Below are 144,179 nucleotides of genomic sequence, written 5' to 3'. Positions count from 1 at the left end.
TTTTGTTTTTCTTTTTGATGAAAAGAGAGATTGGCAAGTTGAGTACGCATACCAAGATGGAAGTGAGGTTACATTTTAGACTCAATAAACAAACAAATAAATTGCCCATACTTCTACACTTTCTTTTTAAAAAAGATTGCCCCATGTATACCTGTTTTCTTGTGAGGCGTGCAAACGTAATCTCATTTTGCTCTTTTGGATGTTGATGCCTCTATTTTATTCATATCTTATATCCCACTTTTCTTTTTTAAATATTAAATTATATAAACTTTATCAACATTTTGAGATATATTCTTTCACCATATTTATATGAGAAGAATTGCGATTTGTAGTACTTTTCATATAGTTTTTGGATGTCTAAATTTTAATTTTAAAATATCTAAAGGCTCGTTTGGTATGATGGATAAGCAAAAATAGTCCCGAGATAAAAATTTAGTGTCGCTTTATCCCACGTTTGGTTGGAATAAAAACTCGGGATAACTAATCCCGGGATTAGTTATCCTGGGATTATAGTGTTTTTTTATCCCACATTGAGGGTGGAACAACAATCCCGGGATAATTTATCCCGGAATTAGTTATCCCGGAATAACTTGTTTTCTAACCAAACGAGCTCTAATTGATTTAATTCATTTTGACTCCAAAAATTAGTCAACTTGACCCCCGAGAAGTGAAACAGGACAACTAATATGGGACAGAGGGAGTACAATAAGGTTCAGCTTGTCCCATACGAAGATAATTAGAATGAAATTTATCAGGGTAGTTGTACAATGGTTGCATACATATAATTGTATAATTTTAAAATAGAATGTGATTAGAGTAGAAATCGTTGAGACTGGTCGCTAGCCAAGATTCCACGACGCTTCCAAACAAATTTGATTACTTTCAATGTACTTTGAGAAATTGATCAGATTTACCCATATTGTTATAAAACTATATAATTGGAAATAAACAAGAGAAGCAAACTAATAACTTTGTAAAAAGGAGAGAGAGATTGTATTCACTTCTTGTTTATATCCCTTAACAAATTGAGAACTTAACCATCTATTTATAGAGATGGTAAATCTCTTGATGAAGTCATCAATGACAACACCAAGAGTTAAAATCAAACTTGTGTTGCTTCATTTTCTTCATTTCATACATGCCACCAAATGTACATGTACCTACTCTTATTTAGGACATGTGGAAAACCTAGACTATATGGACATATATATATATATATATATATATATATATATATATATATATATATATATATATATATATATATATATATATATATATATTATAACACTCCCCCTTGGATGTCCATTGATAGATAATATGCCTCGTTAAAACCTTACTAGAAAAAAACCCAGTGGGAAAAATTCTAGTGAAGGAAAAAGAGTACATATTTCTAATAATATACATTTTGGTTGCCTCATTAAAAACTTTACAAGAAAAACCCAGTGGGACGAAACCTTGTATGGAAAAAAGAGTACAACATGTATTAACTCCCCCTGATGAGAACTTCAGTCCAAATATTTGAGTCTTCGCATTCCAATCTTGTGCACCATCTTCTCGAAAGTTGCGGTTGGTAGAGACTTGGTGAACAAATCAGCCATATTATCACTTGAACGAATCTGTTGCACGTTGATATCACTATTCTTTTGGAGCTCGTGTGTGAAGAACAACTTTGGTGAAATGTGCTTTGTCCTATCTCCTTTTATGAATCCTCCTTTCAATTGGGCAATGCATGCTGCATTATCTTCATATAAGATTGTAGGTATTTTATCACATTTCAAACCACACTTTTCTCGAATGAGATGTATCATTGACCTCAGCCACACAACTTCATGGCTCGCTTCATGAATAGCTATTATCTCAGCATGATTTGATGAGGTAGCCACAATAGACTGCTTTGTAGATCGCCAAGATATGGCAGCGCCCCCACAAATAAATACATAGCCTGTTTGAGATCTAGCTTTGTGTGGGTCAGATAAATTCCCTGCATCTGCATAACCAACAAGATTGGGACTGCAATTGCTAGAATAAAATAAGCCCAAATCGATAGTCCCCTTTAGATACCTCAATATGTGTTTAATTCCGTTCCAGTGTCTCCTTGTAGGATCACAACTATGTCTCGCCAACACATTAACTGAAAATGCTATGTCAGGCCTTGTGGTATTGGCAAGATACATTAGTGAACCAATTGCACTAAGATATGGTACTTCTGGACCAAGAATTTCCTCATTCTTTTCTTGAGGTCGGAACGGATCTTTATTCGCATCAAGTGATCGAACAACCATCGGAGTACTTAATGGATGTGCTTCATCCATATAAAATCGTTTCAACACTTTCTCTGTATAGGCAGATTGATGGACAAAAATCCCATTTGTCAAATGTTCAATTGCAAACCAAGGCATAATTTTGTCTTTCCAAGATCTTTCATCTCAAATTCCTTCTTTAAATAATCAATTGCCTTTTTGAGCTCTGCAGGAGTTCCAATAAGGTTTATGTCGTCAACATATACAGCAAGTACAACAAACTCCGATATTACTTTCTTTATAAAAACACATGGGCAAATTGCATCATTTTTATAACCTTCCTTTAACAAATATTCACTAAGGCGGTTATACCACATGCGCCTGGATTGCTTTAAACCATTAATAGATGACGTGCCTCGTTAAAACCTTATTAGGAAAAAACCCCGTGGGAAAAAGTCCTAATGAAGGAAAAAGAGTACACATATCTAGTAATACGCTTTGAGAGCTGCCTCATTAAAAACCTTGCCAGGAAAACCCAAATGGGACAAAACCTTGGTCAAGGGAAAAAGAGTACAATGCGTATTTGCTCCCCCTGATTAAAGCATCACATAATTCTTGACGATGATGTAACAAATCTTGTATACCAACTTATCATATCTTGAGATTGGCAGAGCTTTTATCAGATCTGTCAAATGACCATTTGACGAACTGGTTGATGATCTGCACCTTCCTTTCTCAGATAGAGTTGCATCATCGCCGTATAATATTGTTGCAATCAGGACAAGTACATCATGACTTGCTTCATAATCTGTTGTTGTCTTTCTATGATTTGACTGTCATGACAATAATCCTTCATGGAAATAGATAACACATCTGGATTGAATTCTTATGTCGATCAGATGAATGCCCTGTATGTCCAAAACACTTGACAGTATTGGTTAGGACAAATATATTCATGTCAGGGCTTTCATTTGCAATATGTAGTTGATCTATTTCAATAACTCCATGTTGGAGTAAATTATATCATGCATGTAGTTATAGCAAGATATATAAATGCATCAACTGCACAAATATATGGTACTTCAGGACCATTTCAATTTTCTCATTTCAGCAGATATAATCAAGTGCTTTTGGATACTCTTCAAGAGCTCCAATAATATTCAAGTCATCAACTTGCATAATAATATGAAAGGTTTTGATTATCATATAGAGACAAGGGTAAACATGATCTTATTGGTACCCTTCGTCAATAAATATTCATTAAGGCGATTTCAGTACATTAGCCTTGATTCATTTAATCCATTTAAGGATTTATAAACAAGTTTCCCAAGAATTTGTATATGCTTCAGGCATTTTGAATCCTTCAGAAATTTTCATATAAATTTTGTCAAGTAATTCATAGAGGATGTGAAAACATCTATTCTATTTAAATGATATGACATCTTCTGGTGTCTGGACAGCAGGTCAAATAAGTTTTATGCTTACCAAGATGCGTCATTTCACTTGATAATAATTTCTAAGTCAGCATGCTTTAATAGACGTAGAATTTAGATCCTCACAATCTTTTACAATATTGCGCTATATTGTATCAAAATATTGTCGACAAGATATCATGTTGTATCGGTTCGCAATTCGACATAACTTACTGAGATCTCATCACTTCATTATTTTCAGGTACCTGAACCTCGCATAAGGTTTCATGAAGTGTTATGTCGTCGGCTCTTCAAGAGCACTTTGCCTCCTTATTATGATCATTTGCTCCTCCTTTTTTTCAAGGATTATTATATTTGGAACCGATTGATCTACCATGCTCCATGCATGTTGTAGACTCTGTCCTTCAGGGACATTAGGAGCATTTTGCAGATGAAATATGAAATAGTTGGGTCAGCAAATGCTTTATCTGAGGATCATACTGATGATAATTCACAACATATTTCTTAGCTGCTTATTCTCTCCCCCTTATTTTAGTGACATATGTTCCCATTTTCTTTGGGAAAATCCATCTGTGTGCATCATGGTATATCCATTAATCATATACCACACATCAAATGCTAAAAGATGGAAATATCTAGTTCCTGACCCTGAACCAAATATGAGGGGAGAATTTAACAAAATTTATTAATCTGAAGCATACAAGTGCTGTTGTATGCAATATATCATATCTCAGACTAACATCTGAAACTCTGTTCTCATAAGCAATGGTTTAGCTGTATTATGGAGGCATCTAATGCCAAACCAACTTAGATATAAGCCAGCATTATCAAGATGATTGTCTTGATTACATATTCTGAAAATTGTGCTTCCAACTCAATCATTTTGAGCAAGCAACTTCGTAAATGTCAAACTGCCAGTTGACAATAAACATACATGTGACCGTCTCATAGATGCATCTATTTAAGACATCACATTATAGGTGAAGGGGCCCATATTCACCTTTTATATTTTTCAAAATTTTGGGGATTCAGTCCCAACATTAGCTGGTGTAATCAACTTATCATGAGAACAAGCAACACAAAAAAATTCTTAAAGAATCTTCTAGTTCTTCAATATGTTTTAATACTCAATTAGCACATCAGATTTAAATCAGGTTGATCAAAATGGTCTTGTCAACTGATAAAATTATCTGTACCCGTAAACTTCAAGTTTACTATGACGAGTGTTATTTCTTTTAATAAACTTCTGGTTTAGTATTGCATGAAATTGTATATCAATAAACTTCTGGTTTATCGTGGTATGTGATCTCATCATGCTCGGGTAACATTGCACTTGTGTATTTCTTACCCATAGTAACTTGAAGATATTTAATATTCCGATCATTTGTAGTCTCAATATGATAATCATTTTTATTGTTAGTAAACTTCAGGTCTACTACAGTGTTCCGATCGTACCAATTACGATCTAGGATGAATGGTATTATCATCTATAACATCTTCAAGAGACTTCAATTTATTTATCATAATCAGATATTATTTGGACATTGCTAGTGCCATGATACTTGTAAATAAATAATTATCTCTTCTGGAGATGGATCATGATATTTTCACAATCAAATGCACGTTTATATTTATAGGCTTTGCTACATATTATCACATTCACTTCAGGGAATGGATATGTATTTGTAACATTTATCAAAAGTTCTCATTCTTCAGGAATAGAACAAAATCATCTCTGCGTGTTCTGAGCATATCAAATTATGATAGCTTAATACCTCTTTTAAGATGTTGCTACTTCAGGAGCAAATCAAGGTATCCACATAACGTAGAGTATTTTTCTCTAACATATCTTCAATTGTAATCACAATATGCTTATGATAATATTATCACTTCATGTGACATAGGCATAAATTAAAAATTATCATAAAAAACATGATTAAGATAATTTAAATATTACATATCTGGATCATTACAAACTAAACTTCCGTGTTGTCCAGTAGTTAAAATTCCATGATTAACAAGAATAGATACAGATAGTAGCTATATTCAAAAAGCATTTGTGCAACTTATTGTAATAAGAAAATATTGAAGTCATTGACATATATAATAACATAATCAATAAATCTACCAGACTTATTTGAGGTATATGTAGCCATAAATTTACGTGACAGAAAAATACTTACATCTCAATTACTTTCCTTTGAGGTTGAGTAATAAAGCTACGAATTCAAAGTGCAAATCTTCCTCATCAAAAGGTTTTCGTAGACAGAGTGTTCGGATCAGTATCATACCCCAATCAAAAGAGCAACTCGTCAATCTATTGGAATCCAATTAATAGTGGTAGAGTCTCGTGCTGATAACAGGTTATAAAACTATATAATTGGAAATAAACAAGAGAAACAAACTAATAACTTTGTAGAAAGGAGAGAGAGATTGTATTCACTTCTTGTTTGTATCCCTTAACAAATTGAGAACTTAACCATCTATTTATAGAGATGGTAAATCTCTTGATGAAGTCATCAATGACAACACCAGGAGTTAAAATCAAACTTGTGTTGCTTCATTTTCTTCATTTCATACATGCCACCAAATGTACATGTACCTACTCTTATTTAGGACATGTGGAAAACCTAGACTATATGGACATTCATATATATATATATTTTATAACACATATCATACTTTAACCGCGTTTTTTATCATATTATAAAGGCATAAATTCTATGTTCCTACTACGATATGTCTATTTTATCTTTGCACTTCATATATGCTTATGATAGATATACTAGTGAGGGTATGCCCGGGCTTAACACCTAGGTGAGCAAACCGTGTCTAGATGTATATCTTGGTTTAATTCTCTTGCGTACATAGTGCTTTTGCCTTCATTTTTGTGTGAAACCATGACCTGAAGGTTTTCAATGGACTCTTTTTCATAAATAAAAAGCATGTACAAAATAAGCACTATTGGGAAAGATTTCATGTGCGGATGAGGAACTGTTGGTGATAATATAATGAAATTACAATTACAATTGAAAAATAAAATGAATAAATAAAAATATCTTCGGCTGAGGCGCGGATATCTCGCTCTCTTTAAGGAGATTCAAGCCCACTGCAGCAAATCTACCGGTCCAGCAGTAACCTTTCTGACTTGTCCCCTCCAGGATACAACAGCCCGATCACGTCGTATAACTCAACAAACTCTAGACAAGATGTTGAGTCCAAAGCTCCAACAAAAAGAAGAACACCTTTCTTCAACTAATTCAACTCTCTTTTATTTTCCTCACTTTTTTAAGAACTCTCCAAAGTATTTTTCTCTACCCATAAGGTAAGGATGACACACTATTTATAGTTGAAAAATTCATCCTTGAATTAATTTGATATGAATAGGATAGTAAAGTAGGTAGATAAATGGAAGAATTATTATTTAGAGGTTACAAGAAGAATGCGCATGAATATTGAGTTAATGGAGAAAAGAGTTACAAGAATATTATTACCACATTCTTCCACTAAATAAATGAGTAATGAAGCAGTGGTTAATGGAAATATTATGGCATCTAAAAAATCGTAGGAAATAGAGGATCATTTCTGCCTCTTAACATGCAAAAGTTATTAGCACATAATAGGCACTTTATGACACATTTTTTAATATTAAAATGCTAATAAGTACCATCAATCCCCCACTCATTTTAATATTAATATAAGAGAGTTTACTAGTTGAAGAGAGAGTACTATGCATAATGAAGTGTGCTCTGCATTGAACCTCCACTTAGTAAAACAATAATCTTTACTCCAGAGCCGTAGTGATCTCAGACTTGAACTATGACTGCTTTAGGGAAATAAAGAATTACTACTTACACATAATAATCAAGGTGTTGACACGAGCTTTAACAGCCAGCACATTACGGCCTTGTGCTATCCCGGTTTCATGCGTGCTTTTGAGAATGAGCCCAATTCTCATAGGAAGTGGCCTACTTCCACACTCACATAGGTGAAATCTGTCAAGGATGCTTCTGTAACTTAACACCACACTCATACGAGCTACAGAATTTCATTAAGAGTTTATAAACTCAACCTCCACAAACTGTTACAGAATAATGCACTCACACCATAGGGAGGGAACAAATAAAATAGTGCATTTTCTCAATAAGTCATCACATGATTCGTTTTTCCCATTGAACCTGGTTATAGGATCTCTAGTCCCCAGGTTGGGTTTCCTCATATACGACTCATGAATTTATGGGCTTCAATCCCATCCCCCTCGATGAGCTCCAAACCCTTTCTCTTGCCAACGTCTTGGTTAGTGGATCTGCAAAATTATCACAAGATTTGACACAATCAACATTAATGGTACCACTTGTCAAATATGATCTCACAGTACTGTATTTTTTCCTTATAGGTCTGGATTTACCGTTGTAATAACGGTTTTGGACTCTACCAATTGCAGCGGTGCTATCACAATGAATTAAAATAGGAGGAATTGGTTTTTCAAAATAAGGAAATTGAAACAATAAATCTCTTAACCAATTCGCTTCTTCACTAGCTGAAGCTAAAGCAATTAGTTCAGCCTCTATGGTAGAGTTAGCAATAATAGTTTGGTTTTTTGATTTCCAACAAATAGCACCACCTGCCAATGTAAAAATGTAACCAGTGGTAGAACACGAATCACCAGATAAAGTGTTCCAATCTGCATCAAAAAAGCCTTCAAGTACAGCAGGATATTTTTTTATAAAACAAGCCATAAGATTTTGTACCAACTAAATATTTCGTAACTCTCGTTATGGCATGCCAATGTTCATTACCTGGCTTGCTTGTAAACCTGCTAAGTACTCCAACTGCATATGCAATATCAGGCCTAGTACAATCAGTCACACATCTCAAACTTCCAATTAAGCTAGCATATTCCTTTTGATTTATCACATCATTTTCACTTTGAACCGGAAACAAGTGAACACTTGAGTCAAAAGGAGTTACAACATGCTTGCAATCAAGAAAATTATATTTTTTCAAAATTTTCTCAACATAAGATGACTGGTCAAGGAAAATTCCATCACATGTTTTAGTAATTTTTATTCCAAGAATAAAATTTGCCTCACCAAGATCTTTCATGTCAACATGGCTTCTAAGAATATTTTTAGTTTCACCAATAACATTCATGTTAGAGCCAAAGATTAATAAATCATCAACATAGAGGCAAAAAATAACATGTGAATTATTCCAAGACTCATGATAAACGCACTTATCACACTTGTTTGTTTTAAAACTATTCTCAATCTTGCAGGAATCAAATTTTTCATGCCATTGCTTTGGTGCCTGTTTCAAGCCATATAAGGATTTAGTAAGTTTACACACTTTGCTTTCTTGACCTGCTTCAATAAAACCTTCGGGTTGTTTCATATAAATTTCCTTATTTAGGTCCCCATTTAAAAAAGCAGTTTTTACATTCATTTGGTGAATATGGAAATCAAAAATTGCAGCAATAGCAATTAAAAGCCTTATGGATGTAATTCTAGTTACTGGAGAAAAAGTATCAAAAAATTCTAGGCCTTCTAGTTGTTTAAAACCTTTAGCAACTAGTCTAGCCTTGTATTTATCAACAGAACCATCCGGTTTTAACTTTTTTCTAAGGACCCATTTACACCCAATTGTTTTACAACCCGGTAGTAAATCAACTAACCTCCAAGTTTTATTGGAAATAAGTGATTCTATTTCATCATTTACAGCCTCTTTCCAAAAAATAGCATCATGTGAAGATAAAACTTCTTGTAAATTGAGAGGATCATCCCCAACATTAAAAACATAAAAATCAGGACCAAAATCTTTTTCTACTCTAGCTCTTTTACTTCTTCTTAACTGAAAATCATCACTTTCTTTATTTTTCAAAACAGAAGTAGAAGAACTAGGTAGTGATAAAATATTTTTGTTAGTCCTATTACCCCCACTATTTTTAGAATCAAATGGAAATTTATTTTCATGAAAAATAGCATCACATGATTCTATTATTATATTATCTTTAAGACTAAAAATCTATAGGCTGTACTATTTGAAGGATAACCAAGAAAAGCACAAGTAGTAACTTTTTTACCCAACTTAGAAATTTTGGGATCCATTAGCCTTACATAAGCTAGACAATCCCAAACTCTTAGATATCCCAAATTTGGCTTGTGACCTTTTCACAATTCAAATGGTGTTAATTTCGTCTTTTTATGAGGCACACGATTCAACACATAACAAGCAGTTAAAATAGCTTCACCCCAAAAATTTAGAGATGCGCTAGACTCAATAAGCATGTCATTTGTTAACTCAACCAAAGTTTTATTTTTTTTTCTCCGCTACACCATTAGACGTAGAAGAATAAGGTGGAGTAGTTTCATGAATTATTCCCAATGATCTAACAAAAGAATTAAACTCATTAGACTCATATTCACGGCCTCTATCAGTTCTAATTCTTTTTATTTTTCTACCAAACTAGTTTTCAACTTCATGGAGATAAATTTTAAAATTTTCAAAAGCATCACTTTTATTTTTCATCAAGAAAACATATGTATACTTAGAAAAATCATCAATAAAAGTGATAAAATATATATTTCCTCCACGAGTTAAAATTTCTCCAAGTTCAGAAATATTAGTATGAATTAACTCTAACAGCTCAGTTTTTCTTTCAACTTGAAAATGAGGCCTTTTTGTGATTTTGGCTATACTACAAGCCTCACATTTTTCAAAATCTTTTTTAATCATTGGGATTAATCCTAAACTACTCATGATTGCCACATAACTATTATTAATATGACACAAACGAGCATGCCAACAATTAGTAGAAGAAAACATGTAAACAGAATTAGTAACTTTATTCATTTCAACATTCAACTTGAACATCCCATCACAAGCATACCCTTTCCCACAAAAATACCTTTTTTCACTATTACATATTGATCAGACTCAATAATTTGTTTGAAGCCTACTTTATTAAGAAGAAGACTAGACATCAAATTTTTTCTCATGGAAGGAGTAAAAAATACATCTTTTAAAGTTAACACCCTTCCTGAGGTAAAGCTCAACTCGACATCTCCCTTTCCAAGCACTTGAGTAGTGTGAGAATCACCAAGCATGATGGTTTTGGGCTCCTCAAATGGAGTATACACTTTGAACCAATCTTTGTCATAGTAGACATGATGGTTTGCACCAGAATTAGCCCACCATCCATCAACATTTTCAACCATATTTATGTCTGTTGTTACATATCTCATTTTTATGGTAGGAAAAACTTATGGCTTTCTAGTCAAGTATGCCTCGAAATGGAGATTTGCACCCGAGTATTGAGATGCTAAGTATTTTACCCCGTGTGTGGAGGTACTAGCAGGTATTCCAGGTATATTACAAGATTAGAAGTTGAACGGATTGAACCGACACAGGCTGAGCAGATTCAGGGAAATCTGCAGACACCAGACATTATCGACGGACCTCGACCATGTCGATGGGCCGTCAATATGAACCGTCGTTATATTCTGAGAATTTTAATCTGCAGAAACCGATCGACGAGACACGTCGACGGACCGTCGACATGTCGACGGGCCGTCGATCGTCATGTCAATATGGCTCTGCAGCTTCTGATCTGCAGAAGTAGGTCGACGGAGCAAGTCGGCAGACCGTCAACACGTCGACGTGACCGTCGACCTGCTTATCTGGAACATTCCAGTTTTAGCTATAAATAGACGAGTTAGACTCCAAATTTTCAGATTTGAGTCTCTCTCTAAGTCCTGAAAATTCTAGAAAAATTCTCTCATTATACCATCATATACCCAAGTGAAATCAAGGAGTAAACACCGAGAAATTGTGGAATCAAGTGTGAGAGTACTCTCTAGGGTTTGTGGAAACCAAGAATCTTTTGGTGTGGAAATAGGGTTTTCTCCAAGTGAAGTAATTCCATTCAAAGTCCAATCCTACATCATCAAAGGTAAGTTTTATGTTCAATTCATGTTATTAAGAGTATTGAGAGGTTAAAAGACTTGGATTATGGAAGGGGGAGCATATGGAGTGCAAATATGAAAATAGTAATATTATTGAATCATAGTTCTTGATATTTAATGAGTATAATCTTGCTAAATAGTATTAAAGATGTTGTAGAGGCATTGTATGAGGACGGATACGGTATGGTGCTATAGTTAGGGTTGTAAAGGAGTTTGATATGAAATGTTGAGCACTTAATAATGTCTAGCTTGATGAAGTTGTTGATTAAGATATTGTGGGTGTTGTTATTGATGTTGGGAGTTGTTTATTATGTGGGGGAAAGTCATCGAATAAAGGAGATGTTACCCAATTTTCGTTAGCTTTAGCTTAAGCTTAAGTATGTTTTCGATTATCTAATTTTAGTACGAACTCTCTTGAATGTAGAAACGTGAATATTGGAGGGAAGTGTTCAAGTGATAAAGTTAGCGAAACGTAAGGTATGTAAGGCTAGTCTTTTCTTTTCTAAGGCATGATTCCTATGACATGACTTCCTTTATTATTCCATGACCTTCTTACATTCCGAAAAATATTAGTCGATGTTTATAAAGAGCTTCCTATGAGATAAAGATAAGAGATATGTCATGAGCATGATACTGATAATGATGAGTCTAAGCCCAGAGATCCAAAAGCTTATGATATGACATTTCCACGAGGCTAATGTTCCTTGTACGATTCTTTGATGTTATTCATTGTTGCTAGACACACCTTATAATGCTAGTTCCTTCAAGGTGAGGCATGATGATTATGATTACTCCATAATGGAATCGGCGGTTTTCGACCTTATGTCACCCCGATAGAGTTATAGTTTGTCTTTAAGTACTTATGCATGCTTTACGAGATGTACATGATGATGAGATTCCACCGTGCCTAGATGGCCGGGCATGTCACCGCGAAGGCGGGTTGCATACGATTCCACCGTGCCTAGATGGCTGAGTATGCGAAGGTGGGCTGCATACGATTCCACCGTGCCTAGATGGCCGGGCATGTCACCGCTAATGCGGGCTGCTTATGATTACACCATGCCTAGAGGGCCGGACATGATACCACTAGTGGGCGGCGTGCGATGGTTACCCGGACGCGGGTTAACGATGATAGTATATGTGATATGTACGACATGTGTTTTCTTTTAAAGGTTAAGCAGGTTATATCCTCATCTCATGTTTTATAATCTCTTTATTATGTTAGTATTATTCATGCCTTACATACTCAATACATTTATCATACTGACGTCCTTTCTTTTATGGATGCTGCCCACAGGTAGACAGGGAGGTGACCCGGGTTCATAGGAGCTGATCAGCGGACTTACGGGAGCACTTCATTATTCCGGAGGTGCTATTTGTGGTATATTCATTTGTGTATATATATTTGGGCACGACGGGGTCCTGTCCCATCCTTATGCCTAGTACTCTAGTAGAGGCTCGTAGATACGTATGTGTGGGTAGTAGATGTCCCACGATGATCACAATGTGTATTTATATATTATTTTGATAGCTCGAGGGCCTTATGCATATGATTGTAGATATGTTTTGGAAGTGATAAAGGTTTCCTTATGGCTAGTTGTGTTAAGAATAATAAATGCATTTAAGATGAGCATGACGATTAGCATGAGGGGTGCTCGGTAGTCAGCTCCGGGTACCCGTCATGGCCCCGTAGGCGGGTCGTAACAAAAGTGGTATCAGATCAGTTCCGTCCTAGGGTGTGTCTATGAGCCGTGTCCAGCAGAGTCTCGTTTATGGGTGTGAAGCGCGCCACACTTATAAACAAGAGGCTGCCGGGCATTTAGGAAAAATGACCGTTCTTCTTCTTATTAGATCGTGCCATAGAGCCATGTTATAAGATTTTATCCTCCCTAATTGTGCGTTATGATTTCAGTGATACTGCCAAAGAGAAAAGCTACAGCCGCCTAAAGGGGCAAGGCTACGACAGAGAGGCAGATGGAAAGAGTGCCTCCAATAAATATAGAAGAAGGTGAATCTTATAATGAGGCACTATCCAATACTTCTCACACTCCGCCTATTTTAGAAGAGCAAGAGGGGGCTTCAGCTCCGGCTCCTATGCCTCCAGTTCCTCTACCGGGTGCTTCGGGTCAACAAATAACCAAAGCTATTCAGCTATTGACACAGCTAGTTGCCGCTCAGGCACAGCGGCAGAGTACGGGTCCAGGTGACAGGGCGACTAGTGTTAGAGCCCGTGATTTCATGAGTTTAAATCCTCCAGAATTTTTCGGGTCAAAGCCGGATGAAGAACCGCTAGGTTTTATTGATGAGATGCTGAGAACGTTGAGAATTATTCATGCCTCCGATACTGAATCTGTGGAGTTGGCATCTTACAGACTCTGGGATGTAGCGGTCCTTTGGTATAATAACTGGATATCTTCGAGAAAGGAAAACGCACCTCTCCCGGTTTGGCGGGAATTTGTGAATGCCTTTCTTCGTCATTATTTTCCACCCGAGGTTCGAAGGGCCCTTGCAGATAGGTTTCTGAATTTAAAGCAAGGGAATATGAGTGCTCGGGAGTATAGCCTTTACTTTAATTCATTAGCCCGGTATGCTCCCACTATGGTGGCCGATATGGGAGACAGAGTGCATAGATTTGTGAGTAGCTTAGGGCCACATTTGTTCAAAAATTGCTTGACAGCTTCATTGCAAGAGGGGATGGATACTTCCCGTATTCAGGCCCACGCCCAGAACTTAGAAGAGTAGCAACATCCGCAAAGGGGTGAGCACGATATTGATAGAGGACAGAGTAAGAGGGCCAGATCTGTTGGTGCTGGCAGCGATTATAGAAGGGGATCGAGGCAGTCATATTCTAGACATTTAGGCTAGTCGGCGACTAGTGCACTCCCTCGATTTGCAGGTAGAAGATTTGACCGCTCCATTCATTCAGGACAGGGTTAGAGCTCGAGAGCTTCGGGTTCTTAGTTGGGAGGTGATTATAGTCAGAGGAGACAACCGGTTCCACGATGTATTCAATGCGGAAATTTACATTCGGGTCCGTGTCGCCAGGGTTCAGATGCTTGTTTTGTTTGTGGACAGACTGGGTACTTGATGCGTGATTGTCTCTCGAGGTACGATAAAGGTGGGGTTGAACCCACAGGATCAACAACTGGTTCTTCCTCATCTGTGCACCCGATAGGGCAGACTCCCCAGATTCCATAAGGCCATGGCAGGGGCCGAGGGGGAGCGTCCAGTTCAGGTGGCACTCAGCCCCGTATTTATGCTCTAGCCGGACGTTAGGATCTTGAGTCCTTCCCGGATGTGGTTACAGGTATATTATCCATATTTTCTCATGACGTCTATGCATTGATAGATCCGGGTTTCATGTTGTCTTATATTACTCCTTATATTGTTGGCCGTATGGGGGTGAGACCCGAGCCAATTAAACCTTTTGAGGTATCTACTCCGGTTGGTGATCCCGTAATAGCTAGACAAGTATACAAGAATTGTGTGATTGTGATATGTAATCGTCAGACTAAAGTTGATTTAGTTGAGCTGGAAATGTTAAATTTTGATGTGATTATGGGTATGGATTGGTTGGCCTCTTGTTATGCTAATGTAGATTGCAGAATGAAAGTGGTTCGATTCTAATTTCCGGGAAAGCCCGTACTGGAGTGGAAGGGTAACATAGCGTCTCCAAGAGGCAGGTTTATTTCTTACCTTATGGCGAGGAAGATGATCGCCAAAGGCTATATATATCACCTAGTTCGAGTTCATGACACCGAAGCAAAGCCACCGACTTTTCAATCTGTCCCGGTAGTAAATGAATTTCCGGATGTATTTCCAGACGAACTTCTAGGCCTTCCTCCGAAAAGAGAGTTTGACTTTGCTATTGATGTGTTGCCGGACACCGAGCCTATATCTATTCCTCCTTACCGAATGGCTCCTGCAGAGTTGAAAGAACTGAAGGCGTAATTGAAAAATTTGCTGAAGAAGGGATTCATTAGACCCAGTTCATCACCGTGGAGAGCACCTGTCCTATTTGTGAGAAAGAAAGATGGTTCTCTACGAATGTGCATCGATTATAGGCAACTGAACAAGGTAACGTTAAAGAATAAATATCCGCTTCCAAGGATCGATGATTTGTTTGATCAATTACAGGGTGCCAAATGGTTTTACAAAATTGATCTAAGATCGGGGTATCATCAAGTGAGAGTTAGAGAAAAAGATATTCCTAAAACAACTTTCAGAACGAGATATGGCCACTATGAATTTCGGGTGATGTCATTTGGGTTGACTAATGCTCCGGCAGTATTTATGAATTTGATGAATAATGTATTCAGGCCTCTCTTAGATCTGTTCGTGATCGTGTTCATTAATGATATTCTAGTATACTCACGGACAGAAGCAAAACATGCAGACCATTTACGTATTGTCCATGAAATTCTTCGGACTCGAGAATTGAATGCAAAATTTTCAAAATGCGAGTTTTGACTGAATTCTGTAACTATTCCGGGCCATGTTATTTCAGCTGATGGCATTCGAGTTGATACCCAGAAAATTGAGGCGATGAAGACTTGGCCAAGGCCTACAACGCCTACAGAAGTCCGGAGTTTCCTGGGATTAGCAGGTTATTAAAGAATATTTGTGGAAGGATTTTCCTCTATTTCGGCACCATTGACGAAGCTAACTCAGAAATCAGTAAAGTTTTAATGGACTGATGCTTGTGAACGTAGTTTTCAGGAATTGAAGGATAGATTAACTTCAGCCCCAGTCTTGACACTCCCAGAAGGACCAGATGGTTATGTTGTGTATTGTGATGCCTCTAATGTTGGGTTAGGCTGTGTATTGATGCAGCACGGCAAAGTCATTGCCTATGCTTCCCGGCAGCTGCGAAAGCATGAAAAGAACTATCTGACCCATGATCTTGAATTGGCCGCGGTTATCCATGCACTAAAGATGTGGAGAACTATATGTATGGCGTACATGTTGATATTTATAAAGATCATAAGAGTCTCCAACATCTTTTCAAGCAGAAGGAGTTGAATCTTCGACAGAGGCGGTGGTTAGAACTACTGAAGAATTATGATGTGAGTATTTTATACCACCCCGGAAAGGCGAATGTAGTGGCCGATGCACTTAGCCGCAAATCAATGGGTAGTCTATGTGAGGTTCCTCCGGGGAAGAAAGAATTAATCCGTGAGCTCCACCAACTAGCCAGCTTGGGAGTTCGCCTAATTGACTCAGGAAATGCAGGGTTGGGTATCCACAACCCGACTGTTTCATCCTTAGATATGGAGGTGAGAGAACGCTAATATAAATACCTTCAGTTGAGTCACTATAGAGATACATTTCATGAGAAAGAGAAGTCGTCATTTGAAGTTTCTACGGATGGAGTTCTTATATACTGAGACAGGCTATGTGTTCCAAATGTTGCAGGACTACGTCGTCGGATTCTAGAAGTAGCTCATTACTCTCGGTATTCTATTCCCCCAGGAGCGACAAAGATGTATCATGTTCTCAAGCTAATGTATTGGTGGGATGGAATGAAAAAGGACATAGCAGAATTTGTAACTCAATGTCCAAATTGCCAACAAGTGAAAATTTAGCATCAAAAGCTAGGAGGACTGTTACAAGTCATGGAAATCCCAACTTGGAAATGGAAAGTGATCAACATGGATTTTATTGTAGGGTTGCCTCGTTCCCGAAGCAAGTATGATTCCATATGGGTGATCGTGGACAGACTCACGAAATCAGCCCATTTTCTTCTAGTTAGAACCACATATTCAGCAGAAGATTATGCAAGGTTGTATCTTAAAGAGATTGTGCGACTTCATGGCGTCTCGGTGTCCATTATTATGGACAGATGAGCACAACTTACAGCTAAATTCTAGAAGTCCTTTCAGGAAGGTTTGGGTACTCAGGTAAGGCTTAGCACAGCGTTTCATCCACAAACTGATGGGCAAGCCGAACGCACTATTCAAACCTTGGAAGATATATTACAGGCATGTGTGCTAGATTTCGGCGGCAGTTGGGATGACCACTTATCTCTTATTGAGTTCGCATACAACAACAGCTATCATTCCAGTATTCAAATGGCCCCGTATGAAGCTTTATATGGGAGAAAGTGTAGATCCCTAATTGGGTGGTTTGAAGTAAGAGAGGTATAACTTATAGGCCCTGAGTTTATTCAACAAGCGGTGGAAAAGGTCAAGGTTATCCGAGATCGACTATTGACAGCCCAAAGTCATCAGAAATCTTATGCAGACAACCGTCGACGAGACTTAGAATTCTAAGTTAATGATTGGGTATTCTTGAAGGTATCACCGATGAAAGGCGTGATGAGATTTGGTAAGAAGAGAAAGTTAAGTCCTCGATACATTGGACCTTATAAGATTGTCCGCAAGGTGGATCAGGTAGCTTATGAACTAGACTTACCTCCAGAACTTGAATCAGTCCATCCATTTTTTCATGTATCAATGCTCCGTAAGTGTGTAGGAGATCCATGCTCCGTAAGTGTGTAGGAGATCCTACTAGGATCGTGTCGGTAGATGATGTTCAAGTGTCAGAAAGGTTGACTTATGAGGAGATACCCATTGCCATACTAGATAGGCAAGTATGGAGAATTAGAAACAAAGAGGTAGCCTTAGTTAAGGTCATGTGGCGGAACAATAATCGAGAGAAAATGACTTGGGAAGCGAAAGAAAACATAAAGTCCAAGTACCCGCAATTGTTTCCACCACTGGAGGAGATTCAAGATGAGACGCCGTTATCATAAGGTATGTGATGCTTTCTTTTAATACTTTTGGTCGTGTGTGGTCATATTTTCTTACTATTGTGTTGTAGCCCTGTGAGGCAATGTTATTGTGGGCTGCTGGGACAGGATGATAGCGCCATATTATAGGGAAAACTCTGGCGAAATTTTTGTAGGATTCCCGAGAACTTAACATTCGAGGACGAATGTTATTTTTAAAAGGGGGGAAAAGTGTTAAACCTCTCGTTTTTATGGTAGGAAAAACTTATGGCTTTCTAGTCAAGTATGCCTCGCAATGGAGATTTGTACCCAAGTATTGAGATGCTACGTATTTTACCCCGTGTGTGGAGGAACTAGCAGGTATTCCAGGTATATTACAAGATTAGAAGTTGAACGGATTGAACCGACGCAGGCTGAGCAAATTCAAGGAAATCTGCATACACCAGACATTATCGACGGACCGTCGATCATGTCGATGGGCCGTCAATATGAACCGTTGTTATGTTCTGAGAATTTAATCTACAAAAACCGATCGACGAGACACGTCGATGGACGTCCATCGCCACGTCAATATGGCTCTGCAGCTTTTGATCTGCAGAAGCAGGTCGACGAAGCAAGTCGGATGACCGTCGACATGTCGACGTGACCGTCGAACCGCTTATCTGGAACATTCTAGTTCCAGTTATAAATAGACGAGTTAGACTCCAAATTTTCAGATTTGAGTCTCTCTCTAAGGCCTGAAAGTTCTACAAAAATTCTCTCATTATACCATCATATACCCAAGAGAAATCAAGGATTAAACACCGAGAAATTGTGGAATCAAGTGTGAGAGTACTCTCTAGGGTTTGTGGAAACCAAGAATCTTTTGGTGTGGAAATAGGGTTTTCTCCAAGTGAAGTAATTTCATTCAAAGTCCATTCCTACATCATCAAAGGTAAGTTTTATGTTCAATTCATGTTATTAAGAGTATTGAGAGGTTAATAGACTTGGATTATGGAAGGGGGAGAATATGGAGTGCAAATATGAAAATAGTAATATTCTTGAATCATAGTTCTTGATATGTAATGAGTATAATCTTGCTAAATAGTATTAAAGATGTTGTAGAGGCATTGTATGAGGACGGATACGGTATGGTGCTATATTTAGGGTTGTAAAGGAGTTTGATAGGGAATGTTGAACATTTAATAATGTCTAGCTTGATGAAGTTGTTGATTAAGATATTGTGGGTGTTGTTATTGATGTTGGGAGTTGTTTATTATGTGGGGGAAAGTCATCGAATAAAGGAGATGTTACCCAATTTTCATCAGCTTTAGCTTAAGCTTAAGTATGTTTTCGATTATCTAATTTTAGTACGAACTCTCTTGAATGTAGAAACGTGAATATTGGAGGGAAGTGTTCAAGTGATAAAGTTAGTGAAACGTAAGGTATGTAAGACTAGTCCTTTCTTTTTTAAGGCATGATTCCTATGACATGACTTCCTTTATTATTCCATGACCTTCTTACATTCCGAAAACTATGAGTCGATGTTTATAAAGAGCTTCCTATGAGATAAAGATAAGAGATATGTCATGAGCATGATACTGATAATGATGAGTCTAAGCCTAGAGATCCAAAAGCCTATGATATGACATTTCCACAAGGCTAATGTTCCTTGTACGATTCTTTGATGTTATTCATTGTTGCTAGACCCATCTTATAATGCTAGTTCCTTCAAGGTGAGGCATGATGATTATGACTCCATAATGGAATCGGCGGTTCTTGACCTTAAGTCACCCCGATAGAGTTATAGTTTGTCTTTAAGTTCTTATGCATGCTTTACGAGATGTACATGATGACGAGATTCCACCATGCCTAGATGACCGGGCATGTCACCGCGAAGGCGGGCTGCATACGATTCCACCGTGCCTAGATGGCCGGGCATGTCACCGCTAATGCGGCTGCTTATGATTACACCGTGCCTAGAGGGCCGGACATGATACTACTAGTGGGCGGCGTGCGATGGTTACCCGGACGCGGGTTAACGATGATAGTATATGTGATATGTACGACATGTGTTTTCTTTTAAAGGTTAAGCAGGTTATATCCTCATCTCATGTTTTATGATCTCTTTACTATGTTAGTATTATTCATGACTTACATACTCAATACATTTATCATACTGACGTCCTTTCTTTTATGGACGCTGCCCACAGGTAGACAGGGAGGTGACCCAAGTTCATAGGAGCTAATCAGCGGACTTACGGGAGCACTCCATTATTCTGGAGGTGCTATTTGTGGTATATTCATTTGTGTATATATATTTGGGCACGACGGGGTCCTGTCCCGTCCTTATGCCTAGTACTCTAGTAGAGGCTCGTAGATACGTATGTGTGGGTAGTATATGTCTCACGATGATCACAATGTGTATTTATATATTATTTTGATAGCCTGAGGGCCTTATGCATATGATTGTAGATATGTTCTGGAAGTGATAAAAGTTTCTTTATGGCTAGTTGTGTTGAGAATAATAAATGCATTTAAGATGAGCATGATGATTAGCATGAGAGATGCTCGATAGTCAGCTCCGAGTACCCGTCATGGCCCCGTAGGCGGGTCGTGACATTATCACCACTATAAGTGGCTCTTCGGTAACGTTCGCCTGAGGTGTAGGAGTACGTTTCTGAAACTTGCAAAATCGAGCAATATGCCCGTTCTTGCCACAGACAAAGCATGGTCCTCCATTTTGTGCTTGTTGATTTTGTGCTTGGTTATTACCACCATTATTTTTCTTAGGAGGTCTACCATTATTTTTCTTGAATATTTTCTTCTTAGGCTTCATAGAGGTATTTTTGTTAGCATTAGGAGCAGCTTTATTTGAAGTAATTAAATTTACCTTGTTTATGACGGGTTGTAAGTTGCTCTCTTCCGTTTGCAAAATTGCATCTTGACCCCTTGCCTCTTCTTCCATGCAGATTCGCATAATCAACGTCTCAAGAGAGGTTTCCTTTTGTTTGTGGCACATAGTTTTTGGAAATTCCTTTCATGAAGGTGGAAGTTTATCTATTATGCCATAAACAATAAGGTTATCTCCAATTTTTATCTCCTCAAACTTGAGCTCTCCAACGATCATTATAAAGTCTTGAGCTTGGTCTACCACTGATTTATTGTCCACCATTTGGAAACGAAAAAATCTACTAGCATCATATTTTTTCGCTCCAGCCTCCTCGATATCATATTTACTCTGCAATGTTTTCCAAATTTTCTTTGCAGTGGAGTAAGTTCTATCATAATAATCATAAAAATTATCTGATAGACAATTTAGAAGATAATACCGACACTTGTAAGAATCCTCATCATACTTTTCAATTTTTTCTTGAAGAGAAATAAGTTCTTCATCATTCATGGAAGAGTTATCTACTTTGTTTGGATTCTTCTCAGTTAACACATAAAAAACATTGAGAAGACATAAGTAGAATAGTACTTTACCGTTCCATCTCTTAAAATGAGTACCGTTGAACCGAAATGGCTTGTTAAGATCTCCTACTTTGACATCCGCGGATTTTTCAATTGTAGCCATTTGAATCTCCTTAAAATTGTTGGTGATAATACAATGAAATTACAATTACAATTGAAAAATAAAATCAAGAAATAAATATATCTTCGGCTGAGGCGCGGATATCTCGCTCTCTTTAAGGAGATTCAAGCCCATTGCAGCAAATCTACCGGTCCAGCAGTAACTTTTCTGACCTGTCCCCTCCAGGATACAACAACCTGATCACGTCGTATAACTCAACAAACTCTGGACAAGATGTTGAGTCCAAAGCTCCACCAAAAAGAAGAACACCTTTCTTCAACTAATTCAACTCTCTTTTATTTTCCTCACTTTTTTAATAACTCTCCAAAGTATTTTTCTCTACCCATAAGGTAAGGATGACAAACTATTTATAGTTGAAAAATTCATCCTTGAATTAATTTGATATGAATAGGGTAGTAAAGTAGGTAGATAAATGGAAGAATTATTATTTAGAGGTTACAAGAAGAATGTGCATGAATATTGAGTTAATGGAGAAAAGAGTTACAAAAATATTATTACCACATTCTTCCACTAAATAAATGAGTAATGAAGTAGTGGTTTAATGGAAATATTATGGCATCCAAAAAACTGTAGGAAATGGAGGATCATTTCTGACTCTTAACATGCAGAAGTTATTAGCACATAATAGGCATTTATGACACATTTTTTAATATTAAAATGCTAATAAGTACCATCAGGAACCCTAAAAGAAACATGGAGGTATATTAAAGAGATTTTTTTTTTTTTTTAGAATAATACTCGAAGTGTATATTCAAGCCTAATACATATAAGGCCATACAATACATTTCACATGACCAAAGCAAGGTCGTTATTTCTTCAAATAAGATACGATACAAGGTTTTCGATAATTAGCTTTTAGTGCTAGAGTTCTTTGCATTCGACATATTGGGTATGTTGGAGTGATATGCTTTGGAGGATCGTTTGGTGGATGATTCAACCTGGTGCTCCAAAGTTGACTGACTCAAATCTTTAGCATTATTGTCTCATGCTGCAAGTCTTTACTTCTCTTGAGACCTTTAAAGCTAATTGATTATAAGTGATAGGAAAAAACGTGGTTCGACACATCATCTCTTCTTGGTCATCGTTTAAGATAATACATTCCAACACCGCATCACCCTTTATATGGCAAATGATATCAAACTTAACCAATTCATTTTTTTACGTGCCAAACATGATATGTTACACCCCGGAAAAATTTCGCGTTACCAAAAACTGTAGACGGCTTAGTATGGGCCAAAGGGAGAGTAAAGTTACGTCAGGATTAAAGAGGTTAAGCTTCCGAGGCTTCGAAAGAAAGCTAGGCGAGGTTTGATACAAAATTTTGGTTTAAATGGAAGAAATGATATGTTCTAGTATATCAAGAGTTTTGAAGTAAAACAAAAGTTTAAAGTGAAGTTTGGGAAGTCTAGTTTCCAACGGAACAAGCGGCTCCTCAATCGGACATCGGGGTAAGGAGATATGGACATTACAAGTTGGATGGGCAAGCCAGAAAAATGGTCTACGCGAACGCGCCGAAGGCCAACGGGCCAATACAGCGCGAACGCGCTGAACAAAAATTTGAAAAATCAAGTTCGGAATGAAGGTTGTGTTATAAGAAGGTAATAATAGCATATATATGACATTTGGAGACCATATGGTGTAAATTAGTTCATATGTTAATTGACAAAAAGTCCTCGTTGCTGCAGGCTAAGTGGGGCCCACATGTCGGAGTTTTATAAATGACATATGAAGATGCATACGAGTAGTATATGGAAAGTTGAGTAAGTCCTAAGAAGGACCCATAAGCAAAAAAATGGGCATAAGCCCTCCAAAAGGACGATTTAAGGAAACGTTTTCGGATGATCTGACTTGAAAGGGCAAAAACGGAATTATAAGTTTGGAATTTGGGAAAACCCCCAGATATAAAAGTTGTAGATAATTGAAAGAGATTTCTAACCATAGGTCGTGGGCCCTCATACGATATCGGGATCAAGAGTTATGACCGTTTTACTGAACGAACATCCAGTCAGAAAATTTAACCCTGCGTGAACGCGCCCAAAGGGGCCGCGAACGCGCATAAGGAATTTAAATAACCCTACGCGATCACGCCAGAAGGCAGTGCGAACGCGCTGAGCATTTTTCCAGTCGTTTCTGGCAGCTTCTAAACATCATAAAAAGGGGGAAACCCCCCTCATTTTCAGTTGAAGGCCACGAAAAACACCCCCAAAAACTCTCCAAAAATTTGGAGAGTTCTCCCCAACTCCCCAAACCAAATTTTGCCCAAACCAGGTATAAAATTCCAAATTTCAGTCCGGGTAGCGTATAATTATTGGTGCAGAATCGTATAACAGTGTGTGGTGGCCTAAATTTAGCGTGAAAAAGTAGAGATTAAGCAATATTAAAGGGAGAAAGGCATGAATCTCTTTCTATTTGTGCTAATACCGGTTTATTTACGAAGAAAGCGTGATTAAATGATTGTATACTGAGTTAATTAGTTATGAAAATTGGAAAACAGCGTGTGGGCTGTTTTATGAGATATTTTGGAGTTGGAAACATTATATTTGATGTTGGTATTGTTGTTGTTGTTGGCTGCTGAATTAAAAATTTGGGCTAGGCATATAAACAGGGGAGATGCTGCCCGATTTTCGGCAGAATATAAAATAGTATAATTTGAATTATGGTACAAGTGTACGATGAAAAGGCTAACATTAGTGTGAATTATCTTAAATGTAGACTTACAAGCTCGGACACATAAGCGTAGCTAATAGGATGTGGAGCAGGTATGTTAAGGCTCGTCCCTTTCTTTCAAAGGCATGATTCCTAACGTTATGAATTTATAGATGTTCCATATTTTCCTTGTCTTTAAAGGTTAGAAGTCTATGGTCCCAAGGCAATGATTATTTTTCCGATAACCCGTCAATGTTTTCCAAAATGTCTGTATTTTTTTCAAAACAAAAGGTTTATGGTTTTGTAAGCTTTTATGACAATGACGATGGATATGTTTTATAATGACAATGATGAAGTCAAAAATAAGAAAATGTCTATGGCAGATATGTTGACGATATGTTCCTACCATGAATATGGCAATATGAAAATGTTAAGTTATTTCTTGATATCTCAACTCTATTGTGGATAATGACTACTTTAAAGGTTCCAAGTATATGAAACGATGCCTTATGATCCTGTTTTATGTTTTCTCATGATGACACTCTTCATTGGTAGTCTCGCCTTATAATACTAGTTCCTTCAAGGTGGGACACGACGTCCATGGCTATTCCATAATATAATCGGAGGTTACCGACCTTACGTCACTCCGATGGACACATGATTTTCTTTGGGCTCTCCTGCATGCTTATATGACATATGTATATGAGATATGTATATGTACATGGGGTGGGGGAAGGGATATATGGGGAAGGGGAAGGGATATATGTTGCATTGCCACCTGGTCAGCTGGCGTTATCATCCCGGACGCGGGATATATGGGCGAGCCGACGTATTTCGGCGCTATGTGGGCGAGCCGACGTTGTTCGGCGCTATGACATGACATGACATGACATGATATGACATGACATGATATGATATGACAATGATATGACATGATATGATACGACATGACATGATATGATACGACCAGACAAGCATGCATGGCATTCGCCCCCAGGGGCACTCATATGTACAGGTTACTCTTTTATCTTGTGACATGTTCTATGTTCCATACAGTTATTATTCATGTCTTACATACTCAGTACATTGCTCGTACTGACCCCCTCTTTCTTCGAGGGCTGCGTTTCATGCCGCGCAGGTACACCCAGATGAGTTGAAGCTAATATAGAAGATATTCCAGCAGAGTTGGCAAGCTCCACTTGTTCCTGGAGTGCTACCGAGTCAGAGTACATGTGCTACGATGTCTGATAAATATTAGAGACTTTGCAGACAGAGTCGTGGGTATAGGATGTCGGTATTGTGAACGGCTTCACTAGCCTATGTGTCATTTTATGTTATGTTATAAAGTCCATATGATCACAGATTATATTGATTGAGTACGATAAAAAAAAAATTGAAAGCTTTACTATGTTTTCCACTCCTTATTAATGCAAGAGTCTAAGGAAATTAAGTACGTAATAAGAGTCAGCGAGTTCACTCGGCTCCGAGTATGGGGTCGGGTGCCCATCACACCCTAGTAAAGTCGGGGTGTGACATGATAAATGCCTTGTCAACGGTTAGCTAGACTTCAAATTAGAGGTTATACCATAAAAATCGGAATAGTGAAGAGAAGAAGTCCATATGGATTCTGTAAAATGCATGTTCAAGCATGTCACTTATCACAAGACCAAATACAACAAAGTTTCACTCGAAAAAAATATAGAAGGAATTGCCTGTAAAACTGAGACATCAGAAATCATTCTATTTACTCTAATAATTTTTTTTTTGAAGCTCTAAATCAAATATCTTTATCCCATTGAAAAAGCATTCTTGCCATAACCCAGGATAAGCTATAACCAAACATCAGTGAAGGAAAATTATGAAACTAATTACTGCTGAGAATATGGATGCCGGAAGCTTCAGTAAATCAAATTTTTAGTAAATCATCAATCCATTATAAATCATATATAACACCCCTAGTTGTTCTCTCAGAGAGAACACACACCCTGCACCTTGCTCACTGTATATGCATTTATCCAAAGAATTTGACAAACCCATTGTCTTGTTCATACAAGAAAGATTTTTTGTGATTGAGCAAAATGATTCTTTTGCTCTTGGTCGTCCCACACTTGGTGTGATTTCACAGAGTTACTTTATCAACAATGTTGCATTTACACCATGAATTAGGATGCCCTTTTTTTCCCCAAATTTAAACACAATCAAATCCATTTGAGAGATTCGGAAAAAGATCCATCAAGATATTGTCACAACCCAACCCGCCATGACTGGCACCCACACTAACTCCTAGTGGGCGAACCAACACATAAGTCACCTATTCATTCAAGTCTGTTTTTATATTAACCAATTCAATCAGTTATTACTCATTCAAGCATAAGAAAATCAAAATAAGTCATGCCATCAAAATAAGGAAATAAATGCGGAAGTCCTAACTATTACAAATCCCTAAATCCGAAAGTCACGGTACAAAGACTCTAATCTAAAATATGTCTAAGGAATGAAATCTGTCTAAACGAAAAAAACCACAATTTCTAGAGTAGGAAATAGACATCGTAAAAGGAAGATCTTCGGGCAGCCTGACATAGATAGAAGCTCACCCTAAATCTGTCAGCAACGACCTCAACGCTAGATATGAGGACGAGTAGTAGTCCTTGGATCACAATCTGCACTCAAAAGAATGCAGCAAGGTAGTATCAGTATAACCACTATGTACCGATAAGCATCATAGGCCGACTGAGATTAGTATCATGCATACGTCATAAAAATCAATAAAATAAACAAGTCAGCCAACAACACGAAATCAATAATTCGACAATAAGCCAACCAAGGATAATCACCAATCAAGTCACCCAAAGATACCACGAATCAGATCAAATGGAAACAACCAACATGAAGGTCTACCAATAATAACCATAAACTCGTTGTACACACATGCTAACTGACGTCATTGCTCAGTAGTCATGACCTGCAGGGGACCCATGGTGTCCATGTACCACTCGTTTCGGATACTCATCGGACCCGAGCATAAACCTCTGCTCCGGAAAGAACCTCAGATGCGGTCCACATCAAGTACCACTCGTTTTCGGAACGAACCTCGGACCACGAGCCCATAATCTAGGTCACATACTCATTTCGGTCAATTGTGTCTTTTCATACATCTATACATAATAGTATTTCTTTCTCTCTTGTTATCAATGTTCAAATCATCATTTTGTATTACAACTACACATAGAAGATCATATTAACTTCTCATCATAACAACATCAACTGTAGAATCAACACAATGAATAGTGGCACAAAACCCACACGGTCACTCAGTCAATAGCATATAGAAGTTCAATCACACAGACACATCATGTATGAAGACTAGACATGCTTTCTCCTACCGAATTTACAACACATACAATCAACTAATCAAAGTCTAACTCAAGTAGACCATAACCTACCTCAAACGTAGAGCTGGAACAACGCGAATCACTCCGCTACAGCTTTTCCCTTCCTTAAAGCCTCGGAACGCTCAAAGTCTAGAAATTAGAATGCTCAATGAGTCACAAATACTCTAGTCACAAAAAAAAAATCAAGAATAGCCTTCTTTTTTCCCATTCCAATAGGTGAATGACTTCTAGATGTAAAACAACCTAATAACGGCCTTAGAATCCACTAATCGTCAAAGTATGACAATATTTCGTCAACATTCCAATTACAAGCAGTTTTCATGGTCAAGCTACTATTTTTATGGAACCCTAAGTCTCAATTCACTTAGTTAATGGCTCTAAAGGTTCAATTCATGATTAAGAGGAGTTAACCCAAACCATTAGATGATAAATACATGATAACAATCATAACTCATCAAGTATAGAAGGTTTATTAGGTTCTAGGGTCACTATTGCTAATTTCACCATTGAAGACCCATAAAAAGAATTATAATCATGAAAAAGATAACGTAATGATTGAAGGGAATGTTTGAGACTTACCTCTCAAGAATATGCTTACCCTAGCTTGGAATTTCGCCCTAGGTGCTTGTGGGGAACTGTGTTGGTGTTGTGTGAATAAAGAATTCAGAACTAAGTATTTAAAACGGGGTTACTGTTTTCCGTCGACCGCTACAGCGGTCATTTCGCCGTTGCGGCGGTCTCACTATAGTGGCCAAGTGCCCGCTATAGCGGACCAAGAGAAATCCGACCACCGCTATGGCGGGCCATATCCCGCTATAACGACATCGCCATAGAGTGTCATTGCCCGCCACAGCGGACAGACGAACAATGGTTGACCGCTTACGGCGAGGGGTTCACCGCTATAGCGGTGCCGCCGTAGCGGCACACACCCCACCGCAGCGGTACAAATTGGGCAGTAAGCTCGAAGTTTTGCCCAGTTTTTCACCTTATCACCCAACATTTCATTCGAGGCCTCACAAAAATAAACAAACATGTACATAGACATAAAAACACCCTACGAATCCACTCATGGCCTCGGAATTCCCAACGGAGTTCTAATCTCCTACGTCACCCCTTGATGGACTCAACACAACCGAACAACAATCACACACAAGTCAAGTTTTCAGTTCTTAGGCTTACACAAATTAGTTTTCTATTAACTCGTTCTACCCTTGAAAAGGTTCTATTTGGTGGGGTGATCCTACATTTCGCATAACGACCGGAAAGGTCGTTACAGATATGCTCATGAATTCTTTTGAATTATGATCTGAAAGTCCCTTTTATGAAAAGTCAAAATCAGCAATCATTGATGTCATGCTCTCGTCTAATTGTCCTAAACAAGAACAGATTTCCCAATTAGATCTATTTTAGTACCAAGAAATATAAAGAAGCAGCTACCACAAAGGAGCACATAAGAAATGGAAAATCCTCTTAACAGAATAAAGATTCTTGAGTAAGATCCTAAATCCAAGCAAGAGACATGCGCTGTATCACTAAAAATGGAAAGATTAAAAAAAAATAGAACTTCACATGAAAGTAAGATTACTACATGTTATTCCTCCACTCAAGTTTATGTTTGCCGTCAAGTTTCACATAGACCTAGAAGAAAAAGGGGCTTATAACCTGTTAATTGATATACCTTCAATCACCTTTAATAAACGAATATAACATTCTGAAAAGTAGACAAACAACAATATGACATGCTAAAAGTGTTTATTTTAACTACAACATGGAGAGGAATCTGAAGGTCAAAGAGGACATACAAGTTCTAACTTCAGTCAGAGCTAAGGATACCATTCTAAGCACTATCGAATGTTCCGTCCCCTCTGCTCCTTCCATATAAACCAAAGGAAAAAAAATGAATATCACATTCCAAAATCTTGTAGTTACTGTTGTTATTCTTCCTACATTTCCAGTTGAGAAAAAATTGTGTCAAGATTGTGGCATGACACACCGGATCTAAAAGCAGATCTCATTTGCTACAGTCATAAATACAAGGAATTGGGCATGTATAGACACACATAAAAACACACACACACACATACTTGTAAATATTAGAGGAAAAATAAGGTTTCAATGGATTTTTGTTGATAGAAACAGATAAGAATAAAACTAAATTCTTATGAAGAAAGAAAAATAATACTACTAAAAGTTGTTTACCTTTGAGAATAGAAAGAGCGAACATTGTTTAAAGAATAAAAGTATTGGTCTCTTCCTATCAATTTCCTTTTAGGAATTTGTTTTGATGACAATACCTTTTAGAACAGTTGCAACTATTTTATTGCAGGGGAGCTATCAAAATTAAAAACAATGAATGAAAAAGTGAAAATTAATATGTCATTTTCTTTGTAAGACGTATGATAAATAGAAGCTCAAAGGTGAATCAAAGTTGTTGAAAACAGTGGTGGAGCCAGGATATATATTAAGGGGTGTCAAAAAATATAAATATGTTGCTACCCAGGTTTAAATACACAATTTTAGGAAAGTTTTGCAACCCCTTAACCATTGCGCTAAACCATCAGCTTGTGACAAGGGGTGTCAACATAATATACATACCTATAATACAAGAGTAATAAGTGTGATAATTACCAGAATTAAGCGAGAAGTTCAACTCTCCAGTTTAGCAATTCTCTCAAGAATCAGCCATGTAATTTCCACTAGATATGTATAAGCCTCTTTATGTTTGAGCTTTTGCTTCAGAGCTTTGATTTCCCATACCTTATTTATTTTTTTTATTTTTTTAAAGTTTGGTGCAGTAAGCTCCCGCTATGCGTGGGGTTCGGAGAAAAGTCGGACTATAAGGGTCTATTGTACGCAGACTTACCTTGCATTTCTGCAAGAGGCTGTTTCCACGGCTCGAACCCGTAACCTCCTGGTCACATGGCTGCAACTTTATCAGTTACACCAAATTCATCGTTCTTTTTTCTTCTACTAAAGCAAACCCTAGATTCTGATAAAAAAGGCGATATCTTTTATGATCAGGAAATGAATACAGTTTAAGAAGCAATTTATGGAATCTTAATTTTATGAATTCACTAGAACATGATTGAATTCGAAGCAAAATGAGGAAGCAACCAGAGAAAAGGGACAAAGTCAAGAGAAGCTAAGGATTAGAATACAGAGAAAGCAGTTGGGTCCTTTTATGGGCATTTTCGTATCTAACAGTTACAACTCTTTCCTCTTCTCTCCGATTTCTGTATCGTTCACAATCAAACCCTTGGAGTTCCTTTTGGTTAACAGACTTTTTGTTTTTCATGAATAAACCCAACTGCTTTCTCTGAATTCTAATCCTTAGCTTCTCTTTCTAATCTGTTTTCTTGCCATAGCTGAAATTTATTAGGTCATTTACATTAAAGATTTTTTTTTTTTTTTTGAAATGGAAAGTATTAGTAAATTATGAAATAGAAATTTTTGATATCTCATGGAGAAAAAAGAAGAGAAAAATTTAAGCCACGGATATGGAGAGAAAAAAAAGCCGATAAGGGATGGCGAACATAGATCATACTTGGGTTTGTCGGGAAAATGAGATAAAGGGGACATTTGAGAGTGGTATGAAGGATAAGAGATTTCATTTTCTTTTATTTCACAAGGTTGATTAAGTTTAAATGGGGGTTAGATTAGAATTATTAAAAATTAAGGGTAAATAATTAAAAGTAAAAAAATTCAAAAAACTCATCCAACCACTTTCATCTTCTTTACAATCTTTTCTTATCTTTTCTCCTCGTCCTCTTCCTCCTCTTCTTCTATTCTTCTTCTTTTTTCTTCTTCAGATTTGAAATTTTTTATTGTTTTTGAATGACAGTATTTAGGGATTGTTAAAAAGAAGATTGCGTTTTAAGTGCATCTGATTTTCAAATTTGATTTTTGTGTTGTTTTGAAGTGGGTATTGTTTGAAATTGTTGAAAATTATATGTAGAGGTTGAATACAAAATTTTAGATTATTTGGATGTGATTGAGATCAAAATTGTTGTTATATTAAGACCTTGTAGCTATTTATAAAAAGAACACGAACTAACACATGTTCCATGTATAAACAACCACAATTTGTTTAAGAAAACCGTTGTTGTTTACACATAGAATATGTGTTCAAGTTCTATGTACAAACAGTCATGAGTTCTGAGAAATTCATGGTTGTTTATATTTTCGGAATAGTATATATGCATAGTTTTTAAAATTTATGGCTAGTAATACATTGAACTGATGGAAATTTTATATGTAAACCACATGTTTCTTAAAATTCTTGTGGTTGTTTACACATGAAATCTTTGTAAGATCAGGTCAATGTATAAACAATTAATCATGAATTGTTAAACTCATGCGGTTATTTACACATGAAACATTTGCAAGTTCATAACCGTGTAAAAACAACCTCAAATTATTTAATAGAGTATGCGGTTGTTTACAGGTGCAAGTTGCAACCTGTACAAATTCAAGCTCTGTATATAAACAACGATTGGTTGTTTAAAAAACTTGTCGTTGTTTATACATGTAACTTTTGCCAGTTCAGATTCGTGTATAAGCAACCTTAAATTGTTTAGAAAAGGCTTAAGTCATCAACGGACCCTCAAACTTGTCCGTGAAATCCATTTAGACCCTCCAACTGAGACTCTTACCACTTGAACCCTCCAAGACCACTTTTACCGTGCCACTTGGACACAATTTGTTGACGTGGCACAGTGCGTGAATTACACTTACTCTAAGTGCGTGAAACTATTTCAAAATATAATTTTCTTTTTTCTTTTTAGGTTGGAAATATGTGACTATAAATAAATAATCAAAAAAGAAAATAAATATTAAAAGGTAAGGTCATCTTCTCTGTTGTCCCACCCACCACCAATCTCCATTGCCGCCACCGTCGCCCCTCCCCCCAGCTTCTATTCCTTTATTTTTTTTTATTTTTGGGTTATATTTATTAAGCATATGATACAATAATTTTCATTAAAATGTAGAGGATCAAGATTCCAGCGAAAAATTATAGCGAGACCACCATTGCTACCACCATCTCCGCAACGAGAAGAGCACACCCACAACCAGATCTGGTCTCTCTTTTGCCTTAAAAATAGAATATAACAAGAAGAACAATGGATTAGAACTGAGAAATCAACGAAATGGACTTGTTAGAAGATCTAAAATGGACAACTTCAAACATGTGATTTTGTTTTTATTTAATGCTTTCACCGGCGCAACGCTGGAGAAGCATCAACACGGCAGAGCGTCTCTTCAGAAATTTCGAGAGTTTCAGTGTTAACGGAGAAAAGAGGGAGAGGGGTGAGAATCGTGATTGTTTAATGGTTGCTCCGGTGAAGCTGCTCGACGGGGAAAGTGAACTGTGAAACAGAAGAGGACGGGGGGGGGGGGGGGGTGTTTGCTGTAGAAAGAGACCAAATTTATTTATGTTTTGTAATTTTTATTTTTGTAAGTCAAAATACACATTTCTCCGTTTTATTGGTTGTTCTGGTGTGTAAATTGCACTCACTGTTTATGTTTGACTGCATATTAATTTTGTGTTCAAGTGGCACAGTAAAAGTGATTTTGGAGGGTTCAACTGGTAGGAGTCGCAGTGGGAGGGTCTAAATGAATTTTACGGACAAGCTTGAGGGTCCGTCGATGACTTAAGCCTTTAGAAAAATATGATTGTTTCCGTATGCAGCAGGTGCATATTCAGATTTTGTGTATGCAACAACCACGATTTGTTTAAAAAAACTATGTATATTTACACATGGACGCTTTGCAAGCTCAGGTTAATCAACCACAAGTTATTTAGTTAATTTGTGGTTGTTTACACATATAACCATAGCATGTTTAGGTTTTAATCCTAGGATACATTTACAAAGAGAGCAGTCTAATTCATGGCCATGTGCATCTACCTGTAGGTGTTTAGATATGAGAGTTGTGGTCATTTAGACTTGAAAATTGTGCTTGCACAATCACAAATTATTTTTAAAAAATGTGGTTGTTTACACAAATCGTATTTGTTTACAATAAACAACAAGAAATAGTCAAGCAATCACTGGTTGTTTGCATAAGAATCACATCATTGTAAATTATAAGTAGGAAATAATTATTAATTATTTAAATAAATACCAATTGTTAACGATAAACAACAAGAAGTTTTTCAGACAATCGCTTGTTGTTTACATAAGAGCCCACTTTTTGTAAATTATAGTAAACATCAGTAGTTTTTAAACATACACTGATTGTTTACGATAAACAACAAGAAGTTGTTCAAGCAACCATGTGTTGTTTACGTTCACTAACCTTTAATTCTTCATTAAGTCACTCCATTGATGTTCAATTATATTAAACCAACATTCAATTAAGTAAATTTATGTATAATTTACTATTAACTTATGACTTAATAACAATTTAACATCGAAATAGTCATTCGACGGATAGTTAAATTTTAAGTTATTGATTTAATTAAAATTACATCAATGGTGATTCCAAATAACAGCTTATTGATCTTGTGATAATTGAACATCAATTGAGTGATATATATATTATGAATAAATGAACATTAACTTATTGACTCGATAGTACCAAACAAGTAATTCTACAGATAGGTTAATCTCAACTTATTGATTTGATTAAAATTGAACACCAAATGAGTGATCCTATTGATAATTTTACAATAAGTTTATTGATATAGAGATAATTGAACATCAATTAGGTGGTTCTATCAATACTCGACATTAATTTATTGACTCGATAACAATTGATTCGAACGAGTCATTCTATATATAGGTGATACGCCCAAATTACACCTTTAATATTACGAGTAAGCGGTCGTTATCAAATATAGAACCCAACAAGGTTGGGGTCGAATCCCACAGAGAATACAATAAAGAAATATACTTGCTAAGTGTAACGCTCGACTATTAGTCTATATTTCAAGGGAGAGGGGAAAATAATAGTAATTGGTTTGAAGTTTGTTCATTAATGACTAAGAGTTGTTGTTATAAAATGTAAACTATTAGTAAAGGGACTAAGGTTGCGGTTCCAATGGAAAGTAATGCAAATGGGTATCAATCCATCTCCTTTATATGTGTCGATATAATTAAATGTGGGTTACTCGAGTCTATCAAAAGTTTTTCAACCCAATTGATAAATATCATTATTAAGCTTTCTCAAGCTTTAGAATGTGGAAAATATAAACACCCATTTTATTTCAAGTAACTTTCCTATCTCTAGTTCAAGTTATTAGATGAGGTTTATAAGCCTCAAATTCTTACTATTTACTCTTTTCCTAACTTTCCCTTTCTTTCTCAAGCAAAGGAAAAGTAACTAGGCACACCATTAAATGATATTGAAGGTTGAAGAGTAAATAGAAAAACATCTTTACACATAAATGGAGAGTGAATACAAAACTCATTCACATAACTAACACGTTTGGTCCCACAACCTTAGCTAAATGGTTTAGCTACTCATATTCATTAAATAGAAATTAGTAACAAAGAGAATATTCATAAAGCTTACAATAGTGTTAATCGAGAAGAAGACAAAAAGATGAAGAATCTTCTTAAAAGCTTCCACAATAAATAGTATTCAAAGCTCTCTCAATGCTAAAAGTCAACTAGAAAGTAAAAGTGGAGAATATTCAATAATGTGCAAAGAGCACTAGGTAAAAGTATTTATAGAGGGAGGACCAAAAGTCAAATCTTGGAACAAATTGATGACTTGCGGCCAAAGTTTGCGGTCGCAACATGAGTTTGCGATCACAAGTCACTCAGCAATCAGCATTCCTTCCTGATCCTCCTGAAAATGCGGCCGCAAATCGAGTTTGCGGTACCGCATTTGCTTCGCATATTAGCGCATTTTGCTTGGCTCACTGGATGTTCATGCCTGGAAAATGAGGCCGCATCTCTTAAGTTGGTGCCGCATTCGCACCGCAAGTTGATATACTTTGTTCTGCTCACTGTCATTTTTCTGGGCAAAAGATGCAGCCGCAAGTCCAACTTGCGGTGCCACAACTTTTTGCTCTTTTGCTCATTTTGTTCCATTTTGTCCCTCTTTTGTCCTCGACTCACAAAATCTAAAAACACACTAAAACACTATGAAAACACGAACAAACACTTGAAAAGACTACTCAAAAAGCATAAGTAGTGGATGTAAAAAGTCCTAAAATTCACGACTTATCAATAGGTCCACCTTAACGTATTGAATTGATTAAAATTAAACATTGGTTGAATGATTCTATTAATAATTTAACAATAACTTATTGATATAGTGATAATTACATCAATTGGGTAATTCTATGAATAATCAAACATTAACTTACTAACTGGAATACAATTGATCATCCAACGAGTCATTCTAAATATAGGTTAACCTTAACTTATTGCCTTGATCAGAAATTGAACATTAGTTGAGTGATTCTACTAGGGGTTCAAGGTTTAGGATTTGTCAAAAATAGTCTCTCTAGGTAGGGGTAAGATATGTGTACATCCTACCCTCCCGGACCTCATTTTATGGGATGCATTGGGTATATTGTTGTTGTTGTCGAGTGATTCTACTGATAATTTAACAATTATAATGATAATTACATTAATTATGTGACTCTATGAATAATCAAATGTTAACTCACTGACTCTATAACAATTTAACATCGAACAAGTCATTTATACGGATAGCTAAACCTTAAATTGATGATTTGATTGTAATTAAACAACAATCGAGCGATTTCACTAATAATTTTTAACAATAACCTATTGATCTAGTGATAATGTGAAAATTAATTGGGTGATTCTATGAATAATTAACTAAACAACATGTTTTTGTTTAATAAATAACCGATCATATATCGTAAACAATTTATTATTGTTTAATACAAATACTAATTGTTTAAACAACGAGTGAGTCGTTTAAACAATCACAAGTTGTTTACATTAAACAACTCTAGATTATTTAAACAACATGTGGCTGTTTACGTTAACTTACAGTTAATTCTTCATTACGTTACTAAATTGATGTTCAATTATTAATAAATTAATAAATACGCATTAACTAGATTTTAATCTACTAGTACAATTCGGTTGATTTTAATTATCATTAATTCAATAAATATAATGTTAACTAGTAGTTGGACGGTTGTTCCCTATTAAAGTTATATGTTCTCTTTGTCCTCCTTCCTCCTGGTGTGCGGGGAGGTATTTTTCTCCAAAAACTCAAAAAAAATCTCCTAAAAATTTCAAATGGCAATAGATGTGTCTGCATATACAAAATATGTATGATTCAAGTTTATAATGTTGGAAAATATAATAATTTATTCATCCAAGAAGTTGCTTAAACAACATTGTGATTGTTTATATATACATGGAGCCTGTAGGTTCTTTGTGTAAACAACTATATTGCTATTAAAACAACTACAAGATCGTTTAAACAACCTAAAATTGTTTAAAAACTACTAAGTTGTTTATACATAAAACCGACATGTGCAGGTTCTTTGTGTAAACAACTTTGCAGTTGTTTAAATACCTTAATTTAAACTACACAGCTGAAAAAACATAGATGAGTTCTACTTATCTTAAATCACTAGAATGGACACAATATCTTTTTTGAAGTAATATCCACACTAAATTGACAATAAAGTTCAAGAACCAAGCAATAAAGATAAATCTACTTCTAATTTATTTTAAAATTTTCTCCACTAATTCAAATGCAAAAGGAGAAGGTGGGATTGAATTTTGTGTGATAACTGAGATTGAAGAAGGAGAAGAAGAAGAAGAAGAAGAAGAAGGAGAGGAAGATAGGAAGAAGAAAAAGAATGACATGGGGTTGAGGATAGGAAGAAGAAGAAAAAGAATGTGCAGGTTGCGAAGAGGTGGAGAAGAAAAAAGCGTATATTTTTTTTCTTTTTGGCTAAAAATGCTTTTATATTTGGGTCTTTGTGTAAATTAAAAAAATCTAGGGGTAATAAAAACTCAGCTTTTAAATGAACTTATCCTCATTAAGATAGAGTTCCTTTTACTCAATTTTTAAAACTTGAGTCCTAAATCTTAAATGAATAACTCAAAAGTCTCTTTTAATTCCATCCCCCAGGTTTGTCACTCTGAAGCATCCATCGGCAAAACCATGGAAGAGCTGTGGCCTGCGAGGAAGAGGACCAAGAGAGAATGTTGTTGAGTAGTCTAGATGCTTCCAAGTGCTTACAACGAAATACCTAAAATGCCATTAATTTTGGTCGTTCCTATTCTTTACTCTTCTAATTAGTAGAAAATTAAGCTAATCAATGTTTTATTCTTGAAGCCTCAATTTTTATTTTAAGATAAACGAGTCCATTACACGACGATATGTTCGTATTTCTATTTGAAAAAGTGGAGAAAATAGGCTAAAGTTGTGGAAGCGTTTTATGATCCACTTGAGAGCAAAACTGATATTACGAATAATGTTTCAGCTAATCTTCTACGCGATCAGTGAACTTCATTTGTTGATTACCATTTAAAAATGACAACATATGTATTTATTTAATTGATTCAATTAGTATGTGTCACTATATGATTATTTGTTGGCATAAAATTTATTCCAAATTAGTTTTCAGTATTTTAAATGGTGGACTCGAGATGCAATAGGAGTTGTCTTTGATTTGGATCCAACATATTTTAACTGTAAATTCTTATTATTGGTTATGTACGTTTTATTATTGTATTTTTGTCTCTTTAGCAGATTACGCGAAGATGAAGAATAAGGGACTTTGGTGTAGATACTAAAGAGGACATACCTGGTAATGACTCGCAGGGGAGTAATTGATTGTAGATTTACGTACGAGGCACGTACATAGAAACTAGTAATATAACTAGTCATTAGCAGGCGTTTATGGTTTATAGCTCTGTATACAAAAAGTCAATATCACATGTCTTATTATATAACTTGGGAAATGTTCTTTCAAGTTAATAAGATGTTAGCCATTTGTTGCAATACAAAACTTTGATTATTGTTATAAAATATCTTACAGGTAGGTATGAATATTTAAGTAGTTAAATTCAATATTCTAAAATACAAGGCAAAGTTTCACTATCATTTAATTATATGAAGGAATAATAAATATTTCTAATTTGGTACCCATAGTAATTTTGTAGTAGTTATAAGAAAACTTTGTTAGTCTTAAAATTATTTGTAACTTATATCTGGAATGAGGCAAACTAATGTGTGTAAACCTCCTGACAAATGAAGGTCAGCAGACATGAACAAGAATTGCTAATCCGATAAAAATTATTTAATATTTTCTTTTTTGGTAATAAATTGTGAAATATTATCACTACTAACAAATGAGATACAAACTAAAGAGTATCTAGAGGTCAACTACGACCATCCAGGAGGTTGCAGTGATCCATCTAGACCTCGGAAAACCAACAGCTACCAAAAAAACTTAAGTACAATTCTGTTGAATCCAATATTGACATGTTCTTGCCTTTTTAGAGCCTCTAACATTTCCATTCTCTCCGTAATCTGTATGTATGCAATGAGAAAACATGTATGTACACTTGACTGTGGAACAATTTTCTATTTCCTGCCTGTCATGTATGGTATATACTCCATACGACTGCAATCAGTGGCAGAGACAGGATTTTCATTAAGGGGGTTCAAAATATGAAGAATTAAACACATGAAGAAAACTCGCTAAAGCTAAACTTACCTTGTCATGCCCCATTTAACATTTTTTTTCCTACTTTTACCCTACTACATCGAACGCTTCTTAAATTTTTTGTGTTTGTTTCCCTATCACTTTGCGTGTTTTACTTTATTTTAAACTTTATTTTTCTTCCAAATAAGCCTTTCAGTCATATATTACTTTGAAAATCGTCAAGGTTCTTGAAAAAGGTGTAACGATTGAATTACTAATATTATAATACATATTCAATATTCATCAAAAAAATAAAATAACAAAAGTGCTCAACAAATGATGATGTGATAATAAGATTAACTACTCAATATAATTCTAACAGAAATTTCATTTTGAAGATAGAGTACAGGTAGTTAGGACTAACCCCAAAGAGCTTGTAGAAATTAGTTTTCTAAGTTAGTTAGGACATGCTCCGTTATTTAAAAGATGGAAGTTTTATTACTTTATTAGTGCTGCAGCTCAAATATAGGGAGTATTTCAAGTGGAAGTCCAAATATAAAGGATCATTTTGGGTCTTTTCTCGATCAAAGTATAGCTAAAAGTATACAAAGCTAAAAATAGGTGAACCACTACAGCCAGGGCAGCTAGCGAGGCTTGAACATGTGACGTTCGTGAAATTATGAACCACCGAACCAAACTTCTCAATTGTGTCAAAGGGGTTCATTATAAAATATATATTTGTCAAACTCAAATTTGACCTTACATATACAATGTGATTTTTCGGCGAAGGGGTTCAGATGAACCTCCTCGACTCCACCTAGCTTCGCCCCTGATTGCAACTGCTTCCTTCTTAACTCCAATGCATTTAATATTAATATACAATAAAAAATGTTTTTTGCAAAAAACGAATAATTCAAATCTAAATTACAAACTCAATTTTTGCAAACTCTAACACAAAGCCCACTTCAATACAAAAAGAGGTAGTCAAATGAAGAAGTAGAACAACTTTAGGGGTCTAATTGCATATAAACCCACGACTTAACTAAAATTCCAAATTGAACACAACAGTCTTTCTATTCTTTTCAAACTCCAACAGAGACGACTCTCACTCTGCTCACAAGTCTTCTCCTCAGCTGCTCCTTCTTTCACGTCTCACATGAATTACCCGTTGAAATCTATCCTCTAGGTTTAATAAATTCTGTGTAATTTTTTTGATGCACTCGATGAAATGAAATTTCTTCTCCTAGAGAGTTTTGTATCTTATGTTAAAATTTAAGAAGTTTATTTAAAGTCTTTCCCAATATACAAAACAAAGAAGTTTTTAACAAAAAAGTAATTTAATACTAAATTACAAACTCTAAAAGAAAAAACCACTTCACTACCAAAATTGTTCAAAATGAAGAATTAGAACAACTTTATCGACAAGGGTTGTGTCGTATGAACAAGATTCTTCCACCTTTAATTAGAATTTTCAGGTTCGAGCCAGGATATGAAAAAAATCCTGTTAGAGAGCACTTTCCTTTAAGTGGGTCTTAACTCTTACCCGACATGAATTTAAATTAATCAGGGCCGTCAAATTTGTGCTTGTAATAAGTGCCCTTCTTTATATGTAGGAACCAGGTTGGAAAATAAAGATTGGGATAAGGGATTTAACAGACAGACGGTAAATATGGCCCGAAAATAAATTACTGAGGCAAACAAATCTGACCCTTTACCGGAAAAAGAAAAGAAAGACCAACTTTGGAGTCAACTGCAGACCTCACTAAAATTCTAAATTAAACACAAACAGTCCCTCAATTTTTTTCCAAACTCCAAAATGGAAACAACTCTCACTCTTCTTACAATTCTTCTCCTCAGCTTTTGCTTCTTTCATGTCTCCATTTCATCTACTGAATTACCTATCGGAATACATCCTCTAGGTTTTCTCACACTTTATAATATTTTTATGTAATTCTTTTTAAAAAAATAAATAAATTCTTGATTTTTTTTTTTAAGTTGTGGGTCACTGATTATTTTGCAGATGAGAAGTACTATGCTTCAAATGTGATTAAATGCAAAGATGGGACTAATTCATTTACTAAAGATCGGCTTAATGATGATTTTTGTGATTGTATTGATGGAACTGATGAACCTGGTAAGCAATTATTTTTATATTTAACTCTAGTGAAAGCTCCTAAATGGTTAGGCTTTAGAGAAATATCACTTTTTACTTATTTATTTATTTTAGCGTTTTTGGTTCTTCAATATGTTTGAATGAGCTTGATTTTTTTTTTCTTGGAATAAATATGCGGAGTTAAGGGTCGTTTGGTTACCCGCAAGGGTGACTCAGTTGGTTGAGCATGGAGCTTTCATAATGAAGGTCTCATGTTCGAAACTGTTAGGATTTGAATCTCAAATCCGACCCTTGTAAGCAGGTTTCCAGGAAAGATTGGAGGGTCACAGCTGGACCACTTAAATACCAACCTCCTTAGACATAACCTACTTTCGGCCAACATCGTTATGATGTCTCCACTTTCACTTTCAGCCGACATCGTTATGATGTCTCAACTTTCACTTTCGGCCGACATCGTTATGATGTCTCAACTTTCACTTTCGGCCACTTTTCTTCTTTCCCACATGGGTGGACCTCAACCCAACAATTCTCTCACTTGAAGACTAATTTTAATTTGTCTTCACACTTTGATCGATGCAGCAGCTCTTTCCTAGTTTCATACTTCGTGCAGGCCAACTGAAGCTGAACATAGCTTCAGTTTGTCTATCGTCACTGCCTTTGTCAGCATGTCTGCTGGATTCTGACTCCCTGCGATCTTCTCAAGCACTAAAGCTCCATCTTCCAAAGCTGATCTAATGAAATGGTACCGGAGTTGTATGTGCTTCGTTCGAGCATGGTAGACCGGGTTCTTTGCCAAATGAATGGCGCTTTGGCTATCACAATATAGCACACTTCCCTCGTGGTCCTGATCCAATTCCCGCAGAAAAGATTGTAGCCACATCATTTTCTTTGTGGCCTCCGTCACAGCAACGTACTCAGCCTCACAACTAGAGAGAGCTACTATCTTTTGCAACTTGGAAACCCAAGAGATTGCAGTACCTCCGAAGGTGTAAACATACCTGGATGTGCTCTTTCTGCTATCAACATCACCACCGTTGTCAGCATCAACATACCCTTGCAATCCTGTTTCTGATTTTCGAAAATACAGAGCTGAACTCGAGCTGCCTTTCAGATATCTGAATATCCACTTCACAGCCTCCCAGTGTTGCTTTCCCGGATTGCTCATAAATCGGCTGACAACTCCCACTGCATGTGCAATGTCTGGCCTTGTACATATCATTGCATACATAAGACTACCGATTGCAGATGCATAAGGTATTTTGTCCATCTGTTTCTTCTCATCCTCGGTTTTCGACGACTGATCCTTTGACAACCGAAAGTGTCCAGCCAAGGGAGTGCTGACTGGATTGACATCATGTATGTTGAACCTTTTGATAACTTTCCTTACATATTCTTCTTGTGAGAGTTTGATGCCCTCCTTGCTTCGGTCGATTCTCATCCCAAGGATTTGCTTTGCAGCTCCCAAATCCTTCATTGCAAACTCTTCCGATAACCCTTTTTTCAACCGATCAATCTCCTGTAGGTTTGCTCCTACGATTAGCATGTCGTCGACATAGAGTAGCAGTATCATGTACGAGTCTTCAAATTTCTTGAAGTAACACAGTGATCTGCCTCTCACCTTGAAAAATCAGCGTTCTTCATAAAGCTGTCAAACTTTAAATACCACTGTCTTGGAGCCTGTTTTAGTCCGTACAAACTCTTTTGAAGTTTGCACACCAGATTCTCCTTTCCTTTGACTTTGAATCCCTCCGGCTGTCGCATGTAGATTTCCTCGTCTAAATAACCGTGAAGAAATGCAGTTTTCACGTCCATCTGTTGTAGATGTAGATTTTCCTTTGCTACCAGTCCAAGAACAGTTCTGATAGTCACCATCTTGACTACGGGAGAGAAGATCTCCGTATAGTCGATGCCTTCTTTCTGTTGAAATCCCTTTGCAACCAGCCTTGCTTTATAACGCTTGCTTCCATTGGGTTCTTCCTTTATCCGATAAACCCATTTGTTTTGCAATGCCCTCTTATCCTTTGGCAACTCGGCTAACTCCCATGTATGATTTGCCGATAGTGAATCCATTTCATCCTTCATTGCCAGCTCCCACTTAGTCGATTCATCGACTTGCATTGCTTCTTCATAACATTCCGGCTCCCCTCTATCAGTGAGTAGAATGTAGTTGAGGGATGAAGAGTACCTGTGAATCGGCTTCCTGATCCTGGATGATCTACGCAGTTCTGTGATTGGCGTCTGTTTATTTGTTTCAGAATCAGCACTTTCATCAGCACCTTCTCGGATTGTTTGTTCCTCTGCCTCGGCTGTACCTGGCTGCGGCTCAGGTGTCGGGAAGTCCCTCAAATCGACTATTTCCGATTCCTTGTCCTGACATTGTGAATTTTTTTGCAACTTGTCTTTGTACAGTACCTCTTCGTTGAAGACAACATTCCTGCTTCGGATGATCTTCCGATTTTGTTCATCCCAAAATCGGTGTCACCATAGCCAATAAAGTAACACTTCTTTGATTTTGGATCAAGCTTGCTTCTAGCCGTATCATCATTATGAACATATGATAAGCAGCCGAACACTTTCAGAAATGAAAGATTTACCTTCTTGCCACTCCAGGAATTCTGAAATCCAAGGGAACTGACGGTCCTTAGTTAATTAAGAAGGCCGCGGTATTCACTGCATCTGCCCAGAATGTCTTGGGCGGTCCAGAGTGTATTCTCATACTCCGAGCACGCTCGTTCAACGTTCGGTTCATTCTTTCGGCTATTCCATTTTGTTGCGGCGTTCCAGGAATAGTCTTCATCCCATTATCGGCACAGTACCGTTTGAAATCACCATCGGTGTATTCTCCGCCGTTGTCGGACCTCAAACACTTCAACTTGAGGTTTGTTTCATTCTCGACCATGGCTTTCCATCTTTTGAATACGCTAAACACATCGGATTTATTTTTCATAAAGTAAACCCATACCTTCCTGATTGAATCATCAATGAAGGTCACGCAGTAGTGTGATCCTCCAAGAGAGGGGACAGTGGTAGGTCCCCACACGTCTGTGTGCACCAATTCCAGGTTCTCAACCTTCAACTCCCTGCCTGCATTTGAGAAGCTTACTCGCTTTTGTTTTCCGAGAATGCAGCTCTCACACGTATGAAGGTCCACCGTCTTCAGCTCCGGAATTAAGCCATTTGTCACCAACAGCTTCATCCCCTTCTGGCTAATATGCCCCAGCCGACAATGCCACAAATCTGTCTTCTTTGTGTTGTCAACCACAGCAACAGTATCACGACAGCTAGTCGTCATGTAGAGAGTGCCAATCTTCTTTCCTCGACCAACTACCATAGCACCTTTCGCCACCTTCCAAGACCCATTACCAAAGTTGAGATCATATCCCTCGTCATCAAGCTGACCTACTGAGATCAGGTTTCGCATCAGCTTTGGAACATGTCTAACTTTTGTAATCTTCCACGAGGATCCATTTGACATCTTCAAATTAATGTCTCCCGTGCCAACAACGTCTAGCGGCTCTCCATCGGCTAAATAAACTTTGCCGAGATTCCCAGCCACGTAGTTTGTCATTATATCATGATGTGGGGTGGTATGAAAGGACGCTCCTGAGTCAAGCACCCAAGAGTCTATCGGGCTGTCAACCGATAGCAACAACGCATCGCCAATGTCTTCCGTAGCAGCGTTGATTCCAGTCCCCTTGTTGTCCTCCTTCTTTGGCGCCCTGCAGTTCTTCTTGAGGTGACCTGGTTTTCCACAGTTCCAACACTCAAGTGTTCGTCCTGGTCTGGATCGACCCCTGCCATTCCTTGACTTCGATCTGCCCCTATTTCGGTTGTAGTTTCTGTCATAATTTTTGCTTCTGTTTTCAACATTAAAAGCAGAACTCGTCGATGTCTCTCCAGAATCTGTCCTGCGCACCTCCTCAGCAAGGATACGATCCCTAACATCGTTGAACTTTAGTTTGTCACTGCCGACAGAATTACTAACCGCTGCTCTCATTGGCTCTCAGCTATTTGGTAGGGATGCCAACAAAATTAGAGCTTGCACTTCATCATCGAAATCAATTTTTTACCGATGACAATTGATTTACAATGGTATTGAATTCATTTACGTGTGCAGCAACATGAGCATTTCCATCATCTTTAGATGAAATAGTTTCTTCATGAGAAATACCTTATTATTTGCCGAAGGTTTCTCATACATGTCAGACAATACCTTCATCATATCTGCGGTGGTCTTCTCCTTTGCCACGTTGTGAGCAACGTTCTTTGACAGCGTCAGCCGAATGACTCCCAGAACTTGTCTGTCGAGGAGGTCCCAATCTGCTTGCTTCATCTCCTCTGGTTTCGGACTCAGAGGTTCATGAAGCTTTCTGCCATATAAATAATCTTCAATTTGCATTCTCCAGAACGCAAAATCTGTACCATCGAATTTACCGATGCCGTGCGTCGTACCATCTTCGCCTCCCGTCGTTTCTAAAATCACAACACAACCTGTTGCTCTGATACCAATTATTAGGATTTGAATACCAAATCCGACCTTTGTAAGCAGGTTCCCAGAAAAGATTGGAGGGTCACAGCTGGACCACTTAAATACCAACCTCCTTAGACAGAACTTACTTACACCGTGATGTAAGCGAATAATAAATAACACACACAGATTTATAGTGGTTCACCCTCAATGTGCGAGCTATATCCACGTTGCTGCTGCAGATCTTATTAAAGAAGAAATATTACAAGTGTTTATAACACTCAACCTCACAACCCCAATTACACTCAAGAATTTTTTACAAAATAAAAATTCTCTCAAAAAAAACTTCTTACTTAGGCCTTTCACTAAGAGTATTTCTGTCTTTGGGGATGTGTTGTCTTCTTCAATTTTTGGTGTATTAGAATGAGAAGAAGTGCCTCTATTTATAGTTGAAATTTCAAGCAAAAAAAAAATCTCTACTTTCACTTTCGGCCAACATCGTCATGATGTCTCAACTTTCACTTTCGACCGACATCGTCATGATGTCTCAACTTTCACTTTCGGCCGACATCGTTATGATGTCTCAACTTTCACTTTCGGCCACTTTTCTTCTTTCCCACATGGGTGGACCTCAACCCAACAAACTAATCCCTGCATTACTAATCTCTGCATTACTAATCACTGCATAACTAATCCTGTATAACTAATCTCTGCATTACTAATCTTTGCGTTAACTAATCCTTGCATTACTATACCTGCATAACTAATCTCTGCATTACTAATCCCTGCATCACTAATCTCTGCATTACTAAATCACGGCATAACTAATCTCTGCATTACTAATACTTGGATAACTTTAACCAGCAACCAAACGACCCTTTTTTTTTATGACATGGGAACCCGCAGCCGCTACCCTTCGGGTGCGCACAGGGTAAACCCAGCTCCTGTGCAATAGCTCGCAAACCACACAGGAGAGATAACCCGCACTAGGCACGCTCCGTGCGACGAGCTCGACCAGAAGGCAAATCCCCTGTTGTTGTAGGCAGGGAGTTTCTGTTGGGTTGAGGTCCACCCATGTGGGAAAGAAGAAAAGTGGCCGAAAGTGAAAGTTGAGACATCATAACGATGTCGACCGAAAGTGAAAGTTGAGACATCATAACGATGTCGGCCGAAAGTGAAAGTGGAGACATGATAACGATGTTGGCCGAAAGTGAAAGTAGAGATGTTTTTTTTTTTGCTTGAAATCTCAACTATAAATAGAGGCACTTCTTCTCATTCTACATACACAAAAAAAAATTGAAGAAGACAATACATCCCAAAAATTCTTGAGGCCTAAGTAAGAAGTTTTTTTTGAGAGAATTTTTATTTTGTAAAACATTCTTGAGTGTAATTGGGGTTGTGAGGTTGAGTGTTATAAACACTTGTAATATTTCTTCTTTAATAAGATCTGCAGCAGCAACGTGGATATAGCTCGCACATTGAGGGTGAACCACTATAAATCTGTGTGTGCTATTTATTCTTCGCTTACATCACGGTGTAAGTAAGTTCTGTCTAAGGAGGTTGGTATTTAAGTGGTCCAGCTGTGACCCTCCAATCTTTTCTGGGAACCTGCTTACAAAGGTCGGATTTGGTATTCAAATCCTAATAATTGGTATCAGAGCAACAGGTTGTGTTGTGATTTTAGAAACGACGGGAGGCGAAGATGGTACGACGCACGGCATCGGTAAATTCGATGGTACAGATTTTGCGTTCTGGAGAATGCAAATTGAAGATTATTTATATGGCAGAAAGCTTCATGAACCTCTGAGTCCGAAACCAGAGGAGATGAAGCAAGCATATTGGGACCTCCTCGACAGACAAGTTCTGGGAGTCATTCGGCTGACGCTGTCAAAGAACGTTGCTCACAACGTGGCAAAGGAGAAGACCACCGCAGATATGATGAAGGTATTGTCTGACATGTATGAGAAGCCTTCGGCAAATAATAAGGTATTTCTTATGAAGAAACTATTTCATCTAAAGATGATGGAAATGCTCATGTTGCTGCACACGTAAATGAATTCAATACCATTGTAAATCAATTGTCATCGGTAAAAAATTGATTTCGATGATGAAGTGCAAGCTCTAATTTTGTTGGCATCCCTACCAAATAGCTGAGAGCCAATGAGAGCAGCGGTTAGTAATTCTGTCGGCAGTGACAAACTAAAGTTCAACGATGTTAGGGATCGTATCCTTGCTGAGGAGGTGCGCAGGACAGATTCTGGAGAGGCATCGACGAGTTCTGCTTTTAATGTTGAAAACAGAAGCAAAAATTATGACAGAAACTACAACCGAAATAGGGGCAGATCGAAGTCAAGGAATGGCAGGGGTCAATCCAGACCAGGACGAACACTTGAGTGTTGGAACTGTGGAAAACCAGGTCACCTCAAGAAGAACTGCAGGGCGCCAAAGAAGGAGGACAACAAGGGGACTGGAATCAACGCTGCTACGGAAGACATTGGCGATGCGTTGTTGCTATCGGTTGACAGCCCGATAGACTCTTGGGTGCTTGACTCAGGAGCGTCCTTTCATACCACCCCACATCATGATATAATGACAAACTACGTGGCTGGGAATCTCGGCAAAGTTTATTTAGCCGATGGAGAGCCGCTAGACGTTGTTGGCACGGGAGACATTAATTTGAAGATGTCAAATGGATCCTCGCGGAAGATTACAAAAGTTAGACATGTTCCAAAGCTGATGCGAAACCTGATCTCAGTAGGTCAGCTTGATGACGAGGGATATGATCTCAACTTTGGTAATGGGTCTTGGAAGGTGGCGAAAGGTGCTATGGTAGTTGGCCGAGGAAAGAAGATTGGCACTCTCTACATGACGACTAGCTGTCGTGATACTGTTGCTGTGGTTGACAACACAAAGAAGACAGATTTGTGGCATTGTCGGCTGGGGCATATTAGCCAGAAGGGGATGAAGCTGTTGGTGACAAATGGCTTAATTCCGGAGCTGAAGACGGTGGACCTTCATACGTGTGAGAGCTGCATTCTCGGAAAACAAAAGCGAGTAAGCTTCTCAAATGCAGGCAGGGAGTTGAAGGTTGAGAACCTGGAATTGGTGCACACAGACGTGTGGGGACCTACCACTGTCCCCTCTCTTGGAGGATCACACTACTGCGTGACCTTCATTGATGATTCAATCAGGAAGGTATGGGTTTACTTTATGAAAAATAAATCCGATGTGTTTAGCGTATTCAAAAGATGGAAAGCCATGGTCGAGAATGAAACAAACCTCAAGTTGAAGTGTTTGAGGTCCGACAACGGCGGAGAATACACCGATGGTGATTTCAAACGGTACTGTGCCGATAATGGGATGAAGACTATTCCTGGAACGCCGCAACAAAATGGAATAGCCGAAAGAATGAACCGAACGTTGAACGAGCGTGCTCGGAGTATGAGAATACACTCTGGACCGCCCAAGACATTCTGGGCAGATGCAGTGAATACCGCGGCCTTCTTAATTAACTAAGGACCGTCAGTTCCCTTGGATTTCAGAATTCCTGGAGTGGCAAGAAGGTAAATCTTTCATTTCTGAAAGTGTTCGGCTGCTTATCATATGTTCATAATGATGATACGGCTAGAAGCAAGCTTGATCCAAAATCAAAGAAGTGTTACTTTATTGGCTATGGTGACACCGATTTTGGGATGAACAAAATCGGAAGATCATCCGAAGCAGGAATGTTGTCTTCAACGAAGAGGTACTGTACAAAGACAAGTTGCAAAAAAATTCACAATGTCAGGACAAGGAATCGGAAATAGTCGATTTGAGGGACTTCCCGACACCTGAGCCGCAGCCAGGTACAGCCGAGGCAGAGGAACAAACAATCCGAGAAGGTGCTGATGAAAGTGCTGATTCTGAAACAAATAAACAGACGCCAATCACAGAACTGCGTAGATCATCCAGGATCAGGAAGCCGATTCACAGGTACTCTTCATCCCTCAACTACATTCTACTCACTGATAGAGGGGAGCCGGAATGTTATGAAGAAGCAATGCAAGTCGATGAATCGACTAAGTGGGAGCTGGCAATGAAGGATGAAATGGATTCACTATCGGCAAATCATACATGGGAGTTAGCCGAGTTGCCAAAGGATAAGAGGGCATTGCAAAACAAATGGGTTTATCGGATAAAGGAAGAACCCAATGGAAGCAAGCGTTATAAAGCAAGGCTGGTTGCAAAGGGATTTCAACAGAAAGAAGGCATCGACTATACGGAGATCTTCTCTCCCGTAGTCAAGATGGTGACTATCAGAACTGTTCTTGGACTGGTAGCAAAGGAAAATCTACATCTACAACAGATGGACGTGAAAACTGCATTTCTTCACGGTTATTTAGACGAGGAAATCTACATGCGACAGCCGGAGGGATTCAAAGTCAAAGGAAAGGAGAATCTGGTGTGCAAACTTCAAAAGAGTTTGTACGGACTAAAACAGGCTCCAAGACAGTGGTATTTAAAGTTTGACAGCTTTATGAAGAAAGCTGATTTTTCAAGGTGCGAGGCAGATCACTGTTGTTACTTCAAGAAATTTGAAGACTCGTACATGATACTGCTACTTTATGTCGACGACATGCTAATCGTAAGAGCAAACCTACAGGAGATTGATCGGTTGAAAAAAGGGTTATCGGAAGAGTTTGCAATGAAGGATTTGGGAGCTGCAAAGCAAATCCTTGGGATGAGAATCGACCGAAGCAAGGAGGGCATCAAACTCTCACAAGAAGAATATGTGAGGAAAGTTATCAAAAGGTTCAACATGCATGATGCCAAGCCAGTCAGCACTCCCTTGGTTGGACACTTTCGGTTGTCAAAGGATGAGTCGTCGAAAACCGAGGATGAGAAGAAGCAGATGGACAAGATACCTTATGCAGTAGTCTTATGTATGCAATGATATGTACAAGGCCAGACATTGCACATGCAATGGGAGTTGTCAGCCGATTTATGAGCAATCCGGGAAAGCAACACTGGGAGGCTGTGAAGTGGATATTCAGATATAGGCAGCTCGAGTTCAGCTCTGTATTTTCGAAAATCAGAAACAGGATTGCAAGGGTATGTTGATGCTGAGAACGGTGGTGATGTTGATAGCAGAAAGAGCACATCCGGGTATGTTTACACCTTCGGAGGTACTGCAATCTCTTGGGTTTCCAAGTTGCAAAAGATAGTCGCTCTCTCTAGTTGTGAGGCTGAGTACGTTGCTGTGACGGAGGCCACAAAGGAAATGATGTGGCTACAATCTTTTCTGCGAGAATTGGATCAGGACCACGAGGGAAGTGTGCTATATTGTGATAGCCAAAGCGCCATTCATTTGGCAAAGAACCCGGTCTACCATGCTCGAACGAAGCACATACAACTCCGGTACCATTTCATTAGATCAGCTTTGGAAGATGGAGCGTTAGTGCTTGAGAAGATCGCAGGGAGTCAGAATCCAGCAGACATGCTGACAAAGGCTGTGACGATAGACAAACTGAAGCTATGTTCAGCTTCAGTTGGCCTGCACGAAGTATGAAACTAGGAAAGAGCTGCTGCATCGATCAAAGTGTGAAGACAAATTAAAATTAGTCTTCAAGTGGGAGAATTGTTGGGTTGAGGTCCACCCATGTGGGAAAGAAGAAAAGTGGCTAAAAGTGAAAGTTGAGACATCATAACGATGTCGGCCGAAAGTGAAAGTTGAGACATCATGACGATGTTGGCCGAAAGTGAAAGTAGAGATTTGTTTTTTGCTTGAAATCTCAACTATAAATAGAGGCATTTCTTCTCATTCTAATACACCAAAAATTGAAGAAGACAACACATCCCAAAGAGAGAAAATCTAAGAGAAATACTCTTAGTGAAAGGCCTAAGTAAGAGAAGTTTTTTTTGAGAGATTTTTTTTTGTAAAAAATTCTTGAGTGTAATTGGGGTTGTGACGTTAAGTGTTATAAACACTTGTAATATTTCTTCTTTAATAAGATCTGCAGCAGCAACGTGGACGTAGCTCTCACATTGAGGGTGACCCACTATAAATCTGTGTGTGCTATTTATTCTTCGCTTACATCACGGCGTAAGTAGGTTCTGTCTAAGGAGGTTGGTATTTAAGTGGTCCAGCTGTGACCCTCCAATCTTTCCTGGGAACCTGCTTACAAAGGTCGGATTTGGGATTCAAATCCTAACATAGTTATACAGGTATAGTAATGCAGGGATTAGTTATGCAGGTATAGCAATGCAGGGATTAGTTAATGCAGAGATTAGTTATACGGGATTAGCTATGTAGGGATTAATTATTCATGTATTAGTTATTTCATCTTTTAAACTGCATAAAATAATACACTAATTGTTACATACTTATACATGTACTCCCTCCGTCCCCATTGATGTGACTCCATTTGACTGAGCACAGAGTTTAAGAAAGAAATAAGACTTTTGAAATTTGTGGTCCAAAACAACCCTAAGATAATTGTGTGGCTGTAAATTACCTCTGAAGGTTAAATTGTTTCTAAATATAAAAATGTGACATTTTTTCGGGACAGACTAAAAAGGAAATTGTGCCACATAAATTGTGATAGAGGGAGTATTAGTTATGTGGAAAAGAAAAACATAAACCACACATTGTATTAGCAATGCTATGTTTTATGTGAAAATGAGAAAAAACTAACTAAACATTGTATAACTTATGCTAGATTCTAGGTGGGGATTATTTTTTTTCCCATTTTTATAACCAAACAATCTATAAAGTTATGCTAGTTTTGATACATGGATAACTCCTCTCTAACCAGCAACTGAATAACCCCTTATTGTGTTACAGCGAGACTCAATGTCACTCAATGTCAGACCTCTGTTGCTCTGACCATATGGAATTGTGTGAACCAATTCATCAGTTTGATTTATTTATTTTGGGTTTGTAATGTCCACTTGTTTACTACTTGTGGATGACATATTAGCTCCTTTACTAGCTCGTACTACCACACCTTTCAAAGCTGTAGATTTAAAGAGATAACTTGGTGAATCGCGATGGATCTTTGAGGTTTGCCTTTTACTTGACGGAAGAATAAGATTTCTTTCGATTTGGTGTATGAGAATGGTGAACTTTTGAGCATTTCAAAATGATCTTGTTTTGCCCTACAAGGTGTCAGAGTTTGCTCATCCAGCTGACCACCTATATGCGTACCCACGAGGCATTAAAGGCCTCTCAGGATGTGGTGGTATGGTAACTTTTGAAGAACTACCCAAGGTGGATGCAGGAGTCCCACGGCTATACCAATTAGTGTGCCATTATATAGCCATTCCACAAGATCACGAAGAACGTCTTGACAGAAAAGCTGAATTTATGGGGGCTGTAAGGTTCTACAACACGCTCGCCGCCATGCCTGAGGGTAACAACCTGAACAGAGGCTTATGAATTAATCATGCCAAGGACAAGATAGTTGGCTTTTGTCTTTGATAGGCAACTCCCTAGACTGTAGCTAGCAAAGTGGTGAAAATTACGAGCATCCACATATTGACATAGCCTTCGCGCCCCAAAGAGGATTGGTACTTAGCCATCTTCGAACCAACAATCTTGAATATACAAGCGTCACTGTGCTGAGGACTAACTTGTTACTCGTTGTGAAAATACTCACCAATCCATCTGTAGAATACATAATGTACGGGAAAAATCACGTCACTCGTGCCCAAGTTTGAAGAAGTTGAGATCTTCCTCAAGCCTCGATAGATGCCCACACAGACTGGCATTGCCAAAGAAAACCTCTCCACATAAGCCATGAAGCTTGAAATCTTGAAGACACTGGGACAGATGTTGTCAACCTTCGTTATTTGAACAACAAACATACATAGCCAACATGCGAGGAAAGCAACCAAGTTGCTCTCTTCTTTAAAAGACTCTTTACATGTCAATATTACCAGATATATTGTTATTCAATCTTTATAGACACCCATGGTGGAGGCTCGTTATACCAAAAACTCACCCAATCACGGATGGGAACTTCTTGAGATGTACCCTCTGAAAGCCGATAGAATACTTAGAACAAGTATGCACAAGTTATAGGTAGGAAAGGCTCCCTGTGTTGATGTGTTTGCATTAGATCCTACATTCAAGGGTCAAACTTCATTGCAAAAAATTGCATAAACAGGAAAGCCTCCAAGCATGTACAAATCTCACAGTGAGATGGAGAGCTCGTCGATGCCTATATAATCTGTGTTATTGACAGATGCCAAAGTTTACAAAAGGCTGGCAAGATGTTATCATTGAGACCATATGTGAATAAAGAAGCAAAATTGGCATCATACATCTTGATGCGTTCCAAAACCTCCTTGCCGTGGCCAAGGAAGTCTTCGCTCATTCCCAATAACAAGTTGTATATTGAACCTCGTCGAAGCTGGAATGATGATAGTTCAACTGGAAACCTTGGTCAGAACGTTCAATGCTAGCAGATACAACTTTCTTGTCATGCCACACAAAGGTTCTCATGTTGAAATCATCAACTCATGACATGAAAGATGTATCTACTAGCTCCGAAGGTTCTCATGAAGGTTTTGCCACTTAGAGCTATCCTCATTTCAGTTTCGACGAGGTTCGGTACATGACTTGTTATTGGAATGAGTAGAAAACGTCCTTGGCCACATGGCCACTGCAAGTAGATTTTGCAATGCATCAAGGTGTATGATGCCATTTTTTCTTCTTTGTTCACATGTCATCTCAATGAGAACGTGCTGCATGCTTTTTGTGAACTTTGATATCCGTCAACTAACACCGTTTTTACTGGCATCAGTGAGCTCTCCAACTTACTGCTGGATTTGCGCTTGAAGGCTTTCCTGTACTTGAAGCTTCTTTTTTTTTTTTTTTTTTTTTTTTTTTTTGAGAATGAAAGGATACGTAAATAGAATTATCTATGCAAAGTTGTCCCTTCGGCACAGGTATTGATGAAAACAAATCAACATGGAAAGCCTTTCTTGTTCATGGAGTTTTGCAATGAGTTCATGTCATGCTTGAGTAACATCCTCTTTTGGAATTGTTTTAGGTTGATGTTTTCTTTCTTATAATGTATGTTTGACCTTTTTATGCAGTGTGCTAAATTTAACTACTGCAGGTTTGGTTTTTGTTAAATGGATTTACAAATTCAGAAGTGTTTTTCTTTTTGAAATCTTAAAATAGAAAATTTTGAACTTGATGTACTGGGGAAACTGTTGTATTATTTTATGCACTTTGCATCGTCATATGTCATGTTAAATCTCATGTGCAGTAGAGAAATATATCCAAGCAAAATGGGAATAATTGGTGAATTATATATTTAAAAGGAAAAATTTAGTGGTGCGATGGACCAGCAAGTGTGCTACGAGAAGCTGCCTAACATTTTCTCTCAGTCCCCCAGCACCAGAAAAAGGAAGTGATACTATTGATAAACGCGGACCTTTTATCACTTATTGCAAATAATTTTCTGATGTCCAATGGGATAATGCTACTGACGAAGATCTCGGTATTTTAATTAATCATAGGCACCTGTGGCCTTGGTCAGCACTTAAATAAGTGTCATCTTTCTGCCGTTTCATCCATTTAGTTATAATGATATTTTACTTGGAAGAGGTAAAATGGGGGCATAAAATCAAATAGTTGACCTTATCCAAAAATGCCAACAAGGGTAACTTAAAATGGAGAAGAGTTATTTAGAATATGCCATTTTCTTTACATAGGCTAGCCTAAGTTGTTTTGGCTGCACAGTTGATGAATCTTCAAATATATATCTTGGCGGATATAAGATATGATAGTTTTGCATGGCCTTTAGGAAGAGAACTCCAGTAGTGACTCCAAAATATTAGCGTACACTAGCTCTACTAGATATGATGGGTGAAAGTGCTTTGAACAGTTGGATGCATTACGAGTAAAGTTTCGTGTTTCACATCATTCATTCTTGTCTCTTTTACTTGTATATTTTCTGTTGCTTTTTCTCATCTCTTTTGATGGTTTTGCAGTTCTGGAGCCTATAAAACATTGACATATATTTTGTTTGAGTTCTATTGTCAATTAAATCATTCTCTCCTTTGATAGGAACGGCTGCCTGTCCGGCTGGAAAATTTTATTGCAGAAATGTAGGCAGTACGCCTAAATTTCTGTTCTCTTCTCGCGTGAATGATGATATTTGTGGTAAGCGCTCCTGGTTAAGTTATTATGTTTTCTTTAAGAAACAATTTTATATAATTAATTCTGCTTCCTTTCATGTGCTATTGAAAAGTTTCTCCTCTTATCTGAGGCTTATTTGTTGTTCCTTTCCTGTTATATAAAGTTGTTTCCTTTTTTGGCACGACAGTTATTAATTTGTTAATCTCTATCTACCCTGTTGGGGTCTCTGTTGCTGATTTAAGATATTTTCAGATTGTTGTGACGGAAGTGATGAGTATGATAGCAATGTTGATTGCCCCAATACTTGCGTAATGGGTGGGGATTTTTCTTATAAAAAACGAAGTTATCGCTTAAGAAGAAAACATCTCGATCTAATCGGTGGAAAAAATGCTAACGGGGTCAATATGGATGACTCGGCTCAGAGACTGCAAGGTAATTATAATGTTTTCCCCCTTTTCAGTAACCTTTTGACATGAACTATGAACCATCTCATGTATCAACTATTTGACGGTCCTTGCAGGTCTGAAGATACTGGTACTTGTACAGGTGGTACTTATCATTATTTTTCTGGTTTCCCGAAAATTATATCGGCGATCCAGGTCTAAAAGAAGACATTTGCGTTGAGAATTGATCCCATGATTACTGTTATTATCACAGTATGTTCTCAGAAAGTTTCTCAGTTCCTCTCTGTCTTTCATTGTCTCCCAACCACATGAGTATTTGACCTAACTTCGGAATGCAGTAGTGCTCCGTAGGCATAATTGTATGTCTAAGAAATGGCTGCAACCTGAAGGTCCGACTTGATTGTTGACGTTCTTCTTTTAATGATTCTTACATACATCTATCTGGTGATGGGATTTTAACAGCTATTAAGCTCTGCCCCTGTGAAGTTTTGAGTATCTCGGTTGTTCGAATTGACATGTGAGTTGCATAGTGCAGTGAATCTATCCGCCTTCGAGCTCATTGCATTGGGCATGTATAGAAAATCAGTTTTGTATCTATTTGTATGCTCTAACTACTTTGTCTATGACATCATACAATCTGAAATTGTATATCGTGTTTTTAAGATTTTCTGCAAATGCATATATAGAAAAGGGGCCTTGTAAGTTGTAATTAGCAAGATTGGAGCTTCTCCTATTGGTTTTGAAAGCTATCGACTTTTTATATTGAAGGTGCTAGTGTTAAAATTGTACCCAAATATACTGGAGCTATGCGATCTTTGAGTTATGATCAGCGTCATCTTGAACTAGAGACCTCACATTCACCGTTCTCAAATTCCCCTGATCAGGAATCTCAGTTATTGAAGCTTCCTGATAAGTGAGACCAAAATCCATGTGTCGTGTTGAAAAAGAAAGAAATACCCTAATGAGGGAAATAATATAGTCCTAGAACTGTTGGTCTGCGCGTTAATCATATGTTGTGCATCATAGAGTACGGCTGCCAGTTATCAACATTTTAATACGGAAGATATTGTAGCATACGATGAGTGCTGTGATAGGTCAGATACTGCTGCTCAGGACTTGCATTAGTAATCTGAGATAGGGTGAAAAACGGCAGAAAGTTCTGTGAGCATATCTCATGATATTATCTTCATTGCTAGATAGCTCGGGCGTTCCTGAAATGTATTTTTAGTTAAGAATTTTGCTGATTAAGATTGTGTTTTGTGGTCAATCGAGTCATGGACTCATGGTATGTGGCTTGGATGCTTGAGGACAGGTTAAGGCAAGGCCTTGTGGGCTTTCTTCTCATGAGATTGGGTGAGGGAATCAGAAAGGGTCTCAAAAACTGGGCGGGCGGGCTTTTTGGGCACGTATATATTACACTCTAGTTGGTACTTGTTTTTGTTCATGAATTCTGGACGATTTGACTGCTCGTTTGACTTCATCTTTCGTTTACTTAGTGTTTAAATGTGGATTCGAAGAGGAGAACAATACTTGCACAAATGTAGGGAGACAATACCTCAGGTATGCAACTTTCAGTGAGTCCGTTCCTTTCCCGTGAAGGTTTTGGGATATGTGACCAGATGCTTCCTCCAGATCTAACGTCTCTATCAACGAAATTCTCTTTGATTCTTTCAATAGATACCGAGATTCAGATTAGAAATCAAAAATATAGTAATTCAAACTATAAGACATAAGAGTAATTCAGATTGATCAGAACAAATAGATATAGCAAATAAATGGAATTGGATGCTATGTCAATCCTAAAAACAACTGGGTTTGGCTCGTTGCCTTTGATTCCTTACCTGTAAGTGCATTCTCTCCTTCTCCATATGATTATCAATCTAGGCATGTTTTTATGTCCTGGGGTTTAACTTATGACCAGTTTGTTAGAATTGAGTCAGCTAACATGTAGAAACTAGTGTAAGCTGGTAGTATTCTCTTACATATTGTATATCAGCCAAACAATTCACCCACTGATACAACATTGCTATCATTTCCAACTTGGTTCAGTAAAGAGGACCAAACCCAGTCTTCCAGTTATACAGGTAAAACACCTTCTTTACAGCCCAGAATGAAACAAAAATACAGAAAAACATCACTAGCCTCTGGATATTCCTGTTCTTCATATGGACAAGAACATGAGTCATAAAGGCAAACAACAGCCCGAAAATCGTATATAAGAACCCGACTGTGAACCCCTCAGCACCCAACTGCATCCCAGATCCTTCATAAAAGAAAACCAACTTTCCTGGATCATCTCTATCCACCATAGCTATAGGTATCTTATTGATTATGTTGTACATTGTCCCCGAAACACTGAAGAAGTACACGAAAATCGACCCCGCCATCCATATGTTCTTATTATGCAAAAGGCTGTTCCCTGAAACAATCTTTTTCACTAGAAATAGACTCAAGATTAGTCCCAGAGCTATGATACTCATTTTCTGATTCTTGGAAATAAAACCTGGCCGATGAATCGGACCAACATGGTGTTTACTTTTTGCCTCCACGAATTCGGCCATCGATTCAGCATGCCCGGAGAAATCAGAGGACTCCATCTGAATAGAATCCGTTTCGAAATCAGTGGCAAAAGGGGGGACTAAACATATATAGGGGAGAGACTTGACTCCAAATAGAGCAAAAGAAGCTTGTGATTCTTGAAACTCGATTTCAAAGAAGAAGAACCTATTGTTATCTGGATTGTTTGTTTGAAAAGAAGAGGAGAGAAGCAAGAACTCATTTTTGAGTTTGGGAAGTGAAATATCTGGATCTGAATGTAACTTATGTGAATCGAAGAATATAAGAAGAGTGAATGGCCTAGGGACAGGTTCCGATAAAATTCGTCCAAGTAGTTTGTTTGAAAGGTAAATGGCACCAGTGGAAGATTGAGAACTAAGGATGGTTAATTCAGAAACTAAATCATCTGAGTTTAAGGAATGATTGACAGGTACAAGGAGTAAGAGAACTATGATGAACAAAATGGAATTTGTGTTGTAGGGGATAGCCATTGTTGTTGTTTTTTATTTTCTAAGTGTTCTGTTACATACCATGAGCAGAACTTTTTGGACTGCTGGTTGCTAAAATTGTTTGCCCATACTTTGATTCCACATGGTGTGTTCCTAAGAAATTAATCTATTTTAGGATTGCTACTGTTTAATAGTTAGCTTTTAATTCTGGATTACTACTTTAACTTAGGGGTAATATTTCGACCTTGATGATAACAGCTATGTCATAAACATGGCTGAAAACTGGCCAGTGGATGCTATTTAGTCTTGGAACATTGACATATAACCCCTTAAAATAATCCTTTTAACGTTGGACCAGCCACCAGAAAAGAGGAACAATGATGCGTTTAGTCGAATGGAATATGGTCATAATCAAACTCCACACTCATTTAATTACAATTCAAATATTATAAACGCAAACGTACAATCTTTTGGCAAAATAAATATTATACAAAACTGCTATATATATGGCCGGAAAAGTAATTTATCATTGTGTCTCACGTAGTACTGTATGTATGTAGAAGCAAAATGCAGAAGAGGGTCACCAGGGCTAAGAAAATTGAGAAAACCATGAAATTTAGAATAAAAACCAAATTATTAATCTCAATCATACGTAATGCATAAAACCATTTAATTCAAGCTCTCTATGTATGTTCATTCATGCGTTCGAAAACTAGTATAGGTATATTTCTCGCGGAATTCACTTTCTCAACTCAAAACTCAGAGGATCGTCTAAATTCTTGATCTGCCACTCTCAATATCATCTACACGATCTCCTCGAGAACAAGATTGAACTTGAAGTCCTTGAGATGATCTCTCCCTGCTTAGAATAATCCTTTTAAACGAGCTCAATCTCGAGCTTGATCCATTCACTACAAAAAAAAAAGTTAGTGACAAACAATTTTTTTCTTCCTAAAATGGTAGTGACGGACAACTTATATCGCTAAATAACAAAAATAATCTCTGATTTTATGTTACAACGGATTAGCGACAGAATATCAAAAAAATTATTAGCTACGATCTATTTAGATTAGTGATAAATTGTGCAACTAATTTCTATTTTTCTTTTATATTTACCGGATGATGAAGTCCCTTCAAGATTCACATCTACAGACAAATTTCCACTGTCCATAGGTGGCACTGAAGGCGGCATACAACTAACAACGCCCTCTCTTGGCTCCAGAATTAGGCGAGGTTCCGCCTCGGTCCGGCATACGGGGCACGTTGAATGACAATTGAACCATTTGTCAATACACTCTACATGAAAATTGTGCTTGCAATTAGGCAAAATCCTAACCAACTCACCATCTTCAATAATACTCAAACAAATTGAACACTCAATGTCATGATGGTCATTTCTCTTATAAAGAAATATTGGTAGTGAAGTTATGACGGACGGGTCAAGACTATTTTTGGGTGGCTCAACTCGTGACACACTTGTCACGTCGAAAATTTGAGAATTTCTAGTAGTATAGAGCGTCGCCCGGCCTTGAGCCTGGCGACATCTAATCAGACTTCTAATGTACATACGAAGAATAGTAGCAAGGAAAATAATTATGGATATTGAAATTAAGGCAGTGACCATGATTTTGCCGTTGATATCATATTTGTTTTTATGATGAGCAAATGGATTATCATCTTCATCAGCAACAAAGCCCATATATGGAGATGGTGTTTAATTTGTGACAAGTGATAAGAAGAGTGGTTTGGTTTATGTTTGAGACTTCGATTTTTCAGTATAAATATTTGGTTTTCTATGTGTTTGGTAATGTTAACTAAAGAAAAGCGTGTTTTTATGGAAAATGAAAGGAAACAAACAATGAAATTGTATAAGCCAACATTTTCAACCATTGACTAATATTTTATACGTTTGTTTCTTCTCTCAGCAAATGCTTAGAAGTTACGAGTAGAAATTTACGCATAATTTCCTTTTGTCAAGATCAGTCTAATTTTCTTTTTCTTTTTCCCTTTTATTATTTTTTAACAGAATCTTTTCCATTAGAGAAAAAAAAAAAAGGAAAAGGGTCAAAAATACCCCTCTACTTTGGAAAAAGGGTTAAAATTATCCTCCGAACTTATTTTGGGTCAAAAATACGCATTCCATCCTTAAAATTTTCAAATATACTCTTGTCTTGTCGGAAATTATCCCCCAAAATAACTCGAAATTATTTTTTAAACCCGCTCCATCATTTAAACCCGAACCCAACTAAATAATAACCCATAAGATCCCTTTATTCCCCCAATTCCCTCAAACTTCAAACCTACGTATCGGGGGAATAAAAGGATCTTATGGGTTATTATTTATTTGGATCGGGTTTAAATGATGGAGCGGGTTTAAAAAATGATTTCGGGTTGTTTTGGGGGATAATTTCCGTCAAGTCAGGAATATATTTGAAAACTTTAAGAATGAGAGGGGTATTTTTGACCCAAAATAAGTTCGAAGGATATTTTTAACCCTTTCTCCAAAGTAGAGGGGTATTTTTGACCCAAAATAAATTCGAAGGATATTTTTAACTCTTTCTCCAAAGTAGAGGGGTATTTTTGACCCTTTTCCCAAAAAAAAAAAAATGAGGAACGAAATGCACTTGTTAAGATTTGCCTCAATAGGTGGAATTCATCACATACACAAATGACAAACCCAATTGAAACAAACAGACCAACTACAAAGATTGACAACTACCACATCGGAATAGGGAGGTAATTATCTTCAATCTTAACCCCTTAATTTAGTTAACTCTGTCGAAAATAAACCCTCAAAAAATTATTTAAAGGATCAGTATATACAGAAAGACAACTATTAGTAATAGACATTTTTGACTCACATTTGACATACTTTCAATGTCCTAAAGAATGAGATTTTGATTGCCATAATCTCCTTTACAAGCATCAATATACTTCCTATAATATATTTTTAACGAGTGATTGTTCCTTTTGACCTCTCCAAGCAGGAGGAGTTACTTCGAATACCTTTCTTGGGTTACCCTTTCCCTTTAGTAATTAGGGATTTTCTAGTAATTAGTAATTATAGATTTTCCTAATAATCAGGGATTTTCTAGTAATCAGGTTTTTTTTACCTAATGTAACAATAATTTTGTAGAGGATCTATAACAACAACAACATACCCGATGTATTCCCACAAATGAGGTTTGGGGAGGGTAGGATGTACGCAGACCTTACCCCTACCTTTTGGGGTAGGGAGGCTATTTCCGGTAGGCCCTCGACTCAAGAGAACAAAGTAGGATAAAAGGAAAAAGAAGCATGATATCAAGAAAAAATATGACAACAAAGTAGCAAGATAAAGACAAAATAAGCGACATATAGTAGTACACCTTGAGAAAAAGAATCTACACGATTACTAACTAATACTACTAATAAAGAGAATACTCGACTACTAACCTATTATCCTAATCCTCGACCTCCACACTTTCCTATCTAGGGTCATGTCCTCCATCAGTAAGCTGGAGCTGTGTCATGTCTTGCCTAATCACCTCCCCCAGTTCTTCTTCGGTCTACCTCTACCTCTGCTAACTTCTGTTATAGCCAACCTCTCACATTTCCTTACTGACGCATCCACACAACTCCTCTTCACATGCCCGAACCATCTCAATCTCGCTTCCCTCATCTTGTCCGCCACATGAGCCACTTCCACCTTGCCCTGTATAACTTCATTCCTAGCCATATCCATCCTAGTACACCCACACATCCACCTGAGCATCCTCATCTCCGCTACACTCATCTTCTGGACTTGAGTGTTCTTGACTAGCCAACATTCTGCACCATATAACAAAGTCGGTCTAACCACCACTCTGTAGAATTTACCTTTAAGCCTTGATGACACATTTTTATCGCACAGTACCCCGGATGCAAGCCTCCATTTCACCCACCCCGCTCCAGTACGATGAGCAACATCATCCTTAATCTCTCCTTCTCCTTGGATTATGGACCCAAGATACTTGAAACTATCTTTCAGGTAGGACTTGTGCATCGAGCTTCACTTCCACCTCCGCCTCTTGCGTCACGCCACTGAATTGTAGAGGATCTATATACCTATATAAAAACAGGACATAGGCCCGCTGACGTGGCGCAACACAAAGCAAGATTTACATTTATCTTTTTTCTCCTTTAATTTTGAATTTTCCTCCTATTTAAATTATTTATTTCATTAATTACTTCACAAAACACAGATGCCTAATTGAAAAGGCACCTCCTCACTTATTGAGGTTTGCAAATATAATTGTTCCCTCTTACTTAGAACTTTTGACATAAAACGTTCAATACTTCAAAACGCCACCTTTAGGAGGCAAACATCCTTTTCTACAGTAAAAATATTGTACTTATTAGAAGTCCTTAAGAATTTCACTTTCTATAGTAAAAATATTGTACTTATTAGAAGTCCTTAAGAATTCACTTTCTATTAGGAAATAAGAAGTCTCCAATGGCCTTCAAATTTTGCATTCTACTTTAAAGTCCAATAGAATGTTTCACAACGGGGCATAATTAATCATGAGGTGTGTTATTTTTTAATCCTCCTATCTTACTAGATTTTCATTCAAATTTTAGTTATACTTTCAATAATACTTTTTTCGTTCACGATGAAATACGATATCATCATCTATCGAGTACGTGCCCTGATTTTTTTTGTAATGAAGTGCTACTTCGATATGATTTTGGTAAATATCTGTCTCCTTCAATCTTCCATCTTATTAAGTTTCGGCCACTTTTAGAAACACTAGAAGTTAGTATCTGTAAAAAAAAAATTATAATGCACATACAAGTCAATAATCTTTGCTATCAAAAGGCAATATCCGCATTACTCATGAGGGGTGCTAATTTTTTATCCTCCTATTTTAATCAAATTGCATTTAAATTTTAAGTGTCCTTTCTATAATACTTTCATCTTTCACGATGAAATATGATGTTGTCATATGTCGACTGCGTGCCCTAATCTTTTATGAGATACTCCGTCATCTTTTGCTTTTTGGGCTATTTGCTTTTTGGAACTTGGATATCTCTCCCTTTGAGAGAGTTACCTTTCTCTATTTAAAAGACGAGTGACAAAAATATTAAAATAGAAGTAAAATTTATTTTATATTTTATGGTGAATTAGGGGAAGAAAATAGAGATTTATAATTGTAGGTATGAACACTGGAACACAGTCTTTCTTTTAATGATCATATTAGACAAAGTGTATTGACCTCCGCCACACAACATATATGGGGAAAAAAAATCCTACAAATGATTTTTTCATTTCTAAATAATATATTTGACAATAAAAATGTGATTTATTTAGGCTCTAATTATCCTATAATAATTTAATTATCCTATAATAATTATATTATGATTTTATCAATATATAAAATTAATTTTCTTATTCATACAGTTGAATTTTTTTGACAAAATTTATAAATAATCATTTTGTATTTTATTGGTGTTTCTCACAACCGCGCGAAGCACGGAAAATTCCCTAGTTTACTAATACATATACACAAAATCTTGAATGGTTTGATATTGTGTCTCAATAACATATCAACTTGCTGGAGGAAGAAATTTTTCCCATACCTACACAAGACAAATTCAATCAATACTTTATAAATTACAATTCAGAAAGATATTCGAATTCCTTACTCGTAATGTCCATTCATGAACATTCTACTTCTCTTTCTTGCCCCTTCATGCAGCCATTCATGACCATCTATTCCGATCGTTAAGCCACTAAGGTTTGAAACGAGGAGGAACTGTTGCTGAGATTGATTACTATGTTGAAACCGTCACGATGAGATTGAGGTTGGAACTAATCCTCAATATCAAGTAGAACTGTTGCAAGACATGATGAACAGTCCGGCACACGAGGAGGAACTGAATTCACAGCAACCATTTGAACAGCAAGAGTTGACTCCGGTTCAGCCGCAAAGCCAATTTCAATAGCAAGAGTCGACGCCGATTCAGTGGCATTCCGATGGGATCCCCTATCTTGATCATCTTCAAGATCGCCCAGATGCCTTTGTCTTTACTAGGGATGATGATCATATTCGGCGAAGTTTGTGGAAAGAGCCAGTGGATCTTTTAAAACAAAAGGCTCATATTGAAAAAGGGATGATTTTCAGCTCGAAAAAATCATTGCAAAAGGCTGTTAAGATTTATTGCATCCAGGGGATGAGGGAGTTTAAAGTTGACGATTCCACACGAAAACTTTGGCGATTGGTCTGCAAGCGAAAATATCAAGGCTGCGAATGGATGCTCCGTGGTAAGGAAACTGCTGAAAAGATGTGGACTATTTCAAAATTCCACACAAAGCACACTTGTGATATGGGTGACCTCCCAGATGATCATTGCAATCTAGATACTAATTTGATTGCGCGTGTATTAGTTGGCGACATTAGAGAAAACCCAAGGTATCCCCTTCATCTAAGTTTTTTTTTTTTTTGGTGTTAATATAATGTTCCTCGTTGTTATATGCTGATATTTCAAGTTTTTCAGGTTCCCTATTAAAGACTGTATTAGAGCCGTCCTGAAAGTATATAGCAAAACTGTTACTAGGAGGAAGGCGTATCTTGGGCGTAGGCGTGCACATGAGATAGTCTTCGGCAATTGGGAGGGCTCTTTCAAGACATTGCCAAGATACATGGCGGCTCTACAACACTTCAATCATGGTATTGTTGTTGAATGGAAGTTCAAATCGAAGCCTGGTGTGCCCGGTAATATTTTGGATTTTGTGTTTTGGGCCTTCAAACCATGCATTGATGGTTTTGCTCATTGTCGGCCTGTAATATCAATAGATGGAATACATGTTTACGGGAAGTATGACATAAAGCTGCTAATAGCAGTTGGAATGGATGCAAATGGAGCTATATTCCCTCTAGCTTTTGCAATTGCAACTAATGAGAGCATTAGTACGTGAGGTATGTTTTTGGACTACTTAAGGCAACACGTTATTAAGGATCGCATGGGAATATGTGTGATATCAGACAGACATGCTGGAATATTGCACAATATGTTCAATTTGCAAGGGTGGCAGCCACCCTTTGCCTACCATCGTTATTGTTTAAGGCATTTGAAGGCAAACTTCCAAAAGGCATATCGAATCCCAGCACTTTGCAATTGGATGTGGGCGGCTGCAACAGAGCATCAGGAGAAGAAGTTTAACCTGCAGATGGACATTATTAGGTGGGCGAATGAGGAAGCCTTCCACTGGTTGAATGCAATTGATAAAGACAAATGGACATTACACCAGGATGAAGGTAGGCGATGGGGTATGCTGACAACAAACAGCTCTGAGTCATTCAATGGTTTGTTGAAATCTGCACGGGGACTACCTGTCACCGCAATGGTGAGAATGACATTTAAGCAGGTTGTGGAGCGGTTCGTCAGTAGATCAAAAGAGGCCAAAGCACATGCAACAGCAGGTCTAAGATGGATGCCAAAACCATCAAAACCGTTCGAGTACCACAAATATAAGGCTCAGAAACATGACCGGATGGAGTACAACCCTGCAGAGCGCATATTTGAACTCAGAACAAGTGTGCACTAAGGTAAAGGAGGTAACGTCCACACAATTTGTAAGATTCCAAGAACATGCACATGCGGCAAGTGGCAATCATATCACATGCCATGTTCTCATGCCTTCAAGTGTTTTATCGCAATGGGAAAGAACGCCTCCCCGTACATAGCTGAGAAATATACAGTTGAAAATTATGTAAGAACGTATGCTGGAAGGTTCTACCCACTTGGTAGTGAGAGTTATTGGCCACCGGATCCATTTTCAATGATTGCAAATAAAGCATTTATCCGCAAATTCAGAAATAATACGTACTCGCGTATTCATAATGAAATGGATGTTCCACCAGGGAGATACACTCGAAAATGCTCATTTTGCAATTATGTTGGTCATGATAAGCGCAAGTGTCCCTTATGGCATGGTGGTCAAACTACATCTCGCGGTGGAAGTACTTCTTGTGGTGGAGGAAACTTTCGTGGTGGAAGTACCTCTAGTGGTGGTGGCACATCTCGCGGTGGTGGCAGAAGATCAACTCAAGGGCATTAATTGATGAATGTTTTTAAAGTTTTTTTCTTACTTTGATGATTATATTTTAAAAAGTTTGGGTTTCTTATTAATGAACAAGTTTAAGTATTTTCATCTACTCAAGGTTATGAATGATGCAATTTAATTAAGTTTTGTTTTTGTATGAATGCTGTCATTTTGACTAACTTTTGATTAATTATAAATGAACAAGTTTAAGTATTCGCAAAGAACTTCAAGCTAATGTCACTGAGCCTTCAAATGAAAATAGCGTTCGAGCACTTTTCAACCACTAAAACGGCCATCTGAAATTTTCTGTATCCTTGATGTATTGATCCTACCTTATTAATTGCACAAAAATAAGTAGGGTTCTATATAAAATATTGAAGTTTCGGGGTCCCGAAGCATGATTAATCTATGGTCAAAGTACGTTAAAAAGTGTAATAGAAGAAGGGTTAATCAAAAGGGCCGGAAAAAAAATGGGAGGGATACTATAGCGCAGTAAATTACTGCGCTATAGTAGTTAACGGAGCCGTCCCCGTTAACTGCTTTAGCGTAGTAAATTACTGCGCTAAAGGTATTTTGGTAATTTTTTTTTTTGTTGGGGTATTTTGGTTCAAAATATTTTTTGGGGGGGGCATTTTGGTTCCGGACTCTCTTATAACTCATGTGTTTCAGGGGCAGCCGAAGCTCTCTTTTCGGAAGTATGGATTTCTTGAGGGTCCAGAGAAAATCCTACCTGCTTTATGTCAGCAGCCCCTTACCGCGCACACACATCTCTACGACAACTTCATAATTCATCGTTTTCCAAAGAAAAGTAAAAGACCGTTTATGGTAAACTTTTCTGTATTTATATTATGTTTTCATTTTTGTTGTTGGTACATAAAATGAGTTCTATTGAATATAGACAAGAGAATGAGAACTGGATAATCTTAATTATTTCCCTAAGCTTAGTCGGGATTTATAGAAGGGTGTCGGGTGTATACACTTAATTTAGTTAAGTTAACCGTAGGTAATATTTTTATTTATATTGATAGAAGTTCATTCAAGTTAATAAGATGTTAGTCATGTGTTTGCAATATATATTACCTTGGATATTGTTGCAAAAAACTTTATTTACTAATATGAATATATTTGAATAGTTTATTTCAAAGTGCTAAAATATTCCATTGCTAAGTAATCGTTTTGCTTTCTTTCTGTAAAGATTGTACTTTTTTTCTACAAATATCAATATTTTCCAAACGAAAATAAACTTATATAATCCACTATTATATTCTGTGGGCATAAAGCAAAAGTTTTACCATCCTCCGTTTGAGCTACCTCTGGATTTAAGTCATGCACTCAAGTAGTAAATTGTAACTACCATGTATCAAGACTGACCTTCACTTAATCACATTTTAGTCTGTTGAGCATGAAAGCTTAAGCCCTGCAAAATATAGTACAAGTTTGAAATGTGTGGTTTTTGTGTTCATCATTAACTTACTTCAGAATTACCAACTTCATATAGGTGTTTGACTGTAGATCTGCGGAGATTAATAGGGACTTGTTAGCAATTTCTCTAACTATTTTGGGGTTTGTTCCGTGTCCGTCGTGACCGAAATTTTATTGGGTGTACGAACAAGGTTCTGTATTGAAAGCTAATAGAAAAGAAATTACATATAAGGTACAAATACTCTTATTGGTTTGAGATTTTCTGGGGATATTCATATGAATTTACTATCTATATCTGTCAAACTTTAGGTATTCTTCCTCCAATCTTACGAAATTTACTACCTATATCGAATGTATCTTCGATGTTGTCTGGATTTTACATGTACTACAAATAAAAGGTGTATATGTACGTTATAAAACCTCAAAGGGTATCTTTTCCAAGTGTAAAGGACTCCTAAGTCTTGCAATAACAAAAATCACAATAAATAATATTTCATCCCTTCCAATTTATTGGACCCTTTTTTAGCTCGTTCAGGAAAAAAATGATCTCTTTCTGAATTTGAATTTTTTTAACTTAAATTTCATATTTTACCTTTAATGACAAGTCTTAATAGTCACACAAATGTTATGAGACTCTTAAAACCACAAATTTCAAAAGGCTTATAACCACACAAATCTTATAGCATATTTAGAAATTGCAAGTTTTTTTTAAAAAAAAAAAAAAAAAATCTTAAACTTTGTGTCCAGTCAAATAGGTTCATATAAAATGAGATGAAGAAAATAAAACAAGATGATGTATGAGTATATAATATGAAAGTGTTATGAAGTTGATACAGAATTTTATAGGACATATTTGGAGTAAAGACTGGTGCAGTGGTGCTGTGACTCAGAATGCAGACTTTGCAACCCATGTAATTACTAAGTAACTTACGTGAAAACGGAAATTTGTTTTCTTGGTTAAATTGAGCAACAACGTACTTTTCCAAATTCCTACGCAATTTAACAGCTTGTTTGGATGTATGTTATCCATTGTTTCATAACATATCGTATTGCATTGAATTATATTACACGGTATTGTTTTTATATAAATATAATGATTGGATAGATTGTATCGTTTTCTATCGTTATATAATGTCACATGACATCAGAATCTGAAGAATAAAATTATAATTAGTATAAATTTGGTACAAGAGTTATACAAAAAAGAAGTAGACTTAAGTATATACAATAAGAGTATTAAATAATAAGCAAAGAAAAAAAAGAAGAGAAAATATAAGAAAGGTGACGACGCATCACGCAACCACACCAAATCGGCAGTTATATAAAATAGGGCTTTAATTTGTCGTTATACAACGATAGATTAATAATATGCTACAATAAAATTTAGGTAGCACGCAAACATTGTATTAGTTGGTGATCATTATCAATAGAATTCTTAAGATTCTTTTGGAAGTAAATTTGATAACATCTATTAACTATACTGCTTAATTCTCTTGAGCTAAGTATTCTCTGCGAAACATATAAACAAATAAGGAAAAAAAAATGAAGAAAAATACTTTGTGCCCAAACTTCATTACTAAGTCTAAAAGCAAATATCAATTGTTACTCATGACTTAACGAAATTTATAAAAAATTAAATGGTGAGAGATAATGCAATATTCTAAACGAGATTGCTTGGATTAATAGAATAAAGTCACATCACATTAATATATGAATCAACATATTTAAAACTCTGATCGCCTTCATTTCCCACCTTGACATATGTGTATGGTCATTGATCTTCAATGAACATTATCTACTTTCCTGAAAAAGCATAAGAGCCAAGTGTTCTAAAAAATCGAAAACTACAAAAATGAGAGTGAAACTGACAGAAATGGAACTTTGAGTATGTGTTTGGTACAAAGAAAATTATTTTTCATGCAAATATATAGATAATTTTCTGGCTATTAAAATAAGAAAATGACTTTCTTCACTTTTACATTCTCTGATAGTTCATCATTTGAAATAATTTCTAAATTTTAGAGTGTATTCATCTTCAATTAGATTTTTCCCACCGCCTACTATCTAGGTGTATCCTTCTTTTAGCCCTAATCATGTCTAAGACGTGGAATTGAATGCTTCTTACCCCAAAAGTCAATAAATAGAAGAGCGATGAGAGTTTTTTGCAAAGCAAGACCGATTAGCTAGTCTAAGGGTAGGAATAAAATCACTACTAGAAATCAGTCAATTTTTGACAAATGTGTTCGCCGAAATCAGTCGACTAGTGAATGACTGCCTTCCCTTACCTAACAATATCTTAATCGGAATAGTAAGACAAAGTTTCTTCTGAAAAGTATTTTTCTTCGTACCAGACACACCCTCAATTAAAGTAATTTTGGGTGACATATTTACCTGATGGATTGAACACTAAACTCTTTTAAATCATTCAATGATGAGAGCTTGAAGATCCACAAGAGGGCGTAATGCAGACAACTCCATTCACTTCTTCACCATGAAATTGAAAATCTCCATTGAAATGGCTATTGGAAATTGATGATTGATGTACTTCACTTGCCATTAGCCTTTGTTCCCAAGCATGATGAATCAATTGTGAGAAATTGGACTGAAGGGGTTCCCTAATTTGAGAATATGTACCCCCTTGGGAGAAAAATGGTTGATGGGGTATTATCCAATTTCCAATTATTGGATTATTATTATCATAAGTTGCTTCAAAGCTAAGTGCTGGATTATTTGGACTATGGTTGGAATTTTGGTCATGTAAATTGGTGTGAAGTGATAAACCAAGATCTTGATCATCAGCCTGGATTGAGTCTCTTGACATTACAATATCATGTGGAAAACTTAGGAAATTTGTTAATGATGTCCCTGAATTCATCGGGAAGAACGATTTCGAGGTATCTGCAACAAATTGTGACTCAGCTACTGGCTCCGGCATCATGTATGAAGAACTACTGCTCGGATTTTCTGCTACTTGCCTTTGGAACAACAATCTGTTGAAGATTTGGATTAGCCGATTGTAAATAACTGATAAGCAAATTAACGTTATAAATTAGTGGTTACGTACTTGTATAAAATGCTGAAATTGATTGTAATAAACAGTTAATGTATTTGGTAAAAAATGTTGATAAGTTGTTCTTCTGGTAAAACAACTAAAATAACCCTAACTTGTTTTATAAAAAATTATAAATTTAATATTTGTAAGGCAAAGAATGAATGAAAATATGGAACGAAGAGGAAGTTAGTGATTTATTTTGGAAAAAGTACTCTGAGAATTATAAAAAATATTAAGAATATAAATAGTAAATTTTTTGTCAAACGAAAAGTACTTATAAGTTAAATTCATAAGCTAGAGGTCATCAACTTATGGCTTCTCACCGATTTTAATTTAATTATAAGTAATTTGGAAATTTACCAAATGCATATATAAGTCACAAAGTGTATATAAGCTAATTTGACCAGCTTATAAACTTAGCTGAACATTTTCATAACTAAATAAATAAAATTAAGATGAGATAATCACACAATTTAAAAGAATCGATACCCAGAAGAAGAATTTGAGAGTGGTTCATGAGGTTCTAAGGCAATATTCCCAATTGAACCCACATCATGAGTTTCATCACTTCTGGGTAAGTTATTTGCTACATCTTCATTTGGGTTCCATGGAGGTAACTCAGCTAGCTTATCAATGGCATTTTTTGCCTTCTTGATTAGCCAATCCACAGCTTTGCTTGGCCTGTCATAGCCTAATCGATCCTGCATGTAGAAGCCAATGTAATGTAATTACTTAAACAAGCTCAACTATACCTCAATATTTTTACACATAACATAAACATATTTGAAAAATACCTACAAATTTCAGCAGAATATCAAGTTTTAAACTCATAATTGGAAAAATGCAAATAATTCAGGATTGTGAGCATAAATACTAAATCCGTCAAATTTAAAATCACTACAAAAAAAACAGAAGTTAGCGGCGGACAACTTCTATAGCTAAATAACTATACTTCGTCGCTTATTATATTTAACGACGAATTAACGACATAAGTTTAGCAACAAATAACTTATGTCGTTGAACAACAAATGTCTGTTGCTATTCCTATAGGCTATAGCCTACAGGTTATTTAGCGACGACAGATTAACGACAAATTTCGTAACTAATTCTTCTTTTTTTTTTTTTTTTGTGTAATGAATCTTGGATCTGCCTCTACCTGCACGTCATAGAATTGAATAGCAGTGTGAGCAGATAACCGGACCCTACGATCTCTTGGACCTTTTGCAGTATAGACTTTGCTATGCCGGTCTTTTCGACCGGTGGACCGGAGAATGTGACCTCCTTCAACTTGTACTATTTCTCCTCCTGTGGCTTTCTTCATTGTAAATCTTTTTGCAGTGAAAACTCCATAACTAAAATTGAAAGTGAAAGTATATAAAGACAGAGAAATATATTTAAGACAGAAATTTATTTATTGTGTATCGAAAAAGAATAAGAGGTTGGGCTCATATATATAAAGGGAGAAAAGAAAAGTGGTTATTATCATTTATATATGAAAGCATTTATTGTAGGACTCAAGAATATCTACTGCTCAAGCAAAATCTTGGTTTAAAGTTACTCATAGGAATTCTAATTGGTTGGCTGAAAATATGAAATCTTTTTGGTGATTTTTGGTGGGATTCGACAGTACTAGATGTCGACTGTGGAAGGGCGTGTTTGGTATGAAATAAGTACTTTTTTTAATTTTCTCATGTTTGTAGATCAAGATGTGTTTGAAACATATTTTCTCTAGAAACACAAGATTCTTACAAAAGAAAGTGATTCTCTGCTGAAACTCCGTGATCGGAGTAGAGAAAACATGTTTGATAAGTGGTTCTGAACATGTCACCGAACTCATAACTCATTTTAATAATTGAGTTTGCAACTAAATATTTATCAATATGTAATGAATTTCTGAAAATAAATACAAGGTCTAACTAAAAGCTTTTGGGTTTGTCTGAACCTGTAAGTAATACACCACCTCCACCCTGCCCGAAAACTGCCGTCCACCACATCTCACTCCCACCCCGCTACCACATTCATAATGTTTTCTTAGATTATATTATAATTTTGGTCAATATTCTTGACTTACTTATCAATAATAAAAAATATATAATAAGTCGATTTATTTTCTGGAAAAACAATTTTCAAAAAAATATTTTCTGTAGACAAAAATTTTCTTTCGTACCAAACGCACCCTTAGAGTTAACAAGAGGGATTTGAGTATGGAAGTTCAAAGAAAGCGCAAAAGGGAATGAATATGGAAAGTTGGAAACTACGGGTTTTAGAGAACGACTTGTCTTTGTCCTCTAATCAGATGATATTGAGATATATACACACATCACGTCATCTTTAATTCTTTATTACTTCTAAAATTCACTTTTCAATCATTATCATTCAGTAGTTTTCTTTTTTCATATTCTCACTTTTATTGGGAATATTCACAATACATAGAGATTATTCAAGAAATTGTATCGATTAAAGGTGAAACGAATAAAGGAACACATTATTGTCTCAAACAGAACATGGAACTAATTAGGGTGTTACGAATATGTGCCTCTGATGTTTGTATACCATAGTTGAGAGACAACTAGCTAGGTACCGTATTAGGTAATTAAGCCCGTTTGGATTGGCTTACAGCTTAAAGCTGTTTGCAGCTTATAAGCTGAAAAAAATAAGTTGGGGTAGTCCAACTTATTTTTTTTGGCTTATAAGCTGTTTTCAGCTTATAAGCTGCTTTAGATAAACTAAGTCAAATGGGTCCAATTATTTTTTTGAGCTTATTTTAAGCATAAAATGACTTTAAGCTGGCCAGCCAAACACTCAAAAAAGCTGAAAACAGCTTATAAGCCAACTTATAAGCCAATCCAAACGGGCTCTAAGTAGGTATTTCTTAGTTAAAACTGATTTCACTATTAGTTGGATAATAATATAGAGCATCTCATACCGCGGGGCGGAACTAGAAGGTTACCTACGGTTTCAGCCAAATTTAGTGGCTTTTCAAACATGCCCAACGTTAATCAGGAGTACTAAAATCAAACCCGTAATCCTAAAATCAAAAACCAAAAATAAAATAAATTGAATATCGGTTGGATTCGAGTTTACCTAAACTATGCCTAATCTGAATCAGGGTACTAAAATTCACAAGTAGTTACTTGTTAGTCTTTACAATTGAAAAATATTCGCTGTCATAATTTTCAAGTTAAAACTCCAATATTCAGAGGCGGATTCAGAATTTGAAGTTTGTGAGTTCCCACCCATCTCAAATTAAAAATAAAATAAAAAGAGACAAAACAAAGGCCTACATTAGAATTAAGAGGTCGAACCCTCAAAACAAAGACGGCAACAAAGCTTAACAGGTTCCTTTATTGCCACCGTACCAACAATACACTTTGTTAATGTCACGCCCCAAAACCGTGAGGAGGACTGGCACTCGGTGCCTTAACCTGACCAAGCGAACCATCAATATGAAAACTTATGCAAATACTTATGAACCTGGATCAGATTATACAACATCCTGGATAAACAAATGAAAGGTGCGACTGACACATCTATATCTGTAGGTGGGCCATCGGGCCTGAAACACGTGACTGATATTCAAGTGTATACAAATGACAGTCAATGCATGTCTATGAAGCCCCTACAATGACTGAAGTTGTACAACTACCAAACTGTCGGGACAGGGCCCCGACCTACTCGTAATCTCTATACAAGAACTAGACTCGACTCAGCTCCAGCTAGAAATAGAGCTTACCACACATCAGCTGAATACATGCAAGTACCTAGCGAGGAAGTCCGCCAACATATATATCTGAACCTGCAATATGAACATAACGCCCCCAGCAAAAGGGACGTCAGTATGAAAAGAATTATACTCGTATGTAAGGCAGATAGGATAGTACATGCAAATACTGAAACTCATACAAGAAATAAATAAAAATTAATCGAATAAATACATTAGGAAAGCTAAGGGACAGCCTATGAAGCCACATGTCAAATCTAACTATACTTAAGTTATTCTGAACGTTCTACTGAATCTTTCAGATGATATCTTTGGGTCGCTATGTGTACCTACATTATGGGATCGTTTGCTGAAGCATTTGGGACCGTAATACATTAGATTCTTTATTTACCTCTCTTAGAATGCCATATAGGCCATGTGTGGGATACGACCTATGATATGAATAGAACTATGCACCTATGAAAGACAGTGGGGGTGGCACCTATTCATTTCAATCAGACTAATCATAAGGCTCACCTTTACCTATGTTGAACTATGTGTTTCATTAGATCGTCCATACTCAACCTCTACTGTGTACCTATGCATTTCAATCAGACTGTCCATAAGGTATGTAACATGTGATTATGCAAATAAAGTAATGTCCACCTATGCGTTTCAATCAGACCGTCCATAGGGCATGTGTGTGTGCATATATATATATATATATATGTCGTATATGCCACATGACATACCAATAAATGAGTAAGGCTTTTGATGAAGTCATTGACTTGTGGAAATGATTCATTAGACATACATATGACTTATAGATTGCTTATGTGACAGAACCTGACATTCTTACTAGACGAGGAGTTCTACAAGACCATATAAGGGCTCGATATAATAAGAACGCTATCACATGAAAGGGCAACTGAACGTCAAATGTAAAAGAAGATTCATGACGTTTAAATCTTAGGGATTCATATAGATAAAGAAGCATATGGAAGTATTTAATGTCGATGAATACGATATGGACATATGTACTTACTACTATGATTCTCCTTGATACTTTCGGAGCCTATACATCAGTTCCCTAAATAATCTTACTCTCATCAAATGACTTAGGATAGTTGTATCAACTCGATTCATAGGTACTACAACCCATTCATGATAATCCTAGAAGCTATCAACATGATTCACCTTAAGTAAGAACCCATAACCCGTCAACAGTCACCTGAAGTTATCAATATGGTTCATCATGAATAGGTCCTAATATCCATCACTGATCATCTGAAAGCTATTGATACAATTCATCTTACGTAATCATTTGTTACCCTTTAACGATCTCCTAAAAGTTATTAATATGATTCATCTTAAACGAGAACTACAACCCATTGATGAACATCTGAAATCTATCAACATTACTCACCTTACATAACGATCTATATAACCCCTCACAATACCTTGAAAACTATCGATTTCGTTCATCTTAAGTAACTATCTATAGCCCTTAACGGTACTTTGGGAACGTGATCCTAAGAATAGAGCAACCACATGAAGTATCGACTCATAAGCACATGACGTGTCCCTTATTCAACTTATGAAACCTCTAGCAGGGGATCGATATGCTTTTGCAAACTTTAGACTTCGTAACTCATATAGAGAAACAATAAACGGAAGTTGTGCCGTAGCAACGAAAGAAGAAATAGCCTTGCATACCTCGAATCCATCTTCAAATGACTACAACAAGTCAATCCTTCCGATAGACGCCTAACCCATTAAGACTGGGCTAATATTAACATAACTACAGGCCAAGCAAACACTACGGCTATACCAACACTATTGTCGAGCAATCAAAAAGTGATTAGCCCCCGAGGCTATGATTCAATGGTGTATACTCCACACCTGACCTCCTTTTAACAACGTATTAGCTCAACACGAGCTATCAAACCCCTACCAATCTCCATACTATAAGAAACAACCCTTAATCAACTTGTACAATCACCACAACTTGAACTCACGACTTCCGATCACGTCCCGTGAGTTGTAATCGAAAACATACTAACGTCGCTTAAATAATTTCACCTTACAAAGATAATTTCACCTTACAAAGATAAGGGAGGACATCATACCTTAATTGATGGAAGTATAAACTACCTTACTTGAAACTTCCAAGAACAACTCTTGCTTCTTGAAAAATACAAATAGAAGAGTTTTTTTTTTTTTTTTTTTTTGCTTAAACGGAAGGGTTTTATTTATATTTAAGGATTGTCCATAGATGTACAAGAAGAAACTGTAAGTTCGTCCATTGACGTACAATAAGGGAACTGATGTATATGAAACAGTTCCACTAGCATCTCTATCAAGAGTAGTAGTTACAAAAGAAGGAGATGCTTCAAAAGCATAAGGATTGTTTCTTTCCATATTAGGTCTCATAGACTTCCTTCGGTATTCCGTCAGTAGATCTGCAACCATAAATTATACTTGTCTCCTTAAAATATACAGTAACATTGCTATTTATTTTTGGAAAATAACATTGTTGACATGTTTTCATAAGAGAAATAGTCTCCATCTTTATACTTGAAGACATATCTCCAAAATATAAATCACGTTGAAGTAATCTTTTTAAAGTATTAAAACCAAAGTTGGTCGTATATGGCCTTTGATCGTGATAAAAAGTTGATGAAAAGACACTTCGAAAATTAAAAGATTGGAATGACTTTTTTAAGGCGGTGGAAGTCCTTTTTTCGAAACATATTATTTACTGTATAAAATATACTTATCCCAAATATAATACTTACTTTAGTAATATATAAAAAAAATTAATTAATCAATTCCTAAAATTCTAATTATTTTATTAGTAAATCTTAAGTATTTTAAAGAATTAGGAGATATACTAATATTTCATAAAGATTAAGACATTGATGGAAATTATATTTTATCAAATTCTAATTTTTCCAACTTAATCTCAAGAGTACAAATTTTTGTACTATTAATTCTCAAAACAGGAAAAGATAATTTTTCTTATGAGAAATAATTTATATTCTTATAATAAGTAAAATCTCATTTATAAACATCCTCATGTCAGGTATATAATTTAATTAAAGCGTATCCGAGAAGTAGAAATAATAATAGCTACCTAAGATCGTACTTCTCAATTTTTACTAAAAGGTTTCACTTAAAAGAAAATATATATACTATGTCTAGACAATATATAACAGTTTTAAGATTTGTCAAACATACGGGGTCTTACAGTTATTCCCAACTCGTGATTCTTATATATTTACTGGATTCTGAATACAAATACAGAATCCGTGCAAACGCTACTGGATTCCCGAGAACTCCAACCCAACACCCAAAATCTGTTCATGCTAGTATTATGTATTGAAATTTAACTTGTGAAATTTAAAATTTCATGACAATAACTATATTTCAAAAACAGGACTAAAATAATAACAAATATTATCCTAAGATCCAAGTAAAAATTTATAAAAGTTTGAATTCGACAAAATTCCTCAATAGGCCAATACACACCAGCCCTAAATGACGAATAATAGCCATATTAACAGCTTTTGTTTCCATTGCTCTGTCATTTTGTCGTTTAATTTCTCTTTAAAGTAATGCACTTCCAACAAAGAAAAGGACAACAAATTAAATTAAAGAAAGGATAAACGACAACTTGCTTTCATTCTGATTTACTTTTACTTTAATTACTTCACAATTCCTGAAAGTTAATATGTTCCTCGTTCATCAATTAATTTCTAATACAAGGATTCATCATTTATTGAATAATTGAGTTGAAGTTATAAACTCCATATATATATGAACTTTAAAATTTTCATGTGAAGCTTGGGAAAACTTATGAAGAACTTTAGTATTTGCAATACTAGTGAACTATTGAAGAATTTGATTGAGAAATATTCCAAGTGAAAGTAACAACACTGACTTTTTTCTTAAAGTGCAGTTCATGAGAAATTGGTAAACATGATCCCTTATGTTTAGGGTAGTTTTAAAATGGTCCTTTAAAAATATATTCCAGAGCAATTTTGGTCCTTTAAATTTGCTAAAAGTTAACATTTTTTGTCTCAGTCAAATAATTAACAAACTCAAGTTGTTAGATTTAACATGAACTGTGAATTTTTCTTTAACATGAATTCACATTTGAAAGTGTAGATTTTGCTATATTTCTGAAGATTGATGTAACATTTGCAGGTGCGTATTCTGCTACTTCTTATCTATTTTTGATGTCTGATGCAGTTTTTATTGTTGCGACTTCTGAGATTAACATGAGTATCGATCCTAATGTTTCTGGTTAAATTTTCTTTTGTCATAGTTCCCACAAAATCTAACAGTTAAAATTTATTAAATACTTGACCGAAAACAAAAGTGCACACTTTAACAGACTAATTAGAATATCAAAATTCCTTAGGAATATATTTAAGGAATCATTTCTTAACCTACCGAAACATAAGAGATATCTTTATATCATTTCTCTGAAATTCATATTTAAACACAACTTCAAACTTAACTCTATATACTCGCTCGTAATGTCAATTTCAAATACTTTTTTTTTTTTTAACTTTAATAAAATATTGTCCAAACAAGTACCAAGTAAATAAAAGAATATAATGTCCCTTCTAGGCGGGGAAGATCTTTTTAGTTACGTATGATAGTGAAAGATACAATTTGCCACATGCAACTAGCAGAATGCTACCCCCAAACAAGAGGCAAAGGCGTGCCAATTCTTCATATAATGCAATTTTGTACTATAAATAATAAAAGACACTTTGCTTTGAAATGCTTTTTACCCGGCCAAGGGTCCATCGAAAACAACTTCTCGACATCTACGAAGTAGAGGTAAAATCTGCGTACACTCTATCCTCATCAGACCCCGCCTGTGAAATTACATTAGGCATATTATTATTGTTGTTGTTGTAAATAATAAAAGACACTATGCTTTGAAATGCTTTTTATCCAGTCGAGCGTCTATCGAAAATAACTTCTCTATCTCTACGAGGTAGGTATAAGGCAGCATACACTCTATCCTCCTTAGACCCCACCTGTGAAATTACTCTAAATATGTTATTGTTATTGTTATTGTAAATAATAAAAGACACGAACTATGGTCACGGTTGAGTAGTAAATACTTTCTCTTTCTTAATCAAATGTCTCAGTTTCCAACCATGACTATATAGTCGTCTTTATTAGAAATCGCTTTTACCTTTAATTTGAAACCTTTTGGATATAATTGGTCGAGCCTAATACAAAATATCGGACACTGAATGGACAAAACAAACAAACAAAAAAACAGAGAGAGAGAGAAAGATGATGATTGATTCTTGCCCACAAACTCCAAACGACAAGGAGTGCGTTAGAAAAAAGCATCACTCCCAATTGGAAACCCAATAAAGAGGAAGACTTTAGTGTTCAATCGTGCACTCTTTTTCTTGTTCTTTATTCCTAGTTGATAATGATTAGCTTTCATTTTCATTACTAACATTATTATTATTATTTGCATTTAGTTCTCATTCCATTTCTCCTATTCTCATTCCATTTCTCCTATTCATCCTAATCCTACCACCACCGCCCTTCAGTTCTTCTTTGGACACTTGGAATTCTCATTGCGTTAAGAGTGAATTTTAGTAACGACTATACAAACGGGTTGAAGTTATGTGTGCTGATAGTAGTGTAAAAAAATTATATTATTTTTAAAAAATTTAATTTTCTTTTAGTATATTAGAAAACCAACTAAACAAAGATCTTACAATCATTCAAAGGCAACACGATCGACTTATATTTGTTTGGAGTAGAAACTTCATGTTCTTAAATGCAGTATCTCATAGTATCAAAGCCTCTTCATAATTGTGAGTCCGGAACCAAAATGACTCAATAAAAGACCAAGTAAACCAAAATACCCCAGAAAAAAATAGATACAAATGTACCTTTAACGCAGTAAAATACTGCGTCACGGTTAAGTCCCTTAACACAGTATTTTACTGCGCTAAAGGATTTTGACTCTCTCCTTTAGCGCAGTAAAATACTGCGCTATAGGAGCTATTTATTTTGCTGAAAGTCTCTTTCTTTTACATTTTCACATTTTTTTACGTACTTTAGCCGTATATTAATCATGCTCTGAGACTCCGAAACTTCAATATTTTATATAAAACCCTACTTATTTTTGTGCGATTAATAAGATAGACTCAATACATCAAGGATACACCGGATTGTCGTTTTAATGGTTGAAAAGTGCTAGAAGTCCATTTTTGTTTGAAGACTTGTAGTCCTTAGCTTTACGTTATTTATGTTTTAGGGTTTCGTGTTATTTTTAAATTAATGCTTAACTTTATTTCGAACGTGTCATGTTTTTTTATTATCAATTTAGGATGTGACACTGGGAAAATACATTACCCCCCCCCCCCCCATTATGACGCACCAACCTTTGCGGGTGGCCTATTACCCCCCTGGCCTTATTTTTTTATGTATTTTTGTACGGGTGGCCTATTACCCCCCCTGGCCTTATTTTTTTATGTATTTTTGTACCCTTTTTCGGCTATGTTTACACGACCCCACTTTTTTAGTGTTAGGTGTGATACACGCGCCCAGTCTTCTTCATCATTTTTTTTTTCAGTTTGCTCAGGTCTTCTTGGATTGATTACTACCAAAAAAAAATTGCAAAATCAGAAAATCTAAAAATAGAAACCACTGTTGTTGGTGATTTTTTTGAAGTAGTGTGTCATTGTTTGAGTTTATATTAGTCACGAACAGATCTAAAAGTTCAATTTTTTTTTTGTTGAAAACGTGATTTAGATCTATGCAAATCTATTTGATTTTTGTGATTTAGATTGGGAGTTATTGTTTGAAGTATGAATTTGAGCTGAACCTAAGTAAACTTTGAGATTTGAAAACTGAATGTGGGCTTGAAAACGTGAACCGCCATTGCTGGTTTCTTCATTGTCCGAAAGCTGCGGATTGAAATTTGGGTGTTGCCCATGTGTTGTTGAAATCAGCTTGTCATGATAGATTGTAGCTAAAACTCATTTTATTGACTGATTAGAGAAGCTTGGAAGTGATAAAGTTTTGAAAACCTCCATTGTTGAAATTTTGAAGAAGCCGGAAAGGTGAGCTAGTGTTTTTTGGATTCATTTGTTGGATTGAACCTATTGGAGAAGGACGTCGAAGCTAGAGAACGTAATAACCATGGAAAGGTGAAAAATTCAAAGCAAAGCAGTCCGCCATTGACGAGCTCCATTGAAGCTTCAAGTTCGAAGTTTCGGGTTGCCACAAACGAACTCCGATTTGAATAGGTAATATCTCAAAAGAACTGAAACGTCGAGAGGAGTTCGAAACCTAAAATTTGAGGGCTATTTGGTTGAGATTTGAGGTGTATTTGGTTGGATTTTAAGCTGTTGCTATACGAAGAAGATGAACAGTAAAATGCCATGTTAAAAAATAAGGAAAAGACTAAAATTTTAAAAAAATCTGACATGGCGCTGACGTGGCCATGTTAAAAAATACCCTCACGTGTTGCTGCTTCGTGTTGACACGCCCATGTAAGAAATGGTACAAAAATACAGAAAAAATAAGGCCAGGGGGTAATAGGTCGCCCGCAAAGGTTGGGTGCGTGATAATTAATCCGAGTATACGTTGGGGGGGGGGGGGGTTTATCTATAAACAATAATAAAGGCTAAGATAATATTTATAAATATAAATAGAAACGCTTTAAATATATAATATTTACTTAAACTGTACAAGATTATTGTATATACTAGTGGGTCCCACATGTGGTATGCCGGAGACTATCCTTAGGCCTAAGGCTCATACCATCGCTACCGCCCTCGCCATCGTCTCCATCCCCCTTTTTCCTCTTAATAACAAGGCGCTCTAAGCCATGATCAGCTCCTCTTTCCCTCGCCCTTGCGCCCTACTATAACATGCTTCTTCTTGGGATCTAGTCCCGCTGGCACGCTCAGAATCTCAAGTTGAGTTGGGTCTGGAAACTTGACCTCTTCCTCGTCGGGAGTTGCCACCGCAGGCATCGAAGGATGAACCTGAAAAATATATAATAATTAGTACCATTTCTTATTGAATACATTAACGTTTGTTGAATAATCAAACCTGTGTATCGACGGGTGCCTGAGTAGGCTCCTGAGATGGGTCTATAAGCTCCTAAGATGGGTCTGGTGCAAAATATGAGGTAATCTCTTGGACGAGATGATGTTCGAGGTCCAAATAAAGGTTATAAAAATTAAATAAATATTCACCTTATATTGAATAAAATTACTTTTAAGTAAAAAAGCTTACCTGTGGCTCGATAGTCTCATGAGTAGACACCTCTAGTTCGGTAGGCTCATGAGTAGGCTCCTGAGTGAGTCGCTCTTGTGGACCCACTGGCGCCGAATCCTAAAATATGAAAAAATACGAAATAATAAGTAACATATATATTTAATAAATACTTTAAATAATCAAATATGTATTTTAAATATTGACCTTATATTGAATAAAATTAATTTTAATAAAAAGCTTACCAGTGGCTCGACAGTCATATGGGAAGACACCGCTGGCTCGGCAAGCCCATGAGAAAACGCCTGAGTGGGTCGCTCTGGTGAACCCACTGGCGCCGAATCCTAAAATATAAAAAATTACTAAATAATAATGTCACGACCCAAGCCGATGAGTCGTGACGAGCGTCTGACCTCTAGCGACCAAACACCCCTATACTCATATCTGAATCTTACTGAACATTAAAGTCCCATAAACATGACTTAAACTGATCTCGTAATTAAGCGACATCGTGAACTCTGAACGATCTGCATATATATATATATATATATATATATAAACATACTGAAGAACAGTGCAAGCCAGCTAGGCTGCTACATATATTGTACACAAAAGAATAGAAGCCGACAAGGCTACATCATCTGACTAATACATACAACTGTCTATAGACCTTTACTGGAATAAAAGTTGTAGAAAGGACGGGACATGGCCCCGTCATACCCATCTAAATGCATCTCAAAAGAATGGCATACCAAAAATAGATTGCAACTCTGGATCAAATGGAGTGCACTGATCACTGCTGGATAAAGGTCTTACTAAGCTGGACCACCTGCCTGTTTACTTGTACCTGCGAGCATGAACGCAGCCCCCCGAGCAACGGGGATTCAATACGAATAATGTACTGAGTATGTAAAGTATAAGAACAACATATATAAATAAAAATCACGAATAAGATCTGAACTCATAAGCTGAAATAACAATCTGCATGTACTTGTATGAACTAGTATCTGTATGTACCTGCATGAATCTATATAACTGATAATGCCACTGTGGGCGCATAATATGCATGCTTACGCCTATCAATAAAGGTCATACATCTAGAGATATGTGCGTGTATAACGCTTGTCAAGCCTCTATGGAATCTCATCATATCATATCAGCTCCTCTACGGCCATAATCAATATCATCATCACTGTGCACCAGCTGATCAGGTAGTAATGCGTGTATAACGCCTATCTCTTTCCTCATACCCCACATATATCTAATATTCGCGTATATAAAGCCTTCTGGTCACAGGTCAATGTACATGGATATATAAAATGAATGTAATGCATGAATAAACTGTATACATAGAACTAGATACATAAAGCTAGACCCATGAACAGAAGGAATCATCATAAACGGGGTACATGAACATCAAAGACTGAAGTACTTCTAATGCTTCTAAGAGTAGTAATATGGAAGCTCGCTTACTCGCTCGTTAGCTCATATCATAGGATCATGCCAAAGGAAGGAAAAGATAGCCTTAACATACCTTGAAGTATATCCAATCATCCAATTTCTACCTCTTGAGCTCGTAAGTCTACAATTAAGATTACATAGGCCTTCATTAGAATGTTTACCTTGCTTACTAACCCGCTTTAGATACATATAGAGCTTAACGAATTATAGACAATATTTTCCTTGTAAGCTCAACAACTCTTCAACTTTACGATTGATCTAACATCAACCACAACAACAAGGACAAGACTCATATATCAAAATATATTTAAATCCATTTCTAATCATCTCTTAAAATAACCCCAAAGCACTATCTTACCCTTCATCAACTTACCGCTTCCACAAATACCCTCTCTTTACTTAAAATCACTAAAACTCTTGATAATCAACTTAAATATAAGGGTAGAAATCATTTTCATACCTTGAGAGCCTAAGATTCAAAGAATCACTTCAACTCCAACTTCCTAAGCTTCACAGCCTTGAAGAAACCCTAGAATCAACCTTCTTCTTTACAAGCTTGGGTTTACGGGGTACGGATCTTGCCAAATCCTCACTAATATGATGGAAAATATTGGGAGAGAAAATATTAGGGTTTCTCTGATTTGGAATGGAGGAAAATAAGAAATAGGGTCTTGAACCACATATTTATACTCGGAGTTAAAAAGGTTACAGCGGTGCGGTTCGACGGACGGGTCGACGACCCGTCGACGTGTCGACAGTCCGTCGACTTGCCCGTCGACCTACTCCTGCAGATTTCCAGCTGCAGAACCCTGTCGACGCTGCACAACAACGGTCCGTCGACCATGTCGACAACCCGTCGATGATGACTAGTGTCTGCAGATTTTCTCAGGTTCAGCTCAGATCGCGTCCATTCGATTCGTTCAACTTTTAAGTCTGTAAATTGCCAGCAATACCTGCTGGTACCCTTGTACACGGGATAAGACACTTTCTATCTCCAAAACTCGGGCTCGGGTCTCTATTCCAAGGGCATACCCAACTATGAAACCATAGGTTCTACTACGACGAGAACGAGAGGCGTAACAAATAAGTAACATATATATTTAAAATAAGTAATTTAAATGATCAAATAAGTATTTTAAATACCAACCAGGATTAAAAAGTCATCGAAGTTAAGAATCCTAGGTCCGTCTAAATTCCTCATAGGCCGCTCATCACCTAATGATGCGCGTAACGCCGCCCAATCGAAGTCATCATGCTCCTTCATGTACGCATTCTGGCTCGGCAGATATGAAGACCCAGGTATCTCAGCAAGTAGGAGCGCCGGCGTAAACGTAGGTGACTGTCCAGCTGAATTGCTACTGGCATTTAACGGCTGCGGATGGACTAGAACGGGAAGGGCCTCTGGAATGGGAGCGGCCTCATCTACCTCATCTACTAGATGGTGTCCTCCACCACTAGGTCCTCTAGCAGCACCGCGTCCTCTACGAGCACCGCGTCCTCTACGAGCACCGCGTCCTCTGCCAGCACTGCATCCTCTGACAGCACCGCCTCCTCCGGCAGCACTGTCTCCTCCTCCTCTGGCAGCACAACGTCCTCCTTCTGGCGGCCGCCTGATACTAAGCCTCTAGAACAGGATCATTCATGCGCCTAAACTCTCCTGCCTGCCGGATGCCATCCTCGGATATTCGTACCATCTCCGCCGCAAACCCCGCAACCCCGGGGTAAGGCATATGCTCTAACCCCAATATGCGTAATCGTTGTACGACCACCAGCTGCATTTGTGTTCAACAATAAAAAAAAAAGTTATTTTTAAAACGTAACAATTAATACAATTAAATAAATCTAAATACGATAAACTTACCAATGCCTCGTACTGCCCCGCGAGTGTTGCGTATCCTACATGCCTTACGGGACGCAAATCTGGGTTGCCGATCAATCGGCGTGTGATCCCATGATATCAGCGCATGTAATCCATGATGGGAGTCACATGGCCGACCACCGCTAAAGTGCCCAACCTGTGCTACCAACGGTGGAGCTAGACACCCATGAAAGCCAGAAATGCATCATCAACGATAACTCAATCATCCCGCTGGTAGTGTCGGAGCTCATGACGAACATCAGGGGATATACTCTGTGTATTCCCAAACTGTCGTAAGACGCGCTCGGGCATGTGGTCCTCAACGATGTCCAGGTGTATCAATGGACACCGCGACCTCTACACCGTCTGACCTGCCCTGCAAAAAGCCGACAACCCATCCAATATAGCAGCGTACGGCGTCCATATAAATAGTTGCATAAAATATAAATACAAATTAGCGATCACCAAGTAGAAAAGACGTTTAATTAAATTAATAATGTAAAGTTAAATAGTTTTACCGTATCGTCTGTCATGTGATGAAGTTGGTCCCGGAATGAAAGAATACTGTGGTGCATATCCACATCCCGGTCAAAACCCGTCGTCCACCTCTTCGCATAGTGCATGTCAATATTGAGGTAATGCCTAGGTACGGGCTGAAAAGGCAGCATCCTCTCCCACGCCCATAACTGTAAGCGATATTAGAAAATACGATTTTTTAGTCGTCGTTTCAAGAGGTTTGTTTACATTAAAGGAACTCACACTTAAAATATTACCTGGAGAAGAGAAAAAAATCCACACACATCGCTAATACGACCAATAGACGCTCGGCATAGGCATCTCTAGAGGTACGCCAAAATAGCACCGCCCCAGCTGTAGTCTCCCAAGCGGTCCAGATGCTCCAAGAAGGCCAAATATCGTAAGCTGACATAGGCACCCGATGTGTTCGGGAACAAGATGCCCCTGAATATAATAAGCAGGTACAAACGGGCATGACGATCAACAACGTCCTGCTGAGTGTCGTCCTGAACAGGATGCTCTGCCAGCAAATAAGTGCAGAGTGCACTAATCTGCGCCCGACTCTGTCCCGAGATTTGGGCGGCGACATCAGGCACGAAGTGGGTGAGCCTAGTCAACTCCCTCACCCATGTCCTACCAGGAGAAGGCTCGTACCGAGTGTATAATGGCTCTCCATCTACCCACAATCCAAACAGGACCTCCACATCCTGAAGTGTAATCGTGGCCTCACCAGTGTGAAGATGGAAGGTATATGTCTCCGGCCTCCACCGCTTAACTATGGCTATAATAAGCGCCCAATCATGTTGTACTCGACCAACGGACACGCAACGATAGATACCGCCCCGAAACAATATCTCCAAGACGCGGGGGTGTGGGGGGTGCTCGCATAAAAGAGCCCACGCTCTCTGCAGCCTACGGGGACGGAGCCTAGTCGATATCCCTATAGCACCAGTCCATAATAACTCTGACCTGTGATTGACTTGCAAAGACAATACTAATCTATCATCGAGCCCCGGGTGAACAGCGAGCCCTGGGTGATCATCGGATCCCGGGTGAACATTCGGGTCCATGAAAGAGTCGGGTCTGTAGAAACTAAATTATTCATTATTCTTGAAATTAAAGAGAAATTATATTAACTAATTAATCATTTATAGGGATTATGTGAATTATGTTGTATTATATCTTGTGAATAATTAACATGGGATAAACAATTTCACAAATAAATAAAGTAACAATGCCATAATTAACAAACAATAGGAGATTACTATATTTTTTGTAACTAGTCTCTATGTACGTGCGTTGCACGAATATTTCTTGTCGATTATTATAATATTATTTATATTCTATTGATAAGCAACTTGAAAAAATAATATCTAATTATTATCTTGAATACAATATTTATTTTGAATGTATAATAATCAAATATTTACTACCTCGCACGGTTCTGAATATTTGATTTGGTAATTTTGTTCTCAATCTTTAGTAGATAGTCTTTTCCAAAAATTATTTTTACTCTCTAACCAAATATTGGGAAAAAATAATTATTTTTCAGAATAACTTTCGTCATATTAAATGTGCAGTAAATTTAATATGTGATAGTAAGGACACGGGGTTTTGAATTATGTGATGGCAAAGACTTTTAAGTTAATTAATTTGGGAATCGAAATTCAGCAGTAGTATTTTCTTAGAACTCTATTTTGAATATGTGATATATTTTTAGTTGACCAAAATATCCAACACAAATATGATAAAATTAGACTAAAAGAGTATCTTCGTCGACCACATATTTTTCTAGAAACTTTGCATTTTATCTTTAACGTATCTATTTATGAAATTCATAATAATTTTTATTTCCGTGAACATATATATTAAAAGAAGAACGTTAACTATTCTTTTTTAAGTTTAGTAGATAATCTTTTATTTATTTATTTATTTATTTTGTATGTTACCTAGCTGACATAGAACAAAATTATCTAAATATCGTGTTCTTAACCACAGCTTCATCGAGTTCTCTCAAATTTAGGCTTAGTAATTAATCTTTTTTGTTTTAATATGTTACCTAGTTGACATAGAATAGAATAGCTAACATATATATTCATTCTTTTAAAATAATATAGATTTAACAATTCATAAGCAATTAACAAAATAATAATTCATAAAAAATTAACAAAATATCAATTCATAATCAACAATTAACAACTAATTAATTAATAATGGCATATTTTACAAATAATAGTACATTACTATATTAAACGATTCATAAACAATTAACAAATTAACAATTCATATACAATTAACAATTCATAAACGTATAACAAATTAACAATTCATAAACATTTAACAAATTAACAATTCATAAACATACAACAAATAATACATTAGTCAAAAAAAAAATTGGGAATAGTAGCAAAACGCTACTGCCCAGCCCGATCAACAAAAAAAAATTGATTTTTTTTTTCGAAATTCACGACGATTAAATGTTAAACATGCTTAGAATATAATGTATTTAACAAAATAATAACAAAAGTTCATAGCAGAAAACCTTAATCGAAGATTGTTGTAGGGTTGTTTTAATCGAGTCGTATGCTGCTTTTTTCCAAAATTCGAGCTTAGAATCTTGCTCCTTGACTTGAATATACTGAGAATCTAAACTTTCCCAACGAAAATTAATAGAAAACGATGTTTTAGGAAGTGGGGACCACCTGAAAAATGCCTCTAATGGCGTTTTGAAGTTTTTTTGGCCGTGGAGGGGACCAGTGGTGGAACCCGATGGGGTTTTATGTTGGTTCCTATAGCACAGTATTTTACTGCGTTAAAGGAGAGAGGCAAATATACTTTAGCGCAGTAAAATACTGCGTTAAAGGTACTTTTATACCTATTTTTTTTCCCTGGGGTATTTTGGTTCACTTGGTCTTTTAATGGGTCATTTTGGTTCCGGACTCCAGTGGCCTTCTCTAGCTAGAAAAACGGCACACTGATTTGCCTCCCTCCAAAAATGTTTAAGCGTCGCTTTGTTGGCCTTCGGCAAATGTCTACAATCTTCAATAATAGGTCGAAACGGAAGATGTTGTACAACTCCTCCTTCAAATTTTTATTTATTTGTTCTGAATAAATTATTTATACATATTAAATGCAATTTTAACATAAATTTACATAACTAGAGTAATTGTGATGACTATTACTCCCTTGATTTCATTTTATGTGAACCTATTTGAATAGACATGAAATTTAAGAGAATAGAAGTTCTTTAAATTTGTGGTCTTAAACAATTCATAACATTTGTGTGGCTATAAAAAAAGCTTGCCATGTGCCACCATGACGGAGGACGAGCCGACGAGGGTTGGTCATAGGGGTGCACATAATAGCTTAGTTGAATCCCACATCAGAATGAGAGAGGAAATGAAGAGCTTATTAGTTATCAAGAAAAAAATGAAGAGCTCTATAAGGCACAACACAAGTTCACATGATACGATCACTTTTGAGCTCTATGATGGCGTAGCCCAAGGGATAAATATGTTAAGTTTGTGGTGGGTCAAAGTGGACAATATGTGCCATGGGATTGAGTCGTGACAAATATGGTAGCAGAATAGGATGCTCCCTGAATACGATGGTGGGACAAATCTCGGTGAGGACACTGAGTCCCCAAGGAAGGCCAGGGGCGTTGTGACAACCATGAAAGAGTGTGAGTCCCTTAGTAGGGGCGTTCCAACACCCATGAGGGCAGACCGACGGGGACAGGTCACAGAGTAGGACTGCCAAGGTTCCAAGTTGGCAAGTTTCTGAAGAAGGGGTGCACATGATACCTTAGGTGAATCTCACATCGGAATGGGAGAGAAATTAAAAATGAAGAACTTATAAGGCATAACACAAGTTCACATGATACGAGCTCTTTTTGGCCCTATGATGATGTAGCCAAGGGATAAATTTGTGAGGTTTGTTGGGCAAAAGCAAACAATACGTGTCATGGACCTGGGTCGTGAAATGTCATTAAGGCTAAAATACAATATTTAAGTAAAATCGTTTTCAAATTTAGAAAGAGATCATTCTTTTTTAAATGGACAAATAAAAAAATTAAATAGGTTCAAGTAAATTGAAAGAGAGAGTAATGCAAAAGGGGTCTACGTTCCGTCGCTATCAATATATAAAAATTTTATACCGTCAACTTAGTTGGCACAGGCCTAACAACAAACAGTGTAATTTTCAAAACAAGTTTGATATAGTATATAACCTGCTATATTCAATTAACTTGCACTGACTATATGTGTAAGAAAAACTTAGATTATCAATCAGTATATATAACTTACTTAAGTTCAATACAAAATTAAATCAATTAACTTCATATGGTCCATATAGAAGAGAAAGAAGCTTCACGGGTCCTTTACGCGGATTACATGATTAAATTTGAAAAGACGACCTATTAGTTTTGACAAAAAAAAAAAAAAAAAAAAAAAAAAGGCTATGTTGGTTAGGGTTTCACCACCATATTATTCATATCGTATCTTCAACTGTTATTTTACACCGGTTTTGCTTATGATGAATAAGGAATTAAATGAATGATCACATAGAAGGGCTCCACTTATTAGTAAGTTAAACTATAGTTGCTAATAATTAAAATTATACTATGACAAAATAAAATTTAAAAATAATCTTTTTACACATCTAATGACACTCAATTCATATCTTAAAGTCGATCATGTTCAATTTTGAAAGGAAAAAATTGATTTTAACGGTACGACTAATTAAAATGCGTATGAAATCATGCAATTTTTTACTTAAATAATTAATCCGACTTTAAGCCCATTATTTATGCTTGACGACGTTCATTTGCTAGTAAAATATTAACCACGTTATTTTTTTTATCACCCTTTCTTTCACGGGAATAGAGTTGGTTTATAACCAGGCTCTGAAGTTTACAAATGCATGCATATATCTTCATATCTAATTAACTGAAGGTTCTCACATCTTCTTCCCGACATTGTTCACAGATGATGTAGCCCGGGAAAAGAATATACACACACAGCCGTGTTCATATAAATTATATTGTAATGGAATAATTTTCATATTTTCTAATAAATAAATGCCACATATATTTTCAAGAATAGATTGATCGATGCCAATGCATAACAGTTGGGACTTGGGAGGAAAAAAAAGAAGCAAAACGTATCACTCATCTAATGAATTATTGGTGGATATTTGATTATAGCTGTCGTATATTTTGGATGCAGATGACAGCCTACTCTTAGTCATTACTTGAAAAAGGAATTTATTCTTACTCGTCTACTCATTAAGTCTTGACACCAACTTCTTTCATTTTCATTCCTCTAACATGCAGAAGTTTCTTTCTGATTAACAATCAAGGGGTTGATTTCAGTAGGTCGTAACAACAAGGTCATTATGCCACTAGTAAGTCGTCTGTCTAGGATTTTACCCGTTGCTCAACTCAGTCCAATTTCAATTCTCTTAGTTACGTTCTTTTTGATTAAGTTTTTACTGTGTATATTTTTCGTGAAAAGCAGCTTGACGAAAACCGTAAAAAGATAGTATTAATTTTCATCCAAATAATAATACTTTTATGTCTGTCCCATTTTCTCAAGTACACGTGGAATGTACACTATGCCAAAACTGAGGCAACCCAAACCCCCAAGGAAAAAAAAAAAGAAAAAGGAAGGAAATAGGAGTGTGACTAATAATTCCTTGATTATTAGAAATGTTATTAAGTGTAAGATATTTGTGGTTTTTGTTTTTGTAGAAGTTGTGCAAGAACACGTTAACTTGAAACTTAATTCAAAATTATTAGCAATATACAATTAATCAAATAAACTGATAGATGAGTTTGCAGTCACATACATGCATATTGTTTCATATCAAGAAAATTGACCGATTAATCTGAATTTGCACCCGGCAAGTTCACCAAAAGGATAAATCTCTTATTATCGAGCTGTTCTTTGTTTTCAAGATCTGAACTCGATATCTAATTAAGAATAAAGGAATCTCAACTATGACACCAGTGTGTATAGAATATCTTGTATTATTGTGGTAAGACTCATTAAATTTTGAGATTTGAAATTAATTTTTTTCTCAACGAACATTTACAGTATAATATGTTACCAATTCCTGGAATGGAAATAGAACCCAGTATCTAGTAAGCTATGTCGTCATTTAAAGATGTGAAGAAAGACCAAACAATACTTAGATCATATCAAGTAAATACAATACTACATTTCTTTTGGACAAATGTTTTCATATTTTTTGAATCAATGGTAGCTTTATTAGAAATAATAATAATTTATTCATCATGGTCTAAAATAGATTATTACAATGGTAATTAAACATTAATGTAACTTTGACCGACTACTTTACTTCTCTTTTACCTCCGTATGATATTATCGATTCGATTTCTACACACAATTATTCTTTTGAGAATCATAGAAATTGACAATAACAACAACATACCTAACATAATTTCACAAGTTGGGTCTGGAGAGAGTAGCGTGTACTCAGATTTTATCCCTACCTTGTGAAGATAGAGAAATTGACTAATGATTAAAAAATAGCAAAATTAGAATACAAAGCTCGATCCACAGGCCTCCTAAAGGGAAAAAGGACCTACTACACCAACGCTCAGCGAAGCTTTGATATTTAAGCAATATCATTTTTTATAATATTTTAGCTATATCATATATAACAAATAAAAAAATCGAGGAAGCGATGTCACGAAATACTGCTCCAAAGCCCCTCAATCAGAGGTCTTGGATTCAAGTCCTGGATATGAAAAAAATCCTTGATAGGGAGCGCTTTCATCTAATGGGCCCTACCTGACGCGAATCTAGAATAACCGAGTTCCAATGCGGGTACCGAACACCTAATGAAAAAAAAAAAATACTGCTCCAAAGATGCATCCGGGCATGAAAGAGCATAAAGTAGCCAGAGAGTTATGATATGCATGTGAAAGAATCCAAGGAGGAAATGGAAATGCTTGAGAGCTAAATATCAGGCTTTGAAAGCAACTTTGCTTCGATCCACGTTTTTAAAAAAAACGTGAAGAAGCCGCAAGAAGCAGAACAAAAGCTGACATATATTGATTGATTATCTTCATCAAATGCCCAAGGAAAATCTGAAAAGGGTAGGTTTGCTCGCAATATGTATTTCATTAAATAAAATAATTTGATTAAAATGAAAGTCAAAGTGCGAAAAAAAGGGCAGCCCGGTAGCTGCCGCTATGCGCGGCATCCGGGGAAGGGACGGATCACAATGGTCTATTGTACACAGTCTTACCCTGGTCACATGATGTTACCCGGGGAAGGGACGGATGTTTTTACGACTCGAATCCGTTGCCTCCTGGTCACATGACAGGAAAGTCAAAGTGCGAATATATTGTGATTAAGTAATAAACATAAGAAGGAAAAAATACATATCTTATATTAATTGATTTGAAATAAACTTCGGACACAGATAATTTTTTACCGAAATAAATAGGGGCCTATATAGGCGATGAAAGTATTCAATATAACTAATTTAGGAAACCTACAAGTTTCTCTTTGCGGAATCGAATCTCTTTCAATCACAACTTGAGTTACTGATCAGTAGGAATTATTACAAAAGTAAGAAGAAATTCTTTGATTCTTATCGCCTAAATATCCTCTAGAAAAAGCAACAAACATTTCGTCTTAGCTAATCCTAGCCATTATTTGTTTCTCACAAAGAACGTGAGGAAAACCTCCTTTCCCTACACTTATAATAGTGTAGGCAATCGCTTTATAATTTGAGCGAAAGATTAATTAATTGACTAACGAGTTAATTAACACCTCTAATAAATGAACTCGATCCAATAATATTTTTCGATAGTGAATATGAGTAAATTTTTATTGAAGAGAAGATATAGATTGAAAGAATTGTCTGCTTGCAATTTATGACTGAGTCAGTGCTGATCAAGAAATCCAATACGTCACTGTCCTCTTGACAACTTGCATTCACATATATGGACAGATCCAGGCATTCATATTTGAGGCTTAGAGAATGATATTTCACTCACTAATTATAATTTAACATATTAAATGTCACTATACCAAAAGTATCTAATTAAGTATTTATGCTATGAATTCTGAGTTACGCGATTAGATTTTGAAATATATAATCAACTCTACACATACTAGTCTTCTGTACAAATACTAGCCATATATGCCCGTGCGATGCACGGGCCGAACATGTTTATTCACTTTAATTAACCAGTCTTTAAGATTTGTATTTTGTAAATAATTTTTAAAAATTTCTCATTGTCATGACAATGAAAGTTGTTCATCGATGTGAAAAATAAAATCAGTATGAAGGTGAGGGAAAATTAATATTTTGATTCTAGATTTTTTCTTTTAAATTGTTTAATATGTTATATGTATACCGACAAGTTAATATCTATCTCAATTAATTAACTATTCAGATCCAAACATAAGAACCATTGTGTTGTATATATTGAATTTTTTAAAAGCAAAACTAATAAAATATTTTTATTAAATTAATCAAAAAATTAGTTACATTATAATTTTTTATATTAACAATTTTAGATAAAATGAATTGTTATAGAGAAATCAAAATTAGAAAGATATATATCGTAAATCACCAAATTTTAATTCCGAAATGAAAATATGAAATAATACATTTTTCTAAATGTAAAGAAATAATAATCAAAGAATACAAAGAAGAGTAAGATAAGTAAAGTATTGACAAAGAAGGAAAATGAGGATAAAAGTAATTGTCCATGTTAACATATCAAGACAAAGAAATCTTTCTTCTTCTTATTTTACCCTTCACATTAATTACTGATTTTACTTCATTTATTAATTCTTAGAGAACGTAATAAGAGGGAGAAGAGAGGCGGTACATTGATTTAGTTTAAACACTCAGCGTGTGATATGTGTTTACCTATTGCGCTTATCATCCTAACTAATCCTAATTAGGGGACGCTCGTATTTTCTGGAAAAGTACATCCTCTAAGGGGTCACATGAGTAAATATTTATCTGCATATTTACACTAAATTAACTCAATATATTAATTAAATAATTTAATACGCTGAAAATATGTACTATATTAATTAATACTTTCTTTATTCGATTTATGTGATACTGTGACATATGTCTATGTGGGATAAAAAAATAGTTGGTTAAAGAGTACAAGTTATATACTCCAGCTTTTAGTATAAGAATTTATTAAGTGTATATTTTTGAAGCGGTTAGTACAAGGAGGGACAATCGTGTTCGTCCCTCCACCGCTCTTATATATAATAGAAATATCGAGTTTGACCATAAAATGTTGAATTCTACTGAATTTACAAACTCAGTATTGGATTTGTCACTGTATCTAAGTAGCTAGGTATGAATTGAAAGAGACCATTTCATTCACTATATATTTTTCTTGCCGTTTTATTAGTATGTAATTAAGTCTGTTTTATATTTCCTCAATAAAGACGAGAGATGACTCCTAAAAGCAAGCTTATCGAATGGAAAAACTTGATATTCATAATCGGGTTATTGTGGTTACTTGTGGATGTAGTTCAAGTGTTGAAGCTTAATCTAAAAGGGAGTTAAAGATGAAGATTTGAATCATTTCTAATTGAGTATAATTTCTATGCACTGACAATGTAAAACAGATTTACACCGTCAAGTCACAATCAAACTCCGCCATAATTTGTTGTATAATTTTTTCAATAAGATTTCCCAAATCTTCAGACCCATGACAATTGTTAACAAAGGCTAAAGCTGTATTAGCTAAGGAAATAACATAATCATATTGTCTTTCTTTGTATTGCTGGATTGCAGCTTGAAGGCTACCTTGTGCATTCAAGAATTCAGGGTAACAATATTCGTCTCCCACTTCTGCGGCTTGATTAGGTAAGCTAATAGAGAAGCCATTATATCTCCTCCAAAGTGTTTTCCTTTGTTTTCTGCTACTATATGTTATTTCATGTACTTTGATTATTTTATTTTATCTGTGATAGCTACTGTTCCTTTGCAAACTGTTTCATCATGGCTGGTCGCTTTCGTTATTTTCATTTCCATCGCTTTGAATTTTTTGGCCTTATCTGACCTCTTTTTATGCTTTCTATTGAACCGGTGGTCTTTCAGAAACAGCCGTCCTACATTAGTAGGAGTAATGTCTGCGTACACTTTACCCTCCTCAGACCCCACGTTGTGGGATTTCACTGGGTTGTTGTTGTTGTATTAATTAAACACAATTTAAGGCATAAATCTACCTATCAATGCATGATGCCTAAATTATTTGCTCTTTTAACGCATGTACTAGACAAATTTTTCTTTTAAATCACTTTTACTACTTAAATTGTGATGGAAATTTCGTAATCACTGCTCAGAAAAACATGAAATTTATGATTTATTTTTGAGAACTTGTAGTTTATCTAATTCTACATTTACTTATGGGGTGTATTTACCTATTGAAGAGTTTTTCTATTATTTTTCTTATTTTGATTGGTGTAATTCTCTTATTGAAGATGTTATTTTACTTGTGCAAATTCATTTTTTTAATATACATAAGAGATGCAAGTCCCTGGTGAAAATGTTGATTTTACTTCTGTTGTAAATGGGTGTTAATGAGTGTGATTCCTTGTTTAAGATGCTAATTATGTTCGTTTCTTGATTTTTGAGATGTAATTTTCATATTTGCAAATAAAAAAAAAGCCTATTAATTTGACTCGAATAAATTAAAAAGAGATGGACCCGACCCAAATATACATTTCTAACAAGATGTACATTGAAGAAAATAGTGGCACCCGCCACCTTCAAATTCTAGATCCGCCTCTGGATGAAGATCAAGAGATAAAGGGAGTTAACATAAAAAAAAATCCATAACTCTTGTTAAATTAAGCTACTTGATTAATAGAAGGCTTACTCATACCAAATTTTCATATCAAAATTAATAAATGCATAACATAATTTTTTTAAATAAATATGAACTAATAAGTATTTTCATATAACTTCTAACTTAGTATTTATTCAACGATCTTATTTTCTCCGTTTTTAATAATTTTATTTTTTCCGTTTTTCTTATATTGTCTGAATATTCAGGAGCTAAGACTATTTCAACCCGAGTTATTTCTCATTTTCATTTGGGTTGGTCTTCATCATGCTAAATCTTATATGGGCTCGAATGGCAATAAAGTAATGAATTGCATTCAGTAGCCAATTTTATTTTGTTATTTAAGTTATACTTAATTCTTAAAATTATTTAGCTTGTGCCTTGTAGTTAGTGTTAGCAGATTTGAAATATTCATTCGTCTTGGTTATTGTACAATAGCGTGTTTCACATGTATGGATAATGTTAATTGAAAACTAATTTGGAATATTTAGCTGAAACTCGAGTTTTACTTGCTGGTCTGAATAGTGAGTGGTGAACTTCGAAATATTCATGAGTTTCTGAGAAATTAAAACTGTTTGCTTAAAATTCGAAGTTAATGCATATTTTTTAATGAAGGGAAATTATATCGATTGGGAGAATTGTAATCACATGCATTAATATAAGAGTTCATCTTCAAATTATTACAATTACTCCAAAATAGTAACCAAATCTTTCAAGGGAAGAAGAAATAGAAAGGGAAGAAGCAACTACCGAAAAGTGTCTTCCACTGTAGCCACATTTGTTACATATTTCTTGTTGAAACCCCTTTGGTTTTATTATTTGCAACCGATTGGTTTTGAATTTCTATTTGAACGGAGAAAATTAAAATACCATATAAAAATATTATTGTTTCAAGCTTGAAAAAACAATAATCTTGTGAGTTTAACTTAAGTGAACAAAGAGCAGCTCGATGCATTAAACTCCCGATACGTGCAGTGTTTGGGAAGGAACAGATTCACAAGAGTTTATTGTATGCAGCCTTACTCTGTAGTTTAACTTAAGTGAACGTCGGTGGGAAAATAAAATATTTGCAGGGATGAACAAGATTCTTTGAAATTCAGATATAAATGTCTGAAGTTCAAAGTCATTCCAAATTTCAGGATCGTATATCAATTTCCAAGCAATTAAACTTCTATAAATATACTTCCTCTGTCCCAATTTAAGTGTCTTTATCCTTTTTTACCTGTCATAAAAAGTATATCACAATCTATATTTAATAAGTTGATAATTCAAACATGTTACGTGATAAATTTATAACAACAAGCTTCATTGAACATTTTAGTACATTATCCATATCTTTAATTTAAGATTATAAAATTCAAAAATCTCTTTTTATTTTTTAAACTCTATACCTGATTAAACTAACACACTTAAATTAAAATAGAGGAAAGTATAGCATTTGGTTATATCTTAAATACGTGTGCACCTTGTTTGTACTTTCGGCCCAATGACCAAACATTTCACTAGCCACGCGCCACCTTCAACGCGTGGGTAACATCCACAAAGACCATCACAAATGTCAACATTCCGATCAACTCAAAATCTGGACCGTCGATCTCTCACCTCCTTCAGGATGACAAAATCCTAACCCTCCATTCCGTCGTGGCCACCACGCGACTCGCATTTCGCACTATTCTTCTCCGATATTAGAAAAAAGAAAAATTGAAGTGAGAGAAAGCAGCTTTGATTTATAGAGAGAGAAAGTTACTGTGTGTGTGTGTGTGCAGATCTACTAAAGGTATGTGTTCGTTTTAGTTTAAACCCTAGAAATCTCCATAAGCAGCTTAAAATATGTATTTTTTTTCATCAAATTGATGTGAGAAAAGTTGTATTTATCGTAAAGTTTTTGATTGTTTAAGTGTTAATTGAAAAATATTGAGTTGATTTAGTTGAATTTAGCTTCGAAGATTAGTTAAATTAACTATAAAAGAGTGCGTGTGTGAAGATCTACTAAAGGTATGTGTTTTTTTAAGTTGAAACCCTAGCTATCTCCATAAGCAGCTTAAAGTATGTATTTTTTCATCAAATTGATGTGAAAAAGTTGTTTTTTGGGTAAAGTATTTGAATGTTTAAGTGTTAATTTGAAGGTGTTGAGTTGATTTAGTTGAATTTAGCTTCGAAGATTAGTTAAATTAACTACTAAAGTGTGTGTGTGTATGTATGAAGATCTACTAAAGGTATATGTTTGTTTTAGTTTAAACCCTAAAAATATCCATAAGCAGCTTAAAATATGTATTCTTTCATCAAATTGATGTGAAAAAGTTGTTTTTTGGGTAAAGTTTTTGAATGTTTAAGTGTTAATTTGAAGGTGTTGAGTTGATTTAGTTGATTTAGCTTCGAAGATTAGTTAAATTAACTATAAAAAAGTGTGTGTGTGTATGTATGAAGATCTACTAAAGGTATGTGTTTGTTTTAGTTTAAACCCTAAAAATATCCATAAGCAGGTTAAATTATGTGTTTTTTCTTCAAATTGATGTGAAAAGTTGTATTTTTTGTAAAGTTTTTGAATGTTTAAGTGTTAATTGGAAAGTATTGAGTTGATGTAGTTCAGTTTAGCTTGAAGATTAGTTAAATTAACTTTGAAAAACGAAACATGATAACTAATGTGTGAAGATCTACTAAAGGTATGTTTTTCGTTATTGTGCTCTTAGTTTAAACCCTAAATATCTCCATAAGCAGTTGAGAATATGTATTTTCTTCATCAAATTGATGTGAGGAAAGTTCCATTTGTAGTATTTTTTGTGAAGTTTTTGAATATTTAAGTGTTAATTGAAAAATATTGAGTTGATCTAGGTCAAGTTAGCTTCGAAGATCTACTTAAGGTATGTGTTCGTTATTGTGCTTTTACTTTAAACCCTAAAAATCTCCATAAGTTGATGTATTACCTTCTTTGCTTCGCTTCTCGAGAGTCTAACTATAAAAACTTTCACTAATATCTTAAAATGTGTTTTTTTCATCAAATTAATGCGAGAAAGTTTCAGTTTGTAGTATTTTTTGAAGATTTAAATTTTAATTGGAAAGTATTGAGTTGATCTAGTCTAACTTAGCTTCAAAGATTAGTCAAATTAACTCTCGAGAAAACATGATAAATAATTTGGGATAGAGAGTAATAATTTACATAAAATCCGGGTATTTAAGGCATATGAGTTTCTCAACTAGTAAAAATTTGTTTCTCGTTGTTTTGAGCTGTATGTTTGTGCTACGAAGTCGTTTCTAGCTTAACGACTGTTTGCTATCTCTGTTCACATACTAAAGTTTTTGATGTTAAAAGTTTAATTGGAAAATATTGAGTTGATCTAGTCCAATTTAGCTTTGAAGATTAGTTAAATTAGCTCTCGAGTAAACATGATAACTAATTTGGGACAGAGAGGAGTAATAAGTTACATAAATCTGAGTGTTTACAGCATATGAGTTTCTCAACTTGGGAGTGTGATAATTTGTTTCTCATTGTTTTGGGCTGTATATTTATTATACGAAAATCGTTTCTAGCTTAGTGACTATTTAGCTTAGGCTTTGTATATCTGTACATATACTAGTGTGCTCTTGTGCCCTTTTTTTTTTTATTTGTTGTAAAATTAGCTTGCTTCAGAGGAAATTCATTGTCTTTTATCAATAGGAGTTCAGTTTTTTTAAGCAGTAGTAATTTGTTGATAAGAAATCACTCATTTTTGTTGAAGAGCGAGAGGAAGTGTCATATATTTATGCAATTACTTTTTTGAATTATTCAGTTAGGGTTTTGTTGTCGAATGTATGACTTCGGGGACAATGATGAACGGTGAAAATCGAGGATCGAAAGAGCTGCAGAAAATGCCTGAAAGCAAAGTCTACAGACGGAAGTCATTCAAAGGGTTGAATAACGTAGGTGATGTGTTACAACATCCACATTCTCAAATCCTAGGTCTGGAAGATGCCAATTTGTCTCAAAAGATTGTTGGTTCAGAAGGTTCTTCGAGTCTGAACCGTTCTCTAATATTGGAGAATAATGGAATATTGGCAGGTAGTGGGCAAGAAAATAGTGCTAGAATCAATTTATCGTTCAAGTCCAAGCGGGAGATGAGAGAGATAAGAAGGAAGCTGCAGAGTGAGTTGGACTTGGTTCGGAGTTTGGTGAAGAAAATCGAGGCAACGGATGTACAGAAAACTGGCCCTGGAATTGATCAGGATAGTGGGGCCCGACCGGTATCTGTTGAGTCCAGGCCTTTGAATCAGTTAAGTGTATCAGTTGTGGAGAACAGCCATGGTGTGGGTGATAATGTGGAGAAGGAGAAGAGGACACCAAAGGTAAACCAATTTTATAGGAATAAAGATTTTTTGTTAGCTAAGGATAAGTTTCCCCCAGCTGAAAGCAACAAAAAGTCGAAATCGAAATCAAGTGCAAAGAAAGTGAGTGGGCCAGAATCAGGACATGCAATACCGGGGAAGTTATCAAATCAAATGCTAAAGAATTGTCGTGCTTTGCTTGAAAGATTGATGAAGCACAAGCATGGTTGGGTGTTTAACCAGCCTGTTGATATAAAGGCTCTTGGTTTACATGACTATTTTGACATTATTAAGAATCCAATGGATCTGGGAACTGTGAAGTCCAGGCTGGAAACAAATCGGTATACCTCTCCTAAAGAATTTGCTGAGGATGTTAGACTTACATTTCAAAATGCTATGACGTATAATCCGAAGGGCCAAGATGTCCATATGATGGCCGATCAACTTAACAAGATATTTGAGGAGAAGTGGGCCCCTATAGAGGCTGATTATATTTGCGAATTGAGATTGTTAACGGACTCTGGAGGAAAAGTGGGCCCCAAGAGGACTTTAGACAGGTCAGAATCAACGACCAATCTCGTTGGTTCCAAGATTAAATCTGTCACTCTCCCCCAATCTGGAAGGACCCCTGCACCAAAGAAGCCGAAAGCAAAGGATCCTAATAAAAGGGAGATGACATATGATGAAAAGCAAAAGCTGAGCACATGCCTACAGAATTTACCTTCTGAAAAGCTTGAAAATGTTGTACAGATAATCAAAAAGAGGAATTCATCTCTATGCCAACAGGATGATGAGATTGAAGTGGATATTGACAGTGTTGATACTGAGACCCTATGGGAGCTTGACAGGTTTGTTACCAATTACAAAAAGAGCTTGAGCAAGAACAAAAGAAAAATTGAACTTGCTGATCAAGAAAAAAGGGAAGTCGAGACGAATGTTCAGGAGGAGGTAAAGTATTGAGCATTATTTTTGCTGATATAATATAATTTGGGTAATTCTCGTTTGCTTTATGTTTTATGCTCTCCTTGCTATTTTGCAGAATGCTAGCCCAGTTGTGGTAGAAATTCCAAAAGAAAGCAAAGCAGGTAAGTTTTTAAAATGTGAGAATTGCCAACTCTTAGACATAGCCAACCCAATTATTTCATTCGAGGTAGTATTAACTCAGTTGTATGTTCTAGCAGAAGAGAAAGGCACTTCCTCCACTCCTGCTCATGTAGAAAATCAGGGAAAAGATGTTAGTCAGCCAAGCAGCTCTAACACTGACTCGGTGTCATCATCAAGTGGTAGTTTTACTTTTTCTCTTTAATTTCTCTCTCTCTCTCTCTCTCTCTCTCACACACTTTTGTTTTGATGTACCTTTTTCTTTTGAGTGTGTGTGTTGGGGTTGGGGCTTTGGGGTGTCAAGATTGGATATTTTTATTTCTAAGTCTTTATTTTCCCCTTATTGTTTCACCTCAATTGCAGATTCTGATAGCGAAAGCTCCGCAGGAGGTGGATCCGATGCCGAACATTCACCAAAAAGTTGACTCTGCTGTCCAGATATAATATTCTCTCTTTTAATGTCTTGTGGTAAATGCTGGACTCTGTTTCCTCGGTCTATGCTAACTAAAATCTTTCCACTTGCTGCCTTAAGTGCCACAGCAGTCCAACTTTTCTAATATTCTATTTACTGATAGTAATTTGAATAAAAGTGCCTTTCTATACATGGTTTTCTATTTTCATTCTTTGTTTTAAAGCTTTTTAGTGATAGGTTAATAAAAGAGTAAAGATGATGTCTTGGACCTTTAATTTCTAAAAAATGCCAAACGTAGAAAAGTGTTGCTTAATCCTGTAGTCTCCAAACATTAAAGATGTGCGCAAGATCGTGGTATAGAACTTATAAAGCATACTATGAATCTTCTTAAAAGAGTGATAGAGCATAATATAGGATATTACAAGGGAGATAGAGGCACATTTTAGGTTCATCCTAGTAGATTTATTACAAAAGCTATATTTTTTGCTATAAAGATTGATCGAAATTTAAAAGGGGAGGAAAAGTTATATCCAATGGGATATTCTTTGATGTTGAGAAAGTACATAGTAAGTGTCATGAAAAATCTTTTGGTGGGTGCTTAAGAATAATAAAGTTCAAATACAACAACATACCCAATATTGTCCCACAAGTGAGTCTGGGAGGGTGGGGTGTGCGTAGACCTTACCCCTGACCTTTGTGGGGTCATAAAGGGCATGTATCAAGGAGTCCCATGTTTTCAAGATTAGAAGGTTTGACATATTCAATTTTTTGAGTGATACCAAAAAATCTCTAGAATAATAGATGACTAAGAAAGTTTGGTCGAAAGTGTTAGAATAGTTGGGGGAAATATAAGGAGTTTCCCATATACATTGCTTTAGATTAGATGTTCCCTTGAGCCCATACTTATTTATCTTACTAGTTTTAGCACGTGTTATTTGTGTGTCAATAAAAAAAGTGTATAGAATATAGAACAAAAATGAATTATGAATTTAGACTTGAACCTATAATTAGGATTGAACATATTGAGAAAATTGACTACCTTATGCATGGATCTCACATTATACAATAATTAGTTAAAGTGAGTTGAACCACGCACACACCATCATCCTTCAAGTTTGCCCAGTCTCTAAGTGTAATTTATTTACAAAGTCTTATATAACATCAAACAAAATTATAAATTTACATATTACTCCCTCTGTCCCAATTTCTGTGACCCTCTTCCCTTTTAGTCAGTCCCCAAAAAAAAATGACACATTTCTATGTTTAGTAATAATCTACAAAAACAACAGCACCATACCCAGTGAACTACCACAAGTGGGGTCTGGGGAGGGTAGAGTGTACGCAGACCTTACCCCCTACCGTGGAAGATAGAGAGGCTGTTTCAGATAGAACCTCAGCTCATAATACAGCAAAACACAGCAGGTCATATTTAGTAATAATCTAACTCAAAAAAATCCATTTTACCCTTAATGAGATGATTTATAGCCACACAAATATCTATGGCTTATTTTAGACCACAAATTTCAAAAGATTTTTTTTCTTTATTAAACTTTGTGCCCAATCAAACACTATCACATAAATTGACCCGGAGGGAGTAAGATTAAATATAGATTCAAAAGAAAAATTTAAACCAAAACAAAGGATTGAAAATATTAGAAAATAAACCGACGGCACAATATGATAATTAGTTTATATGAGTTGAATAAGTATAGTTTAATTACATATTTATGATGAAGAATGTAAAATGGTATCAAAATGATTCTGTAATAATTATTTTTCATGAAATATAGAGAATTGTTTGCCCGAACGATGAAACTGTGAAAATTATGGCTAGGTTCAAGGACGTCAATTGCCAGTGCTATTCTTAAATAACTCAATTTTTAAATCATGTAGCATATATATATATATATATATATATACACACACACAAAAAAAAAAAATCAATTAAATGAGATAACCGATTTTTTTTTTCTAACAAAATATGAGTAACTTGAGCTGACATAGCAATTAGTTATGATATTTATAAAATATCGGGCAAAAGTAAGGTCTGCGTACTCTTTACCCTCCCCAGACCCCACGTTGTGCGATTTCACTGGGTTTGTTGTTGTTGTATCGGGCAAAAGTAATCTTGAATTAATTTAGTTTTAAAATTCTAGAAAATGAAAACTTTTGAAAATCCTAAAGTGATAAAGTGTTGAGTCCTAAACCTATTACTCCCTCCGTTTCAATTTATGTGAACCTATTTCCTTATTAGTCTATGCAAAAAAGAATGACCCCTTTTTTCCTTTTTAAATTGAAACGAGGGGAGTATATTTTTTCCTTTTTTATCCAACAACCATGTTACGTTATAAGTTGAATCTAATTCGTCTATTTTTTTGAATCGTTGAATCCTGAAAGATTTTAAGAGCCCGTTTGGGTTAGCTGATCATAAATATCTTCTAAATTTTAGGTGCTTAAATGCATTTTAAGTGCTGAAACTGATTTTATAAATATGCAGTTACGTGTTTGAATAAAAGTTCCGAAATTGAAAATAAGCAGTTAATGTGTTTGGTAAAAATGTTGATAAGTTGTTTTTCTGTTAAAATGACTAAAATAACCTTAATATTTTTTTTGTCAAACACTATATGTTTTACCTTGTCTTTGTAAAGAAAAGGAGGAACAATGGATATGGGGTAAAGAGGAAGTTCAGGATTTTGTTTCGGGAAGGGTATTTCTAGATTTAAAAAAGTTACGTATTAAAGATAAAATAGTAAAGGTTCGTCAACCAAAGATGTTTATAAACTGAAAAACCATAAGTTGGCCTAACTTATAGTTTTTGGTTAATTTGACTTATAAGCACTTGGATTCTAAGCTTTCTTATATTTACGTCTAACGTGTAGATAAGCAAAAAGTACTTATAAGTCAAGCTTATAAGTTTAGCCAAACACTCTCTAATTGTTGAATCTGAAACCTCTTACTCAACGACAATGTTACATGAGTTTCTGAATTCTAAACATAAAGTGATAATTTGGAGTTTAATAATTAATTGGATAAAATTTAATACCATAAAAAGGACTCCTAAACATAAGAGGAGCTCAAAGATCTTGAACATCTCCTAATGTGAGTTTACTGTGTTATTACTTTTCTTACAAAGCTGGTATATTTACTTCTAATAGGGAAAATTTTAATAACCCAAAAATTAGTCAATTTCAAAGTGCTCAATATTATAAAAATAATTAAATTACAATTTTGACTAGTGTGAAATTTGTTCTTTGAATGACATCTCGCTAAGAAGATTTGTGCTTTTAATATAGTATAGATCATCAATTTACCAGTTTCAAAAAAATATAGTATAGATCATAATTCAGTTAATCAATCATATACAAGATGATTTTTTAAAGGCTTAATACCTAGATGGACCCTTAAACTTGACATGTTTTGTAAGATAGGCATATAAACTTACAAGGTGACCAGATAGACACTTAAACTTACTCAAAGTGTATTTTTCAAGTTTTCCAGTTGTTTTGAAAACAAAAACTATATTTTTCAAACACTCACAATTTTCATGGCCAAACAAGCCCTAAATATATCACAAAATATTTTTTTTAAAATGCAAAAATAAGGCAAACGCATATACATGAGACTATAAATGTGCACTTAAACCAATAAATACTCGCTAATCGCAATTTTGCAGCTTTCAATTAACTCGGTTTTTTTTTTTTACACTTGAATAATTAAAAAACAATAACTTTAACCAATAAAAATCCTTAAAAAAAGAAATTTCAAATTAAGAAAACTGTAAAGCCGAGAAGAAAATCCTTAAAAAAAAGAAATTTCTTAATTTGAAATTTCTTTTTTTAAGGATTTTTATTGGTTAAAGTTATTGTTTTTTAATTATTCAAGTGTAAAAAAAAAATCGAGTTAATTGAAAGCTGCAAAATTGCGATTAGCGAGTATTTATTAGTTTAAGTGCACATTTATAGTCTCATGTATATGCGTTTGCCTTATTTTTGCATTTTAAAAAAAAAATTTTGTGATATATTTAGGGCTTGTTTGGCCATGAAAATTGTGAGTGCTTGAAAAATATAGTTTTTGTTTTCAAAACAACTGGAAAACTTGAAAAATACACTTTGAGTAAGTTTAAGTGTCTATCTGGTCACCTTGTAAGTTTATATGCCTATCTTACAAAACATGCCAAGTTTAAGGGTCCATCTAGGTATTAAGCCTTTTTTAAATGTGCATGATAGTTGTAGATGATATTGTGTTAATTGACTAAACTAGTGAGGGAGTCAATCAAAAGATTAAACTAATGAAGGGCACTCTCCAGAATAAGTGCTTTAGGATGGGTAGAAGGAAGAGAGCATATGCAGTACAGCACTCTCCAGAATAAGTGCTTTAGGATGGGTAGAAGGAAGAGAGCATATGCAGTACAGCACTCTCCAGAATAAGTGCTTTAGGATGGGTAGAAGGAAGAGAGCATATGCAGTACAAGTTTAACTTTAACCCCATATGAAGAATGAAGTTAAAGTGAGATGAGATGAGATTGTAGTGTCAAAACATTCAAATATCTAGGTTTAGTCTACAAGAAAATGACATGATGGATGAAGATCATTAGAATAGGATAGCTGAAACTGAAACAGAGGAGTGCTAAGAGAGTACTATGTGATAGGATAAAAACATTGTGAGACCATCAACGCTATTGTGAATGAATTTTAGGATTTAAGGTTTGATACGTTCACAAGATGAGTGTTGTAAAAATGTGGATGTCAAGTGGATGTAGAAAAATATCAGAAATGATCGCAGTCGATAGCTGCTGGAAACAACACACACAGAAGAAAATGAAAAGAATATCACTTGAGATGGTTTGACCATATCGTGTGGTGGTATGATGATTGAAGGAGCTAAAAGGGGACAAATCTAATACCACATTAAGATAAGTTCCCTCAAAATCTATGTCGACTTAATTTACAAAATGCAAAGGTACCATATAGGTAATACTAGCTTGTTGGATTACGAATCAGTTGTTACACTTACATTAGTTCCGGTGTTTGTTTGAGAATACAATACTTCTAGTTGTAGGAGACTAGAGACCACCTCAATGTTTTTTTTGATAACCGTGGTGTCCGGGCCAGCATGCACGCACCTCAACTAATTCCACGGGATACCTGCTACGGGTAACTTTGTCCACAAAGGCTAGAACAGATGGGAAGAAATCACCCAACTAGCGTTTGACCATAAATTTTGGGTTAGATTTTGAAAATTTATCTTCAAATATCTGTTCATAGATTTTGGATAAGATTTTGAAAATCTGTCTTCAAAAAAATTTCAAGTTCCAAAAATCACAACTTCAATTTCCAAAAATCACAACTTCAAAAACTTAAATTTTCAAGTTTCAAGTGTCAACTTCAAAATCTATGGCCAAACGGGGGCCAGGTATTTCTGTCACTGCTGGGATTTGAACCTAAATGTTTTAAAGATAAGTTTTTTAGTATTTGAATAGGATGAAGCTTGAAAAGAGTAGAATGATACAGAGGATACAATTCAAAAGAGTGGAATGATAGAGGATTCATATAGTTAACCCCAATTAGTTTAGGATCAAGGTATACTTTATTGATTTGATCTTGTGAATTACATGGAATGGATGATTTACCAGAGGTTAAGGTACCCTTCAATTCCTAAGGTTAGCGGTCAATAAGAGAAATAAAGAATGCCGAACATAGAATAGTGCAGCTTAACATTATGGTTTTGTGGTTGGTGATGATTTTTTTTCTTTATAATTACTGAGGATGGATGATTTGCTGGAGGTCAAGGTAAGTAGGTAACATTAATGACACTGACTTGGCAGATGATATAGAACCTTTATTATATGATTAATGATTAATGATTGATGCTTGTATTTGAGTCTTGCTGGCAATGAATTTTATGCCTTTTTATGTAGGGGTTATATAGTCCTCTTTCACTGTGTTGCATCTAATGGCTTAGAGTTGAAAACATATTAATACCTATCCAGAGAGCGACCTTAATACGAATTCACATGCAGCTTGAAGGCAATGCAATTATAACATGGTGTTGGTAACACAAATGTTGGAAATGTCACCTATGTGAAATTATAGAGGTCTGAACATCATTGTTACATAACATGATCGATGAAAATGATTGGTGTTCAGGAGAGCTTCTATGATATCCTTTTTGGAGATGATTTTGAGCAGCCCAGCCCAGCCCATAGTCTTGTTGCTCTACCAGGGTTGTTTGGTAATGGACCAAATATTAAACTCGGAGATATCCACTCTTTTGTTGAATCAACCTTTGAAAATCCGTACAGTTGAAATTTCTTATTTGAGTAATGCAAGATACAAATAAGGCAACATCTCCGAGTTAATCTTATTCTTGTTTTCCCATCCATTGCAACACTAATTCTTAATATTTCTCTCCAATTTGCTAACATTTCTATGTTTGTGTGCAGATTACAAAAGTAGCTGCAGATGGTAGTTGAATATGCTGGCTGGTCTCAAATTGTATAATAGTAGCACCTAGTTTGTAGCTTGTGTATATTTTGCTTATGGATTTCTGAATGTGCAGTTTGAAGTCATACTGTTCAGGTCACGTGGACCTGTACTCAGTGATTGAATCAATTTAATGTGGTTGAACCTTTTATCTCTTCTTAAATTGTACAACTTTTAGGTGCTCTGTACATATCCTATGTTTCAATGAAGTAGCAATAAACCAATCAGGACAATTAACTAATATCTTCCTTTCCCCAATTTTAGTATTTTGAATGAACAACCCTTTCCTCTTTCCTTTTTTTCTTTTGGGGGAATTAGGGTTGTATTAGGATCTGTCATGTAAACTTTTGCCATTTCCACTTCCCCTTTTCCCTTCCAAACTTATACTGGAGTTTTTCAACTTTTGGCCTTTGGGAATGACTATACACCGTCGATGTTGCCTAGTCCATTATAACTGCGTCGTAGTTTTTCAAATAAGTTGAAGTCGGTTATATATATAAATCTTATTTGACCATGATTCTCCTATGTAAATTCATCTCATGCACCTTAAATTTTGTCGTACCAAAAAAGGAGACCTAACTTCATTTTTAACTATGAAAATTTTGCTCCTAATATTAGTCAATCATATGTTTTTCATGCGCATTTTTATGCCCTCTTCAGAGCACATTTCAGACTAATGTAAATAAATACTACTACTTTGCATAAAGCAGCATTCCAGCCAGGTCGGCGGATACACACACACACACATATATATATATATATATTTCGAGTTGAATAAAAGAACAGAACTATCTTTTAAGTATAAAAGGTTACTTGAACTTTATACAATTCTAGACGCTAATATAATCCTTTAAATTTGGATAAAATAAAATAGTCCTTAAGTGCAAAAATTGGTTAATTCGGGTACTAGGCTAGCAAAAAATTGTTTGAAGTTCGGAGACCCGTCCGTACATGCAGGTGAAAAAAAATAATCCGTAAATAGCTTCATTTTATTACTTTTCAGAATACGTCTTACATGTTCATAAGATACAAGTGCATCATTTACAATCCAACTGGAGAAATCAGAATCCCAAGAAACCGTATGTAACAACAAAAGAGAGTACAACAACAACAACAACAAGCCCAGTATAATCCCACCATGTGGGGTCTGGGGAGGGTAAAGTGTACGCAGACCTAACCCCCACCTTGAAAGGTAGGGCGGCTGTTTCCGAAAGACCCTCGGCTCAAGAGAGGAGAACAAGAGAGGAAAAACAAGACAAAAGGTTAGATAGGACCAAACATATCGAAAACAATAAGAAAGCAAGGAATAACAAAAGCGAGAAAGTCATGGTAGAACAGTTCGGAAGGAAAGGAGCATTAACTACTATAGATAACTAAGATAACCAAAGTACAACAGCTCAACAAATATAAGCAGCAATCCAATGCAGAAATCAAATGGCAATAAACAAATGAGCAAAACTACAACTACTATGGTGAAAAGATTAGCCACCTAGCCTTCTATCCTAATCTAAGTCCTCCACAACCTCCTATCTAAGGTCATGTCCTCGGTGAGCTGAAACTATGCCATATCCTGTCTAATCACCTCTCCCCAATACTTCTTCGGCCTCCCTTTGCCTCTCCTGAAACCGTCCATAGCCAACCTCTCACACCTCCGCACTGGGGCATCTGTGTCTCTCCTCTTCACATGCCCAAACCATCTGAGCCTTGCTTCCCGCATCTTGTCTTCCACCGATGCCACTCCCACGTTGTCTCGGATATCTTCATTCCTAATTCTATCCCTCCTAGTGTGCCCACACATCCACCGCAACATTCGCATTTCCGCGACTTTCATCTTCTGAACGTGAAATTTCTTGACTGGCCAACACTCCGTCCCGTACAGTAAGGTCGGTCTAACCACCACTTTGTAGAACTTACCTTTAAGTTTTGGTGGCACTTTCTTATCACACAGTACTCCGGAGGCGAGCCTCCATTTCATCCACCCTGCACCAATACTATGTGAAACGTCGTCGTCGATATCCCCATCTCCTTGTATAATATACCCAAGATACTTGAAACTTCCTTTCTTTTGAATGGTCTGGGTACCAAGCCTCACTTCCTCGTCAGCCTCACGCGGTAGGCCACTGAACTTGCACTCCAAGTATTCTGTCTTGGTCCTACTCAATCTAAATCCTTTAGACTCCAACGTCTGTGTCCAGCCCTCCAGCTTATCGTTAACTCCGTTGCGAGTCTCGTCAATCAGGACTATGTCATCCGCAAACAACATACACCAAGGCACCTCACCTTATATTTGTCGCGTTAATTCATCCATCACTAAGGCGAATAGAAATGGGCTAAGAGCTGATCCCTGATGCAACCCCATCATAACAGGGAAGTGCTCCGAGTCTCCTCCTACCGTCCTTACCCTAGTCTTAGCTCCATCATACATGTCCTTTATCGCTCTAATGTACACCACAGGTACACCTTTAGCCTCCAAGCATCTCCATAGGACCTCTCTTGGCACTTTGTCGTAGGCCTTTTCTAGGTCAATGAATACCATGTGCAAGTCCCTCTTCCGCTCCCTATACTGCTCTACCAATCTCCTTACAATATGAATGGCTTCTGTAGTCGAGCGCCCCGGTATGAATCCAAACTGGTTCTCTGAAATAGACACACCTCTCCTCACCCTCATTTCCACCACCCTTTCCCACACTTTCATAGTGTGACTTAGCAGCTTGATACCTCTATAGTTGTTGCAGCTTTGAATGTCATCCTTGTTCTTGTACACGGGAATCATTGTACTCCACCTCCATTCTTCCGGCATCTTCACTGTCTTGAAAATGACATTAAACAACCCAGTCAGCCACTCCAAGCCTACCCTGCCTGCATTCTTCCAAAATTCCCAGGAATCTCGTCAGGTCCGGTCGCTCTTCCCCTGCGCATTCTACGAACAGCTCCCTTAACCTCCTCAACCTTTGTACTCCTACAAGGCTACAATATCCAAGGTTGCGACGCCTATCCGAGTGCTCCAAGTCTCCCAACACAATGTCTCTGTCCCCTCCTTCGTTCAAGAGTTCATGAAAGTATGACTGCCATCTCTATATTATGAGGTATCGTGAAATTTTCTACGGAGAGGTCGATGCTAGTACAGTAGTAATCTCGCTGTCTCAATTTATATAATATACTTTCCCTTTTAGTCTGTTAAAAGAAAATTTACATTCTATATGTAGAAATAATTTAACTTAAAACTTCACATTTTACTCTTAATTAAATGAGTTACAACCACACAATTATCGATAACTTGCTGTAGAGCTTAAATTTTAAAAGTCATTCTTTTCTTTCTTTAAACTATGTGCCTAATCAATCACGCCACACTATTGTTGCCACTATAGTATTTGCTACTCTCTCCGGATAAAAAAAAGGAATTCGCTTAGCTTTTTTTTGGATAAAAAAAAGAGTCTACTTAGCAAATCAAGAAAGACTTACCCTTATTTTTTCATATTTGCCCCTATTAAGTGTTATATAATCAAATCTTAATATTTATTTAATTAGGAATAGTTTAGTAAAATTATTTTATGTACAAGTTAGTATGTGCCACTATTTCAATCTAAAAATTTCCAGTCTTTCTAGTTACCATTGTCTTCACACTTGACAAAAACCTCAAATTTCTTCATCCCAAAATGGCAATGGGATGTATCAAATTCAGACCCATAGTTTCCACCTCATTAAGGTCCATTTCCAGTTCAAAAAACAACACCATGTCAACCATTAATTACCCAAGATTACCAAACCAATGGACAGGTCTAAACAATTGGAGACACACTTGCCTTAACCACAACCGTTTTTGGGGACCCAATGGACCTGATATTCTACTTCAAGAATCAACTTCATTGGACTCAATCTCATCTGCCACGTCACTTGCTGAAATGGGTGCTGCTGTTCTTTGTACAAGTGATCCTTTAATGAAATCTAAACTTTCCCATTTAGCTTATTGTAGGTGGATTCAAGAGGGTCTTCCTGTTGGAATTTTTGAACCACCGGGTCGGCCTGCCCGACCCGAAAAACCCCAACTGGTTTGTTTTTCTTTCTACTTTTTCTTGGAAGTTAATTTTCTATGTTATATGAGCTCTTTCTATTTGTTTTCTTAGAGCCTGTTTGGATGGACTTATGCTTATAAGCTGCTGCTAAAAAAAAATAAGTTGAGTAGTTTAACTTTTTTTTTTTTGGCTTATAAGTTATTTTGAGCTTATAAGCTGCTTTAGATAAGTTAAGTCAAATGGGCTCAATTATTTTTTTTATCTTATTTTAAGCACAAAATGACTTTAAGCTGGCCAGCCAAACACTCAAAAAAGCTGAAAACTTATAAGCAACTTGTAAGCCAATCCAAACGGGCTCTTACAAATGTATGGTTAAAGGGGTGAACTTTACTTTTATTGATAGTTTCTATAAGGTGTTATCATGAGTTTAACCTGGACTGGTTTATTTTTCTACATTTTCTTGGAAGTTAATTTTCTTTGTTAATGGGATTCAGTTTACCTGATTTGCTCTTTTTATTTGGTTTCTTAAGAATTGTTCAGGCAAAGGAGTCTTATTGATGGTTTTTATCAGACGTTTCATGTTTAACCTTGAATTTTGCTCGTCATAAAGACATAGGGTATGTTTTTTTTATGACATGGGAACCCACAGCCGCTACCCTTCGGGTGCGCACAGGGTAAACCCAGCTCCTATGCAATAGCTCGCAAACCACTTAGGAGAGGTAACCCGCACTAGGCAAGACATAGGGTATGTTTGGTATAAAGGAAAATGTTTTCTTAGGAAAACTAGTCGGTCTCTTATTTTCTAGTGTTTGGTAAGTAAGCAAAACAAATATTATCCCAAGAGCATTAATCTAGCAAAACATTATCGGGGTGGGATAGGGTGGGGAGTTGGTGTTTGGGGTAGGCGGGGTTGGGTGGGTGGGTGGTGGGTGGGGAGGAGAGTATGAATTTGGGATGCCACTTATGGAACTTGTGGATTGAAGAGGGACTATTTGTTGGAACTTTTGAACCCTGGGTCGGCCTGCTCGACCCGAAAAACCTCAACTAGTTTGTTTTTCTACATTTTCTTGGCAGTTAAATGAGGTTCAATGTACCACATTTTGCTCTTTTCATATGTTTTCTTAAGAGATTAATAGGCAAAGGGGTGAGCTTTACTTTTATTGATGATTTTGCCAGTCACTTTATCATAAAGACATAGGGTGTGTATTCAAAGAAAAAAAAAAAAGACATAGGGTGTGTTTGGTATGCAGGAAAATGTGTTCTTACTTAGAAAACAAGTGGGTTTCTTACTTATTTTCTAGTTTTTGGTAAATAAGCAAAATAATATTACTCCAAGAGCATTTATAAGTTATCTAACAAAACACTATGGGGGTTGGGATGGGATTGGGGGTGGCGGGGGTTCGGGCAAAGGGGTGAGCTTTAGACTTATTGATGGTTTTAGATGTTTAACCTGAATTTATTTGATTGTTTGAATTTTGATCTTCACTTTATCATACTGGCATAGGCGGATGTATATATATGTAGTTTTGAAATTTAAAAATGTATATTGTTTACAAATCCATAGCTATTGACACAAAGACTAGTGGCTTCAGTGATATTTCACGCTACAATATTCAGTTGGAACTGTGTGTATATACACACACATTCATATATAGTTTTTGAAGTTTAAAGACACACACACACACATAATTAAGTAGTCTTATACTCTGTAGGAGTGATTTAGTCTTTCAGAGATTTATAGGTTTAGAAAATATAGAGAATTTCTAATTCTTTTTTATTTATATTTGCATAATATTGGCATGAAATGAGTTTAAATGGAGTAACATGGTCAATGAGGATTCATATATATGTGTGTGTGTCTACCATTGACGTACATTAGAGCTTCGGGACTTGAATGTTTAGTGCAAATGGTTTATCTTTTCTTTCAACTTTTGTTTTGATAACGGAAATGATATTTCAATTGTTTTTCCTTCCTTCCAATCCTAGATATCACTATATTTATGTGCACCTGCTTGCAATGCTTCATCTGTACGGATCTTAGCACTAAATGGAGTTCAATCAAAATCTAAGATGTTGGTGTTTTTATTTCCTTGTGGTTCTTTCACCAATGATTTTGTTGCTTTAGCTTACATGTTTCTGATTCTTGAGTACAGGTTCCACCCAAGGAAATTCCGTCTCCTAAACACTCGGGTTTATCTCTCAATGCCTATATGCTTCATAATCTTGCTCATGTGGAGTTAAATGCTATTGACTTGGCATGGGATACTGTTGTCCGTTTCTCACCATACAGTGATCTTCTCGGTGCTGGGTTCTTTGCTGATTTTGCTCATGTGGCTGATGATGAGAGTCGTCATTTCGCTTGGTGTTCCCAGAGATTATCTGAGCTTGGAGTCAGGTGATTAATGAATATAGAGAAAATGAAAAGAAAAAAAATGGTCTTCAAAATAGTCCCTTAAGCATGTACTTAACAATTTTGGTCCTTTAAGTTTGCCAAAAGTTAACAGTTTTCGTCCCCTTCAAAATATTTGCTTAACTCTGTCCGTTAGATTTATTGGGGAAAAAAAGGAAATAAGCGGGAACTCGCATTTAGAGGTAAAATTTGCAGTTTCTGCTATTTTCGTATTTTTGATTTATTTATAGAGTCTGGTGCAGCTTTTTGAGGTGCAATTTCTGATATTTTTAAAACTTTTTAGTGTCTGGTGTAGCTTTTTGTGTTGCATATTTTAGGATTTGATGGGACTTTCTTGGTGTTTATTGTTAAATCTTTGTTTTCTACTGTTTTCGTCAAATGTTAAGTGCATACTTAAGGGACTTTTTTGAACCTACCCTCAAACATAAGCTGCCATTTTTATCATTTCTCAATGAATATACCTTTCAAGTTTGGCATGAAAAGTTTTGTATTTCATAAGGTGGATGCTTATATCCTTTGCTTAATTAAACAGCTACGGTGACATGCCTGCTCATAATTTGCTTTGGAGGGAGTGTGAGAAATCTTCAAACAATGTTGCTGCACGGCTAGCTTCAATCCCACTTGTCCAGGTCCTCCACTTTTTTTTTTACAAAGATAAGAATGATAAATCAATTGCGTTAACTTTTTGGAGTATTATGTATTGAGGATTGCTCAATTTATTCTGCTTATTGATCTTTGATTACTCGAGATCACATTTTAAAGCTGTGTGATTATGCTATCGATCTCCAGGAAGTCCCACAGTAAGTGTGTTTAAATTGGCAAGAGATTGAGCCAAGGAAAAATAAGAATCAACTAGAATTAGGCAAGTATTGTCTATTAAGTAATAGTAGTAGTTAGATGAGGACGATTTCTAGATACGCTAGGAGATGTAGTTACGAAGTATAGTAACTTTTGGAGGAAAGATGATGAGAAATACGGAAGGGTGGATCATGGATGAAGCATCGTTGCATTTTTCATAGATCATTTATAACCATATCCTATTGGGAATTAGGCAGTTAGCATGATTAGAAATCTTAGAAGATTTATTCTTACAAACTTTAGTAATCTTGGGATACCTCAATTCAACAGACTGAGTTATAATTATGTTTTCCTCTGTTGGAATCTATAAGCTTGCATATTGAATTACTTGTCAAGAGCTTTAGTTCTTTTCTCTATTATTAGTTTTGTGCTTTGCTTTGAAGATGGATGTGTAGTATAGCTGTAAGAAGCTTTTGAAGAAAGTCTTCAAAGGCACTTGTATAGCCGCTTGTGTCATAGAATTGACTCTAGGAATGGTTGGTTGGTACTGCTTATTCTGCACCTACGTGAGGCAAAATTTTATTACAATTTTCATTATCACAAGAAATGTTATATAGTTGGAAATTCCTTTTATCTTGTGTATTAACAAAGATGTGCTCAAACCTATTAAAAATATACGCATGTGCTCCTTTGGCCAAATATCTGGTAATTGATGCGATCTTCTTTCAATTTGGGGGTTGGGTATGCAAATTGTGGTTTCGAGATGTGCGTGCTTGTTTCTTGCTGTTGTATTGGCAGTTCTGCATTATGGTTATGTTATGTGAATTCATGAATTTCATTACTGCTATAGGAAGCGAGAGGTCTTGATGCGGGCCCTCGGCTGGTGCAAAAGCTAATTGGCTTTGGAGACCATAGAACTTCCAATATTGTGGCTAGAATTGCCGATGAAGAAGTTGCACACGTGGCTGTGGGCGTCTTCTGGTTCGTTTTGGTTTGTGAGAAACTGGGATGTACCCCTTGCACAACTTTTAGAGGTCCATTTTATTGTATCCGTTTTTTACCGTGTAGGCATTCTCCAGTTTCTTCAGTGAATTCACCAATTTTTTTACAGATTTACTAGAGGAATATAACGTGGAGTTAAAAGGACCATTCAACTATTCGGCTAGAGATCAAGCTGGTCTTCCACGAGAATGGTAAGTTTACAGTTTGATCGAGAGAAAATGACAAAATAATCCCTTATCTTTGGTAGTAGGTTCAAAATATCCCTTAAGTATCAATTGAGCAGTTTTGGTCCTTTAAGTTTGCCAAAAGTGAGCGCTTTTGGCCTCAAATCAATTATTACCCTACTTTGATTGTTAAATTTAACAAAAAATCGTGGGGAAAAAATTTAACCAGATACACCAGAAGTTCCATCAAAATTCCAGCAACCGCAACATAGAAAAGTACACCTGACACCAAAAAATACCAGAAATTACACCTCATTAAGTTACACCAGACTCTTGAAATAGAAACAAAAATAACATAAAGTACAAAATTTGTACATCCAACTGTGAGTTCCCGTTAAATATTTTTTATTTTCACAGTTCCAATTGATTTCTGCTACTCTTTGTTGTTCCTGTATTTCGATTGTCGTATTAATTTGTGGTTGTCACTACTCCTTTTGTGATTGTTACTGCTCTATCATGCTTTTATAGTATTGTACCATGGCCAATTCGTTTCCTTTATTTATTTATTTTGGTTGTGCTTTGAATTGCTTGTCCTTATGCCGAGGGTCTATTGGAAACCTCTCTACTTCTCAAGGTAGGGGTAAGTTCTGCGTACACTCTACCCTTCCTAGTTTCACCGGGTATGTTGTTGTTGTTTCACAGTTCCGATTGAATTTAAATCCTATTTTGGTAAATATCTGACGAGACCAAAATGCTCACTTTTGGCAAACTTAAAGGACCAAAACTGCTCAAGTGATACTTAAGAGACTATTTTGTACCTACTTCCAAAGATAAAGGACCATTTTTGTCATTCTCATTTTATAGATCACATTTATTCTCTGATAAAACTGAGTATTTCTGTATTTTTGGTACCTAGGTATGATCCTTCTTCAAGTGTAGAAGATAAGCAAAAGAAGCTATCTCAGGTATACCAATCCTTGTACCTCAAGACGGGAAATTTAGAAAGCTCCTAATTTCGTAGATTATTTTATGTTCTATATTACATCTGAGAAGTGTGAGGATATGGAAAACAATGCAGGTTTATGATCGGTTGGAATGCATAATTGCTATGGAAAAGGAGAACGCGAGTCTAGATAGTCGATGATTCCTATATCGAGGAACTGATTCTACTTGAAGAGCAAATTACTGCAGCAGTTAACAACTCCTGCTAATATTTTCGAGAACTAGTTTGTTAGTACTTCCCAAATCAAACAGAGCCTAGACTATTGACCTCACAATCTTAAAATTTCCAGCTAACTTCTGATGGTTTGCAGACCGGATGGCATCAGATTGGATCGAATATGGCCTTTTCTTGTGACAGAACTTGACATAAGATTGAGGTCTTCAGCAGTGGTGGAGCCACATACAAGGACGATGGTTCAGTTGAATCCCCGTCAAAAATTATACTGTACAAATAAGGTAAAAATAATATCTTTTGTAATGTCCTGTATGTAAATATTTGAATCCTATTCTTATAACTGCAGCTTTTAGTGTACAAACAAATATGCATTCCAGCATTTTCTTTAATTGACTTGTTAGAAATCCTGGCTCTATATTTTTGAAGATTTCTCTGGCTTGAAGTTATGCTATGACTAGAAATACTTGTGTTAGATACAAAATTATAATTCTCATGTTAGTTATGGTGGCATTTGGGTAAAACAATTGGCTATAGTAATTTTTCTTCCTCTAGCAGGTATTTGGGTATCCAAACATAAGTAGTACAGTTTTTTTTGCTTTTATCTTTTCTGGAGATGTTGTTAGTTTGTATGTTTGTAAATTACCAAAAATTTGTAAATTGAGTGTTAAACTAAAGATCCCATTTATGTCTGGGGAATAATCTGTTCATGTTCCATATCAACGTTATTAACTTTCTAGTAGATCTTTAGCAAGCAGCTGTGCTCGTAGTCAAGGGCGGATGTAGCGTTCAACTTATGGGTTCATCCGAACTTAGTTGCTTTGGCTTGAAATGTATTCACTAAATAAGTAATAATTGATTTGAACCTAGTAAATCAAATAAGTAATGGTAGAGTTCTTAACTCGAACTCATTAAGTTCAAATTCTGAATCCATCTCTGCCCATAGTCTTGTCATATTTCTACGTTTTAACTTTTTAGGCGCCCATAAGATCAAGAATTCTCCTAAAGCCAAACAAAAGAAAGCAAATCGACTTTGATCTTTGCTTTTTCATTTTTCCTATATATTCCAATAACGTGAAACATTTGATTTCCAATAACGAAATGAATAAATAAGTTACTTCTTTGAGAAAGAAAGATCATGTTTTTGCAGTTATTTTCCATGTTGTTAACAGGGAATACCCTCTAAATAAGTAGAAAATTGTTAGACGGAAAAGAAAAAAAAAATAGAAAATCACCTGGGGTTGTGGTGGGATGGATAAGACTCCTCTTTCTTTAGCCAGAGGTCTCGGTTTGAACTTTGAGAATGAAAAGATTATGGTAGGAAGTGCTTCCTCGTTTAATGGGTTTACACAGAGCAAATTCAGATTAACCGTGAGCGTCAAAGCAAATACCAGCCATTGGGTGAAAAATCAAAGAATAAGATTAGTAGTAGGTAGATATTTAAAGTTTAAATTATGCGCGCTGAGAGTGTATCATGATCTTTTTCGTTTACACATCCGAATAAGTTGACATATAACATCAACTAACAATTTATAGTAAATCTAGTTGGTATATATATATAAACCTGTTAAATTGATAAAGATGTATTGACTGTATAAAAATTATTTATACTGTGTCAATATATATAAATTAAATTTTTAAGAAATCCAAACCGAATAACCACATTTCACAATCAATCTGTGTCTTTCTAATAAAGGTTCAATCTAAACATAAAAAGTGTAAGACCATTACGTTAAAGCTGGTCTTTTGGACGAAATGTGGGGTTCACAGCTCTCATTGTCTTGCAATTCAACTCTAATATTTATATTAAATGACGCACCTTTATTTTTGATCTGTTCTAAAAATATATATATTTTTATATTTAATAATTTGATTTTTAAATTCTTATTTTACCTTTAATGCGTAATTTATAACTATCCAAATACTTATAGCTTATTTTAAATCACAATTTATTTTTCTTAAGATTCGTGCCTAGTCAAACACTATCACATAAAATGGGATGAAGTGGACAAATACCTTATTCTAAGGCTAGTAGCGAAGCCAGAAATTAGAGTAAGGGGATTCAGACTTTTTATTATTTTTATTTTTTATTCTAGTAAGGGCATTCAACAATTTAAATATATGCAAAACGGATCACTTTTACCTTATCTACACAATATAATTTTTCAATGAAGAGTGTGTAATTAACTCCCTTTGCACACCTCGGGCTCCACTCCGAGGCAATGTTAATATATCATCATTTATAAAAAGTTTTTGTAAATATAACACAAGTCTTTTCTTTCGAGTTGAGGGCTTACATGTAAGGTCTGCGTACATTCTGTCTTCTTCAGATCCCACTTATACTTGTGGGACTACATTTGATATGTTATCGCCAAAAAAGTAGATATTCCGATTTAATTTTTTATCATACATGGGAGGTAGGAAGTCCGAAATTTAGAAAAATTATAACCATCACTTTCACGTAAAGAATCAGCAAATAAACGTGTCCATCTTCTTTTTCTCTGCAGCCTTATTCCTCATCAATCAACATAGCATCCATTATCTTTTTACTAAAATATCAATAAAATCCGAATCTAATTACTAGTACGCAGTCGTGTTATAGACGGTTATTATACAGAACATTATTATTATTATCAAGCCGAAAGTTGCTGGATACTCAATTCTAAGATAGTTTTCTTTAATTTTGTTTTATTTGTGGAGTTTTTGTTTACCTGATATAAACAATTTATTTATTTTATCATGTCAGATTTTCTTATACCAAACAAATTCGACTGATTTTATATATACAAAATAAAGTTAAATAACTTTACAATATAATTTCTCATAATCGAGTGACCTTTTGTGATATTTACTCCAATATAGCATCCAATGAACCATCACTCTCTTTGACTAAAATATCAATAAAATCCGAATCTATTATTATTATACGTGCTATAGACGGTTTCTGTATAGAACATCATCATTATTATTATTGCCAAAGCACATATTGCATAGAGACTCTATTTTACTTCACAATTCTGCATATAGAAGACTAAAAGATAACAGTAATAATGTGTTGTGGAGATAGTTGTAGGCCATTGGCCTTTCTTTTAGGCCTACCTTTTGCTTTGCTTTCACTTATGGTCTCTCTCGTTGGCATCATCATCTGGATAGTCGGGTGAGTTTTTTTTTTTTTTTTTTGTTATTAAACTTGGCATATCAGATCGGTTTATTACTCTCGCTTGTCCTAATTTATGTGATACTTTTCAGTTATCGAGAGTTAATTTTTCTAATCTTCGAAGTTAAATTATAGCCAATTTTGGCTAAGTATCTTGTTTTGTTAAAAGTTTTTTTCAAAGATGAATATTTGGAGAGGAGAGTTAATTCTTGTAATCTTCAAAGTTAAATTATTGCCAATTTTGGCTAAGTATCTTGTTTCGTTAAAAGTTTTTTTCAAAAATGAATATTTGGAGAGGAGAGTTAATTCTTGTAATCTTCAAAGTTAAATTATAGCCAATTTTGGCCAAGTACCTTGTTTTGTTAAAAGTGTGTTTCAAAAATGATTTTTTTTGGAGAGGAGAGTTAATTCTTGTAATCTTCAAAGCTAAATTATTGCCAATTTTAGTTTTAAAAAAATGATTTTTTTGAAAAAGAGCAACACTTCATGTTTAGCTAAATAATTTGAAGAAAACTTTTGCCAATGTTGGAATTGTAATGTGTGCTTGACCAAGGTTTCAAAAATTATTTATGAGAAAAGCTACTCCTTCTGTCCCGATTTATGTGATATAGTTTGACTAGGCACGGAATTTAAGAAAGAAATGAAAACTTTTGAACTTGTGGTCTAAAACAATTCATAGATATTTATATGGTTGTAAATTATTTCATTAGGGGTGAAAGGGGAAGTTTAAGTTAAATTATTTCTAAATATATATAGAAATGTATCATTCTTTTTGGGACAGACTAAAAAGAAAGTGTATCACATAAACTGGGACAGAGAGAGTACATTTTTTTAGTTTCTAAAAAACAGTTTTTGCTACTACTTAAAAACACTTATATTTTTTCTAAAACTTTGGTCAAACACGTTAACTTTCTAAAAATAAGCATTTTTTGAAGTGGAAAAAAACACTTTTGGCTTTTTCAGAAGTTTGGCTAAACAGAGAGTATTAGATTAGAGCAATTAAATGTTTTAAAATTTTAATATTAAAAAACTATACAAAAAGTACTATAATTTGTACTCTTTTCATGTCAATATAATAAAAAAAAATAAGATATTGATCAAAGTTTACATAATTTGATTCACGAAAAGCGAAGAGTGTCATCTAAATTGAGATAGAATAAATAGGTATTTGTTGATGTTGATTATTTTTTTTATATATGTGAAATTATATACAGGTTGACGTTGAGTTGCATATGTCCCTGTTGTCTCTGTGTAACTGTGATGATTGAATTAGCTCTGGAGTTAATAAAAGCCCCAATTCACGTTATGCAGTGGTTCACTGATCAAATCCCTTGTTGAGGCTTTTTCATTCTTCATAATTTCTCTTATATAATTCTAAAAGGTTATATTGTTGTTGATTAATGTAAGCTTCTTTAATCTCTTTAATGCATGTAAAAGTTTCAGAAGCTTTTCTTTTGTAATTTGTTATTACTTATTAGTTGTCTAATATATGCTTTGCTTAGTTTTTGAGTTACACACATCCGTCGAATTAGTTCAACTTGCAAGTAAGCCCCCTTTTCCCCTTTTGTTTTTTTGATAAGTAGTATTCTAGCATATATACAAGGTTAGCCTTTTTTCTCAAGTATCTTGATAGCGGATTCGCTCTGTTAACATGAGCATGTATTAAATTATATTTTAATCCTTTATTTTTAAGAGAATTCCCGTCATTCTAAATTAAAATTACTAAGCCCTCTCGATAAGCTTTTCAACAGAACATTCTTGACGAAAGGTTTTTTATGATTTGAATGAAAAAGGTAGACGTTATTTGTTTAATGTTGCACGACCACCAAGACATCACCTTGCTAAACCCTCGAAACATAAAATCTTGAATCAGTTTCTTCTCTTGACCAAGAGGTTTCGAGTTCGAGCCCCCTTGAGTACGGAGTCACCCTTGTTAGGGAGTGCTTTGCCCTCCAATGTGGGACTACCCGACACGAATTCGGATTAGTCGGGCCCCAATGCGGGTACCGGACATCGGATGGGAAGCCAAAAAAAAAAAATCAGTTTCTTCTCCCTTCTATTAATTATCATTTTTACTTGTTTCTCGAATGTCTCATACCTGCATGTTACATACTCAACTCAATCTTTCTATGAAATGAACCCAGTGCCAGCTCTGTTTGATTTCACATAAGAACCTCCTCATTGTTGTTCATCTTTCTACTGTTATTATGAATCACATTGTTTATACATGGTGCTGTCAAATATAAAACTAGACCTGTTAGTGACTTTGTTCAGTAGTAAAAAAGCGAGTAGTTCAGCAGTAAGAATGCAAACACGTAGGTGGAGGCACGTCACGAATTCTAACTCTACCCGGACAAAACCAACATTTAAGTTGAAGGGAGAGGAAATAATTTCTACCATACTAACAAAGGGTAACTTTGAACTTTTGTTCACACCTTAATTCGCTCCTTTACTCACTAATTGATTTGTTATCTGTTGATATATTTTTCCATATTCATGAATGAGTGAACCTTCCCATGTATCTTGCTCGGCAAAAACACACTAGGATGGGTAGTTTGCAGGTAGATTTGACAGGATCGATCTCTATTAAAAAGGAGGTCTCACCAATGACCACAAAAGGGTAAATACCATCATTGAGAACAAGTTTTGGTGACCAAACCACGAAAAGAGTGATACTATTCTGTCTTTGCTTAGCGGAAAAAGGTTTCTCTGCTAAGAATATTTTAGGACTACAGAAAAGGGGTTCAGCTATGATAAAAACAAGTTTCAGGGCCCTTAATATTGGCCCCTTAATGAAACTGACCCTTGGACATAGCCAAAAACACTTGACAAAAAACTATAAAGATGCTCAGACATGCCCAGATTTCTATTGGGACTGATCTTCTTTCTTCTCAATGTGCTGCACTGATTCACTTCCATGATTACCACTTTGAGAATGACTACGTCCAGCAATAAGATCAGTGGCTGTCTTGCCTATCTCCACAATAGTTTCTCCAATGGTTTTCAACAGCCCTACTCCTCCCTGCTTCTGCTGTTGCTTGCTTTCCTCTCCTCCTGATTCTTCCTGAGAGAATTCTTGAAATTCTTCGTTTTCGTCTTCTTCCCACTTTGTTTCTTGCTTTTTCTCACTAATGAATCCACCTTCACTTTCTCCCTGTACAGATTTAAATCAAGCTGGTCATGGCATGGTTAAGTTAAAACGAAATCCATACAAAAATTAACTTGTTAGAACACGGAATAGCAATAAGAACACATGAAAATAGTCATTTAAAGACGTTTCTTGAGAATAGTCATACAATGACTTATTTAATGTAGTCATGTGTCGATATTGCACAAAGATGTTCTAGAGAATAGTCGAACTTCGGAGTTCAACTGAGAGATAGCATTCTGCATTTGCTTTTCTATACTTGAATTGAAACTTGCTCGGCACAGAGGGAAGCATGTAAAAACGCTTCTTAAAAGTAGCCTGGACTCTGAATTTCAACTAAGCCACACCAGTGGTTGCATTCGGTAACGTTTACTTTTCTTCTATACCAGGATTTCACCTTCTAATCAATGTCTCTTTCAAATGTTTTCCAATTGAGAATCTCTTTCAATTATTTTCCAATCAAACAGTTATATATGTTACTATTTAACACAGGTTACTCCGAATCATAGGAATATCTAACATAGTTTTACTCTGAGCAACCAAAAAAAAGACAATTGCTCTGTTTTTACCTTAAAGTCGTGTGACCTCTTAGCTTCTAGTTCCCTTTCAGCTTCAGCTTTCTTCCTAGCTGCATAATCTGCTGCACTTTCTTCAGTTGAAACTACATAATCCTTTGCACCAGCCACCTTATTCTCTACATACCCGACGGCGTTCATTCCAGCCCCAGCAACTGCATCCTTTGCTGCCACCGCCTTTTCCCCGGTATACCCTGCAATTAAGGGTGTCAAATAAGCATACTGGCCTAAATTTGAGCAGATCAAAATAGACTGAGTTAATAAATAGCCGGGTCATATTGACCCGCCCAAAAGTTACTTGAGCTAATGGGTTGGTTGAAATAGGATAACAAATGGATCATAACCTAAAACACGTCCAATTTTTACTAAATTTTAATTTTATTTATTTATTTAAATACATAATAAAACTTTTTTTTCTTTATTATGACTGTACATGACATATCAAGCAAAAAGGAAAAAAAAAAACTTTTTAAAAATATCTAACAAAAGTTTCTTATAGGTAAATTTAGTCTATCTATCAACCTAGCTTTTAAATGGACTTAAATTGTACGCGTCAAAATGAATAAAACGAAATTATGCGCGTCAAAATCAACTAAATCGATAAATGACCGGCCCAAACTTGAGCGGGTCGGGCAGGTCATGTTTTCATAGGCTAATTTTGGCGGCCCTACCTGCAACACTAGAAGCAGCACCAACCACAGCTTTGGTGGCATCTTTAGCTTTTTCTGCTGTATAATGTGCGGCTCCCCAGCCAGCCACGGCTGCTTTTTCCTTCACAGTCCCGGCTACTTCCCCTGCATATCCTAATGCTCCTTTGCCTGTTTCTAATGTGACATCTTTCGCTTCTACTGCTTTCTGCCCGACATAGCTTGCTGCATTCTTGCTCTTTTCCGCCGCAACCTCTGCACCTTGCAGCGAATAATCTTTAGTTTTTTTGGCTGATTGACTTGCTGTTTGTCCAGCACTTGAAAGAGTATCTGTAGTAGCAGCATAAGCTTGATGACCCTTGTCAAGAACTGTGTCCTTAGTATAATCCTTAGCCTTCTTTACTGATTGAACTGCAGTTTGTCCAGCACTTGAAAGGGCGTCTGTAGTAGCAGCATATGCTTGTTGACCCTTCTGAAGAGCTACGTTTTTAGCATGATCTGCAGTTCGACCTGCACTTGAAACGGTATCTTCATTAGGCGTTTGGACATTAAGAAAAATGTGATATTTAAGAAAAGGAGTACTTGAAAATCGACTTGTGCTCGAAGAAAAATTCACTTGAAAAACTGGTCAAAACCTGTGTTGCTCCCGACTCTTCAAATATGTCACCGGGTGCGTATGAAGTAGTGCGGTGCAGCAACATTTTTGAAGAATCCAAACAACACAGGTGAAACTTACCTTTTCAAAGTTGAAACCCCATCACAACAATTTTTTTTTTCAAAAAATGAGTCCAATGTGTAATCAATCACTGGTTTGAATTTTTTTGACAAGAAGTGAAATTTGTATGGACAAATGGGAGCTTAGATGCAGCATAAGCTTGCTTACCCGTCTCAAAAGCTGTGTCTTTAGCATAATCTTTAGCCTCTCCTGTCTTTTGAAGGGTATAATCTTTAGCCTTCTTTGCTGATTGAGCTGTATTTTGTCCAGCACTTGAAAGGGTGTCTGTCGTAGCAGCATAAGCTTGATGACCCTTCTGAAAAGCTGTATCTTTAGCATAATCTGCAGTTTGTCCTGCACTTGAAAGGGTGTCTGTCGTAGCAGCATAAGCTTGATGACCCTTCTGAAAAGCTGTATCTTTAGCATAATCTTTAGCCTTTTTGGCTGATTGAACTGCAGTTTGTCCAGCACTAGAAAGGGTATCTTTAGATGCAGCATAAGTTTGCTGACCTTTCTCAAGTGCTGTGTTTTTAGCATAATCTGCAGTTTGACCTGCTCTTGAAAGAGTATAATCTTTAGCTTGTTGTCCTGATTGAACAACATTTTGTCCTGCATTTGAGAGGGTGTCTGTAGTAGCAGCATAAGCTTGCTCGCCCTTCTGGAGGGCTGTGTTTTTAGTAGATCCAGCCTTATCAGCAACATAGTCATATCCACTTCAAACGCCATGTGTCATACTGTCTTTGGCTTGTGCACCTTTTTCTGTTGCATAAGTACCTGCATCATAGATGAGTGTGAGTGATTCCAATTGAAATCATCATATACTCAAACCATACGCCATAGGTTTACACATGTGAAAGATTCTGAAAAAATTAATACTCCCTCCATTTCAACTTATGTCAAGTGAAGTGCGTTAGTTTAACTAAGCATGGAGTTCAAGAAATTTTTTGAATCTTGAGATCTTAAATTAGATGTGTATGTAATGTATCAAAGTGCTCTAATCTTGTGACCTTAAAGAGGTCAGGTAGAACATTATAATTAAAGAATTACCAAAGAGACTAGGCATTGTGCTCTTTCTTTTGTTTGAAAAAGACTGTATTCGCCGTCCCAATTTAATCAACTTATATATGTGGAGGTGTTTGATTGGCACAAAATTTAAGAATGGAACGAAGACTTTTTGAAGGTTGTGGTCTATAATAAGCCACGGGATATTGTGCGGTCTATCGGTATCTCATTAAGGGTAAAGAGTAAATTTAAAGTCAAATTGGTAACCGACTAAAAAGACAAAAAAGGGTGTCACATAAATTGACATAAATTGGAATGGAGGGAGTACTAGTTTTGAACTCATTTTTAAAGAATGTAAAATCTTGAAAATGTATCTTTAGTTGCAGCATAAGATTGCTGACCTTTATCAAGGGCTGTGTTTTTAGCAGCTCCAGCCTTGTCAGCAACATAGTCATATCCACTTTGAACGCCACGTGTCATACTGTCTTTGGCTTGTGCACCTTTTTCTGTTGCATAAGAACCTACACCAAAGACCAGACTTACAGTGTTAGGGTGAGTCCAATTCAACTCATCTTATTGAACATATATACCATTGATAAATATGTGAAAGATCCTGAAGAAATAGTACTACACACATTAAGTTTTTGAACATAAAATCTGGAATCTAGACTATAAAAGGCGGGAATAGCCTAATAGACACTTGTACTTGCATCGTTTCGACATCCCAGACCCCTCACTCCACAAACTTTTATCAAGATATGTCAACTTGATCACGCCTTGGAAAAACATACTTATTTTGATCGAGTTGACATGTCTGTGGATAGGAGATTGGGATGTCAAAACGGTATAAGTGACTTTTATCCTGACACCTCAACTCAATCAAAACGGATCTTTTAAATGCCTTTAAAAGATTTATTTTGATCGAGTGGAAGTATCTGGATAATAATACATGGGATGGAATAGGGGGTCGGGATGTCAAAACTGTACAGCACAGTTTTATCTAGACACCTCAACTTGATCAAAGCAAATCTTTTAAATGCCTTTGAAAAACTTACCTTGATCAGAGTTGAGGTATCCGGATAAAAACACGTGGAATAGGGGGTTGGCATATCACAATGATTCAAGTACGAGTGTCTGATAATGCAACTATAGTATCTAGTAGAGCGCCTAATAATGCAACTATAGTGTCTATTAGCCTATTCGGGTTAATTAAAATCTTTGAATCTGCTTCTAAAAGAGGATATATAATGTAAAATATTGAAATTAGAGAGTTATCAAATATTGGAAGAGATATTCTTTTTCAGACTACAGGGAAAAGCAAGACACTTAAATTGGAACGATGAATACTTAGTACTAGTTTTGAGCTCATTTCTAAAGAATGTAAAATCTAAAATCTAATAAATTTAAATCCTGAATTCACTTCTGACCTGCGAAACCAAGTCCCTGACTTGCATTATGCAATGCCGCTTCTGTGGACTGCTCCATTTGGCTTTTGTGCTTTGTATCATCAGTACCCTTCTGTCTCTGGCCATGCACTTCAAACTTTACACCCCCTGGCCTCTCTTCAAATCCATGTTGTTGCTTGTGCTTCTGATGTTGTTGATGACCAAAAGAATGCTTGTCATGTTTATCATGAGCACCAGTAGTAGGCTCAGTGGCGGAGCCATCACTTTTACTGAAAATTCAAAATATAAAAGTTCAACACAAAGAAGTGGATATCAACCTCTATCAGCCTCTACTGTATATTTTCTAACCTATTTGATATAGTTTAATATTTTTATGAAGAACCCTTTCATTGAAATCATATAAATTCAACATATTAAAAAGTTAAGGGATATCAACCTAGTAGCAGCATTTGTGATATGAATTGCACCAGGACCAGCAAGGTGAAAATCAGTTCCAACTTGGACTTTTACATTAGTACCCCTTTTAGGGTCTCTTGTTTTCTTGATTTGGATTTGATGTTCATCAACAATGTGTTCTCTTCTTGCTTGTTCTGAAGCCATTGGTGGTAATAAAAAGTACTACTAATTTTTAATCAACTGATTTTGCTTGGTTGTTTTTTTTTTTCTTTTTCTTTTTGGACTTGAAAGATTGTGTGATATTGAGACTTATGAGAGTGACACAGAGGAGGTGCTTAAAAAGAAAACAGATAGGGTGTAGGCTGTTGACAAGTGGTTCAATTGGTGATGAGTGTTGAGTTCTATGTCGGGTTACGTGGCAAGATATGGTGAATTTAGAGAAACTACGTTAGTCAGCAATCACCTTTGCTAACGTGTCATTCGGTGAATTTGCCTATGTAGCAAATTTTATCTTTGTTTATTTTGGATACATAACTTTTATATTCTGTGTGTTTTTGAGAGATCAAATTGTCAACTATGTTGAATTTGCCTATTTTCCAAGAAGCAACTTTTGTTTTCTGTGTTCTTTGTGCTTTTATTTTTATTTTTTTGACACAAGTAATGATGACATCATGATTATTAGTTACTCCTTGACTCCTTTCGTTCAATTTAGCTTGAGGGTTTGAGTCTTGAATATAGAATCGTTTTTGTTGGGGACACTAGACTGTCAATTAGTTACTCCTTGACTCCTTTCATATAATTTAGGTTGAGGGTTTGAGTCTTGAATATAAAATCGTCTTTGTTGGGGACACCAGACTGTCAATGTGAGATTTTTCAGCACGAATTTGAATTTAATCTGACGGTAATCTATACTATATTAAAAGCACGAAGGATCTTAGAAATGTTGTTTGAACTTTTTGCCATTCATTAAAATACTCTACAGTAGACAAAATAGTCATTTACTATTTAATTATTTTTATAATATTTCACCTAAATTTTTAGGAAAAGAAAAAATATTAAAGCTGTTTTATTTTTGGTACTGATTAGAATGCCTTATATTTAGGACTCAAAAAAATTACGTAAGGAACATTTCCTCTTAAGTTAGGAGTCTTTATTCTATAGTACCATTTTTAAGCATTAATTTATTCTATAAAAATGAGCTACAATCCTTTCGGAAATACCGTCAAGGAAATTTTGTGCCTTGGGACTCCTTTTAGGTTTGGGAATCTTATTTCTTTGTTTCTTTTGGATTTAGGTTTGATGTCTTCTCTATTTAAGACACATGAGTATATCAATCTCATGATTAATACGTAGAATTTCAATTGTTATTTTATATTGATGTTGTCTATTTCGGTTGCTATTTTATATTAATGTTGTCTATTGTGTATCATGTATAGAGAATACAATTGTGCACTTTTAGCTTGTCGAAGTAGAAATTCTTTCAGTTATTCTCTCTTCATAGAATTTCTTTGTTTCTTTTGGGTTTAGGTTTTATGTCTTCTCTATTTAAGGCATTGCGTATATCAATCTCATGATTAACACAAGGTACGTAGAATTTCAGTTTCTATTTTTATATTAATGTTGTCCACCATATATCATGTATAGAGAATTCATTTTTTATGCAGTTTTAGCTTGTGGAAGTAGAAATCCGTTCGATTTCTTTCTCGCTTGAGGAATCTTATTTCTTTGTTATAGAATTTCTTTGTTTCTTTTGGTTTTATTGTATAATTTAATTATTTAGTAAGAAAAAATATCAAGTAAAAGAAAGTACTTAAGAAATTAGAACTAAAGTTGGTACTCTTTTTTTTTTTTCTCACTAGGATTTTCACTTTTTGTAAGATTATTTTCGTTATAATTTAAATTTTTTTTAAAGTTATGCATTATTTAAAAGACTATTAAATTTAATTCTTTCGCAGTTCACAAATAAGAATAGAGCACAAAATTATAATTTATTATTTCCTAATATACAGGACTTTTAAAATATTAAACTAAATTATTCATAAATCTCTCCTTATTTAAAAAGTAACACCAAAAAGAAAAAAAACGAAGTAGAAAAGCTTCATGAGCCTAAAGTTTCTTTTAGGTTTGGGATTTGTTTTTCTTTATTACTCTATATAATTATATAAACAAAAAAATGACACCAAAATTTTAAAAGTTAAAGTCGGAAACTTCCGTGCACCGAGAACTCCATTAGGTTTAGAGTCTCATTTTTTGTTAACGAGATATAGTCGATTTGAATTTTGTATAATTGATTTATTTTAGTAAAAAAAAAAAAATTAATTAAAAGAGAATACGTAAGAAATTAGAAATAAAAAATGGTAATTTAAATATCTCCCCTAATAGTTAGGAATAGACTTTAGTTATTCCCTTAAAATTTAGTTCTTCAAGATCAACTAGAATTTATTTTTTAAATCCTTATTACATGAGTCATTTTTTTCCTACGAATTTAGAACACTTTCTCTTGCTTTTATGTAGGACTCTTCCTTTTTTTTTTCTTTTTTTTGCTGATATATAAATCAAATACGAAAAGATATTTCATTGAATGGCTATAAGAAAAAAGATCTGAAAATTGCTTCTTAATAAAGAAGGATATCTATTACTATTGGAGACGTAAACTCTGAATGGTTCTTGCTAAATCTTAGCAAAAGTCTAAGAAGGAAAGAAAAAAAATATTTTTCTTCTATTTGACGGCAATTTCCATGTACGCCACTTATAATGAACAATAAATAGGGGCAGTTTCTATATATTGTTACTACTAAAAGTGAAATATTTATACTTAATTAAATATTTTCTTAATTATTTGTCATACCACGTTTTCCTCAAGGCAACATGGAAGGAAAAAAGAAAAATCAATGGGAAATTTTAATTGTATTTGGACATATATTCTTAAATTACAAATTGAACTTAAAAAATTATTTTACGAAATTGAAGAAAGAATTTCCAAGTGTAAAAACAAAGACACGTTTTTGTTTCCTTAGAAGAATAAAACTTTTCTTCGAAAAAAGCAATTCTATAGTGGAGAAAATTGTTATATTGAAATATCCGCAAAATGTTGACCGACTTTTATATCCTTCAGAAATTAATATTTCTGAAAAAAGATAGTTACCTGTTGAACAAAATTGTAAAATTTAACATCGTAATATGAATTTATATGGGATTTTAATATGAATCAATTAGTGTCCTGTTTATTCTTGATGTTGCAACGCCATACCTATTCCACATGAATAAGAACACTTAGCACCATTTATTTTTGCTATATAATGGGTTATCGTGCCTATAAGTTTTATGTATATCGCAAGTATTTTAATCATAAAGTGCAAAGCATCAATATTAGTTTACGTAATATATCTCTTTCATATTTGTTTGGTGTAGCTTACAACATTTACAATTTGTTGAATCCCTTTATTAATTAACTTTTTAATACTGATTTTTTTAGTTTTTCTAATGTGATTTTTTTTTTTTTTTTTTTTTTGCTTTGTAGTGTGTACTCATTCTTTTTAGTGTTTGAAGATCTAATGTTTTCATGTTTATGTTATTCTTTACGGTATGTTATGCCCAAATTTATTAATTTAAATATTTTAATCTTAAGTTTTACACAGATAAATCTTTACGGATTTCTTATCTCCTGTTTTTGGTTATGCATTTTATTGAATTGTTGTAGTATTTTTGTCTTTTTGGCAGATTATACAGAGACGAAGAATTGGAGACATTGATGTCGATACTGAAGAGGACATAACCGGTACTCCTAAGGCTAAAATCGGCCCAAATTTTCTTTCATTTTGATTATTATTTTCTAAATATATTTATGTCTAAAGTTGCAATCGTGAAGTCTCACCAAATTTTATTATGACAAAAAAACAGAGTCAAGTGATACAAATTTGAGTTGATTTTAATATCTGCTACTTTTTTGGCTTTTTATCTTCGCTACATTAACAGTAGTTTTTATCGAAAAATCCTCGATACAAGCTGGTAGATAATTGGCCCGTCCGTCTACTCTTCTCCACTAAAATACATTAGGTGTTGTATATAGAGTAGCATTTTATTTTCTTTTTTCTTCTAATGGTTTTGAATTATGTGAATAATGTGATGGTATTTGTTAGGCTTGAATACCTGAATCTCATCTTAGTATAAACTCTGAGATGAATTCTTTAAAAGCTTAAGCGAGCATATATTCCAGTATTGCTTCTTTTGGATTGAAAATCTTATTTAAAATTTTAAAAACCTAGATTTGAAAACAATTAAAGAAGTTTTCTCGGTAGCAAAAGGCTAGAATTGACTAATTACTTATTACATTTTAAAAAGATAATCACCTTGCTATTGGACTAAATTTCAACGTTTGAATCTTCTTTCTGATATGTATTTGTCTGGAATTGTAAAACTAATATTAATAAGAAATAAATTATTTTATTTGATGTTGCAAACAAATAATTAAAATTTTGAATAATTAATTAGCAAAAGAATCCATTTTGTTTTCAAATACTTCACAATAGTAAATTTATTTTTCAAATTGACATAACTCTGAAATATATTAATTTGTTAAAAAAAATATTAGTGGTGAAAGAAATTAGAAGTAAAGCAAAATCGATTATAGAATAATGTTTAATGTCAAATTGGTAAAATACAAATTTAAAATAACAAGGATGAAGTAGTAGAAAATAAAATATATTCTTAATGAACTATCATTATTTTTATCTAAGAAATGAAAGCTATCAATATTCACATATATTAAGTTTTTTCAACTAAATAAAGATAAATTAGCGACGGAAAGTTAAACAGTAGAATTCATTGCTAATCTTATTACCGACATATTAGCAATGAATTATAAGAAAAAAATTCTTGCTACGAGCAACTTAGTGACGGGTTAACAACGAAGTTCGTAGTTAAGTCTAATTTATTTTTCATATTTTTTGTCAAATGAGGTACGCGCTATGATCACGCGCAAAGCGCGTACACTAAACTAGTACAAATAATAAACACCGAGTGAGAAACAAAAACCATTAACATGATTTAACTTGAAGATAAAATTTTTAAAGAAACCATAAGTTTGGCACCTTATGATTTTTTACATATTATAACATTGATGTGGTTATAAATTTTTTGTCGCTTATGGATATTAAACATATCATAATAATTATGTGGCTAAAAATTCTTATGAAGAATAAAAAGGAAAGATCAAGTAAAATTATTTTCAAATTTAGAAATATATCTTTCGGTTTCAAACAAAGTTAATCGTGTTAACGAAGGGAACAAAAGAATAGGCTCTCTCGGGAAAAGCAATGTGAAACTGATCAAAACAATTTCATAAATCTTTCTTTAAAAGAATGCTCATCTGTCTTACAACATTGACTAAGGCATCCTTTCATGCCTAAAGATATTATGGCCACTTAATTTACAATTCAAACACCAATATTATTTTGGGACAAATACAACTCAATCAAATTCCTAATCAAACATAAACCTTGAAATGGACAAATCTATCATGGCAGCTATAGAATAATTGTCGCACGCAACAAGAAGTGAGACTTTGAGTGACGACTTTGGTGCTACAGAACTTTACTAGATATTTTTCGTGGCGACTTGAAGGTCACTAAGAATATTCGAGCGGTTGAAACTTATTCATGAAAAATATTACTTTCCGCGGCGACTTCAAAGATCATCACTAGAACTATCACTTTTTTGTGGCCGCTTGTGACGACGCTTTCAGAGCGGCCACAAAAAAAAAAACCTCACTTTTTGTGGCGACTAAAGAACAGGGTCGTCGCGATTTCAACCAATGAGAGCTGTATAAAGGAGAAGGTTCCAAGTATCAGGCAATCCAGGAAGACACCAATGGCTACAATCTGATGCATGCATATCACTATAAAATCCTGGATGTGCATCTTTTCTATACTGTGAAAGAGTTGTAATGTCCAACAAATAAGCTTTATTTTTAATTCTGCTCATTACTTTGTTGACCACAATTGCTTCTTCTGGTGTCCCTCCTGGATACTTTGTGCCAAAAAATGGTTGTGTTTCTCCTTTGCATGATTTTGATGGTTCATTCCATTCCTTGCCCCTGAAATTTTTAATTAACCACATTAGGATTTTTGTAAAGTTACTAAAAGATTAGTCAATTGAGAAAAATAGAAATTCTGAAAATTCTTTTTGGTAAAAGTATAGTTAAGAATTTTTTGCCCCCTTTCACATAGTTAAATTAACACATACTCCTTGTGTTCCTATTTATGTGACATTTCTTCTTTTTTAATCTATCTAAAAAGGAATGAAAGATTTATGTAGGAACAATTTACCTTTAAACTTTTCATTTTACGCTTAATGAGATGATTAATAGGAATCCTAATTTTAAGTATCAGGCTATGTCATTGTGATCCTAATTTTAAGTATTAAACTATATCATTGGTGAAATAGAGCTAAGATTAGTGAGGAATTAAATTATATATACTGATGTTAAAAGAAGATGTAATTTAATCAATTACAATATAATATTACTATTATATTTTATTTTTAAATTATCATATCAAACTTGATACATGAAGCTACAGTTTAATTTGATAATATTCACTTTTTTATTACTATTAGTGCACAAAACATAAGAACAAATTAAGGAGGAAATTGCTTACTGATAGTGAACTGGGGATACTCCTTGGAAAAAGACTTTAGTTTTAGATGGGTCAACATTTTTTTCGACCCATCTAGCCCATGTGGTCATTCCTTTGTAAAAAGCAACCAAACGGTTCATATCTTTGAAAACTTTGCCTTTTTCTTGCATGTAATCCCACCTGCACCATATACATAATGTAGAGGTGTTAAATAAATGAGTTGGACTAAATTAATGTGAAGCAAAATAAGATTGAGTCAATAAATGATAAAGAAAGTTAACCTAAATAGCAATTTATGCAATCATTTTAATTAAAATTAGTTGATAACTATATAATACATGTATATTGTGTATATAAGTTATGTCATCATTGTATTACTCAAGTATATTGGCAAAAAGAGTAACCAGTGAATCCAACCAGCTATTTATGTAAGGATTTCCACTGCTAGAAACATATGTTTTTCCCATATTCAGTGCGAAATTTGTGCTATAAAATATGATTTGCCCACCTCATTCTCACCGAACCAGCTCACTAGGAAAACAAATTGTGGGAAACTAGTTTCCATTGAAACGCTGAGAAACTTCCTACTTTTCCGTGTGAAAACACTACTATTTAGGTTTTCCCCCATCGACATTCAATGGGAAATAGCCACTGAACATTTTTTAGTGGCAAATCAGTAGAAAAATAGAAATATTTTAGTAATGTACAGACACTGACTATTTTTAAGTTCATCAGAATAACAGTTTAGCGCGTACAATTTTTATCAGTTTCATGGGCTAATTTTATCACTCATATACACAATTATTCAACATCAATTTTCAATAGAGTTGAGTAATTGCAGAGAAAAAATATATATGGAAAAACAGAGTTAAAACATACGGTTGGGAACTGCCAGTATGAGTCCACCAATGCCAAGAGTTGAATATCAATACATCCATTCCTCTCCAAGCATTGCCATCAGTAATGGAGTCCAACTTCAAAACAGTTCCAATATTTTCTTTCTCCATGTCCACCAGGTAAGGAGTACGATACATTAACAATCTAACTCCATAGTCCTGCGTTATAAATCGTTGCAAGAAGAGGTTTAATAATTGACAATTGATTGCAAATTTTGGAAAATAGCATTAAAATTTAGTGGAGTGAGTTTTGGTAATATGTTACTCTCTCTGTCTTATTTTACTTGATACATTTTTCTTCATAAAGGTTGCACAATTAGTTGTTCGGTCAAAAATATTGTGCAGTTGCTAGCTAATATACATATATTATACACTAGTTAAACATATATTATATATCTACCGGCTATTTTTTCCGGTCTGCGGCTTTTTAAGTTAGTTTTCTTTTTCTTTTTAATGTGCTCAATAAGATGATATATTTCTATAGTTAGAAATATTGTGTGTGCAAATAAAGTCACACACTAATAGTTGCAAATGAAAAGATGATAACTTATAGTAATGTGTTGAATAGTGAATATTTTTAATGGTGTAAGGTGTTTCGGCAAAATAATATAGCCTTGGCGTACAACAAACAATATCACACCACGTTAAAAGTATCTTTGAATTATTTTAGCCTAATTCCGAAAGACGAGTGGTGTCAGACTCAACTGACTGTCTTTGCCTGCCTGCAAGCAGGTTTACTACCTCTAGATAAGCTCATAAAATGATGGGTCATGTAGAATTTATTGTGTGACGGACCACTTGGAACTTAGTTTGAGGGGAAGATTTTTGCGCGTATGTGTGAACAAAGTCCCATATTAGTAGTTGAAAAGAAAAAGATTATACATACATATAATTTGAAATCACTTTTTCAGCTTCTGAAAATAATTGTTATTAAACCTGCCTGCCAACACACATCAATTCTCTAAAATAAACAATTTTATAATATAAAGAAGTACTTTTGATTTTTCAAAAGCTTGGTCAAATAAGCTATTCGCTTGACATGAATTTTAAGAAAATAATAGAGATTTTTGAATTTAGGGCTTCTACATAAAAGTATGTATAATGTACAAAATGACCTTTAAATCTTGAAATTTTAAATATATCATATAAGATATTCAAATTAAAGAATTGCTAAATTTAAAAAAGTAAAGTAAAATGGAAAATTGAATCAGAGTAGTTTGTTAGCAGACAACTTGATTTGGCAATCAAGCTGTTTTGAATTTAGTCATGATTGCTTGATCTTCTTTTTTCAGCTTATACATAAAGCTTCAAGTGTCATAATATTTTCAACGACAAATGTAATCAATATGGAGTAGCCGCCCAATCTTTTAACATGTGTGTTTTTTAATGCCAGCAAATAAGGTGAAACAAGCTCATAAAATCATGATTGTAAATTTTATTTAAGTTTGGACGAGTTAATAATCTACCTATATATTAACGTTTAATTTAGTTTATTTAAAACTTAGATTAATTTGAGCTAAATATATAGTCCAAATTAACCTGCAGAAAATCTTGTAATTTCTTTTTGATATATTATATAGCCATAATAAAGAAAAAAGTTTTATTAGGTTTGCTAAACGAGTTATAAAAGACCAAACAAAGTAACTCTAACTTCATAAGAGTTAAATAGATTGGGTTATGACTCACTGCTTTAGCTCATTTTGACCCAACTCAAATCAGTCCAAGTAATATTTGGACAGGTTAATGACACGTCTATTTATTAACTCAATCAATTTTGACTCATCCAAATTCATCCTAATCTGCCAATTTGACATCGTTAAATTATCACTTAATTTAGGGATAATTGCATTTTTTATCCGTCAACTATTAATAAATTTTAATTTTGGTCCTTATAATATTTGGCTAAGCACATCCAATCTTCAATTAACTCAAATGTGTATTTTGGTCCCTTTATAAATTATATATATAGTAATGTAATATCTAAACTATTTTTAAAATTATATACCGTGAAATATGGAGTAACAGTAAAACATTAACATAACATCGATAATTTAATGGTTTGACACTTAATAAATCGTTTAATTTGTCAAAATTTATAGTTAGAGGGATCAAAAGTGCACACATCAAATAATTAAAGGTTAAATATGCTCAACCAAAAATCATGCAAATCAAAATCGGAATTTTATTAATTTTTGAGGGATTAAAAGTGTTAATTTCCCCTTAATTAATGAAAACGACGAGCATGTCTTGCCAAATATTATATAGTTGAAGTACAAAAGTTGAAATAAAAAGACAGAGAAATAGAAATATTTGCATGTGCATATAATTAAATTGATCACTCACCAAGAATGCAATTTCAGCAATTCCATTTTTCCTTATGACTGCAGTTTTAGCATTTGGCACTGATGATTGAATCATGCAACCCAGTGACTCCCACATATTCAAGCTCAAAGAGTCACCTACAAACATTATATTCTTCCCCCTGTATTTTTGCAAGAAAACCAACCCATTGAACCTGCAACATTTTTCAATAATCAGTTTAAGTTTTGTGCATTAATGATATAAAATTATCTGCATTTACATCACATAAAACGTAATTATAGGTAAATCTCTATCACAAGTATTAAATCATAACTTGATAAAAATGGTAACCAACCTGCTCTGGTGAGTTGAATTACATTGATAATGTAAAAAGTCTTTTACATTGCCAATTGTGGCCAATAAAGGTAGAGGCGTAGAGCAAAGATTATAATCATATGGGTTCAGGATTCTACGATACAGCTTCAAATGCTAGTAATTGAATTCTGAATTTAATTTTTATAATTTTTGTAATACAGAAAACAAAATTTAGATCAAAGCTACTGATTTCTGCTGAATTCATATGTTATATACTAATCCGCCTCTGATAGCGGAGACAAGAATTTGTGCAAGTTAATTCAAATAAAATACTAGAACGTAACACTTGAGACTCGAACCTATGGATTTTATAATTTCTAGACCCTTTTTCTTTGTACTAGAATTTTTACGCATGTCAAAGGGATTCAATAGTTTATATCACAACTAGAAAAAATAACATACTTTATTTGCACAAACTAATATTACAATAAAAGAAATCTAGTCTAACCTCCTTGACTCTACATAGCTCTGCATTGTCAATATATATAGCTTAAATCTTAAATGATTCGAGAGAAGGATGAGGTGACAAAAGGTAATGAAAGAGCTAAAAGAAAGGCAAAAAAACAAAAAAATTAAAGAAAGTGTAGTTGTCTACCTTGGGAGGTTGCAGGAGAAAGGTTGCCATCTATATTTGAGGTACAAATTATCAGGCCTGTTGTACTTCTGGCAGTTGAATTCATTGTCAATGAATGGACATTTTGAGAAATCATACATAGGATATGAAGAATCATAAACCCATTTCCCACTGAAAATATTGCAACCATTACTAATTGCATCTATAGAATTAGTGGCATTTAGAAAATATTGTTCTGCATCTGTTCTTACTGAAAACAGCAAGAACAGAGAGAGTAATAAAAATCCCATCTTAAAAGACAGCAATATGTATAATTAGAGAAGAAGCTGAAGTAGGAAGAATAAGGAAACAATGTTGTAATATATATATATATATATATATATATATATGGAGACAGAAGAGAATAAATTAAAGTGATGTTTGTAAGAATTTGAATTTTTTTTCTTTTAATGAGATGTGGGGGCAACATGGAATTATTTTTATCTGAAAATTTGGAACTACACATGATTAATTTTTTCTCATGGATTTTCTTTTGGAGGGTAGTTGATCCCAAAACCTTTTCATGGAAAAAGAAAAGGACTACTATGATATAGTTGTTTTTGGTTATTTTTTACAATTTGTTATCGGAATTCACTTACCGTCTAGTCTGAATCGCATCGCATAGAGCTCATTAAATGAGGAATCACTCGCTGTCATAATTTTCTTCATTTTCAAAGCTCGAACTTAAAATTTTGAGCTAGCTAAGGGTGGAGGAATCTCATCTATCCCACGACAATCCTCGATGTGTTATTATAATTTTCTACTACTTCTACTAATTAAAGAAACTGGGGTTGGAAAAATAGTACTATATATGTAGTCAGAAGAGAATAAATTAAAGTGATGTTTGTAAGAATTTTTTCTTTCTTTTTTCTTTTTTGAATGAGGTATAGGGACAACAAGGAGTTGTTTTATTTACAAAATTTGGAAGTACACATGATTATTTATTTTTTGGTTTTTTAACGGAGGAAACTAAGCACTCCTTTTACAAAAAAATCCATTTCTCATGGATTTTATTTTGGAGGGTAGTTGATCCCACAAACTTTCATCATAGAATGTTTCATGGAAAGAGAAAAGAGTTACTCCCTCCGTTCTATATTAGTTGTCGACGTTAATATAAATATATGTCTCAAAATATTTGTCCATTTACGAAATCAAGATAGAATTAATTAAATTTTTCCTACTTTGGCCTTAACATTAATTATTTTTTAAAGTAACCAACATTGATTAAAATACAATTAATTAGAGAGAGATAAGGGTAATGTAGTAAAAATACATTTTTATTTATGAGTTTTCAAAGGACGCGTAAAAGGGAAAGTGGACAAGTAATAAGGGATGGAGGGATACTACTATAGCTTAGCTTTTTATATAATCATCATTCCATTTGATTTGATTCACTGGTTTGACTAGTCTAAATTCGCGTCGCGACCGAGACTGTGTAGGTCCATTAAAGAAAGAAACACTCTTTAGCAGAATTTTCTCTATTTTCGAAACTCAAATTCGAAACCTCAATCTAATTAAGAGTGCAGAAATCACAGTCACT

General features: G+C 35.5%; 9 protein-coding genes and 2 long non-coding RNA genes across 17 annotated transcripts; 4 read left to right on the top strand and 7 right to left on the bottom strand.

Annotated features, from left to right (window-relative positions):
* Positions 1-26,963: 26,963 nt before the first annotated feature.
* LOC132630120 (uncharacterized) lies at positions 26,964-30,591 on the bottom strand. Of its 2 annotated transcripts, XR_009578481.1 has the most exons (4): positions 30,182-30,591; positions 29,785-29,847; positions 28,034-28,111; positions 26,964-27,250 (listed from the first exon to the last, which is right to left on the bottom strand). It is a non-coding gene; the product is annotated as an uncharacterized LOC132630120 (long non-coding RNA). The 2 variants fall into 2 exon arrangements; XR_009578480.1 differs by lacking the exon at positions 30,182-30,591 and having other exon boundaries at positions 29,785-30,167.
* Positions 30,592-41,342: 10,751 nt separating this feature from the next.
* Positions 41,343-57,455, top strand: LOC132630111 (glucosidase 2 subunit beta). The gene is made up of 5 exons (XM_060345657.1): positions 41,343-41,500; positions 41,602-41,715; positions 56,223-56,318; positions 56,547-56,726; positions 56,815-57,455. The coding sequence occupies exons 1-5, from the start codon at positions 41,398-41,400 to the stop codon at positions 56,916-56,918; spliced, it is 597 nt and encodes a 198-aa protein (XP_060201640.1). The 5' UTR covers positions 41,343-41,397; the 3' UTR covers positions 56,919-57,455.
* Positions 57,456-58,669: 1,214 nt separating this feature from the next.
* LOC132630094 (probable dolichyl-diphosphooligosaccharide--protein glycosyltransferase subunit 3B) lies at positions 58,670-59,992 on the bottom strand. The gene has a single exon (XM_060345633.1). The coding sequence runs from the start codon at positions 59,743-59,745 to the stop codon at positions 58,744-58,746; it is 1,002 nt and encodes a 333-aa protein (XP_060201616.1). The 5' UTR covers positions 59,746-59,992; the 3' UTR covers positions 58,670-58,743.
* Positions 59,993-60,130: 138 nt separating this feature from the next.
* LOC132630100 (RING-H2 finger protein ATL40-like) lies at positions 60,131-61,538 on the bottom strand. Its single transcript, XM_060345645.1, has 2 exons — positions 60,820-61,538; positions 60,131-60,614 (listed from the first exon to the last, which is right to left on the bottom strand). Exons 1-2 carry the CDS (start codon positions 61,400-61,402, stop codon positions 60,475-60,477), a joined length of 723 nt encoding a protein of 240 aa, XP_060201628.1. The 5' UTR covers positions 61,403-61,538; the 3' UTR covers positions 60,131-60,474.
* Positions 61,539-70,733: 9,195 nt separating this feature from the next.
* LOC132630086 (transcription factor TCP4-like) lies at positions 70,734-73,695 on the bottom strand. Its single transcript, XM_060345622.1, has 4 exons — positions 73,399-73,695; positions 72,732-72,943; positions 71,582-72,180; positions 70,734-70,993 (listed from the first exon to the last, which is right to left on the bottom strand). The coding sequence occupies exons 1-3, from the start codon at positions 73,561-73,563 to the stop codon at positions 71,616-71,618; spliced, it is 942 nt and encodes a 313-aa protein (XP_060201605.1). The 5' UTR covers positions 73,564-73,695; the 3' UTR covers positions 70,734-70,993; positions 71,582-71,615.
* Positions 73,696-75,569: 1,874 nt separating this feature from the next.
* Positions 75,570-78,615, bottom strand: LOC132610318 (uncharacterized). Of its 2 annotated transcripts, none has more exons than XR_009571177.1 (2): positions 78,072-78,615; positions 75,570-76,038 (listed from the first exon to the last, which is right to left on the bottom strand). It is a non-coding gene; the product is annotated as an uncharacterized LOC132610318 (long non-coding RNA). The 2 variants fall into 2 exon arrangements; XR_009571318.1 differs by lacking the exon at positions 78,072-78,615 and adding an exon at positions 77,659-78,065.
* Positions 78,616-100,353: 21,738 nt separating this feature from the next.
* LOC132630059 (transcription factor GTE4) lies at positions 100,354-111,368 on the top strand. Of its 5 annotated transcripts, none has more exons than XR_009578477.1 (7): positions 100,354-100,695; positions 102,686-104,165; positions 104,257-104,302; positions 104,396-104,500; positions 104,682-104,786; positions 110,750-110,961; positions 111,173-111,368. XR_009578477.1 is itself a non-coding variant. In XM_060345597.1 (7 exons), the coding sequence occupies exons 3-6, from the start codon at positions 102,708-102,710 to the stop codon at positions 104,741-104,743; spliced, it is 1,671 nt and encodes a 556-aa protein (XP_060201580.1). In that variant the 5' UTR covers positions 100,354-100,681; positions 101,566-101,581; positions 102,686-102,707; the 3' UTR covers positions 104,744-104,786; positions 111,173-111,368. The 5 variants fall into 5 exon arrangements, 4 of the variants coding, with proteins under 4 accessions (XP_060201580.1, XP_060201572.1, XP_060201566.1 ...); XM_060345597.1 differs by lacking the exon at positions 110,750-110,961 and adding an exon at positions 101,566-101,581 and having other exon boundaries at positions 100,354-100,681; XM_060345589.1 differs by lacking the exon at positions 110,750-110,961 and adding an exon at positions 100,898-100,913 and having other exon boundaries at positions 100,354-100,681.
* Positions 111,369-114,786: 3,418 nt separating this feature from the next.
* On the top strand, positions 114,787-125,443 carry LOC132630042 (uncharacterized). The gene is made up of 9 exons (XM_060345563.1): positions 114,787-115,261; positions 117,379-117,620; positions 118,168-118,264; positions 119,284-119,467; positions 119,545-119,626; positions 120,516-120,564; positions 120,678-120,829; positions 120,913-123,930; positions 125,145-125,443. The coding sequence occupies exons 1-7, from the start codon at positions 114,869-114,871 to the stop codon at positions 120,741-120,743; spliced, it is 1,113 nt and encodes a 370-aa protein (XP_060201546.1). The 5' UTR covers positions 114,787-114,868; the 3' UTR covers positions 120,744-120,829; positions 120,913-123,930; positions 125,145-125,443.
* On the top strand, positions 123,824-125,443 carry LOC132630051 (signaling peptide TAXIMIN 1-like). Its single transcript, XM_060345575.1, has 2 exons — positions 123,824-123,930; positions 125,145-125,443. The coding sequence occupies exons 1-2, from the start codon at positions 123,824-123,826 to the stop codon at positions 125,266-125,268; spliced, it is 231 nt and encodes a 76-aa protein (XP_060201558.1). The 3' UTR covers positions 125,269-125,443.
* A 1,082-nt stretch (positions 125,444-126,525) lies between these two features.
* On the bottom strand, positions 126,526-132,149 carry LOC132627314 (embryonic protein DC-8-like). Its single transcript, XM_060342585.1, has 8 exons — positions 131,860-132,149; positions 131,445-131,692; positions 130,419-130,538; positions 129,767-129,789; positions 129,184-129,724; positions 128,325-128,810; positions 127,648-127,847; positions 126,526-127,084 (listed from the first exon to the last, which is right to left on the bottom strand). Exons 1-8 carry the CDS (start codon positions 132,021-132,023, stop codon positions 126,797-126,799), a joined length of 2,070 nt encoding a protein of 689 aa, XP_060198568.1. The 5' UTR covers positions 132,024-132,149; the 3' UTR covers positions 126,526-126,796.
* A 4,988-nt stretch (positions 132,150-137,137) lies between these two features.
* LOC132630033 (protein trichome birefringence-like 39) lies at positions 137,138-142,938 on the bottom strand. The gene is made up of 5 exons (XM_060345551.1): positions 142,622-142,938; positions 141,694-141,865; positions 139,334-139,509; positions 138,476-138,634; positions 137,138-137,913 (listed from the first exon to the last, which is right to left on the bottom strand). Exons 1-5 carry the CDS (start codon positions 142,888-142,890, stop codon positions 137,625-137,627), a joined length of 1,065 nt encoding a protein of 354 aa, XP_060201534.1. The 5' UTR covers positions 142,891-142,938; the 3' UTR covers positions 137,138-137,624.
* Between the last annotated feature and the right edge of the window lie 1,241 nt (positions 142,939-144,179).

Source organism: Lycium barbarum, chromosome 1 (assembly GCF_019175385.1).
Source record: "Lycium barbarum isolate Lr01 chromosome 1, ASM1917538v2, whole genome shotgun sequence".
NCBI lineage: Eukaryota > Viridiplantae > Streptophyta > Magnoliopsida > Solanales > Solanaceae > Lycium > Lycium barbarum.
Note: the sequence above shows the minus strand (reverse complement) of the source record. Positions and strands in the feature narration are given on the sequence as shown.

Coding starts and splice junctions, on each gene's coding strand:
- LOC132630059 (XM_060345597.1), top strand. CDS start 102,708: ATGACTTCGGGGACAATGATGAACGGTGAAAATCGAGGATCGAAAGAG. Junction 104,166..104,256: donor AGACGAATGTTCAGGAGGAG/GTAAAGTATTGA, acceptor GCTATTTTGCAG/AATGCTAGCCCAGTTGTGGT. Junction 104,303..104,395: donor TCCAAAAGAAAGCAAAGCAG/GTAAGTTTTTAA, acceptor TGTATGTTCTAG/CAGAAGAGAAAGGCACTTCC.
- LOC132630051 (XM_060345575.1), top strand. CDS start 123,824: ATGTGTTGTGGAGATAGTTGTAGGCCATTGGCCTTTCTTTTAGGCCTA. Junction 123,931..125,144: donor ATCATCATCTGGATAGTCGG/GTGAGTTTTTTT, acceptor AATTATATACAG/GTTGACGTTGAGTTGCATAT.
- LOC132630086 (XM_060345622.1), bottom strand. CDS start 73,563: ATGAAGAAAGCCACAGGAGGAGAAATAGTACAAGTTGAAGGAGGTCAC. Junction 72,944..73,398: donor TTCAATTCTATGACGTGCAG/GTAGAGGCAGAT, acceptor TTCTACATGCAG/GATCGATTAGGCTATGACAG. Junction 72,181..72,731: donor CTCTCAAATTCTTCTTCTGG/GTATCGATTCTT, acceptor AATCTTCAACAG/ATTGTTGTTCCAAAGGCAAG.
- LOC132630033 (XM_060345551.1), bottom strand. CDS start 142,890: ATGGGATTTTTATTACTCTCTCTGTTCTTGCTGTTTTCAGTAAGAACA. Junction 141,866..142,621: donor TTCTCCTGCAACCTCCCAAG/GTAGACAACTAC, acceptor AAAATGTTGCAG/GTTCAATGGGTTGGTTTTCT. Junction 139,510..141,693: donor TTGCTGAAATTGCATTCTTG/GTGAGTGATCAA, acceptor TTTATAACGCAG/GACTATGGAGTTAGATTGTT.
- LOC132630111 (XM_060345657.1), top strand. CDS start 41,398: ATGGAAACAACTCTCACTCTTCTTACAATTCTTCTCCTCAGCTTTTGC. Junction 41,716..56,222: donor TGATGGAACTGATGAACCTG/GTAAGCAATTAT, acceptor CTCCTTTGATAG/GAACGGCTGCCTGTCCGGCT. Junction 56,727..56,814: donor CTCGGCTCAGAGACTGCAAG/GTAATTATAATG, acceptor CGGTCCTTGCAG/GTCTGAAGATACTGGTACTT.
- LOC132630100 (XM_060345645.1), bottom strand. CDS start 61,402: ATGGGCTTTGTTGCTGATGAAGATGATAATCCATTTGCTCATCATAAA. Junction 60,615..60,819: donor TGAAGGGACTTCATCATCCG/GTAAATATAAAA, acceptor TTTTTTTTGTAG/TGAATGGATCAAGCTCGAGA.
- LOC132627314 (XM_060342585.1), bottom strand. CDS start 132,023: ATGGCTTCAGAACAAGCAAGAAGAGAACACATTGTTGATGAACATCAA. Junction 131,693..131,859: donor ATCACAAATGCTGCTACTAG/GTTGATATCCCT, acceptor TTGAATTTTCAG/TAAAAGTGATGGCTCCGCCA. Junction 127,085..127,647: donor AGAGGTCACACGACTTTAAG/GTAAAAACAGAG, acceptor AAATCTGTACAG/GGAGAAAGTGAAGGTGGATT.
- LOC132630094 (XM_060345633.1), bottom strand. CDS start 59,745: ATGGCTATCCCCTACAACACAAATTCCATTTTGTTCATCATAGTTCTC.
- LOC132630042 (XM_060345563.1), top strand. CDS start 114,869: ATGGCAATGGGATGTATCAAATTCAGACCCATAGTTTCCACCTCATTA. Junction 115,262..117,378: donor GACCCGAAAAACCCCAACTG/GTTTGTTTTTCT, acceptor TCTTGAGTACAG/GTTCCACCCAAGGAAATTCC. Junction 119,468..119,544: donor CCCTTGCACAACTTTTAGAG/GTCCATTTTATT, acceptor ATTTTTTTACAG/ATTTACTAGAGGAATATAAC.